Here is a 144,179-nt window from a genome sequence, read left to right as displayed (position 1 = left end):
ACAAAGTAGAGGGATAAAAGAGCAATGTTCAAAAATCAATAGTGTTTCTATACACTAGTAATGAGCAATCTGAGGAGGAAATGAAGAAAAAAAATTCCATTTACAATAGGAACTAAATGAATAAAATATCTAGGAATAAATTTAACCAAGGATGTAAAGGACCCATATTCAGAAAACTATAGGACAAGGCTAAAAGAAATCAAATGAAGATCTAATAAATGAATGGACAGTCCATGTTCATAGATTAGAACACTTAATATCATCAAGATGTCAATTCTACCCTAATTGATTTACAGATTCAACACAATCCCAAACAAAATTCCAATGGCTTAACTTTGGAGAAATGGAAAAGCCAATTATCAAATTTATCTGTAAGGGTAAGGGGCCCCAAATAACCAAAAATATCTTGAAAAAGAAAAACGAAGTTGGAGGACTCATGGATAAAATAGCATTGTACTGGTGTAAAGATAGACGTATTGACCAATAGAGTCGAATTAAAAATTCAGAAATAGACTCTCACATCTATGGTCACTTGATTTTGACAGGCTTGCCAAGTCTACCCAGCTGAAACAGAATAGTCTTTTCACGAGATGGTACTTGGAGAACTGGCTATCCATATCAAAACAAGAAAAAAAGAAGACCCCTATCTCAAACTTTATACAATAATTAACTCATAATGAATTAAAGACCTACATATAAGAACCAGGACCATAAAACTCCTAGAAGAAAATGTAAGGCAGCATCTTCAAGATCTTGTGGTAGAAGGTGGCTCCTTAGACCTTATACCCAAAGCAAGAACAATGAAAAAAAAAAAAATAGAAAAATGGGACATCCTCAAAATTGAATACTTTTGTGCTTCAAAGGACATTGTCAATAAAAAGGTGAAAAGGCAGGCCACTCAATAGTAGAATATATTTGGAAACCGCATATCTGTTAAGGGTTTAATATCCAGGATATAAAGAGATCTTACAACTCAACAATAAAAAGACAACTCAATTTACAAATGACCAAAAGACTTGGACAGACATTTTTCCAAAGAAGAGATACAAATGGCTAAAAAGCACATGAAAAGATGCTTAACATCACTAGCTTTTAGGGAAATGCAAGTCAAAACACCAAGTTATTATTTCATACCTACTAGGATGACCACTATTAAAAAATCCGAAAACCACAAGTGTTGGAGAGGATCTGGAGAAAAAGGAACACTCATTCACTGTTGGTAGGAATGTAGAATATTGCAGCTGCTGTGGAAAAGAGTTTGATGGCTCCTCAGGAAACTTACATATGATCCGGCAATTCCACTACTAGGTATATACCCAGAAGAAGTGAAAGCAGAGACATTTGTGCATCAGTGTTCATAGCAGCATTATTTACAACTGACAAGGAAGTAACCCAAGTGTCCATCAACCAATGAAATGAGTAGAAAAACAAAATATGTTATATACATACAATGGAATATCATTCAGCTGCAAGAAAGAATGAAGTCCTCATGTGTGTGACAACATGGGTAAATGTTGAGGACATTATATGTAGTGAAATAAGCCGGACACACAAGGACAACTAAAGCAAACTCATAAAGTATAGAATAGAGGTTACCAGGAGACAGAATGAGGACAGGGAATGGAGAGCTAATGCTTAATTTGTACAGAATTTCTAATTTGGTTGATTGTAAATGTTTGGAAGTAGATAGAGGTGAAGGAAGCACATTATTGTGAGTATAATTAAGAGCGCTGCATGAACTGCATGCAAATGTGATTGAAAGGGGAAGTTTGTGGTCCTGTATATCACTAGAGGGAAAGCCAAAGTATAAAACATGGTACTGTATAACACTCTGAACCCTGCTGGTGACAATGAATGTGGTTAATAGTCTAAGTATGAGAATGTTCTTTTATGACCTATAACAAATATTTATTACTATGACAGGTGTTAACAAAAGGGTGGCTTATGGGGAAAAGTACACTTAATGCAAACTATGGACTTTAGTTAACACCAATGATTTAATGTTTTTTCATCAACTGTAACAAAGGTACCACACCAATGCTGATGTCAGCATTAAAGGATATCCGGCTTTTCTTTTTGGAGCAGTGAAAATTTTCTAAAATTGCTCTCATGAATGCACAGTTCTCCAATGACATCGAGATCATCTTTGGGTAGATTGTATGGAGGGTGAGTATATCTCAATAAAACTGCTTTTATTTTTAAAATGAGAGAAAATATATTCTCAGATAAACAACAGCTAAAGGAGTTCATTACCACAAGACCTGCTCTATAAGCACTGCTAAAGGGAGTTCTTTAGACTAAAAGGAAAGGACCCTAAGCAGTGGTTCAAAGTGACATAAAGAAATAAAGATCTGCAGTAAGATAACCATTTGGATAAATGCCAGTATTATTGCAGTGTGTTGTGTAGTATGTAACTCCACTTCTTCCCATTGGAGCTAAAATGCAAATGAGTAAAAAGTAATGATAAATCTATGGTTTGTGGCATGAAATGTACAAAGATATATGTGGTGACAAGTATAAAAAGGGGGAGGACAGAGATGTTTAGGGAAATATTTGTGTATGTTATTGAAATTAAGTTGGTATCAAATCAGATATGATTGTTATATATTTAGGAGGTTAAATTTTAACCCCATGGTAACCAGCACAAAAACAGATGAAAAATATGCCCAGATAGAAATGAGAAGGTACTAAATATGTCAGGATAAAACTATATGTACCCTAGAAAAGCATGTTCTTAAATCTAATTCATTCTTGTGGACATGGACCCATTGTAAATAGGATCTTTTGATGAGGCTGCTTCAGTTAATATGTCACCCACTTTTTAAATGGGATGAATACCAGAGAGAAAAAGACATGGATGTAAGATGCTGAAAGCAACAAAACCTGAAAGAGAAGGGAGAGCCAGCAGAGACCACTGTGTGCTTTGTCATACAGCAGAGGAGCCAAGGATCTCCAGTAGCTGGTCTTCAGCAAGAAAGAATTGTCTTGATGTCACCTTGATTTGGACATTTTTTTCAACCTCATATCTATGAGCTAATGAATTCCCATTGTTAAGCCAACCCATTTCATGGTATCTGCTTTCAGCAGCCTAGAAAAACTAAATCAGATTTTTTTACAAAGAGTGGGGTACTACTATTACTAATACCAAAAATGTGGAAACTGCTTTGGAATTGGGTCATAGGTAGAGGCTGGAAGAATCGTGAGATGCTTGATAGAAAAGGCCTAGATTGCTTTGAAGACTGTTGATAGGTATATGGACAATAAAGGTATTCCAAAGAGGCCTTAAGACAGAAATGATGAGTGTGTCATTTCAGACTGGCAGAAAGGCGACTTGTTTTAAAATGGCAGAAAACTTAGCAAAATTGAGTTCTGTCAGATGAAAGGCAGAATTTGAAAGTGACAAGATTGGATATTCAGGTGAGGAACACTTCAAACTAAACATGGAAAATGCAGCCTGGTTTTCACCTGCCACTTATAAAATGCAACAAGAAAGGTATGAGCTGAGAACTGAACTCCTAGGCACAAAAAAAACAGATTTTGATGGTTTTGAAATTCTGAGCTTCTGGAAAGTGAGTCCCCAGAGATAAGTGTCTCATGTAAGGGTTTAACTGAACATGGAACCAGTCAGCCATTTCAGTGCAAGGCAGGATTAGAAATGCGGTTCTCCAGAAAGGATCTGTAGAAAGTTCTTCTGTCTGATATTTTGGACCCTTTTGAGGTACATGTGAAAGTGACAAGTTTTTTGCAAGATGAATGGAACCACAAGGACAGAAAAGGGACACACTGAAGGAAGAATGACTTCAAAGAATGGCAGCTATGGACTGAACTGAAGACATCTTCTCAGGCCAAGAGAGTGAGCCACCTGTGTGTGTGGAAATGGTGAGTATGCCTCGGCATTTGGAGAGGGTGGGCCTTCCACTCCATTGTTCTGGAAGAGTGATGCCATGCCAGTCTTCAGAGACGGTGGACCATATTCCCAGGGAACTATAGAGAGTCTGACCATCACCCTAGTGTTCTCAGAGGTTGTAGTGTTCACCCCAGTATTTGGGGAGAGCATGGCCACTGCATAAGCACTTGGAAAGGGTGCTGCTGCCACTTTATCCGGCCCATAGGACATTCTGTTGATGACAGACCTTGAAATCTAATGGATATGTCTTGCAGGGTATCAGCATTGTTTGGAAGCCATGACTTCTATTTTCTTCTGGAATGGAAATATTTATCCTGTGCCTATCTTTCCTTTGTTTATTGGAAGCAGATAACTTCTCTGAGTTTCACAGGTCCACAGACCAAGGGCATTTGTGCCATAGGACAGACCCCACCCATAACCAATTTTGAAGAGACTTTGTACTAAACATCATTTCTGATATGATTTAAGGCTTTTGGGATATTGTGATGGAATGAATGTATTTTGCACTTAGGAAGAACATATCTTTTCTGGTGTCCAGTGGCTAAAATGGACAAACCTTTAGCTAGATTGACCAAAAAAAAAAGGCATACAAATAACACAAATTGAAATGGAGACATTTCTACCAATTCCAATGAAATAAAAAGGACTATAAGAGGATATCAGGAACAACTGTATGCTAATAAATTAGATAACCTAGATGAAAGGGACAGATTCTTAGAAACACACAAACTACCAGCATAAACTCAAGAAGAAATAGAAAATCTCAACAAACCAATTACTAGTAAAGAGATTGAATCAGTAATCAAAAACCTCCCAACAAAGAAAATCCTAGGACCAGATGTCTTCACAAAGGAATTCTACTAAATATTCCTGGGAGATTTGACTCCAATTCTCAAATTCTTCCAAAAATTGAAGAGGGAACACTCTCTAACTCATTGTACAAGGCCAATATCACCCTCACCCCAAAGCCAGATAGAGATACTACAAGAAAAGAAAACTACAGACTAATATCTCTTATGAATATAGATGAAAAATTCTCAAAAAAATAGTAGGAAACCAAATACCAAAACCAAACCAAATGTTAAAAGATATCTATACCATGAGCAAGTGGGATTTTTCCTTGGTATGCAAAATTGGTTCAACAAATGGAAATCAGTTAATGTAATAGAGCACCTTAACAGAGTTAAGGGAAAAAAAAAACGCCACATGATCATCTTAATTGATGCAGAAAAGGCATCTGACAAAATCCCGCATTGCTTCTTGGTAAAACACTTAGAACACTAGGAGTAAAAGGAAATTTCCTCAGCATCATAAAGAGCATATATGAAGAGCCCACAGGTAGCATCCCGTTTAATGGTGGAAGACTGAAAGCTTTCCCCCTAATATCAGGAACAAGACAAGGATGCCCACTGTCACCTTTGTCATTCATCATTGTATGGGAAATTCCTGTCAGAGCAATTAGGCAAGATAAAGAAATATAAGTTATCTGAATTGGAAAGGAATCACTATTAGTAGATGACATGATCCTATATATATAGAAAGTCTTGAAAAATCTACAGTAAAGCTACTAGAGTTAATTAATGAATTCAGCAAAGTAGCAGGGTATAAGAGCAACACCTCACAATCCATACTGTTTCTATATACACAAGCAATGAACAATCAGAAGAAGAAATCAAGAAGGCAGTTCATCACTACAGCAAGTAAAAGCACCAAATATCTAGAAATAAATCTAACCAAGCATATAAAGGACTTGTACACAGAAAACTACAAAACATTGCTGCAAGAAATCAAAGACCTAAATAAATGGAAAGACATTCCATATTCTTGGACTGGAAGACTAAATATTGTTAAGATGCCATTCCTACCCAAAGCAATTTATAGAGTCAATGCAATTCTAATCAAAATGCCAACAACCTTCTTTGCAGAAGTGGAAAAGCCAATCAAATCCGTATGGAAGGATAAAGGTCCCCAAATATTATAGCTAAAGCCATCTTGAAAAAGAAGAATGAAGTTGAAGGACTCAAACTTCTTGGTCTTAAGACATATTACAGGGAAGCAGATGTGGCTTAAATGATAGAGCATCTACCTACCATATGGAGGGTCCAGGGTTTGATACCCAGGACGCCTGTGTGGTGAGCTGGTCCATGCGCAGTGCTGCCGGGCGCAAGGAGTGCTGTGCCACACGGGTGTCCCCTACGTAGGGATGCCCCACATGCAAGGAGTGCCCCCGCAAGGAGAGCTGCCCTGCACGAAAAAAGCGCAGCCTGCCCAGGAGTGGCACTGCACACAGAGCTGATGCAACAACAACAAAAAAAGCGGCATAGTTTCCCAGTGCTGCATGGCAGGATGCACGTGGACACAGAAGAACACACAGTAAATGGACACACAGAGCAGACAGTGGGGGGGAAGGGGAGAGAAACAAATAAAATAAATCTTTAAAAAAAACACACAACTTATTACAAAGTTCCAGTAATTAAAACAGCATGCTACTGACACAAGGACAGACATATAGACAAATGGAATAGAATTGAGAGCTCAGAAATCATCCCTCACATTTATGGCCAACTGATTTTTGAAAAAGGGACAAAGACCACTTAATTGGGAAGGAATAGTCTCTTCACTAAATGGTGCTTGATTTACATTTATGATGTCACAAAAAGAAGGAGACCTCTAACTCACACATTATACAAAAATCAACTCAAAATGAATTAAAGACCTAAATATTAGAGCTAGAACCATCAAACTCCCAGAAGAAAGTGTAGGGAAGCATCTTCAGGACCTTGTGTTAGACAATGGTTTCTTAGACTTTACACCCAAAGCACAAGCAACAAAAGAAAAAATAAATGGGATCGCCTCAAAATAAATACTTTTGCACTTTAAAGAACTTTATCTTAGAAGTAAAACAACAGCCTACACAATGGGAGAAAATATTTGGATTCCACATATCTGATATTTAATAACATAATACATAAAGAAATCCTTTAACTTAGCAACAGAAACACAAACAACCCAATTTTAAAATGGGCAAAAGATTTGAATAGATATCTCTCCAAAGAAGATATACAAATGGCCTGAAATCACATGGAAAAGGTGCTCAGCATCATTAGCCATCAAGGAAATGCAAGTCCAAACCATGATAAGATATCATTTTACAATCATTAGAATAGCTACTATTAAAAACACGAAAAAATAACAGCTGTTGGAGAGGATGTGTAGAAATAGGAGCCTTCATTCATTGCTAGTGGCAATGTAAAATTGTGCAGCCGCTCTTGAAATCAGTTTGGCAGTTCCTTAGAAAGCTAAGTATAGAACTGCCATATGACCCAACAATCCCACTACTCGGTATATACCCAAAAGAACCGAAAGCAGGGAATCAAACATTATTTGCATACCATTGTTTATAGTGATATTTCACAATAGTCAAAAAGTGGATGCACCCTGAGTGTCCATCAACCGATGAATGGGTAAGTAATGTGATATATACATACAAGGGAATCTCATTCAGCTGTACAAAGGAATGAAGTTCTTATACAGGTGACAACGTGGATGCACCTTAATGAAATAAAGCCAGACACAAAAGGAAAAATACTGTTGGATCTCATTGATTTTAAAAAAATTAGATTAAGTAAACTCAGAGTCAGCATCTAGAATATAGGTTACCAGGGAATGGGGTGGGGATAGGGACGTTAAGTCTAAAATGTTGGGGGCTCCTATTTGGAATGATGGAAATGTTTTGCTAATGAATGGTGGTGATGGTGGCACAGCATTGTGAATGAACATAATTAAGAGTACTGAAACATCTGAATGTGTTTAAAAGATGAAATGTTAAATTGTATATATGGTGACAGAATAATTTTTTTTTCATGGGCCCGAAGTACACAGAGAGTAAACACTAAGTTAAAGCATGGACTATAATACTACAATTATTAAAATGTGCTACTGTCAATTATAATAAGATGTGAATAATGTGCTGTATAGGAATCATGTACTTTATGCCTAACTGTTCCCTAAACCCACAACTTCTCTAATTAAAAAAAAAGATGAAAAATAAAGAACTGGACCATATCCTTAACATTTTTATAGCAAATTAAATTTTTGCATGTCCTTTACATGTCTTGCCAATACAACACCATGTATAGATGCTATTGATATTTCTATCCCAACTTGTCCAGAATTGAGCCCCTCCCCAAATGTGTTTCTCCTCCTCTTATACTATGTCAGGGAATGGCACCACTATCCACCTAGGCACTTTGATCTCCGTCGCCCTCTTCCCTGCTATAGCATAGACCCTCACCATTTCTCACTTGTACTGTTGTAGTAACTCTTTAACTGGTCTTTCTACTTCTATAGCAGTTTGATATTATTGATGAATTCCAAAAAGAAATATTGGCTTATGTTTGTAAACTGATCTTTTCCTCTGGGCATATTAGATTATATTGGATTCATAGGTTTACTTGATTAAGTAATTATGTAAACCTCTTGTTGCCAGTAGGGCATTGAGTCCCCACCCTTTGGTGGGTGTGGACTCACTGATAAAAGGCATGGCAAAGGACAGAGTTAAGGGTTTCTCATGTTGGAGTTTTGATGTTGGAGTTTGATGCTTAAGACTTAAGCTGGAAGTAAGCTCACAGAAGAAAGAGAAGCCAGCCCAGGAAAAAAGGAACATTGAACTCAGAGAGAAGCAAAACTCTGGAAGAGAGGAATCCAGGAAGCCTGAACCCTCACAGCTGTCGGCAGCCATCTTTCTCCAACATGTGAAAATAGACTCCAGTGAGGGAAGTAACTTATGCTTTATGGCCTGGTATCTGTAGGCTCCTATCCCAAATAAATACCCTTTATAAAAACCAACTTTTTCTCGTATTTTGCATTAGCACCCCTTTGGCTGACTAATACAACTTCCCATCTCACTCCTCCTCAACGTATCTGTCACACATATTGGGTCACTTGCTTGTTTAAAGAACTCTCAAGGTATTCTTATTGCCTTCACTGTAAACATCAAATGCCTCAGTAAGATATACATGTTCCATCTGCCCAGCTTTTCTCTGAAATTGTCCCCTAGTCCCTGAAATGCTAGCCATACAGAGTTACCTCATTTCCTGAGTGTGTGTATTTCTTTCATGTTTTGCTTCCATACCTTTGTAAAAACCATATTCTACCTGGAAAGCTCTGCTCACCAGCCTTCACTTCCTCCTTCAATTAACAGTCTAAGACTCCTTACTTTCTCCGAGAGGTGAATGAATAGTTACAGAGGAATTAACAAGTATTTATTATATACATAGAATGTTAGTGTTGAAACCTTTATTTGTCTGCCAAAGGTCTCTTTATGCAAAGTACCAGAAATCTATTGACTTTTATAAAAGGGGTTTATTTGGGGTAAAAGTTTACAATTCCAAGGCTGTAAAAAGTCCAAGGCACCATAAGAGATGCTTTCTCACCAAAGTCAGTTGCCACTGTTGAAGCATGATGGCTATCGATCTCTGGGTCTCTGCCTTTCCCTCTGGGTTCACCCTTTCTTCTTGAGCTCTATGGGCCCAGCCTCTTGATGCTTCCTGCTTAGGTGATTCTGTAGTTCTCTCTACTGGCATAGGGCTTGTTTCTTTCTGGGCTGTATTAGTCTCAGCTTTTCTGCCCTCTTCCCAATTGCACCTGTAGCTATCAGGCAAATGGCTCATCTCTCCCCAGGGCCTCAGCTGTTTGAGTCTTCTCCTTTGTGTCACATGGCAGGATCAAAAATGACAGAGCTCTCTTCCTGTGAGTGTCTGAATAAGTGTCCATTTATATCAGACCCAGCAAGAGGGTGGAGACTTAACCTGAGTCATGCCCACTGACAGTCAAATCAAAAGCCCTACATAGATCTTAACAGGTAACCTAATGAAATACCCCTCAACTGAATTTACTGCAGTCACTCAGAGGAATAGATTAGTTTACAATTTTTCTCTTTGGGATTCATAATCTCAAACTGCCATAAGACCCAAGAAAGTAGTGTGCATGCCAAAATATTAAAATTGCTGGGACATTTCAAAGGTTTATAGGAAAAAAATACCTGAAATTGATATTATGATCAAATAATGTAGATATCTGGTTGCTCTAGTTGTGGAAGACGCTGGTGGAAGATGTTAGAATGGTAGCTCTAATCCCTGCTCCTCAGTTATGAGCCAATAGGAGACTTTAAATAGAACCATTATATAAGTTAGGTTGGTAAGTGCTATTAAAGAGATGAGCAGAGTGCTGGAGAAGAGTAATTTGTTGTTATGCCAACTTGTATATTAGTTTATGGTGTATTTATCATGTAGTTTTCACTTTTGATGTTTTATGATATAACTTCATTATAAATCTTCATTTTGGTGGTTCTATTTTTATCTTTATTCTTTGGCTGTGACTTCAGCAAAGCAGAGTTAGCATGAAAAGAACACAAACTTTGGAATCAGACACACAGTCAAATCCCCTATCTATAACTTTACTCGTTAGGAGACCTTCAACAAATTATTTGGCCTTTCTGAACCTTAGTTCCTACTGTGTAAAACATACAGTAGTACCTAACAAGATTGAAGAAAGTTAAGCTAATGAAAACAAGGCCTCTCAAACACAGTGCATTCAAAATGATACTTCCATTTCTCCCCATTACCATCTGCTTGCCCATCCTGTCAGGCACATATCTCTGGAAGAATCTTGCAGATTTTAGTCTATAGCAATTGGGTAAGACTTCAGCAAGATAATACTCGAGAAACGCACGTAGGTGAAGAGGGAGCAAAGAACCAGTATTTAAGAGGCAGACTGAGAAAGAGAACTCAGGGACTAAAAAGAACAGCCACAAAGATAGAAAACCCAGAAAGTAGTACTGCAGAAGAAAACAGTTTTAAATTGGAAAGTAGCCATAATAGTCAAAAGCTGCAGAAGTCAGTGAGTTCTTTGACCTCTTCAATGGACAAGTCTTCCACCTACCTTACGCCCATGATCAAAGCCTAAACCTTATCCTTACCAGAAAATACAGTCATTCCATAGTTCCAATTCTAAGCATCCCATTATCCTACTACCTTTTAACTTTCCCTCTAGGACCCTGAAACCAACAATATGTTGATCCTGCCAACTTTTCTCTGTCATCCTTATATCTTTGTTTCCCTTCTTATTCCTGAACTCAGAACTCTCCTGTGGTTTCCTGTCGTACTGAGAATAAAAGCCAACATTCCTGACTTATTTCCGACTTAACTTCTTCTGTGCTCCTGTTGTGTTCCTTATATGCATTGGTCCTGTGTTCACTTCACAGCTTTTGTATTTGTTGCTTTCTTTGCCTGGGATTCTCTTTATCCAGATATCTGCATGAATGCCCCTTAACTTTTTTCATGTCTTTATTCAAAGATCTCAATAAGGTCTTTCTTGTCCACCCTATATACACTTGCAAACCAACTCCCTCACCCCAGCATCATCACCTCCTGGCACTCTTGCATCATTTTTCATCGTATCACATATTACTATTTAATATCCTTTTTTCACTTCTTGTCTGCCTCCCCTAAAATATATGCCACATGAGAGTTACGCATTTTCTCCTTTCCCCCCATTGCATTTTTCTGTGGCCTGTAGTAGGGGCTTCATAAATATTTATAGAATTACTGAATGAACAGCATATGGACTAAAGAAAAAGAAGATGAGGACCAAAGTCAGATTTCAGTAGAGTAGCAATCTGTATTTGGGAGGTTTTTCCTGGACTGTCATATCAGTAAAATGGGTAGTTAAAATGTTCTTGGACTTTTTAAAAAATACTCTTTTCATGCTACCTTTCTTGTTGGGGGAGGAGAAGAACTAATTCTCCACAGTAGATGCTTTATTTCATGTGAGAAGGATTTCTATTAACTAGAATATTCTGTCCAAAATAGAGAAGTATTTTAATTGATGGTTAGCATGGTTATTCCTCTCTTTTTTCCCTTTGGAAGTGAAGGTGATTGAAGAATCCTTTAGTGAAGGTGCCTTTAAAAGCTCTGCAGTTCCACAGGTGAGTTTTATAGGGACAGACCCCATGTGGGGAAGGCTATGGTGGCCAAGTGCTGCCTGCAGTTGGATAGGGAAGTGTTCTTTTTATCTGAATTTCATTATCTTATAAAGGACTCCAGTAAGAGGATTAAGACCAACTCTGAAAGAGGTGGGTCACATCTTAAGATCCTACTCATTAAAAGATCGTACTTACAGTGGGTCCACACCTACAGGAATGGATTAACTTTAAGAACATACTTTTCTGGGATACGTACAGCTCCAAACTAGCACAGCTACCACCTTTGTTGGAAAAGTAGCTCTTAGCTAGTGTCTGACAGGCGGTACAAATTGCTCTTTCAAAGTGTTTTTATCAAGATAGGATGCTGGGTTTTGTCATATACCTTTTCTGTGTCAAAGTCAAGATGATCATGTGAATTTTCTCCTTCAATGTGTTAATGCTGTGTATTACATGAATTGATTTTCCTGTGTTGAATGACCATTGCATACCTGGGATAAAAACCATTTAGTCATGGTGTATAATTCTTTTAATGTGCTGTTGAATTGGATTTGCGAGTATTTTGTTGACAATTTTTGCCTCTATATTCACTAGAGAAATGGTCTGTAATTTTCTTTTCTTGTGGTATCTTTATCCGGCGTTGCTGTTAGACTGATGTTGGCTTCATAGAATGAATTAGGAAGTGTTCCCTCCTCTTCAATTTTTTGGAAGTGTTTGAGCAGGATTGGTATTAAGTCTTCTTGGATGGATTGGATATAATTGGTATAATTCCCCTGTGAAACCATTTGGTTCTGAACTTCTCTTTGTTGGGAGGCTTTTGATGACTGATTCAAGCTCTTTTACTTGTGGTTGTTCTTTTGAGGTCTTCTATTTCTTCTTGAGTCGGTGTAGGTTGTTGGCGTCTTTCTATGAAATTGTCTAATTTATCAGCATATAGTTGATTATAGGATCTCTTTTGATCATTTTCTTTTTCTGTATGGTCAGTATTAATGTCCCCCCCCCCCTTTCATTTCTGATTTTATTTGCATCTTCTCTCTTTTCTAGTTAAGGGTTTGTCAAATGTATTGATCTTCTCAAAGAACCAATTTGGTTTTGTTGATTCTATTTTTTTTTTCAGTTTCCTTTATTTTTTCCTCTGTTCATTGTTTTTTCATTCTTTCTTGCTTTGGGATTAGTTTGCTGTGGGGTTTGTTGTTGTTGTTGTTGTTGTTTTCTAGTTCCTCCAGGTGTGTATAGTTATTAGGTCTTTGATTTTAGCTCTTATTTTTATTTATTTTTTAAGATTTATTTCTTTTTAATTTATTTCTCTCCCCTTACCCTCACCCCCCCCAGTTGTCTGCTCTCTGTGTCCATTCACTGTGTGTTCTTCTGTGTCCGCTTGCTTTCTTGTCAGCAACACCTGGAATCTGTGTCTCTTTTTGTTGCATCATCTTGCTGTGTCAGCTGTCTGTGTGCGTGGCACCACTCCTGGGCAGGCTGCGCTTTTTTTGCTCTGGGCAGCTCTCCTTATGGAGCGCACTCCATGCGCGTGGGGCTCCCCTACGTGAGGGACACCCCTGTGTGGCACGACACTCCTTGTGTGCATCAGCACTGCACGTGGGCCACTTTGTCACACGGGTCAGGAGGCCCTGGGTTTGAACCCTGGACCTCCCATGTGGTAGGCAGATGCTCTATCTGTTGAGCCAAATCTGCTTCCCACTCTTATTTTTATTTAATGTGGGGATTTAGGGCCATATATTTCCCTCTCAGCATTGTCTTCACTATATCCCATAAGTTTTGATATATTCTGTTCTTGTTTTCATTCATCTTGAGATATTTGCAATTTCACTTTTGACCCACTGGTTGTTTAACAGTGTGTTTAACCTCCATAATATTTGTGAATTTTCCAGTTTTTTGACCATAAGTGATTTTTAGCTTAATTCCATTATGATCAGAGAAAATGCTTTGTATAATTTAAGGCTTTTAAAGTTTATTGAGACAAACACTTATAAAGATATTAATATCCTTGCCTGTATTGGTCACCCAAAAGCGTGCTGATGCAAAATACCAGAAATCAGTTGGTTTTTATAAAGGTATTTATTTGGGGTAGGAACTTACAGATTCCAGGCCATAAAGCAAAAGTTACTTCCCTTACTAAAGTCTATTTCCATGTGTTGGAGCAAGATGGCTGCTGACCTCTCCAGGGGTTTAGGCTTCCTGGGTTCCTCCTTCTTGGGGCTTGCTTCTCTTTCCGTTGTGTGCTCACTTCCTGAGGCTCTAGTTTAAGGTTTCAGGATCAAACTCTAATATCAAAGCTCCAACACCAAAAGCCCACAACTCAGTCCTTTGCCATGCCTTTTATTTGTGAGTCCCCACCCACCAAAGGATGGGCACTCAATGCTCTACTGACATAAGAGGTTTACTTGATTAAGTAATCAGTATAATCCAATATAATCCAATTATTTAATCCAGTATAATCTCATATGCCCAGAGGAAAAGACCAGTTTACAAACATAATCCAATATTTCTTTTTGGAATTCATCGATAATATCAAACTGCTACAATGCCCAAGAAGTGCAGCATACTCAAAACAGAATACATCTGAATAGACCTACACCAAGACACATACTAATCAGAGTGCCAAGTGCCAAAAAATAAAAATAGAGTATTCCAAAAGCAGCAAGAGAAAAACAATTCATCACATACAAGGGATGCCCAATAAAACTGTCAGTTCCTTATCAGAAATTTATTGAGATCATTTTGTGACCCAAGATGTGGTCTAACCTGGAGATTGATCCATGAGCACTTGAAAGGAATGTATATCCTGCTGTTTTGGGGTGCAGTATTTTGTATATGTCTGTTAGGTCTAGTTCATTTATCCTGTTTCTCAGGTTCTCAGTTTCCTTATTGATCCTCTGTCTGGATATTAATGAGATTGGTATATTGAAGTCTCCAACTATTATTGTAGAAATGTCTGTTTCTCCCTTCAATTTTGCCAATGCTTGACTCATGTATTTTGGGGCACCCTGGTTAGGTGCCTATTTATGATTTTTATTTCTTCCTGGTGGATTGCCACTTTTAGTAATATATAGTGTCCTTTATCTGTTATGACAGTCTTGCTTTTAAAGTCTATTTTGTCCAATATTGGTATAGCTACCTCAGCTCTTTTTGGTTACTGTTTGGGTGGAATATCCTTTTCCATCCTTTCGCTTCCAACCTGTTTGTATCCTGGGTCTAAGGTGAGTCTTGTAGACAGCATATCCATTCTGCCAATTTGTGTCTTTTGATTGGGGAGTTTAATCCATTAATATTCAGTGTTATTATTGTAAAGGCAGTACTTCAACCATTTTATTCTTTGGCCTTTTTATATTTTATTTTGTCTCTCTTTTTTCTCTTTTAGTTATCCTTACTGATAATCTTCATTTCTACACTCTCCTCCAGGCTGCTTCTTTTACTTATAGTCTGTAGAACTCCTTTTAATATTTCTTGTAGGGAAGGTTTCTTGTTAATTAACTCTCAGTTTCTATTTATCTGTGAATATCTTAAACTCCTCCTCATTTTTGAAGGGCAGTTATGCCAATAAAGTATTCTTAATTGCAGTTTTTTCTTAAATATACCACTGCCTTCTTGCATCCATGATTTCTGATAAGAAATTGGCACTTATATTGGGCATCCCTTGTATGTGATGATTGTCTTTCTCTTGCTGCTTTCAGAATTCTCTGTTTTTGGCACTTGACACTGATTAGTGTGTGTCTTGGTGTAGCCTGTTCAGATGTATTCTGTTTGGCGAACGTTGCACTTCTTGGGCATGTATATTAATCTTTCATAAGTGTTGGGAATATTCTTTCTGCCCCTTTCCTATCTCTTCTCCTTTTGGGACATCCATGATACATAAGTTCTCTTCATTCTGTCATTCAGTTCCCTGAGACCCTGCTCAGTTTTTCCCACTATTTTGTCTATCTACCCTCAATTCTAACTTGCTGATCCTTCTGCCTGTTCAAATTGACTGTTGTATGGCTCTGGCATTTTTAAAATCTCATCTATTTGCCTTTCATTCCCATAAGATTTATTTTTCTTTGCATGCTTTCAGATTCTCCTTCATGATCACCTAGTGTCTTCTTCATATCCTTTATCTCTTTAGCAATATTTCATTTTATCTCCTTGAATTGATTTAGGACATTTGTTGGACATCTTTGATTAGTTGTTCCATATTCTGTATCTCCTCCAACTTTTTAATTTGCTCCTTTCACTGGGTCTTATCTTCCTGTTTCTTCGTATGGGCTTGTAATTTTCTGCTGATGTCTGGGCACCTGGTTATCTTGATGCATTTACTCTGAAGGTCAGTTTAAAATTACTATGAATAGTTCATAAAATTTTGTTGTTGTTTGGCTTTGTATTAGGCTTTTCTTTGAGACTTGGCTCATCATTTTCCCAACCAAAACAAAGCCAAGGACTCATGAAGAAGGCACAGTACAGGTCCAGAGGTCCTTGGGGAGAGGGTCAGGAATGATGCCCAAAAGCCTTTAATTCAGCTCCCAAAGATTGTGCTTTCCTGACCTGCTCAGCAAATGCTGGTCTTCAGAAACCTATTTCCCACATCCCTTATGAGGCAGGGTATTTTTAGTCCCCACTAGATCGACCCCTGATGCAGGTTGAAGCAGTGGTACAGCAGCACCTGACCAGGTCAGATTGAAACATTGAGACCCAGCAGTCCAAATTCACCGGCCAACACCTAGACCAGTATGGGGCTGCATCCCTCCTTGTTCTTGGGAAAGTGATGGACTTTATGGCCCTGCCAATCCGGAGCCACCCATCAGCCAGGAACTGACCTGAAGCTGCTTGCTCCAAGAGTGAGGGATGGATACCAGGAGCCTGGACCAAGCAAGTGACTCACAATCTCTCCCTCCATTTTCTCCCTTTATTTGTCCTGCTTTTCCCTGAATGCTGCACAGCACTCCCCTGATAACCAGAGCCCCAGAACAGATGTTCTGGACACTTTCTGCCTTTCTACTAGATGTTTTTTTGAGAGAGGAATAAGGCTTGTGACTCCCTAATTCTGTCATCTTCCCAGAAGTTGTCCTCCTCTCTCCTCATTTTTGAAGGACAGTTATGCCAGACACAGAATTCTTGGCTGGTGGTTTTTCTTGTTAAGTATTTTAAATATATTGTACCACTGGCTCCTGCCACCATGGTTTCTGCTGAGAAATGGGCAGTTAATCTTACAACTCTTCCCTTTTATATAACATCACTTTTGTCTTGCTGCTTCCAGGATTCTCTTTTCATCTTTGGCATTCGATATTCTGATTAGTATCTGTCTCAGCAAGTCTATTAGGACTTATTCTGTTTGGAGCATGTTTGCTTCTTTGACATGTATATTTGTCTTTCATAAGAGTTAGGAAATTTTCTGCCATTATTTCCTCATATATTCTTTGTGCCCCTTTTCCCTTCTCCTCCTCTTCTGGGACTCCCATGACATGTATGTTTGTGTGCTTCATGCTGTGTTTTAATTCTCTGAGACCCGGGCTTTCCCAAGTCAGTCTTTACCAGCCAAAACAGAGCCCAGGACCCATGATGGGGGCACAGACCCGCTCCAAAATGCCCTCGGGAGGAAGGGCACCAGGAGTTTCCCTTGATGACTCCTCAGTGCTGAGCTTTCCTGGCCTACCCAGCAAACACAGCCCTTTAACTAACTGTCCCACGCTGCCCTGAGGAAGGGCGGCATCTTTAAGTCTCCACCACCACTGCTGCCCCTTGTTGGGAGACTCATATCAAATCCACTAATTAAAATGATTTTAATCTTTTAAACCACTTTCACAATTTATATTGAATAATTTGTTATTCAAATTATAATTGTAATGAATCCATGTTTTGATAGGCCCAGAGCAAAGCACAACTGTATATATGGGTCATCATCAGGTCTGGACTGAGAAGTGGCTCAGGGTCCTGTCTTCTACAAAGTTAAAAATGTTGACTGTCATGTTCAGAAATTACCTATTTAAAGGTCTGCACCTGGGTTGGAAATCAAGGTTTTGTCTCTGTGGAAGTGACTTAGATATTACAGGCAAAAGTGCAAGGCTTCATTCTTACTGATGTAATTCCAAACAGCAAATTTCTGATAGTCTATGATTTTAGAGAACAGGATTTATCAATAAATAAGAAAGCAGTAGTTAAATAAACAAATGGTCTGTAGGCATTCCACAACTGTATGCGTTCATGGCTCAGGCCTCACTGAAATATTGAAGAATTAAATCTCAAGAAAAACTTTTAAAAGAACTAGTGTTTTCTCTTCTGACAATGGAAATATACAGTTTTCTACATTCTTTAAGCTCAGTTAAAGAAATACAACAGTTTTTATGGTTTATGTGCATTTTCCTTGGCCTTGCTTTTCGGCTTTTATTTAGTTTCCGGGTATGTGGCTTTATTCTAAGATACTTCACATTCCCTACTTAAAAGGAGAATATAAATAAAACAAAATGAAATCTATCGCAGTGTTAACCATCAGTCTAATCATAATTCATAAATGTAATTTCAAACCTTGTGCATGTCTCCTTAAATGTCTACTCCTGAATTGATTAGGATGTTATGGTTGATAAATTATAAAATTCATTAAGCCTACAATTGATAAGAAAAATTTATACAGTGTCTTTAAATCATGAAGCCTTAGGATTTATATTAGAAGTTGCATAGAAAGTTTTGCATGTATAAGCACCATGTACATTTGTTGAGATTCACAGATTATGTCAAATTCTCTGGGATTTTGTAACACAATAAGGATTAGGACTCACTAGTGTATACCCTCCTTAGGAGACTTAACATCAGATTGACTGATAAAAAGGATTTTTAAACCATAAGTGAGTTAAGCCCCTTATGCAATTTGTAGTGAATATTGTCACATTTAAACCTGTGCTATTTTTATCTAAGCTGAATAACTTGTCCTTATTTCAAACCTTTTTATCTCAACAGATAAAATATTTTGATAAAAGAAGAGACTACTTAAAATTCAAAGAAAAATTTGAAGCAGGACAGTTCCAACCTTCAAAAACAACAGCAGAATCCTAAGCTGTTCCTGAAATTTTCAGCAAGGTGGAACCTATTCTTTTTTAATACTCAAAAATGCTCCACTGACTATGGGTCAATAGTAGTTTCAATCATGGTAAACATCAATACTTGTTTCCTATATACAACTCTTAAGAACTACAATGACCAAATCAGAGGATTTCATCTTTGAAACTATGAAGAATTAAAGTGGTATGAAATATCCTTAGCTTAGTAAGAAATTATGTTAGGAAAAAGAAAATTAAAATCTATTATGAAAACATGTACATTTCTTTCTTTGTTTCTGTTTTGGTTGGAGAATGGGTAGTAGGCAAATAATATATTAAATACTGTCATTGTGTATTCCTCGGAGCTGGCAATTTAATACAGGCACTGAAAAATGAGGATTGGAAGAAGCAGCTTGAACTTAAAATATACAGATAATATAATAAAGGGCATTTACAAACAAGCTACAGCTAATATTATGCTTAATGATGCAAAAATGTGTGCTTTCTCTCTAAGTTAAGGATATCCTCTTACTACTCCTATTCAATACAGGAAACCCTAGCCAGTGCTATAAAGGGAAAAAAGAAATTAAAAGGGAGTGGTTATAGCTCAGTAATTGAGTTCTTCTAGGTCCTGGGTTCAATCCCTGGTACCTCCTAAAAAGAAATTAAAATGGAAAAGAAGAAATAAAACTGGCCCAAATTAATCGTTTATATGGTTATCTTTGTAGAAAATCCCGAAGAATTGACATAGCAAGCTCTTAGAACTATTAAGTAGCTTTTAGGAAAGTTGTCGGACACAAAAAATCAAAATACAAAAGAAAATCATATTTCTATATACCAGTGTTTGAAAAAGGAAAAAAGGACAATCCATATAAGAAAAAGAGGTAAATTGGAAAGTCCTGTATCCAGGATGAATAAAGAGCAATAAGAAAACCACCCCTTTTAAAAAATGAGTAAAGAGTGTGAACAGATAGTTATCTAAAAAAGATATACAACGTCAAATAAATTTATGAAAGATAATTGTTTCACTTTGGTAAAAGTTGCCAAAAGTAATATACCAGAAATGGGTTGGCTTTTACAGTGGGGATTTTTTAACTTAAAGGTTTGCATTTCTGAGGCCATGAAAATGTCCACAGCAAGGCTTCATCAGGCAACACTCTCTTCCTGAAGACCAGTTGCTGGCAATCTTGGACTCCTCTGTCAAATGGGAAGGCACATGAGGGCATTTCCTTTCTCTTCCAGGTCTTGTGTTCAGCTTTCTAGTTTCTGTGGATTCCTCTGTCAGTTTTCATGAGCTTCTGTGGTCTGTCTCTGCAGTTCCCTCTCTCTATATCCATCCTTTTTATAAACGACTCCACAAAAAGGGTTAGGACCCACCCTGGGTCACACCCTACTCAAGTACTCTAATCAAAAGGAAGGTCCCACTAAAGAATACCCAAGGGAATGGATAAGCTTGGATATGATTTTTTCTGAGGTCCATAAAAGCCTCAAACTATGACAGTGCTCAATTATTAGAGTAATGCAAATTAAAACCATGATATAGCACTACACACCTAGGATGGTGTAAATCAAAAAGCTGCTAGCAAGGATGCAGAAAAAGAGCTCTTCATTCATTGCTGGGGGGGATACCAAATGATAAAGCCACTTTGGAAAAGTTAGGCAGTTTTTAAAAAGTTAAACATATGCTTGGGTGACACACTGATATTGTACCAGATTAACTAAAAACATGTTCTCACAAAAACCTCTATGTGAATGTTTATAAACTTTATTCATAATTGCCAAAACCTGGGAAGAATCTAGATTTCTTTCAACAGAAGCATGGATAAACTGGTCCACAATAAAATGGAACACTGCTCAGCAATAAAAAATGCAACAATATGGATGAATTTAAATGAACCTTGTTACATGAAAGAAGCCAGACCCAAAAGTCTGTGAATTATAAGCTTCTATTTATATATATGATTCTGGAAAGGACAAAACCTATAGGATAGAAAACAGACCAGTGGCTGCCAGTCCTTACGGGCTTGACTTCAAAGGGGCTTCACAAAAGTGTTTTTAGGGTAATGAAACTTCTCAATACTGTGGTGGTGTATCTGTAATTGTGTATTTGTCTAAAATTCACAGAACTAATGAGTGACTTTCATTATATACACACTTTAAAAAAATTCACCCAAAATGTTGGGAGATCTGGTGTGGAATATAGATTGGGACCAGGGAATTTAACTTTATTAAGCATATGACAGAGCCTCAGTGAAGGGGAAGAATAAGGAAAGGACTCACCTAAATGACTTTGGGAATGGTGTTTCTGACAGGATACTATACTGAAAGGCTAAAGACAACTGTACACAAGGAAAATGTTTAACAACTGTGAAAATAAATGCATACCAGGGTTGAATAAAGAAGTAAAAAATATGAGAACCAGGTTTCTTACTGTCAGAAAAAGCAGTTACAAATAAGCAAGAGGTGAATGTCAGACTGAACCCTGTGGTGTTGGATTAGTGTCAGAGATACTAATACCAGTAAGAATTCATGTTTAACCTATCTATACATGGATAAGGGAGAGGGTAGTATACAAACGCAATTCATAGCTCTAGCCTTCAGAGGGCCTAGAAGCAGTGACACCCCAGGAGCAACAAGTACAAGCACATCTAGAACCCAGATCTTGGTTTCTAAATACAATTCAATTTATGTTTTTTTAAAAAAAAGGCTCCTTGGAGAAAGGCCTGAAGAACTGAGCAGGAAAAATAAAAATGATCCTGTAGCATCTTGTAATGCCAGAAAATAAGAAACTGAGTTGTTTTTGTTTTAAAGTCATGTCAAAGGAACTAAGACCCAACCATCCATATTGATATAAACAGACTGAATAAAGAACAAACCTTAAGTGTAAAAGAAATTGTATCACTGATGTGGAGGCAGTGGCCACTCAAAGTTCTGAGGGCAGAGAGAGGGAAAAACAGGTGTAATATGGGGGTGTTTTGGGGCGTGGGAATTGTCCTGAATGACATTGCAACAACACATATAGGCCATTACACATCATGCCACAACCTACAGAATTGGGTGCAACAGAGTGTAAACTACAATGTAAACTGTCATCCATGCTTAGTGCTCCAAAATGTGTTAATCAATTGCAATGAATGTACCTCACTGATGAAGGATGCTGTTAACGTGGGAAAATGTGGGAGGTGTGGGGAGCAGGGCATATGGGAACCTCCTATATTTTTTATGTGACATTTGTATAATCTAAGTATCTTTAAAAAAATAAAAACTAAAAAATGTAAAAGAATCAAGGGAAATAGAAGGTCAATAAATCACTACAGTAGTAACTGCTACAGGTAACATCCACTAATGAATGCCAAAATAAATGTGCAAAAGGTATTTGCATAGCCTCCAAGTATCTCCCCCCAAAATAATAATTACTTAATGGTTTTAACACAAGTCCTGTGATACTCCTACCTAAGAAGTGGAGCTTTATTTCACTATCCTTGAGTATAGGATGGATTTAGTAACTTGCTTTTAACCAACAGATTATGGAAAGGAAAAACTTTACAGAGAACCTGGCAAACGCTACCTTAACCAAATGATCAAAGTAATAAATTATGCTGATATCATGTGCTCTGATCAATGTTGAGAAGGCACTGTAATTTTTTCCCTAAAAGTCCATAACCTCAGCCTAATTATAAGACAGCACCGGACAAACATAAAATAAGGGACATTTACAAAATACTCCACCATTACTCTTCAAGAAAAGTGTCTAAAGTCATAAAAGACAAAGCAAAATCAATAATCTGTCAAGAGTCTGGAGGATACTAAAGAGACCATTACAATGAAATGCAATGTAGTATCCTGGATTGGATCCTGGAACAAAAAAGATATTAATGGAAAAATTGGGGAAATGGAATAAAGTCTGTAGTTTAGTGAATAGTACCATGACAGTTTCTTGGTTTTTATAAATACCATGGTTACATGGGTCAAGCATATATAGAAACTTTGTGTACTATCTTTGCAATCCTTCTGCAAAACTAAAATTTCAAAATAAAACTACTGAAGAAAAAAATACTGGTAGTGAATTATGAAATTTAAATATTATTAGAAGGCACCCAGGCATAATTAAGGTTTATTGCTTGACAGTGATAAATGGTTACCATTAAATGAAATAATCCCAGTATTTAAAAAAAAAATTAGAACAGAACAATAAATCAGCACTCCTGAGTTGCTTTGTTTTAGTGTGCCACAGGGCTGGTGATGCAACATAAAGAAATGCACTGGCTTTTATAATGGGAATTTTATTTGGAGTAAAAGCTTACAGTTCCAAGTGAAATATCCAAATCAAGGAAACATGAGAGATGTTTCTCACCAAAGTCAGCTACTGGTGATCCCGGCGTCCTACCATGTGGCAATCAGGCATATGACAGGGCTCAGCCTCTTAAGTCCTCCATGGGCCCAGCCCCTCAGGGGCCTCTTTCTGTGCCTCTCTGCTCTGCTGATTCCAGACTCTGGGACCTTTCTCAGCATCTTGGGCTTCTCTGCCTTTCTGCAGCTATAAACGAACCTGGAGTCCTCTCTCTCCTTTCTCTAACGTGGCAGGATCAAAAATGGCGGCCACCTTTTTCTGTGTGTCTCTGTTTATATGAAGCTCCAGTAAGAGGGTGGAAACCCAACTTTGATTTTTACAACTGACATAGTCCAATCAAAAGGGCCCCACACCCACAGGTATGGATTAATTCAAGAACAAAATCTCTTTAGTTTTGGGATTCATAAAATAACTTAAAACTGTCACAGTTTTATTCTCAGTTTTTATAATGGTATGCAAGAATAAATTCAACTCCTTTGGGCTCAGTTTACAGTTAGCAGAATAAATATTTCTAAACACTATTTGAACTCTGGGCAAATATGGTATATGAACAATTTCATAGCAATTTAGTATGAGTGATTATGGCTTCACAAATTTAAAACGTAAATTAAAGTCTATTACCCAAGCATTATGAACTTTACAGAGAAGTTGGCTCCATGTCTTCCCAAGCATATGTATGCTCAGTGAGAATAAGGAGATATAAAGCAGCAAAGAGAGGCTACTAATTATTCTTCATTTTTACCTCAACCTCACCATGTTTCCTTATCACTTAAAGGTCTGGATGTTTATAGATAATAGCTGCTTTAATTCTGCCTCACTTTTACCATCTCTGACAATACTAGTTTCTAGTAAAGAAATGATCTTTTTTGAATATATTGTTTTATTTCCACAACTGCTTAAAATATTTTATTAAAGAGGCAATACAATTTGGCTAAAAGTTTATTAAGGGAAACAATTATATAGTAATATAATTAAGGCACATAAAAATTTTTGGCATTAGATTGGAAGAAATAAGAAATACAAAGTACCCCAGTAAATTCTCAGAATGCATTTCATTAGTTGAATAGTTTTTAAAAATGTTTCAATAGCACCACAAATTCATCTCAGATAAGGCACAAACTTCATAACTTCATGTCTCGGTGCTTGAGGAGATGTTGTCTTGTATACTCCCAAATCAGTAGAGCTCCACTCACATGGACATTAAGTGAGCGGATGATACCTTTTTGGGGAATTTCCACACAAACATCCAATTGCTGGATCAGATTTGCTGGGATTCCTTCACGTTCATTTCTGATGAAGAAAAATGGAGGCAGAAACGTTGGTTTTCTTTTAATAAATAATTTTCCCCTTAAGTATTCTGAATGTTACTTGAAAAGACAGTTTAACAAAATAGAGTAAGTCCACTGTATGAGGAAACAAATATGAATATAAACAGAAGGATTTATAGCTCAATTCTTTGTTCACCTAAACATCTCAGCGAGGTGAAATAAAAGCAAAAACTAGGGAGCCTTTCCATAACTATGACCAGTCAAAGAACAGAGTATATGCAATACAGAAGTATAGGTAAATTATAAAATACAAAGGTAAAATTTTCTAGATTAGGACTCAGAGAACATTCTGGATAAGAGAATTTTCTTACCCCAACAAAAGTAGAGATTTCTCAGGAAAGCAGTATTGTGTTAGGTCTAAACTTTTGGCAGTTTGTTCCACACCAATGATGGTATAACCTTCTGCTTTTTTCTGTTGTAGATAATCCATTAGCTGAGGTGGTTTTACCTTAATATTAGTTTAAAAAGAACAGAATACTAAATCATTCAGTAATAGCCCTGCTTGGAGTAAAATGAGAGTTTTAAAAAAAGTTACTAAGCTAAATTTGTTAAATAACTTTTTTAAAGGAAAAAGTACAGAATTGTACACGATATCAAAAAATTAGTAAAAATTCTTTTTAAATCAACAGTGAGCTGCAACAGGACCCATTTTACTGAAAAATTGGATTGTACATTACTGAATAAATTACTTTCCACCCACCTCCACTAAAGGAAGCCACTGTTCTGCTGAAACGCTGAGGTGCTGAAACTGTTTGTCATTGATATAATGAAGATTGCCAACAACAAGCACTGAGGCCCCAAATATCTCACAGGTCCGGCATAATCCTACATGGAACAAACTGAAATGGTTAAGATTTTATAATGCTAAGCTCATTATGCCCCACACTTTCTTCTGAAGCTCCTGAAGAGAGTTAAAAATAGGAATGATAGCCAAAGGATAGTGAATTAATTTAAAAGTTTCTGGATCAAAGAAATTTAAACAAGTTCCCTGGAAACTACAATTTTTACCTCCTAAGTTGGTTGCTTTATCAATGAGTGAGGCCACTACAATCAGTCTACAAATGGACTTTCCAAGTTTGGCAGCACGATCCTGAAACGTTAGCTCCAGTTCAAAATCTGGAACATTATTTTTCCATGGGATAATCTTCTTTTGAACATCAGTCCACTCTGATTGGTTATCTGCTTCACCTGAGCTAGAACCTGGGCCAGAAAAAGAAAACATAATTTTTTAAAGTATAAAATGATAGTTTAGAATGTGATTCATCACATTAACTACAGAACTTGGCCTGGATTTGTACACAATTGCCATTTTCAAAAATCTTAAGTTTTCAAATTCAGCTCTACTAATCAATATACATTTCACAAAACCCTAAGATACACATTTTTTCTCACATTTTAGCATATCCAAAATTGGGAAGCATCTAACAATCAGTAGGATATTATAGTTCAGCATTTTTTCTTAGAGGTACATAAAATAATAGTGTAGCTTACAAATAATAGTGTCACAGATAGAATTTACTAATCTAATATGAAGATCACAGAAAGGATATTCCTGAAAACAAGAGCAATAAAATTTTTTTATCTTAATTATTTTACAAGTACTCGGGGGAACTGTTCTAATACGAAGGATATTCCATACAGCAATCATTTCTTGACTTGGTAAGTATATATGCTGTTATTACCCTATCTAATTATAGTGTTTTGATCTTTGTAATACAAGACTGAGATGTAAATCCACCCCTTTTGAAGCTCCTGCTTCACTTTGTCTCGTCCATATGGTTTGTTCACTGACCATAGCTTGAGGGCCTATAAAATAAGACAGTCCCTATTGTCACAGGGCACTTAATTTACTACAGACATGCAAATAACTATACAGTGCTATAGGAAGGGTTTGCTCACACAGAAAAGTAGTGATGTCTGCGGGAAGAAAGGGCAAAGAGTAAGCGCCCAGGAAGTCTCAAGGGAAAGGAAGTACTCAGTCTGCAGAGCAGGCAGTGTGGGAGAAGGGAAAAAACGGTCACTGCAGCATGTGCACATGCCCAGGACGTGGAAGCAAAGACGTGGGCACCAGCAAGAAGGTGTACCTGGAGCTTGAAATGGAATGAGGGAGATCTCAGGCCAGACCATAGGGGCTTTGAATACAGTGATAAAGAATTCATTCTCCAGAGAGGAGCCACTAGAGAGTTTTAAGAAGAGGAATACCAAAACTGCTTTAATGTTTTAGAATAATATCTCTTAAAAGTGATGTGGAAAATATACTAGGACTTGAAAATCGTTATGAGGCATATGCACTAGTCCAGGCAAAGATAATTAGAGTCTAAATTATATCAATGCATAAGGGGTAAAAGAGAAGCGGGAAGAGCCATATTTTGGGAACCCAGTCACCAAGACTTGGTAATGGATAGATGGGGCAAGGGAGAACATGGGAAAAGAATGACTTCTATGATGACTGAGTGACACATTACCAGAAAGGGCCTAAAGGTGAGGCCATTTGGGCAGAAAGACAAATTCAGTTTGGCTATGTTGAGTTTAAAGAGCTTATGGAATAGCTGGATGCAAATGTCCAGGAGGCTCAGGAAACAGCCTGGGTAAAAGATAAAAGATTTGAAAGTTAGGACCATGTAGGTGGTTGTTTCAAGTTGTGGGAATAATAAAAGTGTTCAAGCAGAATGAGAAAAAAAACAAGGCCAGTGAAACAACTCAGGAGTAACATGTAAGCCTCAACATAAAACCCCTATTGCAATATGCCTCTCCTTACCCAAAACAAAGAGAACAACAACACATTTTTAGTCTCTTCCCCATCCAGGTGACACCTTAGCTTTGCTGTGCTCTGTGGCAAAACTTACGAGAGTTGTCTGAATATACTGTCTTTATTTCTAATCCTCCCAATCTCTACTCAACCTATTCCAGTAAGGCTTTCCCCACACTAGTGAAATGGCTCTTTGTTGACAGCTTTTTCCTCAAAACCTTCATATTTGCTGCTTTCTCTTCCTGAAAAGCTCTTCCCCAGATCTTTGCTTGACCTGCTCTACCACTTCATTTAGGTCTCTGCCCAAACTCCTTAGAAAGGGCTTTTCTAACTCACTATCCCTATCTCTATACTGTGCTTTATTTTTTTCATAGTTAAATTTTTACTATCTCACATTATATATCTGTTTATTATTCCCCCATAAAAATGTAAGCTCCAGGGAAGCAGATGTGGCTCAAGTGATTGAGCTACCACCTACCACATGGGAGGTCCCAGGTTCGGTTCCTAGTGCCTCCTAAAGAAGACAAGCAAGACGGCAAGCTGATGCAGCAAGATGATGCAGCAAGAGACACAAGGAGGAAAACATAACGAGGGATCAACAAAGCAGGGAGTGGCAGTGGCTCAAGTGATTAGGTACCTCCCTCTCCCATGGGAATTCCGGGTTTGGTTCCCGGTGCCTCCTAAAAAAGGAAGACAAGCATACAATGAACAGATACCGCAAATGCAAACAACAAGAAGTGGGAGAAATAAATAAGTAAAATAAATCTTAAAAAAAAAAAAAAAAAAAGAGAGAGAACATAAGCTCCATGAGAGCAGGGATTTTATCTTATAGCTAGCATACAGGAAGAAATCAATAAACATCTGTTGAAATAATAAGTTTATGGCAGTATATCTTAAAATGTTATTAGTGAACCATGAGAGTGCTTGACAAAAATGCTCTCCCCCAGAATCCTCCAGACATAATGAATCAAAATACAAGGGTTGAACTCAAAAATCTGTACTTTAAACAGGTTGTCCAAGTAATTCTGGAAAATACTGAAATTTTAGAGAAATGCAAATGTAAGGGACAAGTGGAGAAGAAGGAACATATAAAAGAGTGAGAAGAGTCAGATTTAGGAGGAAAACCAGGATGACAAGAGACTGCTGAATAAATGGTGCAGAAAGGTCAGGCTAGGGATGATGAGAAGAGCAAAGTGTCTCTTTAGATTTTGTCACTGGAAGGAGACTGATGATTTTCTGAAGGCAGTTTCAATGGTGGTTATGTGTTAGGAAGAGCCAGAATAAGGAGGAAATGTGAGGGACAGAAATGATGGGAGTATACTCTAAGAAGACTACTTTATGATGAAAGCAAATGGGGTGGGGAACCTGTTCTGTGGTTTTTAGAGCAGCCTGCCCAGGAAGGGAAGGAGGAGGAGGAGGTGAGCAAAAGGTAGAGAAGAGATGTAGGTTCTAGAAAAGGTAAAAAGAAGGAGTCAGTGTAAAAGGGAGATTGAAGACACAGGAAAAAGAGACAGCACATCATTTAATCAGACAAAGAAGGGACTAAAATTAAGAGCTCTACTTTATTCCCACAAAGGGACAAGAAAAGAGGAATCACAGTTAGGTCCTAAAAAGTATTCTACTGTCTCATTTTTCCCTAAGGGCATTCTCTTCTAATGGTATCCATTAAATGTAAATACAGCCAATACATATCTACTTCCTTAAATCTGTATTCTTTACAGAAATATACAGTGAAAGAGCAATAAATATTAATTAACAATAATATTGAAAAGAAAAGAGAAGCCACTAGCTTTATATAAAACAGACCAGATTCTCTTCGGCTTTTTATAGTAAAGGTAACTTTTCAACTGAAAGTATTATTTGGGGAAGCGGATTGGCCCAGTGGTTAGGGCATCCGTCTACCACATGGGAGGTCCACAGTTCAAACCCCGGGCCTCCTTGACCCATGTGGAGCTGGCCCATGAGCAATGCTGATGCATGCAAGGAGTGCCCTGCCATGCAGGGGTGTCCCCCACGTAGGGGAGCCGCACGCGCAAGGAGTGTGCCCTGGGAAGGAGAGCCTCCTAGCGTGAAAGAAAGTTCGGCCTACCCAGGAATGGTGCCGCACACACAGAGAGCTGACACGACAAGATGACACAACAGAAGGAAACACAGATTCCCATGCCGCTGACAACAACAGAAGTGGACAAAGAAGAACACACAGCAAATAGACACAGAGAACAGACAACTGGGGTGCGGGGAGAAGGGGAGAGAAATTAAATAAATAAATAAATCTTTTTTTTTTAAAGTATTAATTGAAGTGATACCATATTTTTTCAATGGCTTTTCTCTAAGTGGTGAAGCAGAAGCCACATGTCAACAGAAAAGTGGCATTATCAAACATGTTCTGATGGATTTAAATCAATAAACCTAAACAAGGGGGAAAAAAAGAAAACAAAAATCTTTTTACCTATGTCCTGCTGAGACCAGTCCCCTGGCTTTAGCTCACAAAGCTGAGTCTGAGAAAGGCACCACTGAAATCCTGCATCTAAAGGAATGTCAGTGAATTTGGTGAATTTACCAATAGCAATCCATTCATCTTCAACAAGACCTGAAAGGCGTGGAAGGATGTAAAATATGGTCTGAAAAGAGAATTGTAAAATTAAAAAGTTTTCCCTTAAAAATACTAAAGAAATACAGGATGGCATGTTTAAAATACAACTTTTTTATTACAGACTATTCTCCCAAAATATCATATCTGATCAAATTATTTTCATTTATATCTTTGTAGCAATTTTTTATATATATAGTGTTCACCTCTTTTAAGAAATTAGGGGATTAATTTAGGAAATGCCTGAGAGTAGGCAGATGTTCTACTCTTGTATTCTTAACTATATGTAATACATCACTGAACCGACATACTAGGCCATTAATGAAAACAAAAGGTGTTTTGGAATTAATCAGTACTCATGTTGGACAAGATTTGGATAAATGCAGTTCAATATTCAAACACCTTTATAAGCTATAAAGTTCATAAAGCTTTTGATGCCACACCTTTTCCTCTCACTATCGTGGGATGGAGTTTAGAAGATATAATTTTGGCTTGACCTTAAGCAAGCCCTTTAGCCTTTCCAGTAACTTCAACATGCTCATCTGTAAAATGAGGATAAAATCAGATCAAAACATCACATGAAAGTGTTTTGTAAACTGCAGTGATACCACTGTAAATGGCTGTCACCACATAAATATCTTCCTTTCTTTTTCTCACCTACTAAAAGAAAAGAGAGAACTAGAAAGCGATGAAAGGTGAAGACATACAGAAGAAGCAGAAGCGTAAGTTACAGGACTTTAAGAATGAAATAAATAGCTTATAACAATATGCAAATATTTCTAAAAGTTTTCAGAATGAATATGATTTTCTTCATGCTACCAATATATATATATACAAATTTAAACGAATTATTATAATTGCAGCTAAGTACTTATTAAGTGTCCAGGTACTAAATACAGCTCCAAACATAAAAAGAGAAACAGTTCTTGGGAACAATTAACTTCCATTATTTTATTTCCACATATAATTATGATTTAGATCATTAACAGAGAATCAAGAATATATGGGAGTGAGACCGTCAAAGGAAGGGACAAGAGAGACTTACTACTGCCGGAGAACTGAACAGAAAAAGGTTGACTTAACACTAGATAGTTATTAAAGGAATCCTTCAGAAAGATGTCAAGCAAAGCATTCTGGATGCTAAAGAACACAGAGCAGAGCATGTTAAAGTATTTGTTATCATATTCAATAAAGTAACAGTTGAAAAATCCAAAATACTATTTGCAATGATGCAACAGAAAATATGTATTAATATTCTATAATGTCTATCTCACAAGGTATAGGCCTATAAGTTTTCTTAGAGGCCAACTTATTAGTAATTTGCCAAAAACACTGAAGCATAGCACATCTTAAAACACGTCTTAAAATGTGTTAGTGAACCATCAGAGTGTCTGATAGATTCAAGGTAGAACATTATATTTATAGTTGAAAAAGGGAGGAAGAAGTATGATTTATATAAATTTTAGTAGTTTACACAGTACATATTGGGATACTGGATAAAACTGAGTGATTTACATCGTATCATAAATGCTTGTGGTTCTTAAAACTATGTAAGCACATTCTGTTTCAATAAATAATGTATCATTTGCTATACAATTTTAATTACCCAGAACCTAAAAAATTTTATTAACAAGAGTTTTTTTTTGTTCTCTCATTAATAATGGGCTTCATTACAACAAAATCTCACCTGCATAAATGTTTTCACTCATTTCCTTTTAATGTCAGAACAGATTTCTGTTAGAGTTAATTATTCCCTTCCAGTGTTTACAAGCCAGACACAGCCTGAGAAATAGAAAGTGAAAATGACTAGCCAATTTTCACTGCTTAAGAGTGAAATGCAAGCAAGTCATCTGCATAAAGAGTGACAAAATTAAACTCAGAACGTTAAAACATTAAGGTGAAGTTTGTAAGCCAGGGAGCTGGGAGGAATTAACCTACTCATAACCTTTCAGCAACTATAGCAGTGAGAAAGCATCAGGATTAAAGATACATTAAAGAATTTACAAATGACCTTCTCTGCTCACCTCCAGACAATAGTCTTTAAGTGGGTGAAATGTTGCAAAAAAGAAATGCTCTTGGATGCGTTGCCAATTCTTCTTGGCATTCCTATAGATTAAAAATATGGTTATTAGGTACAGATAAGTGAAATGTCTCTGGTAAGGGGAAACATCAATTAGGTATCTTAAAGAGGCATTGCAGAAGTTAGAATGACTGGAACATTTTGTAAATTTTATCTTAAGATTTATACACCCATATCTCCAAGAGCAACATATATTAAAAAGTGATACTAAATTACCATTAATTTCACATTTTGAAATGAAACTGCAAAAAAGAAATTAAATAACTCTCAAAATCTTATAAGAAACAATGGTTCAACAAGAACAAAGACCCAGTGTCTGAGCTTTAAGTACAGGTTTCAATCTAGTAGAGTGTGTAGCTTGTAAGAAACTTCAGGCCTGTGCTCAATCAAAATAAATGGGAGTTAAAAAGTAGTCAACTGACAATCACTGGGGAAAATCTTTAAAACAGTCTCCAGACATTCAATTTATACTTGAGGGGGGAAAAAAAAACAATTCTAAGAGGGAACTATGTAAGAAATTTTGGGTTAGAATTCTTAAGTATCTCTCTTGCAGTAAATTTTTTTAATAAAGTCATTACATAAGATTCACTTTACGTGAATCACAACACGTAGCCAAACTGCACCAACTTTCATAAACCAAACAAATATATGAGTAGGATTTAAAGTCTTAACACATTTATCAGAGTTGTAAAAGGCAAAAGGGGTAGGGATAGAAAATTATACATGCCAGGCAGGTTTCACTTTAAATTCATGCTCATCAATCCAAAAGCTGAGTAGCTATTTCAAGTTATTTTTCTGGCAAGATGATTCTCCACTCTCGCCAATGTACCTTCTTCACTCCTGCAAGATCTTAGTCCCTTTCCTCACCTGCTATCAGCAGATGGCTGTGCCTCCCAAATCACTGGAGTAAAAACTAGAAGACATTAGATAAATAGCCTTTCATCTCCCTGGCACCTTACACACCTGCCTTTTTCCCTTTCTCTTTCAAGAGTCTCTCCTCTCTTCAAAGAACAACCTCACCAATATGTGTTCTGGATCCCCTTCTCTTGGATTTTGCACTTCCTCCTGCCCTTCTGAATCTCTCCTTCGTAGTCCATCCTTTCCTTTAGCCTTTTCAAAAAAGCTGTTATGTCCAATCTTAAAAAAAAAGCCAAGCCACCTTATTAAAATGTTCCTTCAGCAGTGGATCCTTTTTTAAAAATTAAAGACATGGACTTTCAAATATGCCAAATATTCAAGTAAGGAAAGTAATATAACAGACACCAATGATGTACTACCACGATTTAATCAATGTTAATATATTGTCCTATCCATTCTTCAGTTCATTCTAATTTGCCTTCTGCCCCCACCAGCTGCAGTATGAAATTGCTCATGCTAAATTGGGTACTAAGACTCTTATTTTACCTCACCTCAAATCTGTCCATTTCTCTGACCCTCTATTAATCTCAGGCCAATCTAATTCATGATTTTCTTCCTACCCCTTTCCCACATCTGTCCACTCATCAAACCTTAAAAAAATGCAACAGCAAACTGAATGGTGTCAAGTTTTAAGCTCGGCACCCATTCATGCCATATTAAACCCAACTCTGGCCATTGCCGTCCTGCCATGCCCCTCTCCTTCCCTCAGTCAGGCAGGAGTTCCTTTACTGACCTGAACATTCTAAGTGCATTCCTGCCTCTGGGTTTCTAACAGTTTCTTTTGCTCAGAAAGCTCTTACCTCCATTCTTCATTTGCCTAATTCCTAATCATCCTTTAGATTTTAATTTAAATATGTTACTTAGAAAAATCTTCCCTACATCACCCACACTAGTCTGTATTTTCTCATACAATCTCTACGTTCTCATTGGAGTACTAACCATAATTTATTTAATATTTTATTTGTATGATTGTGTATTTGCTGTCCATCTCTACCACACTTCGCTGCATAACGGCATATCTTTGGCCTGCCGTTAAAGCCTCAGCACTTGGCCGTGTGCCTGGCACAAAGCTGTCTCTAAGAAGCTATCTGAGAGCAGAGATGGCTTACCAGCCAGGATTCCTTAGTTTATACTGGCTATCTGTTCTAGCTGGTAGGAGAATTCTAAAAAGAACAAGCTATTTCTTAAAAGGGTGTTTCATTGCTTAAAAAAATATATGAGCTGAGCCAATTTTTTGAAATTAAAACACAAATACCAAGAAACTGAGATCAACAACTAAGACAACCTGAATGTTAATCAATAATGGCCTAATCATAAAGAAAATTTTAAACTGATAAATGCCTACGTGCATGTTAAATCATATCAACTCTTTCCCACTTCTTTGCCCTACGGAAGAGCTGAAAGTACCATGGATTAAATGTCCCCTATGTCCTTCTGGTTACTTATCTATAAGCCTAAAAAACAAGTAGCACACCAAACAGAGGGAATACGCTCTACTAAGATAGTATTACATTGAATTGTGTATTAAAATATGCTTAGGAACAACTTTTGCAGTCTGAGTTTGGCTTACTACTTGCAGTGAAAACACTGTCCTAAAAAAATATTAATGTCCAAATCTACTCATGTAAATAAACTCAGCCAAGAATTCAATATAAGAACTGATAAATTAATACCTACCTACCCACCATGGAAAAATGAGAAATTTAAGATCACTCCAAAAAGATCAAGAACTCTAGTTGCCAGATTACCCCTAGAAAGTGAGGGATCCCAGGCAATGCTGCTGTGAGTTAGTGCTTTTCAGGAGCAGTCTTTGTTCAGGCCAAGGTTTTAAAATACTTTACCAGTCTCTGAACTAGATGTGATGTGCCAAAGGTATTCATCCCTTCCTCTGCTCTTCTGTCCTAGCTCCCTACCCACCTTTCTTCCTTTTCCTTCTATCCCTTTTTCCTCTTCCAACTCATGTAATTGTAACATTTTTTTTTTAAGTTGGTTTGATTTCCTTTATTTTTTCTTTATATATACAGGGGAAAAATCTTAGTCCAAGCTCCAATCACTATTTATGGTATAGCCTACAATTTTTAACATTCAAATTATATATATGCATTCAAATTATATATACATATATGTATATAAATGCTTATGTTTACGTGTGTGTATGTCTTTATTCATTTAGACAGCCGTAAAACCAGAATTTCTTTTTGAAAAAGCTCTTTCATCCAAATCCTCTTTCTCTGTTCCTGTACAGTTCTGTAGAGTGGTTTTGTCAGTGTTGGTCCCTGGAAAAAGATTTTCATCTTTCCCTTCAATCAGAGAGTCCCACTGATCAAAACCTTTCTGAAGTCCTAAATGCTTTTGTAAGAATGCTAAAGAAGCTTTGTTGCTAAGCTCAATAGCTACATATGAATCGATAGTTCCTTTTAAGATGAACATGTATTCAATGATTTTGCTAGTTGCAAAAGTGAAGTCAGCAAAATTCAGAGGGACTGAACCCGATTGTAATCATTTTCCTTTATCAGGTGAGTAGAAATGGACCATTTCTGTGTTATTTTCAAAGTGTTGGAACTGTTCAGAGTTGATAAAAAAGAGGGGTTGAGGAATTCTGGCATATACTTCATCACACAGTGGACGCATCCAATGCATTCAAGGCAATGCCACATCTGAATCTCTGGGCTACACTAAGAGCCTGAATCACTGTTGCTCCTCCAAAAGAATGTCCAATTATTGCTATTTTATTCCTGTCAATAGAGTCCTTCAGTTGTTTCACATCAAACTTTAAATCAAATACATTCTTTGCTGGCTTTCCATGATCAATGTCAAGAATCAAAGTGAGAGCTTGAGAGCACTCTTTTGCTCTTTTCTGCACCTGAAAGTTTCAATCAGGTGCCTCTTGTTTTATATAGAGCTAAGTCTTATTCCCTATTTCTACAGCAGATTGGTCCTTGAAATAGTAAGTTGTAGATGCAGATCCATCCCTGTGTTCTACAGCAGCAACTATGATCCTATGAGATGCCAGGTCAATGCCAAGAGCAGAGTAAATTGTCCTGAATGCTCTGAGACCATGAGAGAAAACAATTAGTGGGTATTTTTTACTAGTCCTCAGAGGGGAATCCCACTTTGCAGGAGCTGTCATTGAACCAAAGAACAAGCCCAGCAATTTGTCAATACCTAGTTTTTTCCAGTAAATTTACTAAGACCAAAAAAATATTCTTCATTTGGAATCCAAAGAGTGTCAGAGTGGTCATCATTTTGGGTTGGATAATACAGACGCAAGAAGGTGCTCTCATCATTGTAACCAAACATCAAGTCTGTACAACCCACAGAATAAGTTGCTTTTCTTCTGGGGATTCCAGTTCGGCCAAAGATTGCAGCATCCATCAGAGCTGGGATGTCATCGACCCACACTGATGATTTAATATAGGTAAAAGGATTTGGGTCTTGCCAGTCAAAAGGAAGAACCAAAGCGAGGCATGTGCAGAGGCAGAAAAGCCTGTACAAGGCAGACGGCACCATCTTAGGGGCTGAGCAACGATTTCAGCTTAACCTTTTTTTCCCTGAATGTTTCCTTCCCTGGTGTGAACTGGTGTCTCCTGGCAGGCCCTGGAGCTGGGCGCTGCACTGCTCCTGGGAGCTGGGGTGTCTGGGTGCGTTCCCCTGAGCAGCCACGCAACCCAAGAACGCCCAAGACAGCCATTTCTAATGTAATATATGAGTTTTAATTTTTGCTGAATTGAGTATCTTTCTCCTGAGCTCCTTCTTAGGCTTATCCACTTAAACACTCAAATGCCTCCTTTGGACAAAGGCATCAAAAGATAAGGCAGGTAGGGAAGCAAGTGTGGCTCAGTCAGTTGGGCTTCCGTCTACCACATGGGAGGCCCTGGGTTCGCGTCCCGGGGCCTCCTTGTGAAGGCAGGCTCGCCCACACGCCTCTGACAGACACCTGGCCCGCAAGCACCGCAGAGCGCCGACTCAGCAAGGTGACACAACAAAAAGGGAGACAAGTAAAAACAAAAGAGTGCACAGCAAATGGACAGAGAGCGCAAACAAGCAAGCCGCAAGGGGGGGGAATAAAAAAAATACAGACACACAAAAACGCACAGCGAATAGACAAAGCACAGACAGTAAGCAAGCTGCAAGGGGGGAGGGATTAAAAAAAAAGATAAGGCAGGTAGAAGGGTTATAAGATAGAGTTTGTGGCCATGGAAGTACCTCACCTCGGCCCCATGTGAAGCCACATAATGGCATAAAAGTTGTACCATGCACAAAGTTGTAGCATAGCACAAGATGTACCATGTGCTAACTTGATGGTCAAGGCAAAGACCCCTATGATGTTACTGGTTTTCCAAACATTATTTCCTATTTCAGTGCGCTGCTTCCAACCATAATCACTGCTTTTTGAGCTTCTAATGAAAAACCTTTTACATTGACTGATATTGCCTGGGTCTCTGAAATTTATTTAAAAAATAAAATTCCTGGGTGGTGATAATCCATAATAATAATAATAAAAGCAAAACAGCAGCACCACCTATACTGAGGTGATAGGAGATGCTTAGGACACTGTTCCCTCCTTTCTATGGTGACTTTCAACCAGGGACAAAGAAGAGGTTTGTATGAGAATTGCCCAGGGAGCTTTACAAAATTATGGGTCATGTGCCCCTTCCTCTGAAAACAATATTTTATCTGTGTCATATCGAGCTTCTGTGGAATATTTTGTTCGGCTAATAAAAGGGTTCTACTAGAAAAACAAAGAAAAAGAAGAAAGCCTCCAGTTTTAACCCTCAGGGTTAAGAGCACTCACAAAGTCAGACCGTGCTGCTTCTCAGTTTTTTAACAACAGAGAATGAAGACATTTGGCTATATTAAAGAAAAACATCTAAAAGTATGCCAAAGATGATATATAAAATAAAGGATCTAGGATAAAACAGCAAAAAAAGAGCAAGATGGAGCTGACAGTAGTTAAAATTGTAATGAAACTGTACGTCAAACAGTAACTTCCTTAAAATTTGTTTTATACATGCTCAAGCATGATAGAATGATCAGAAGAAACAAGAAGAGCAAGACACCTTCGACGCCCTCTCTGTGTACTGACTGGGAGTAATGTGGTAAGTTATTAGTTTCACTTACCCTGCTCCATGCACGTTTTCTACTTGATTAAGGCTGGATTCAATAACAGAAGTCAAATCATCAAATTCTTCAACATGTAACGTTTTACACATGCTCCAGATTTTCTTAAGAGCAACTAAAGCATAGAGTCGAATACTAAAATTGTGATTAAAACACCACTGTAGTATGGTAATAAGGGCTTGCTTCAGAATTAGTTTCTGAAAAGAAAAGAAGAACATTCTTCAAATGTACACATGGACCATTTTACCCTTGTTTTGAGAAAATGATATACAAACTATGAAAATGTTATAAAGTAAGTCTTATTTCACTGGTTTGGAAGTGGCAAGGCTTCTCATTCCTTCTTCCTGGATAAGTTAGGTACGCCAGCCTTAGCAATTCCTTCAGGGAAAAACATCCTCCCAGGTCTTTAAGCTTTCATTTTTAATGTCACAATATATTTTCCCCATCCTCTATTACCTAGAACAACACAATTCTGTTTATGTGTTTTAAGCACAATTTTTTTTTTTTTAAAGATTTATTTATTTAATTTCCCCCCCTCCCCTGGTTGTCTGTTCTTGGTGTCTATTCGCTGCGTCTTGTTTCTTTTGTCCGCTTCTGTTGTCGTCAGCGGCACGGGAAGTGTGGGCGGCGCCATTCCTGGGCAGGCTGCACTTTCTTTTTCACGCTGGGCGGCTTTCCTCACGGGCGCACTCCTTGCGCGTGGGGGCTCCCCCACGCGGGGGACACCCTTGCGTGTTAAGCACAATTTTTAAAAAACTTAGTCTCTGTCACTTATCATGTTACCTGGATGGGAAAAATGAGAATTCTTCTTCAAGAGCTCTGCTTTTGGGGAAATTAAAGGTGATTATATAGCAAGGTGACCCTTACAGTGCTGTTTTCCTCCTCCTCACTGATTTCTGAGCTACTCTGTCTTCCTTAATGGTGATCTTGGACCATGATAGCACTGAGTGGTAGCAAGAAAAGTATGTAGTGGAAAGAAAAATAAAATGATCTAAACTGCCCCAGTCTTCTGTGAATTCACAGGCAGTTCAGTTGGCTTATGATAACCGTGATCTATAAAGTCACACAGTTCAACAGATACAGACCAGCTGGACCCCCACTTTTAACAAGATATCAGGAACTTCCTTGACACTCCTACCAAGTGGGTTCCCCCCTCAAGGTTCACCTGGAAATGTCCCCTGGGCTGCAACGGCCGCATGAGTCCCATCTAACAACAGACTCAACACTGCCAGAGTCACAGCCTGGTTCAGACCGAGCAGCCTGGCAAGAGCACACTTTAACTACCCAAAGCTTCCCTGTATGGGTGAAACACAGATAGAAACAATCCTTTCTTCTTCACATCTTCATCCACCATGTTTAAACATTTATCAAAGGTCACTATAAGGACGCTGTTGCGATGTATTTGTACATATATATGCATACACACATACAACTATTAATCTACAACAATCACATTGGGATGAACCACTTTAAAAAATATCATCTGTAATTAGGGGAGGGGTAAAGTGAAATGACTAGTCATACAGGATCTAAGAAGTCTATATGAAGGAAGAGTAAGTTTTAAGGACAAAGAAGAGTAAAGGGCACAACAGACACATACCTGAGAAAACCAGTAAATGAAGGTAGAGAAAAGAAAATATTTACTTGGCTAGAGGGAAGATCAAAGGTAGAGAGAAATGTCAGGGATAGCACAGGAAAATAGCAACTTCTGAACGATACATGATTAAGTATTTAATTATGTTCTAGAAGGTGAAAACCAAAACAGATTAACCAAGACACTAAACATATCATTAGAAAATAATGTTTTAATTAAAAACAAGAGGCAAAAGGAAATGTTACTTTCTATAGTCCTTTTGTTTTATGAAGCACAAATGTGATAATAGCCAAACATAAATAACTACCTATACCATTAATTATGTCTCAAGCAGACTACAGCGCATGTTATGTATACTATTTCTCAAATGGACAATTTAGGTTTACTTATCCCTAATTTACATATTACATAACTGAAGTGAAGAGACAAACCTGAATACTATTAGTGAAATAACCATCATCCCAAACTTCACACATCCAAAATAGAAGAACTCTTGATTTCTTGCCACAACCTACAAGGCCTTAAATGACCTGGCCCCTGGCATCTTCACTTCCCGTCCTCTCCTGCTCCCTTATATTACATCAATCCCTCTGACCTCCATCCACACACCAAGACCCTTCTCAGCGTGGGGCTGGTGCACCTGCTGTCCCGCTGCCTCAAAGGCCTTGCTTCCTCACTTCTCTCAGGTCTCCTTGGAAAAGTCTTTCCTGCACCCACTTTCTAAATGAGAATGACTTCTTCCCAAGTGTCCCATCCAACAGAGAGCGTAGCCAACTAAATTCACCACCACATCACAGCACCATGGTCTGTGCTCATCATCCAAACGCAAACCCTCTACCGGTCATCTCTGCTCGCTAATGCCTAAATGTAACACTTCCTCTCCTCTGAACCAACTTCTCGCTGCTTTGTCTACCTTCTAAACCTTTCCACTGCACCTTTCTGACCCTTCCTCTTTGTTGTTTTTTAACCTTTCACTGCCCACCTTCAAAAAGCAGAAGAATCAATGTAACCTTCAGGCCAGTCCTTCTCTACCTTCAGGTAAAAACCACTACCTCCCATTTTATTTTCTACTTCCTCTCACTATGGTTGTTATCTTCCTAGTCAAGCTCTCTCATTTGCTCAAGGCTCCAGTATCTGGCTCAGTTTTTATCTCCCCACTCCAGTCCTTACTTCCTCTCTTTCTATTCTTCTAACAACCATTCAACTTGAGCCACCCATGCCCAGGGCCATACCCTGGGCCTTGTCACAACCTACAACTGTCTTTAGCTAAAATGTTAAAATCAGATGTTGTGGCGTCTGACCAAAATCATTTATCTCCAAGCTATTTCTGGTCCCACCAGCCCCCTCACTCTCACTTCTGTCAACAATCTTTCTCCTCTATAGACTCCTTCCCATCAGCCTTTAAGTAAGTTCAATTTCTCCCATCTTAAAAAAGCAAAACACCCTCCTCAATTCCACAACCTCCATTGCCTTCTAACTCCCTCCTCCTTTCAGATCTAATTCCTAGAAGGATGTATGGACACTTGCTATCTCCACTACCCTACCCTTCTGCTCACTACATTCCTGGTTTTACACCACACCCCTGGAATGGAACTGAACTCTCCAAAGTCACACATAATAATACTTAAAACCATGTGCACGTTAGGTCCCTACCTCCCTTGACCTGTTTGATCTTGCCAGCGCCCTGGCTCTCCTTGCCTTTCTCTCTTTGATCTCCTCTACGAATTGGAGAATACCACAGTCTCAGGGTTGTCCTCCCATTGCTCTTGCTCTCTCTTCTCTGTCTCCTTTGTTGGCTCCTCTTTTTCTTTTATCCTTTAAATGCTGGTGTTCTATTGAGTTCTGTCCTTGGTGTCCTTATTTTTTAGGCTACAGACTTTCTGTGAGTTATCTCATTCATTTCCAAGGCTTCAGTCACCCATCTATTCAGAGTTCTCAAACTTGTGCACCATAGCCACTTAGATTCACATGCAGTTGTAAGAAATAACACAAAGATCCCCTGTACGCTTTGCCAAGTTTTACTTTGCAAAATTATAATATCACCAAGACATTGACATTTAGATTAAGCCTGTTTTTCTTCTACTCATTTGTGTGCACTGAGGGGGGTAATTTCTACACATTTTATCACTTGTGTAGGTTCATGTAGCCATTACCACAGTCAAGACACTGAAAAGTTCTAACAGATGACATCCAGGATAGCACATTACATTTAGTTTACATGTCTCCTTAGGTTCCTACCGGCTGTGACAGCTTCTCACACTTTCCTTGTTTTTGATGACCTTGACGGTTTTGAGTAGGGATCAGGTATTTCATAGACTGTCCCTTGATATGATTAAGGGTTTTAGAGAGGACAACCACAGAGGTAAAGTGCCATGTAGCATGTTGATATTGACCTTGATCACCTGGCTAGGGTAGTGTTTGTCAGTTTTCTTCAGTGTAAAGTTATTTTTGTTCCTTCATTTCCATACTCTATTTTTTTGGAGAGAAGTCAATAGTGCATACCACACTTAAGGAATAGTAAAACATACTCTGACTCCTTGAGGGCAAAGTAACTACATAAATTATTTGGACTTCTTCTGCCCAGAAGACTCTCTTCTCCTCCATTTATTTATTCATTCAATCATTTATTTATATCAATATGGACACATGGATACTTATTTTATACTTTGGCTTGTAATCTAATAGCACTTTATTTTTTTTGCCCAAATTGTTCCAGCTTTGGACATTGGGATCTATTTCATTTGGCTCCTGTACCATTCGCATACTCGTATTTCCTTTCCGTATCTGTGTGTGTGTTTAAAACACTTCCTTTCTAGCACTACAAGATGCCTGAGGTTCATCTTGTATTTCCTCCCCAATCCTAGAATCATTTCTCCAAGGAGCCTGGATTCTTTTACTGGAGAATGGTACTAGAAATCAAAATCTGGAGTTAGAAATATATCATTTTTAAGCAAAAAGAAATTCTCTATAGTTCTCCATATATATGTAATTCCTGTCTGTTTACCTCTATAGCTCCTACACTCAATTAAATTGGTATGGCAAGGGACTGGTTACCTGACTATGGCTGGGATATACCTACATTTAGGGCCTAACCAATGTTTCTATTTACAAGTTTAATATTATCCTCATTGTATTTGCTAATAAGATTTGAATCCCACTGAAAAAGCTGGCAGGATAATACAAGACTGAGCAGTTAAGAAAGGTTTTTTCTTTTCTTTTAATTTCTGTAGAACGTTTGGTGCTTTGGCCTCTGTCCTATGTAATAGTTTTGATTCTCTATCTGATTACTTAATACAGCTTCCACAAACAGATTAAGTAACTCTGAAGAAAATCGAAGTCTTCAATGACAGTTTCCAAGAAGTTTTTAAACAAAAACAAGAACTTAAAAAAAAAAATTGTTATAAAAGTAACAATGGACTTTACAAATTTGAAATGTTAAGACTGACAACATAAACAAGTTTGGTCTTTTCTTACATATCTCAATTTAGTGTTTTAAAGATTTATTTTATTTAATCCCTGTCACTTGCTTGCTGTCTGCTCTCTGTGTCCATTTGCTGTGCATTCTTCTGTATCTGCTTGTCTCCCTTTGTCACATCATTCTTTTTTTTTTTTTTAAAGATTTATTTATTTATTTAATTCCCCCCCCCTCCCCTGGTTGTCTGTTCTTGGTGTCTATTTGCTGCGTCTTGTTTCTTTGTCCACTTCTGTTGTCGTCAGCGGCACGGGAAGTGTGGGCGGCGCCATTCCTGGGCAGGCTGCTCTTTCTTTTCACGCTGGGCGGCTTTCCTCACGGGCACACTCCTTGCGCGTGGGGCTCCCCCACGCGGGGGACACCCTTGCGTGGCACGGCACTCCTTGCGCGCATCAGCACTGCGCATGTCACATCATTCTTGCTGCACCAGCTCTCCACAGGTATGGGCCAGCCAGCCTTCATGAGGTGGCCCTGGGACGTGAGCCCAGGGCCTCCCATACAGTAGATAGGAGCCCAATCAGTTGAGCCACATTCACTTCCCTCAATTTAGTTTTTTTACACCCCCAGATGTTATTATTAAGATTGTTTATTATTAGTATTTGTTTTATGGATGCTTTGAAAAGAAAAAAAAATCTAAAACTTGTAACATACAGCAAGTATAAAAAGAGCTTATTTGTACCATATAGAACTTGAACATCTTCTAAAATGAATGCATTTTCAGAACTTGTCCAAACTATTTTTTAACTATTTCAATCCGTGCAATAGTACAGTTTCTTGTCTGTTTTACCTCTCTCAACAGATTGTAAGCAAATCTCTTTCCTCCACATATTCAAATAGAAAGGTAACATTTGTTACCTGATGCTGGAGCTTTCTTACCAGAAAATGTCACCACAAGTTTTTCCTTAACTATAACACACCTGCCATCTGGCTGACACTGTAAACATCACAATTTTAAGATGTTATGATTTTAGAGGTTAAAATGTAGGGTTGAAAAAGGTCTATTAGAACCAATAAGTCAACAACTAAATTTGACTCTCACCACTGTCTAAAAACTAGCACACTGAAAAATTCTAGGAAAAATTTCCCCCTATATTACTGTCACTTTCAACACTTAATATTTTTTATTTCATATATTAAGTTTTCTCCTAAAGTCTACAACATATCAGTATATTTTTCTCCACAGATTCAATAATATGGAATCCTACTCTAAATCTTACTGGTGGATTCTCCTAAATTCTTCACTGTTGCCATAGTGATTAAACAGAATTAGTTAAAATTTCTGCTTATCTGTGTGGTATACCCAAGGGAAATTGCTCTAAACCCAAGAAAGATAAAAGAACTGTGCTTCACACTCGTAATGAGGGAAGTCATTTTAATCTACTTTCAAGTAGCTGATAGCTTTCATTACTCTGACCCATAAGTTTCTCTGCATGAGTATATGTTAGATAACTACTAATCAATCAAGGAATGCAGTTAAATGCAATAAGGGAAATCCTATTTAAAGAATCCTAAGTAATTATTTTTATAAATTAAGAAACATTTATATCTGTAAAAAGTATCCATTAACTTGTCTATATATTTAGTATGTATTTAGACATAAATGATGGTGTATGTATGCATGAGGGTAGATATAAAACTGTGCATTTTAATCTAAACGTGTGTACACAGGGCAATGAGAGGGAAAAGGAGAAATTGCAGAAAACACACAAAAAATGAGTACAACTATATAAAATTTAAATTTTAATAGTCAAGTTTAAACTCTTTTGCAAAACAATCTAAACTCACCTTTTCTGGAATATTCTGAGTAATGATGTCCAAATGTGACAACACTGACAAAAGTGTACAAATGCTTGTTTTAAGTTTTTCTTCATCCTGAAAAAAATGGAATATTTGTTCAAAGCTTATTGTGAGTGTGTGCATGCGCAAGGCACTATGGACACTCTATGGGCATGCTATGGCCTGGTTGAGGACAAAGGAATAAAAGAACAGAAAGGAAAGTAACTCCATAGGGTTCAATGCCAAAGCATACGCAATTAGCAGACAGTAAGACACAGTACATATTTTAATGTAGAATAAGTGGTAGAGCTAAGGGCACATTGGCTTCAGAAGAGGCAAGACCTTAAGGATGGGAAGAAATGGTCCGGAGAAGGAGAAGGTACAGAGGAGGAGGATGGAGAGAGAAGGAGATTACAGATAAAAATGAATAAAATGAACAAAGACACAGAGACAAATGTAAGGCAATGGCAAGGCAGCAAAAGGTGAAGAGACGAGTTTGGCAGGGAAGTGTTAGAGATAGTAAGGCTCAAAAGTTAAATGGCATTATACTTAGGACCAAGATGGCACAGTAAGATGCTCTGGGGTGCCACCCCCCCCCCCCCGAATCACTGAACAACTAGCAAAAACTGGCAGACCCATCTACTGTAGTAGCTGGACGAGTGCTCATCGAGAAAATACAGCTTTAAAAAACGGTCGGAGCAGCTTGTGGTGCCCTTGCTGACCCCTCCCCAGCGCCGTGTGGAACCACCTGCACTCCCACTGGGAGTCCCTGCCCTTGTTCCGGTGGGAGCAGAGGGACTGTCAGTGCACACTGCGGCAGCTGTAGGTCAGCACCAATCCGTGACCAACCTGTCGTGGACCACACGGAAGAATGAACCAGGAAACTCCTCCCTTTTGCCCTCCCAGAACTTGCCCTACAGGCAGAGGCAGCTTGTTGATACCTGGAAGTGACTCATTCACATCACAATTAAATTATAGCCCCCTAGGACAAAGGATTACCTGCTTTAAGTCATAAAACAGAGTACCTGGAAGACAGTCTATTTTGTAGAGCTTAGAGAGAGCATCCAAATTCCGCAAATGGGGGAATTCCTAAGCCCAGGAGCAAGCACTAGCACAGGGCAACACACAAGCACAGAAAAGAAAGAGAGAACCCTGAACTTTCACATTCACCTCAGGATAAACTCTAAAGAAGAGTGCCAGCAAACACAAAGCCAATTTGTGAAGATTGTGAACAGTGTTTTTTAAAGCCATCAATGAATATATCAGACTATGGACAAAGGAAAAAAGACAGGGTGCAAATAATGAAAATCAGAAATGAAACCAACCCCACAGAAATAAAAAGGACTATAAAAGAATACTATGAAGAAATGTATGCCAACAAATTAGATAACTTAGATGAAATGAACAAATTCCTACACACAAACAAGCTACACTGTTGACTAGTTGAGTAACAAGTAAAGTGAATGAATTCTGATGGATACCAAACAGATTTGAATGGAAAGAGATTAGAGGCAGGAAAACTAGTTTAGAAATTGCCCCAAAACTCTAGTATGATTTATTCCTTTATTTAACATTTATTGAATGTCTTCTTTGTGCCAGATCCTATGGAAATAATGGGAAGCAAAAAAAAAAAAAAAACAAGGTCCCGGCCCTCATGGAGCTTACAGCCTAATATGAAGGAAAGACAAAAATCAGTTCAGACAATAAATTAAAATTCTAATTATAAGAAGTACTATTTTGGTGCTACAAAAAGTTACAATATGGAGATCTAAACTATACGGGGAAAGCAACCGTTAAGAAATGACACTTTGACTGAGATCTGAAGAAAGAGAGGGAGCTATTCAATAAAGAGGAGAAAAAAGACCATTTCAGGTAGAGGGCACAGCCTGTGCATGGCTGGATAGCAAAAGGACTTGTGATAAGAATGAAAGCTCTAAAAAGATCAGTGCAGGACACCGTTCCATTATTCCTGATGAACCACACCTCTGGTACTCGTGCCCATCCATAGGCCCCTCCCACCTTGGAAGGGCTTGGTCACGTGATTTGCTTTGGACAATGAGACATTAGCAAGCACAATGCAACCAGAGTCTGGATAGGCACATGCACATCAAGATCCTCATCCTGGAATGCTCTTTCCTGGAACTCATATAAAGAAGTCCAGCTGCCCTGCTGGAGGTATGGAAAGCGAGCGATGCCTGGCCACCGTGCTTCCGCATGGTAGTTGAGGTGACAGACGTGTGAGTGAAGAGCCATCTTGTATGTTCCATTCCCACAGATATCAAATGGCCAGCCAGGTCCCGTCAATCCACAGAATGATGACAAATAACAAAACATTGTTTATGCCACTAAGTTTTGGAGTGATCTAGCAATAGATACCTGATATTATCGGCATGACAAAAATGCAGAAGCAAGGCTGTGGCACAAAGAGAGTAGACAGGAAGGAAGGAACAAAGAATATGCAAAACTTGCAAGCCACCCTAAAGAGTCTTTATCCTAAGAGCAGTGTTTTAAGTAAATGGGATAACCTGCTCAAATTTTTGTTTTGAAAAAATTGCTCTGGCTTCAGTGTACAGAATAGACTTATCAAGTGGGGGAAAGAGTGGATATAGGTAAGCCTAGTGAGGAGACTACTGTAATAGGACTACAATGGCTTTGATTAGGATATAATAGTAGAAAGAGAGAAGGTAGGTAAATTAGAGAAATATTTGGGAGGAAATGTCAACAGGGCCTTGTCACGAATTATACATGGAGCATGAAAGACAGTAGACTGTCAAGGTTTCTCAACTGTTCAACTGTAAAGTCACTGATGCTATTCACTGTAGCCAGAAAGATGAAGTTTGGGTAAAAAATAAGCTCTTGGTAGCAGACATCTAAGTTTTAGACCACTTATAAATATTCAAGTCTCGAGCAGGGTGTCATCAAGCTTATTCTGTAAAGTGCCCAACAGTAAATATTTTTGGTTTTATGGTCCACATGGTCAGTTGCACTACTAACTAACATTTTAGTGCACAGCAGCCATAGACAGTATTAAACTAATGGGCATGGCTGTGATAAAATAAAACTGCCAGGACAAATCTGGTCATCATTTGCCAACTCCTGGTCTAGAGCTTGGGAAAAGATGTCTGGAACAGATACATAAATTAGTGACTCATTCACATTACATAATGAGTGAATCCATGACAGATGAAACAAGAGAAGAAAGTAAGGAAAGAGGAAGGCCTAGACTTGAGAAACACTAATATTTACTAACTGTATCGAGAAGGAAAAGCCTAGGAAAGGTGGTAGAAAAGAGGAAACAAAGAGGCAGGAGAACCAGGAACGTGTTGGCTTAGAAACCAAGAACAGTGACGTAGTCCCAAGTGTTAGCGTGCCTGGGAGAAATAAGATGACACTGACAATTGACCCACAGAAGGGGTCAACAGCGGCTTCTGAGAAGTAATGGAGCTGAAGCTGGTCTGCACTGCACAGAAGGGGTTGGGAAAGATATGAAAATATGCAACTATGGAATACAGATGATGCTTTCAGGAAATCTGACTATGAAACAGCAGAGAGAGAAGAGAGACAGACAGAGATCAAGACTACAGGGGATGGGGATGAGTTGTTCAGTGGAAATATCCAAAAATAATGGATGAGACTTGAGCATGTTTAAAAGCCAATGGAAATCATTTGGTTAAGAAGGAGAGAATGACTGGTTAAGAAAGAGTCAGTGAGAGCAGAAGGTTCTCAAGGAGGTAGGCAGGAATAGGAGCCAAAGAACAAGCAGGAAAATTACTCCTGAATAGGAGACAGGACAACTGATAATAAAATCAACTACTAAAGCAAAACAAATCTCCCCAGATATTCAATATCATTTTTTAATTTTAAAAAAGTATGCATAATCTCCTTTACTTACATAAGAAAAATAATCCCAGAACTTTGGGAGAAATTGTGGGAATTTATGAAGAATCAATATAATAATCCATTCTATGAAATATTTTATGGAAGCTTGATTACTGATGAAGCCAGCTTGGAAAATCTTGTCAATAATCCCATTCAAGAAATTCTGAGAAAAACAGAATTCACAAAGTAATCTGTTTATGTTATGGTTATTAATTTTAAATTTTTAAAAATATCATTTAAGGTTTTAACATAGTTCTTGAATCTATAATTTTCCAAACAACTACATTACAAACTATTTATTGAAATATAATGATGAAGCATGTTTAATGAGTACTGTGCATGAATCATTTTATTTAACTTTGTTATCAATAGTATGAGGAAGGTTATTACTATCCATATTTTTACAGGAAAAGACAGACTCAGAAAAGTTGAATAACTTGCCTAAAGTCACACAGCTGGTAACTGGTAGAGTTCAGATACAAATCTAGATCTGCCATGGTTTAAAACTTAGCATGATGGGTGACACAGATGACAAAGTCAGCAGACAGTAAACAGAACTGCAGAAAGGCCACCTACATTCTCTACTCAGACCGTTCAGTCACTTTCCTTTACAATCTTTCCAATTTCACTACTAGCACTGCTACTCTTTTGGCTAAGACCTTGAGCTCCAAAATCATCCTTGTTATCCCCCATCCTTCTCTTCAACAGTATACTTCTATCTGGGTAACTGAACACATGTAAGTATTCTATCTCTACCATTCACTAGATACACCACCTTACCGGTAGATGCCTAACCTCTCTGAACTGCAGTGTCCATACATGTAAAATGAAAATATTTATGCCCTGCCTTGAAAGATGCTTATGAAGGTAAATGAAACTGGAAGATATAAAATTAAAATCCCTTAATAACAGGTGGTCCATAATAAACATACAGTTTTCTTTATCCTTATTTTCATCCCTGCTTGTACATTCCCCTTCCTCTCTCCAGTATTATCCCCTCTCTGGGGGGAGGGGTCTCAAGTCCAAGGGAAAAAACTAGTAAAACATTTCAAGAATGTTTCTTTTTATTAATGCATTAATGAAATTCGTTATGTTTAATGAATTATATTTTACTCAGTATTTTAAAATGAAATAATATTAGAAGACTTCTGATGAAAAACAGAAGCCCCACCACACATCCACTACTCCCCAGGAGGAACCCTTTTAGCTATGCCCTCCTTAATTTATCCAAGTCACTTATTTCCAAGTAATACATTATACTAAAATGCTTCTCTCTCCCTTTATAGATATAAGACTTTATAAAAAAAAAAAAGAGGTTGACAAGTTTTAAAATATTTATCTCAAGCATTTAAAAGAGGTTGGGGAAGGCAGTTGGGAGCTCTGAAGTCTGAGGGAATTTTTTAGGAATCAGAAGTATTTCTAAAAATTGTGTTAGTTCTATACTATCCCTTCCTCATAACAGTGATCTATTTTCTTTACAGGATTATTAAGCAAAGACGGTGAGAGAGACTAGACAGAGTCCAGGCAACTGTTCTTGCCTACTCAGGGAAGAAACCCTGCTGTAAGAGATCTTGGCTTTTGCTCAGCTGGTTTACATGGCCCACTCTTCATGAATTTAAAGGTAAACGCAACCATGCAAATGACAATTCCATCCCAAATGATGTGATTTGTGTGGTTTCCAGGCACACAGACAATGTGAAACACGAACATTCCAAAATAACTTAGCCATGGATAATTAGTATTTAAGTAATTACATTTCCTACTTAAATGGCATTCGATTTTAAGCAGTAAAAATGTTCATTAAAATATTAAAGGAGAAAACAATTAAATGGTGACACATAAACCAGCTTCCAAGTTATTTCTACAACTAATTGCCTTGGTATCCTTTCTTTTTTAAGAGCTGAAGTTGGTACAAAGGCAGATTAGCAAGTAATAAAATAATAATTGTCAGTTTCTTAATTTATTTGTATGAAAACATTAGGCTTAAAAGGTACAATTATAATATATATTATACCTGATCAAATCTGGGGAAAAGCACAAGCAGAATTTGCCATATTCGATTTTTCACTCTATGCTGTAGAGAATTCACATAGTAGCGAGTTCTTGACTTGGACACCAATACATCCTGGAGGGGACAATTACTAGGAAATTACTTACTGAATTTGTGATTAATAAAAACAAAATCAACGACAACTTCAAATTTAAGAGGTTTAAACTGGGTGTGGGGGCCTGTCTCCCAAAAGGCAGACAAGGAACAACACTTTTGAAAAATCTCTTTTCCCTGAATTTTGTTGCTTTTGTTAACTTATCTGCTTCTAAAATTAGAAGGAAGAACCATAAAACTGTATTCAGCACAAAAGTGATTAGAAATATACTTCTATGTTTTCATGGCCAGTTAAGGGGAGAGAATAAAGATATTTGACATATATTACAATGCAAAAATGTAAGCACTTCTCATTTTATGCCCTTTGTCTTGCGTAAGTTGTAATAATGGTTATCTGCAACTTGATATAAACCCTCCTAAGACTGCAGTAATTCGACAGTGAAATGCCATCACCAGACACAAGAAATAGCAGTGCTAAGCATTCTACATGATCAGAGAGGCTTTCCCTTGCTTTTAATGGTCTGTGCTGTCTAAATTCAGTCAATTGCACTTTTGGTATCCTAACTATTAGTGCTTTAGCTGTTCAATTAAGATCACATGAAAGAGTTAACACTTTCAGGTATCTTAAAGATGATAAAGTAAGTTGTCCACCCTCTCTAAAATCATTTTCATCTAGTGTGGATGATCCTATTTACTTCCTAACTCATCCATGATCTTTCTTCCTCCATAATCTCTTTCTATGCATTTGATGTGCATAAAATGTTATGATGAGAGTTAAATTATTATAGATTTTTAAAATGACTCTTGACAAGGATGAAAACTGCATAACCTCCTCTATTACCATTATTTCTTTTGGGAAAACTTCTTTGTTGCTGGTGTTTCCAGGTTTCATGCACTGCTTAGCCTCAATGCAACTGAAAATGAAGTCACTAGGATAGATTATTCACATATTTTTTTTAAAAAAAGCACCTTCCCTTCAATAAAGCTTCCATTAGGGCCACACCTAAATCACTGTCCTCACTAAGAAGTGCTCTACCTCTCAAATTTCCTTTTCAGCTCATATTCTTCTGTCTTTTTACCTGTTCCACTAAACATGATCTTTTATTCAGAAAGATCTTCCATCTCTTACCCTCCTCCTTTCTTTACTAATCTATCAACTCTCTCCTAGTTTCATGTCTCTCCCAAGCCAACCTGGATCCCAGGAACAACTGCTACAGTATCTTCAAGAGCACATTCAATTTTTTCACTGTAACCTCAAACCCATTTGCAAATTTCCTACTTTTGAATCAAACCAGTGGTCTTAAATTTTCTGATTCTGCTTTCAGGTTGCCAGGCAATTCTGAGAGAAAAACAAACACCTACCCCAACTGTCTTCTTTATAAACATGGATTCCTACTTTACCTGGGGCCTTATGGCCACCGGTGACTGTCAAACTTCATAGTGCTTCAGTATCACCTGGAAGGACTTTGTTAAAACACAGATTGCTGGGCCTGTCACCCAGAGTTTCTGATTCAGCAACTTGGGGAAGGGGCCTTGGAATCTGTATTTCTAACAAGTTCCTGGTGATATTGGTCCAGAGAAGGCTCTTTAAAAATTACTTGAGTAGACAAGCACTTTTATAAAATCTGTTTCCTTTCCTATTCTCCACAAGAAGAGTTTAAACTCTGTACTACTTTCCTCAAAACTTTACCTCAATCCCTTTCTTACTTCAATCCTATGATCTTCCTACTACAACAAGAAAATGGAAGTGATGTGTCTGGAAAATGATTCAACTTTCTCTATCTTCTTGTATCAGAAGAAAAAAGGTCCTTATATTCGTTTCACAGTTATCAAATTCACAGAAAAAAAATATAATTTTTGCCTTTATTTGTGCAAAAATAACCTCTCTTGAATATATACCTAGGAGTGGAATTGCTGAATCATAAGGCAACACTATGTTTAACTCTCTGAGGAACTGTTAAGAGTGTTTTCCAAAGCAGCTGCACCATTTTACATTCCAACCAGTAAAGCATGAGGGTTCCAATTTCTTCACATCCTTGTCAATACTTATTCCTCCCCCCCTCTTTTTTTGATAGCCATCCTAGTGGGTGTGAAATAGCTATTTGAGGATTTTGCCTGTGAGATTATTTCTGGACTCTCCAGAATTATCATTTGCCCCTCTCTACCGAATCACTTTCTTAAACATACAAACATGTTCTAATTATCTCCCATCTTCACAAAGCCCCTCCTTTGGGCCAATGGCACCCTCCAGCCACCACCAGATTTTTCTTCCCTTTCAGAGCAAACCCCTTAAGACGGTCTGTACTCACTGTCTCCACTTGCTCAACTCCCATTTTCTTCCCAATTGTTTAATCCAGCTCTCTTGCCCACCATTTTACTGAAGTGCATTTCTGACGACAGCTTTCTTGCTAATGAGTAATCCTCCACCTCACATCCCTCCACCTCTCCATTCAGCAGATTCTCTCCTAGATTCCTCCTCCCTTACTGGCACTTTATCCAGAGCTCAACTCAGATGACACCTTCTTAGAGAGGTCTTCCCTGACCCATCTAAATTGCTACTCCTCCAGCCCTTTTAATTTGCTTTACTTTTCTTCAAAACACTTATTTTTTCTACATTACATCAATATGAAATTATAATATGTACTTGTGTTCTACCTGACAGAATGCTGTTTTCTTTTCTTTTTTTTTTTTTTTAAGATTTATTTTTATTTATTTAATTCCCCTCCCCTCCCCCGGTTGTCTGTTTTCTGTGTCTTTTTGCTGCGTCTTGTTTCTTTGTCCGCTTCTGTTGTCGTCAGCGGCACGGGAACGGGAAGTGTGGGCGGCGCCATTCCTTGGCAGGCTGCTCCCTCCTTCGTGCTGGGCGGCTCTCCTTATGGGTGCACTCCTTGCGCGTGGGGCTCCCCTACGCAGGGAGCACCCCTGTGTAGCACGGCACTTCTTGCGCGCATCAGCACTGCGCATGGGCCAGCTCCACACGGGTCAAGGAGGCCCGGGGCTTGCACTGCAGACCTCCCATGTGGTAGACAGACGCTCTAACCAGTGGGCCAAAGTCCGTTTCCCAGAATGCTGTTTTCATTACTCTAAATTACTCATGCTTCAAGACACCAAAAATTACCATTTCCTCTGGGACAGCTATTTAGACTCCAATAGCACACGCTAGGGAATTTTTGCATCTAAAAAATATTTCTAGGTTTTATAAAATAAAGCCTATCTGGTCCATTCAAAAAACAAAAATATGATGAACACTGTTATTTTAATACAGATGATTTAGTCATCAGTTATGCCCAGCATCCAAACCGGATATGAGAAAACCCAAGACCAAGCACTCCATCCATCTTGGTGTCAAATTCTACAGGTCATTTAATGACTACAAGGGAGAGTGAAAATAATACGTGATTTTATTCCTCCTCTCTTCTTCCCAAATTTAATAAATTCATTATTTGGACAATGTAATGGGTGTTTATAAGTGATTTAGGAGAAAAAAAAATCTACTTGGATTATTTTAGCTTGACTAAAAAGTAATCTTCATCAACCTCACACTATCATTACAATCCCAGATTTATAAATAATCATGTATCACATTGATGCAAATCGTGAGATAATCTTCCATGAACTCAACCATCATCTGGCAATGTGGCAATCATTATGCCACGTTCCAAATTTTTACCTTTTTATCCCATTTCTTATATAAATAAAGGTATTTATATATCATTCTAAAGAAACTAGTTTTGACTGGTTCTGGAAAATACACAGAGTAAAATCTAGATGGTATATGGAAAACTTTATTGCTCTCTGAAACCAATTTTCAATTGCCCAATTAGTAATCAAGACTTAATTAAAAATAAAGAATATAAAACTTCATGTTTCCTCCTGATTAAAAATAATCAGAAATGCATATACTGTTAACATAAGGAGCAAATATTCAACTCTGCCCTGTTAACAATATTCTAAAAGAAAGATAACTTAAAGTAAAATAAAGCATATTTACTTTATCTAAAAGCTTGATTGCAAGATCTTCCATAAACAACTTATGGGATATATTTGAGCCATCTAATAAACACAGGAATTTGACAGCACAAATCCTCACATAATGGTCATCTCTTTTAGTACTAAAAAATACAAAATTATAAACTATGTTAATACATTTTGAAAATAGAAAAACGTCTCAAAAATTAGTTTCAAAATATCCAACCTCACTAAGATTTCTAAAATTAAATAAGTCTATATTAAATGACAATACTTTTAAGTTTAGAATAGACAAAAGAAAATAACCAATGAATATATCCAAAGGAACACCTGTCCAGTATGAATGAGCACAAATTCCCAGACTTCTAGAAAAATAATACATAGACTACTAATCCTGAGTTGAAAAGAACAGACCTATGGACAAAACAGATATATCACAGATGATGAAACTATTCCTGAAAGAGGATCACAGAAACCTGTTTGCTCAGGTGGTAAGAATAAGCACCAAACATCTCAATAGTACAGTTTTACCACACACTGTAACTGCACATTTTCTAAATGAGGGATACACTAAGCTTAAAGGCACAGGAAGCACCATGTGCCCTGAAAACCAGTGTTTTTGGTTTCTAAACATGAGAAGATAAATTAAGTGAAACTGGTAAAATGTCCACATTTCATTATAAATGTTATAATGTGAATAATTATCACTTTAATTTAACAACAAAACACGTGTCTAGTCGAAATCCAAGTATTTGGGAAAACATCAACTAGAAAATTTCACTTTTACTGCTACAGCAAACCAGCCATGAAAACAAACAAAAAATCAATTAAAGACAATTTACAATAAAAACACATATATATTTAATGAAAAGTGGCAGATGCTTTAAAACATAGGTAAGACTTCCAGAATAATGAAGACTTTTTGATAACTATACACAATGTGTTGTCTTAAATTCTAAAATCGAAGTGAAATCGAATAGTCTTATCCTAGAAATCAAAATTTTAGGTTTATTCAAAGAATAATTCCATTTCCATGTATAACAAATTGATTTGTTAAAAGGGGGGGTTTTATTATATATTAAACTTTATAGTCAAAATGGATTGAGTTTACAGATGATCACCCCCTACAAAAGAAAGAAAAGAGGGGCTTACACACACACACACACACACACCTCAATATTCATTTCCTTATTTGTGCTGGACATTGCAATGAAAATTTTTGAAGTTTTATCAAATTTTACTAAATAATCTGAAGAAAACATTTTAGCAAGGGAATACAATTCCTAACATACTTTTAAAAGCTTATTCAATATATTCTAATAATAGATTAGATCTCATGGGTAAACATGTATTAAACTTTTTTTAAAAATCCAGAACTTCTCCAGGTTAAAATTTCAATATCCCATTTATGTTAAGATAGAAAAAAAGCCACCACACTTACTTTTCAATAACAATGTTTGCTGCGCATTCATGTCCAAGATTTTCTATGAACGTCTGTACATCTTGAATAAGTCTTTCCATTTAAGAAAATTGATAAAGAACAACAGGTATTAGGTAGGAAAATCTCTAAATTTAAAGCTAAGTAATAGCCTATATTCTTCTAACTGAAAGCTCAAAACAAAGAGATGTAATTTTACCCAAAGAGGCACTTTACAGAGGTTATGAAAGGTTTAAATTATGACATCTGTTTACCTTTGATCACGCCTAAATACAGTTCCAAATACACAAGCTTCAAGGACAAGTTCACTATAATTGTTCGCACTTGATAAAGAACCTTGGGATACATTTGAAGCAGAAACTATCCAAGATTGGCAGCAATAACTTATCAGTGTATTGAAGACTCCAGTTTTTATAGCAGACATTTCAATTATCTTGTACATAATCTGGAATGAAATGCAGTGGTCATTTTATCCTTTGAACCAATTTAGTTTTTTCAGAAATAACGTTCAGAGGGAAAAATAAGAGAGACTGAGAAGTGAAGAATTTTCTTGTTTGCCTGATTTATTATTATTGTTATTATGGAAATAATGAAAATGCTCTAATAATGATTGAAGTGATGAATGTACAACTATGTGGTTATACCAAATACTATTGATTGTACACTTTGGATGAATAGTATGCATTATTAATACGTATCAATAAAATTGATTCATTAAAAAAATGTTGCTAAAAATTTAACTATCATTGACCTTAAATGATAGTTTTAATGTAAAAATAAATGGAATCTAAAAAATAAAAAATACTTGTTTGAATAATTTTTCAAGATGATCATTAATCACAGGAAACTATTTTTTCATTTCTCAATAAAAAAGTAAATAAAATTTTATTGTCAGTGATATTCAACCAGAGAAATGGGCAAGAGAAACAACTGCCCAAAGTAATAGAATGAAAGGGAGAGAAAACATCTCACTCTTTACTGCTCTTCTTTGCATTTCACCAACTGCCTCCCTTTCCTTGAAGCAGCAAAGACCAAGATCTCTAAGTATGTACTGTGGTGCAGGAAAAGGCTGAGCTAGGCACAGCAGGACAAGAGGATAAATAAAAGAACTTTATTTTCTATGTTTTCCCCTTTGGGTAAAGAAGTATACTTGAATGCCTCAGCATGATTTAATCCCAATATAAATCCCCTAATATATCAGTGGTTGCAAACTCAAATGCCTTAAGAAACCAGAAAGACCTTTTTTTGATTAGTTATGTTCAAAGAAATGTTTCTCTATAAAAGAAAAACAACAGCATAAATGCAATGATAAATGGCAGTTGATATTTGCCTTCAATATCAAAGAGAAATCAGGGAGAGACTGTGGAGAACTGGAAAGGGCATGCCATATCTAAATAAGTTAGCTTCTACTCAACTACAGTCAACTGTTGTCTCCTAGGTATGACAGCTTTTTGCCAGATCATCCAATCTAAGAGAAGGTAAAATGCAGACTTTCACAGATTTCTCAATTCTTAAGAAAGTTGACAACTAATTCAAAATTTTAAGCAGTGTGAACCACTTATGTTTGTGAGCCAGGTATGGCTCAGGGGTTCCCTGTTTACACCTCTTCTCTTACGTCTAATAGATTTTCTGATCTTATTCAAGAGACTGAAAACGGTTCAAACAATATTTGTTGACTGAATAATAGAAAATATGATATGTGGTTATAAATATAACTCTCTTCTTCCTCATAAGCTACAGGTCACAAAAAAGAAAAAGAAAAAAAGTTACCTCTTTTATTTTGAAATATGCCTGGCCCTTGATTTTTGCAGCAATGGTAAGAACCTTGTTATCAAAAACAAACTCAACAAAAGCTTTTAAATTAGGCCAGAATGTCAGCTGAGTGTTGCTTAAAGAAGATATAATTTTCCAAGCCATGTCAAAAGACTCTATGCAGAGTAATTCGGAGGAGATCAGAAGCTAGTAGAAAAAAGAGAAAGAAATACATGCTTATCACTTAATTTCAGAAATATTTATTTCTGCTCCTATAGTTATTCTTCAACTCATGTCTCACTATATCTTACCTTGGGAACCAAAGTTTTCATACACTGGAACACAGGTAAAACCTGATCAGAAGGAAGAATTGTGAGGGCTTCCAGTGCAGACTGCAAAGTCCTTATTGGCATTTGAACAGCAGGGAGAAAGGGTTCCAGAATTTCATCCTCTGTGGCTGGTATAAGGGTGTGGTATTTTTTCAACAGGAAAGAGAGGCAGACCCACTGATCATGAACATATTGGGCAACTATTTTCCCCCATCCTTGAGAAGATGAAGATTCCTCAAAAAAACTGAATGAAAAAATAATGTCACTACCCCACACTTCCTCAAGGTTGTCTTAATTTCTTTGTAATGTAGTGCACTATGTTTATAAATGGAGAAAACAGATACAGATTTAAATCTCCACTGTCAAATACCTGCCTACCAAAAAACAAGGAAACTACATAAATCTCAATGTTCTACCTACCCTAAAAATATTTTCATTCACCTTAAATGAGTCACTGAAAACTAAATGCAGAAAAGTAAATGGGTTTCTGGAAATAGAAGCTAATAATGTGATAATGCATTATCCTGAATAGAGCAACATCTCCAAAATTCTCTAACTTAATAATTAACGTTGCACAGTTACTAATTACTTCAATGACTAAAGCAAAATGGATTTTTAATTTAACAATAATGATGCTTTCCACATACACAGGCTTCACTTCAAGGGGTAACCATACCTGCTCTGCTCCACTGTGGGGGGCTTCTGTAATGTCTGATTCAGCTGAAAAGAAGAAAGGAACTTCTCCATGGGTCCAGCATCCTGAGCGTCAAGCTGGAGCTCTGGCTTCTGTTCAATGGCTTCACACACCTTGGCCAGAGCAGCCATACTAACTACTCTCTGAATTTGCCCACCAAGTGTTGGTTCCTGAGAAGGAAATGCAGCAATGGTCTTTTATTTAACATAAGCAATTCTAAATTATTAATAGTGAGGAGCTGGGTTATCAGTCTACGGAAAACTCATGCCCTCCTTCTCCCTCTTCCTGCCTGCTAGCTAACAAGTCCAGGGGGTTCTGAATGGCAGTCAGATGAATGTGGACACATTAAGTGACAGTATCCCTTACTAGTATATGGCAAAAGAACTAGTACAAGTCCACTTATCTATGCCTAAGTGACTTTAAGACTAAATTTCCCAAAACTCTGTTAAATACTTAATATTATGATAAGAGTCCCAGTCCCTCGTCAAATCTTATCACCAAAGGGTACTATTTTAAAAATTAAATTTCAGCAAATGTTTTTAATAATTGTTATAAATATGTTATAACAATTAAATATTTATTCCATATATGCCTTATTCAACACAACTAAAAACCCTGAATCAAAGTTGATTACCTGTCCACTACCCATCTCCTGAAGATTCCGAATGGATGCATTTTTCAAAGGAGATATAACTCTCCAAATGGGGTTACCCCTTTTCCACCCAACCTTCAAATGAAGGTTTATAAGCTCAGTTAATATCATCAGGTATAAATGGCAACGCTCCAGATCTGAAACCTGAGGAAAATATTAAAATGATTAAGTATTTAAGCAGGATACATGATTTTCACAAAGCTCTGAGAGTTCAAGGAGGAAACAGTTTATTTGAAAGTAGTAAAACAAGATATTTATGAAAGAAAAAGATTTCTCCTCCAAGAAACTTTACATAATCTCCCCCCACAGAGCTAAGGGCTTCCTTCTCTGGGCTACACAGTAACTGTGCTTTCAGCACAGCTATAACATATCACAATTTACTCAACCGTCTCCCTACCTAGAGAAAACATAGCTCCTGACAATAATGTTCTATCAGTTCTTATATCCCAGTACTGTCATGTCATAAATAATAATAATAATAGCAATAACTTTTAAAGCAACTCCTTTGTTTCAGGCAATTTATATTATTCAATTATCACAAGGAAGATTACTGTCCCACTTTCCTAATAAGAAGACTAAGTTTCAGAGAGGTTAAAAACTTCTCCAATTAGACAGCATTAAACAGAGATCTTTTTGACCACTAAAGCCAGGGAGAACTGGGTTCAATCCAGTTTTCCCACTCACCAGTTTTGTGAATGGTAGAACTCACAAAGTTACCCACCCTCTTTAAGGCCTCATATTCCTTATCCATAAAATGGGGATAATAATATCTGTCATAGGGTTTTTCAAAGAATTAAGTGATAGAAAGTATGTTAAAAGGGCTAGCACTAAGTGATGGCCATAATTATTATTACTATATCAAGATGCCCCCTATGGCACAAGAAAGCACTTAATTCACTAACTTAATCAGCAACCACTATATGCCAGGCATCTTACCGGGTACTAGGATATAATGCAGATAAAAGATAAAAATTAAAGAGTTTGGCCACAAATGAGCACAGGGAGTGAGAGTTGGGGATAAAGGTACCAAGAAAGAGTCCCAAGTTCTTGGCTTGAGAAGCTGGTTGGATGGTGGTCCATTAACTGAAAAAGGGAACACTGGAAAAGAACACAGAGAACCTCTTGCAGGAATAAGATAAGGGGTTCGGTTTTAAATAAAGCCAAGTTTGAGATAAATATGAGAAATTCAACTTGAATAATCAATTACAATTGGAATAATGGGTATTAAGCTTGGAAGTCTGAGGTGGAGCTAGACATGTTAGTTACTGGCATAACTGAAGCTATGGCCACAGATGAGATAACAGAGAAAAGAAGGAGAAAAATAGGTCAAGTTTTCAAAAGCTCCAAATATAAAGTCTGTGTGGTGGTTTGAAGCCGAATGTACCCCAGAAAAACATGTTCTTAAACTTATAAATTCCTGTGGGTGTGAACCCATTCTAAGAATGACCTTTTGATAAGGTTACTTCAGTTAATATATGGCCCAGTCTAATCATAAGGAGAATGAATTTCAGACAGATAGAAAGCCATGGGAAGCAAGAGGCTGAAATTCAACGGAACTCAGGAGAAAACAGAGAGGCCAGGAGAGCCTGCCATGTGCACTGCCATGTGACAGAGGAGCCCAGGACCAAGGATCTCTGGCAGCCAGTCCCAGAATACCAGTCTTCAGGGAGAAAGCACCACCTTGAGGGCACCTTGATTTGGACACTCTCTTAGCGTCAATAAATTCCCATTATTAATAAATTCCCACTGTTTAAGCCAACCTATTGCATAGTATTTGCTCAAGCAGCCCAGGAATTAAAAGTCTAGATAGTAGAGAATGACCATCCAAGAGAAAAGTACAGAGAGGTACTCAAGAAAGAAGTGATCAACAGAGTCCAATAGAGTCAAAGAGTCAAGAAAAGTAAAGTTTGAAAAGTATCCTTTAGGTTTATGACAGATGAGTCTAAGTCACAGATTTAGAAAGCTATTTCTGTATTACAATGGAAGTACAAGCCAAGTTAGAATGAGATTAGGACTCTGTTTATAGATTAATTTCTAAAGAGAAGGAAATAGGGTGTTAGAAGGGAACATGGAATTGAGAGAGTTCTTTTAAGATAAAAAACTCTTTAAATACATTTAAATGCTCATGAAAAGAATTCAGTAGTAAAGGAGAAGTTTAAAATACAAGAGTGGAAAACAGATGTGGCTCAAGCATTTGACCACCTGCTTCCTACATGGGAAGTCCTGGGTTCAGTTCCTGGTGCCTCCTGAAAACGAACAAACAAACAAGCAAAAACAAACAAACAAAAAACAACTCAAGGAAGCCGATGTGGCTCAGTGGTTGAGTGCTGACTGCCTACATATGAGGTCCCAGATTCAATCCCTGGCCCCTGGTACCTCAAAAAAACAAAAAACATACAAACAAACAAAAAAAAACAAGAAAAGAAAATACGAGAGAGAGCAAGTATGGACTTTACAATGGTGTAAAGTCCTTGAGAAGCTGGAAGAGGATGGAATTCAGATTGCCTTACATTTTATAACAGAGGGAAGAAAGCAAGCATGGAATCAGACGTGGTGAGTGAAGAGGGTAAGTTTATTTGACAGGAAGAAACTGAGGGCATTACAGTGTAATGGCTACTATTCCCTCTGTGATATAAGATCAGGCCAGCCCACACTGCAAAGCCAACTCTTCATATCCCTTTCTAACTCTGTGATGTCCTGTTGGTAGCTTGAAATCAGCCATGGGAATCCATAAAGTCTATAAATTAGGGCTTCTTTTTCCCCAGAGTGACAGTTGTTAGACACTGCCCAGCATACCACTGAGGTGAGGGAAAGTGTGGGAAGAGACTTTATTATAAGGTTTTTCATTTTTCAAACAAATGTGCTTAATTGGGATTTCTAATACCTAACTTATGAAAAGAGTATAATTTAAAACTATACATTGACTTTATTTTTTAAATCTTTTTTATCTAAAAGATAAAATTAACATTGTTTTCCCTTTCTTAAAATATTTGTAACTTCAAATTCCTACAAAAATATTTATGTAATGCAATGGATATACGGGGGGTTATTATACTTCTTTTGTGTACATTTCAAAATTTCCATGAATAAAAAAGTGAAAACAGTAATTATGATTATAAAGTGATATTGGAACAAAACATTAAAAAACTTTCTTTATTAAATGCCTTGTTGGCAATTCAGGTACACCAGAACTGCTGTTAATAACTGCTAGGTAAGAATTAAGGAACCTAAATTCTTCCAACTTCAGGGGTAATTTTTTTTCATTATATTTCCTTGCCTTTCTATCATAACACCTCAAGTCTTTCAAAATGAAACTTACTTTTTATATTTTCACACCTGTTTAAAAAGTATTAAACAAATGTACTCAACTGGGTAGTCTAAAAAAGTTCTTTAAATATAGGTTCTCGCTTTATTGACAACCCATTCAACCGATTTCAACCAAAAAAGTCTAAGAATAGGTATTTCTTTAAAAACTAGTGTTCTGAAATATTCTTCAAGAAATAGGGAAAGCTTTAATAATATTTCTCAGAAGAACTAATGCTATGGATAGTGGCAGGGGTGGGGTGGGGTGGGGGGAGGTACACTCACAGAGCACCCTCTACATAGCAGACCTTTTGTTCCTAACCCTAATTACTTTATGGAATCACCGATGGAGCTTTAAAAAGATAGATATTAGTACTGAGGCCCCCTTCCAAACCTGAAAAATCAGAATCTCTGGATATAGGTCTCAGATATGCTTTGAATGTGCTAAAAACTTCAAATATGTTATATCATTCGAAACTCTCCAAACCCTGGTAAGTAGATGCTATGTTGCCACTTAATAGATAAGGAGGCTAAGGATCATAAAAGCTGCAGAACTTGCCCAAGGTCACAGTTAATGAAAGTAAATGGAATTGGAATCTAGGTGCCACTGCTCCAAAAGCTAATAAGCCTTTTTGCTTCCTAAGTCTGCTTCTCAAGGAACTATCACATTAAAGTAATTTTTTTCAAGTTAATACAGTGCATGACAGTCAGTAATCACTTAAATACTGGTGAAATGAATGGTGAAAAGAACAAGGGAAAAGTTTCTTCGGTGCATACTTACACTATTTAGCTCATTCATAGTAAGTCGTCTGAGGATAAATTCAGAAATGCTCTCTGTAGTTGACATTATGAAGTTCTGAAGAAGAGTAAACACTTCATCTACATGGAAGGAAAAAAGCGTAACTCTAAAACAACAGAAATAAACTCTTTGGTACAAAATACACCAGACATTCTAGTAAAATTAAAACTATATTAAGTGCATGGAACAAAAAAAGTGCATGGGTGAATCACCAAAAATGAACTTCAGTAATATAATAATCATTAATACCATGGGGAAATCTATAATTACTTATTAAAATCAGGAGGTCCTGTTCTGGGTAGGATGGAAGAGGGACATGCCACTCACAAAATCCAACTAAAAAGCCTGGGCAGAATAGATAGAGAAGCCACTTAAAAACTCTGAAAAGAAAAAAGTAGCAGATGAATTCAGGAAGACCAGAATTCAGAGTAACACTGAACTCGGGCTAACCCATTTTCCCCGCCTTGGGTCCTCCTGCAGATTGGAATCGGAGATAGAAGCATCACAAAGCCAGCAGCACAGGACCAGGTTGGTGGCGTGAGACCCTCCAGGTTCTATGGTACCACAGAATCTGCAAACGACTATCAAAACTGACAGCATTGTTTTTCTCAGAGCTCCAGAAAACAGTTAAAGGGTGGCAGCAAGTGGACAAACACCGACTTGAAAGAGGCAACCTTTCCTGAAAGGGCCCCTCTGCCACCATGCCCTCTCAGTGTGGATCCCTGGTCCCAGTTCTGAGGAAGCACCGTAATCGCTACGTGCACTCTGGGTGCCCATAGGTCTGTGCCAGTCCACCTGGTGCAGCCTGAATGGCTGAGCCAGGACACTCTCCTCAGGCTCTGCACTCCAAAGCAGTCCGCAGACAGTTAAAGCAGGGTAAGAAACAATCAAACCACAATGGCCTGGGGCAAAGGATTTAATGCCTACAATAGAGTCCCTGGGACTCAGAAAGGTTAATTAATGAGGAAAAGTGGGTATATTTGGATCCCTGTAAAGTGATAAGTTCCTAAACCCATAAGAACATGTCCAGGATGAGACACAAGTTCAGAAAAAAAAGAGGACCCTGCTCTTACTCCTTGGGCTTATCTTCAGGTTCACTAGTAGAAATGCTAAGCTCTGAAGGAGCGCATCAGCCTACACAAAGCCAATTTGCAGACTGTGAAAGGTGCGTTTTGCACTTGACTGTTTTTGTTAGCTCCTGGCATTCAAGGAAATCTTTCCTATCACAAGCTGGATACAAAGTTAAGGCACAGAAAAAATTCCAAAGTTAACTTTAAAATATTAAAATGTACAGTTTATAACAAAAGATTACAAGGCAAACAAAGAATAAGGAAATGATTCAAACCCTCGACCTCCAATATGGTAGGTGGATGCTCTATCAGTTGAGCCACATCCACTTCCCAAGATTTCAATATTTTTTAATTTATTGAGACTTCTTTTGTGACCTAAGATATGGCCTATCCTAAAGAACGAGCCATGTGCACTCTAGAATAATGTGTATTCTGTTGTTGTTGGGTGAAGTATTCTAGTTATTTTAGAGTATTGCTCAAGTCCTGTATTCCCTTATTGATCTTCTATCTACTATTGAAAGTGGTCTATTAGAATTTCCTACTATCAGTATAGAACCATCAATTTCTCCCTTCAAATCTGTCAGTATTTGCTTTATACATCTTGGGGTTCCACTGTCAGGTGCAGAACAACATTTTTAAAGTTCTGAAAGAAAAGATCAAGATCAACACAGCATTCTATATACAGTTAAAATATCCTTCAGAAATGAAGGTGTGAAATAAAGATATTCTCAACTGAAGGAAAACTAAAATAATTCATTGCCATGAAACTTGTTCTAAAAGAAATGCTATAAAGAAGAGATGTGATGTGGGGGCATTTTTGGGACTTGGAGTTGTCCTAAATGATATTGCAGGGACAGATGCTGGACATTATATATCCTGCCGTAACCTACTGAAAGTAGTGGAGAGAGTGTAAACTACACTGTAAACTATCATCCTTGCAGTGCAGCAGTGCTCCAAAATGTATTCACCAAATGCAACAAAGGTGCCATAATGATGAAAGAAGTGCTGATGTGGGAGGAGTGGGGGTGGGGTGGGGTGTGGAGTATGTGGGAACATCTTGTGTTTTTTTAATGTAATATTTTTTGTGAGCTATGTATCTTCCAAAAAATACAATAAAAATTACCAAAACAGAAAAAATAAATGTGACAAAGTTTTTTAGGCTTAAAGGGTACAATGCCATAGGGAAATTTGGAACATTAGGGATGAAAGAAGAGTAACAGAAACTATAAATATATGAATAAATACAACCGGATCTTCTTCTCTTGAGCTCTTCAAAATCTATTTGACAACTGAAAGCAAAAACTGTAACACTGATAGGATTTTCAAAGAATGTAGATATAAGACAACTGTAACAGAAGGGGGAGGGGTAAAGAGATCTATAAGGTGGTAAGGTTTCTATATTTCAAGGGGTAAAATATCAGTTCTAAGAAGACTGTAAAAAGTTAAGTATACATACTGCAATCCCTAGAGCAATCACTAAAAAAACTTTGGACAGCAGGAAAAGGCAGTAGATAAATGAAAATGAAATATTGAATAATGCTGAATTTGTCCAAAAGAAACCAAAAGAGGGGAAATAGAGAAATGAAAAATGGAAGGAACAGAATACAAATAATAAAATGGGAGTTCTAAACCCAAACTTATAAACAATTATATTAAATGCAAATAGTGTATACCAATTAAAAGAGAAACGTTATCAGAATGGATAAAAATAAAATTTTGAAAAAAAAAAAAAACATGACCCAACTACATCTGTAAGAAATTAATTTCAAATATAATAATCTAAAGAGAGAAAAAGTAAAAGGCTAGGGAAAAATATACTATGCAAACACTAATCAAAAGAAAGTAGGAATGGTCATATTATTATCAGAGAGAGAGAAGACTTCCAAGCAAACAAAATCACCAGGGATCAAAAGGAACATTACATAATGATTTTTTTAAAAAGCTAACTCACCAAGAAAACATACAATCCCAAATATAAATGCACTGAACAAGAGAACTTAAAAATACAGGAAGCAAAAATGGCAGAACTAAGAAGAGAAAGAGGCAGAGCCAAAACAATAGTTGGAGACTTCAACACTCCTGTCTCGTAATAGAAAGGAGTAAAAAACACATCAGCAAGGATATAGAAGAATTGGAAAACATCATGAAACTCTTAGATATGATGGAAATTTATGGACCACTCCACCCAACAACAGCAGCATGCATATTCTTTTCACATGCACATGGAACATTCCACCAAGATAGGCCATATCCTAGATCATAAGACACACATTAACAAATTCAAAAGAACTGAAATCATACCACATATACTCTTTGATCACAACAGAATTAAATTAGAAATCAGCAGTAAAAAGGTAACAGGAAAATCTCCAAAGACATCTATAAATATTCATGGATCAAAGAGAAAGTCTCAAAAGCAGAAAATATTATGAACTAAAAATACAACCTATCTAAAATCTTAGGATGCAGCTAAAGTAGAACATAGAGGAAAATTATAACATTAATTGAACATACTAGAAAAGAAAAAGGGTCTCAAATCAATAATGTAAGCTTCTACCTTAAAATAATAATAATACAGAACAAAATAAACCAGAAGAAAACAGAAAGGAGCAAATGAAAAGCTGGATTCAAAGAAACTGAAAACAGAGAAAAATCAATGAAACTTAAAGATGGCTGTTTGAAAGGTTCATAAAACTGAAAAGCTACTTCTAAGACTTATGAAGGAAGGGAGGGTAGGTGGGAGGAAGGCATAAATTATCACTATCAGAAAGAAAAACAGGAATATTACACCCAATATTATCCTAATACCAAAACCAAAGATGTAAGAAAAAAAAAAAGGAAACAGGAAATTATAGGCCAGTATCACTCATGAACTGATGCAAAATTCTGCAACAAATATATTAGCAAACAGAATCCACCAATATACAAAAATACAAAAAGCTATATCACATCTATGTAGGGCTTAACCCAAGAATTCAAGGTCCAATATTTGAAAATCAATTCAAAAAATACAGGTGCACAATAAAAAATACCCCATCATATCAACTAATGGAAAAGGAGCATTTGGCAAAATTCACATCCATTTCTGATAAACTCTCAGCAAAACAGGAATAGAGGGGGAATTTCTTCAACCTGGTAAAAAACATTTACAAAAGACTTACAGTTAGCATCATATTTAATGGTGAAAGACTGAATACTCTCCCCCTAATATCAGAAACAAGGCAAAGTTGTCCACTCTCACCATTCCTATTAAACAAACACCTTAACAATATCAAAGTCAAAACTTGAACAAATTTTTGTGTATATCTAAAAATTTCCATAATAAAACATTAAAAATTAAATAACCTTAACTTTTTAAAAGACCCCAAAAGCTGGAGTTTCCTTTAGAAAGCACCATATGGGGGAGGAAGCCAAGATAGAGCAGAGTAAGGAGCTCCTGGACTCATCTCGTGCTACAGGGCAGTTAGTAATCACCCAGAGCTGTCTAAAGCACCTGTCTGGGGGGCCCAGGAGACCAGAAGAGCATCCTGCAACATCACTGAAGGAGTGGAAGGAGGCGGCGGCCCATCTGCAGAGAGGATTCATGAGTAGAGCCCTCCATGCTGTGCAGATTGGTGCCCATGGCCTCAGGAACTATTCCATGGCTGGAATTGGAACCTCCATTTCCCAAAAGATGGGGAAGAGAGACACAATGTGGCACTGACTTCAGCTACTGATTAGTAAATTTGGCAAGCTAAAGTATAATCCCAGGAACAGCTAAACTTTGAGCCTGTCCAGGTCAGAAAGAGGCTGGTAGCCACCATTTAACTCTGTCCCTGGGACGAGGGGAAGCAGGCCTGATTGAAAATCACAGTGTTGGTAGAGACCAGCTTCTTTTCACCCAGATCAGGCTGCAGCTCTAGCTTAAACGCCAGCCCCACCTCTGGCAGGAAGCTAGTGGGATCTGCACCACCTCACTGTGAAACTGTAAGCCCACTGCAGAGGCTAGTGTCTATCCTACTTAAGTGGCACAAGCTGCCTCAGGAGCTATTCTGTGGCTGGAGTTAGAAGCTCTGTTTCCCATAAACAGTGGAGGAAGGACAGTTGTCCACTGACTTCAGCTACTGATTAGTAGACTGCTGGCTAAAGTATCCTAGAAACAGCTAGGGTTTGAGCCTATCCAAGGTGGAAAGAGTCTGGCAGCCACATTTTGACTCCGCCCCCGGCATGAGGGGAAGCCTGGCTGACTGAAAATCCAGTGAAGGTAGGGACTGGCTTCTTTACACTAAAATCAGACTACAGCCCTAGCCTAGGCTCCAGCCCCACCTCCAGCAGAGAGGAAGCTGGAGGGACCTGCACCAGGTAGTCTAGGCAACCACAGGTGTTCTCCACCAACAAAGACAGAATAGCTGGATACCTGGGGATGCATCCCTGCACCACTATAGGATAGGAGAGGAGCTAGGTATCCTCGGCTTCTCTGGGCAGCAACAGGCGTTTACAGCCCACACAAACTGGTTTGTTGAGTGCCTTCAAGTCCATCTTCACATCTTTCTTCCCAAAGGATAAGAGGGGACTGATGTTCCCTCAGTCTCTCAGGACAACTGCAGGTGCTTTTGGTCTGCACAAACCTGACCACTGGACACCTGTGGCTCCATCCCAATTCCCATTAGGACAAGAGAGAGACTGTGTTTGCCCAGCCTCTCTGGGTAACTGCAGGTGCTTCTGGCCCACACAGCCTGGACTGGTGGGTACTTGTGGATCCACCCTCACTCCCCAATAGGAAAGGAGGGGGCTTGTGTTTCCACAGCCTTTCCAGGCAATGGAAGACACTTTTGGCCTGAATGGGCTGGACTGCTCGATGCAGATAGATCCACCCCCACCTCCAACAGGATAGGAGGGGTCTGGGTCTCCACAACCTCTCCAGACAATGGCGGTTACTTTTGGCTTATAGGGACTGAACTGTTGAATCCAACCCCATGCCCTAAGAGGACAGGGCAACTATCCTGCCCAACTTGGGTTATTATACATGGCTGCAGCTCTGTCCCTACCCAACAGAGGAGAAAGGTAGGAGAAGCTTCCTCAATTCTTGGGGCAATGTGGGCAGCTTCAGCCTCCACAGCTTACAGCACCAACTACATCCTTGACTCCTACTATACAACTAGCAAGGGAGAAAAGACAAGAAATCCCTAAACTAAAAGGAGAAACTGCACCCAGAATAAATACATCTAGCCAGCCAGACATGGAAACGCCAACAAAAAATTACAATCCATACCAAGAAATGGGAAGATATGGCCCAGTTAAAGGAACAAGACAAACCTGCAGGTGACATAAAGGAGTTGAGACAACTAAAAACAGATGTTCAAACATAGATCCTTAATAAATTCAATGAGGTAGCTAAATGGGGGAGCACAAAGAAGAATTTTAAAGTATTCATAGAAAAACAGCAGACCTTATGGGAATGAAAGGTGCAATACATGAAATTAAAAATACACTAGACAGCAGCTTTGAAGAGGCAGAAGAAAGGATGGGTGAACTTGAAGACATGGCTTCTGAAAGTGAACATATAAAAGAACAGATGAAGAAAAGAATGGGAAAAATTGAAAAAGGTCTCAGGGAACTAAATGACAGCAAGAGACATGCAAACACATGTATCATGGGTATCCCAGGAGAAAAGAAGGGAAAAGGGGCAGAAGGAATATTTGAAGAAATAATGGTTGAAATTTCCCAACCCTATTGAAGAACATAGATATCCGGGTCCAAGAAGTACAACATACTCCCATCCAAATAAATCCAAACAGACCAACTCCAAGACACATACTAATTAGAATATCAAATGCCAAAGACAAAGAGAGAATTCTGAAAGCAGCAAAAGAAAAGCAATGCATAATATATAAGGGATACCCAATAAGATTAAGTGCTGATTTCTCATCAGAAACCAAGGAAGCAAGAAGGAAGTGGTATAATTTATTTAAGATACTGCAAGAGAAAAACTGCCAGCTAAGAATCTTAAATCTGGGAAGGTTATCTTTAAAAAATGAGGGTGAGATAAGAATATCACAGATAAGCAGCAACTGAGTTTGTAACAAAAAGACCAACTTTGCAGGAAATACTAAAGGGAGTATTACAGCCTGAAAAGAAAAGACAGGGAGAGAGAAGTTTGGAAGAGAGTCTAGAAGTGAAGACTATATCAGTAACAGTAACCAAAAGTGTCAAAAGACTGATGAAAATAAAATATGACATATAAAACCCAAAGGTGAAAAATGGGTGAAGAAATGCCTTTACAGTAATTACACTGACTGTTAATGGATTAAACTCCCTAATCAAAAGACACACACTAGTGGAATGGATAAAAAAATCTGAGCCATCTATATTCTGTCTACAAGAGACTCACCTTAGACCCAAGGATACCAATAGACTGAAAGTGAAAGGTTGGAAAAAGATATTCCACACATGCAGTAACCAAGGAAAGCTGGCACAGCTATACTTACATCAGATGATATAGACTTTAAAAGCAAAACTTTTATTAGAGACAAGGAAGGACATTAAATATTAATAAAAGGGATGAGTCACCAGAAAGAAGTAACAATCATAAATGTATATGTAGCCAAAAGGATGTCCCAAGATACATGAGGCAAACATTGTCAAAACTGAAGGGAGAAACAGACATCTCTACAACAATAGCTGGAGACTTCAATACACCAAACTCAGCATTGGACAGAACATCTAGGTGAGGATCAATGAAGAAACAGAGAGCTTGAATATGATAAATGAACTAAACCTAACAGACATATACAGAACGCTGCACCCCAAACAGCAGGATATGCATTCTTTTCAAGTCCTCATGGATCTTTCTCCAGGCTAGAACATATGTTGGGTCACAAAGCAATCTCAACAAACTGAACAAAATCAAAATTATGTGAAGCACTTACTCTGATCATAACGGAGTAAAGTTGGAAATCAACAAGTGGCAAAAAAGGGGGAAATTCACATATACATGGAGATTAAACAACACACTCTTAAGTAATCAGTGGGACAAAGAAGAAATCTCAAGAGAAATCAATAAATATCTCAAGACGAATGACAATGAGAACACAACATATCAGAACCTATGGGATGCAGCAAAAGCAGTGTTGAAAGGAAAATTCATAGCCCTCAATGCTTAAATTAAAAAAGAAGAAAGAGTTAAAACCAATGACCTAACTACATAGCTGGAGGATCTAGAGAAAGTACCGCAAACTAATCCCAAGGCAAGTAGAAGAAATGAAATTTAAAAATTTGACCAGAAATAAATGAAATTGATAAGAAAAAAACAATAGAGAGAATTAACAAAACCAAAAGTTGGTTCTTTGAGAAGATGAACAAAATCAACAAACTCTTAGCTAGACTGACTAGTAAAAAAAAAAAAGAGGAGATACAAATAAATGAAATAAAAAATGAAAATGAGGGAAGCGGACTTGGCCCAATGGATAGGGTGTCCACCTACCAAATGGGAGGTCTGCGGTTCAAACCCTGGGCTTCCTTGACCTGTGTGGAGCTGGCCATGTGCAGTGCTGATGCGTGCAAGGAGTACCATGCCACGCAGGGGTGTCCCCAGTGTGGCCCCATGCACAAGTAGTGTGCCCCATAAGGAGAGCAGCCCAGCAGGAAATAAAGTGCAGCCTGCCCAGGAATGGTGCCGCACACACAGAGAGCTGACACAACAAGGTGACGCAACAAAAAGAAACACAGATTTCCAGTGCCGCTTATAAGGATAGAAGTAGTCACAGAAGAACACACAGTGAATGGGGGGGGGGGGGTGAATAAAAAATAAATCTTTAACAACAACAAAAAAAATGAAAATGAGAACATTACTAATGACCCCACAGAAATAAGAGATCATAAGAAGCTACTATCAACAACTTTATGCCAAAAAAGCAGACAAAGCAGACAAAATGGAAAAATTCCTAGAAACATACAAACAACCTACACTGACCTGGAAAAAACAGAAGACCTCAACAAACCAATCACACGGAAAGAGATTGAAACAGTCATCAACCAGCTCCCCAAAATGAAAAGCCCAGAACCAGACGGTTTCATGCTTGAATTCTACCAAGCATTCAAAGAAGATTTAATACCAATCTTATTCAAACTCTTCCAAAAAACTGAACAAGAAGGAAGGCTACCAAATTTATTCTATGAAGCCAATATCACCCTAATACCAAAGCCAGATAAAGATATTACCAAAAAAATTACAGATCCTATTCTCTAATGAATACAGATGCAAAAATCCTCAATAAATACTTGCTAATCTAATCCAACAACACATTAAAAAGAATTTATTCATCATAATCAAGTGGGTTTTATACCAGGCATGCAAGGGTGGTTCAACATAGGAAAATCAATCAGCATAATACACATTAATAAATCAAAGAAGAAAAATCACATGATCTTATTGATTGACACAGAAAAGGCTTTTGACAAAATACAGTATCATTTTTTCATAAAAATACTACGAAAGATAGGAATTAAAAGAAACTTTCTCAATATGATGAAGGCCATATACGAAAAATCCACAGCTAACATTGTACTCAATGGTGAAAGACTGAAAGTTTTCCCATTGAGATCCGGGACAAGATAAGGATGCCCAATGTTACCACTGTTGTTCAATATAGTGCTAGAAGTTCTAGCTAGAGCAATCAGGTAAGAAAAAGAAATAAAAGGCATCCAAATCAGAAAAGAAGTCAAACGTTCACACTTTGCAGATGATTTGACCCTGTATCTAGAAAGTCCCAAAAAATCTACAACAAAGCTGCTAGAGCTAATATGTGATTTTAGTAGAGTGTCAGGATACAAGATCAATATGCAAAAATCAGTTGTGTTTCTATACAACTGCAATGCACATTCTGAGAAGGAATTTAGGAAAAAAAATTCCATTTACAATAGCAACTAAAAGAATCAAATATTTAGGAATAAACTTAACCAGGGATGTGAAGCACTTGTATTCAGAAAACTATAATGCACTGCTAAAAGAAATTTTAAAAGACCTAAATAATTGGAAGAACATTCCATGGTCATGGATTAGAAGACTAAATATCATTAAGATGTCAATTCTACCCAAATTGATATACAGATTCAATGCAATCCCAAAAACAATTCGACCAGCATTTTTTAAACAAATGGAAAACACAATTATTAAATTTATCTGGAAGGGTAAGCGGTCCCAAATAGCCAGAAACATCTTAAAATAAGAGAAGTGAAGGTGGAGAACTCTCTCTTTCAGACTTTAAATCATATTACCTAGCTACAGTGGTAAGAACAACATGGTATTGGCATAAAGACAAACACACAGACCAATGGAAATGAACTGATGGTTCAGAAACAGACGCTCACATCTCTGGCCAACTAATTTTTGACAAGCCTGTCAAACCCACCCAGCTGGGGCAGAACAGTCTATTTAACAAACGGTGCTGGAAGAACTGGATATCCATAGCCAAATCAAAGAAAGAAGACCCCTATTTCACACCTTACACAAAAATTAACACAAAATGGATCAAGGATCTAAATATAAAAACAAGTACCATAAAGCTCCTAGAAGAAAATTTAGGGAAACATCTTCAAGACCTGGTGGTAGATGGACGATTCTTAAACCTTACACCTAAAGCATTAGCAACTAAAGAAAACATGGATAAATGGGACCTCCTCAAACTTCAAAGGACTTCATCAAGAAGGTGAAAAGACGTCCTACTCAATGAGAGAAAATATTTGGAAACCACATATCCAATAAGGGTTTGATTTACATTTTTATATAAAAAGATCATACAACTGAACAATAAAAGAGCAAGCAATCCAATTTAAAAATGGGCAAAAGATTTAAATAGACATTTCTCCAGGGAGGAAATACAAAAGGCCAAAAAGCACAATGAAGAAATGGTCCATATCACTAGCTATTAGGAAAACACAAATCAAACAATGAGATTATCATCTAACAGTACATAGTATGGCCATTATTAAAAAAAAAACAAAAACCAGACAACAGTAAGTGCTGGAGAGAATGTGGAGAAATAGGAACACTCCTTCACTGGGAATGTTAAATGGAGCAGCCTCTGTGGAAGATAGTTTGGCAGTTCTTCAGGAAGCCAAATACAGAACTGCCATATGATCCAGGAATTCTTCTACTAGGAATATATCTAGAAGAACTGAAAACTATGCCACGAACAGAATCTGCACACCAATGTTCACAGCGATGTTATTCACAATTGCCAAAAGATAGAAACAACTCAAATGTCCCTCAACCAATGAATGGATAAACAAAATGTGCTATATACATGCTATGCTGCAGTAAGAAGACATGAAATTGGGACATATGTGATAACATGGATGAATCATGAAGACATTATACTAAGTAAAGTAAGTCAGACACAAAAGGACAAATATTGCATGGTCTCATTAAATATGAACTAAATACGAAGAATAAACACATGGAGTTAAAACCTAGAGTACAGGTTATTAGGAGATAAGAGAAAGGTTGAGAAGAACTACTGATGCTTAATGTATGTAGAAGTTTTAATTAACTTGACTGTAAAAGTGTGGAAATGGATAGAGTTGATGCTAACACATTACAGTGAGTAGCATCTAGTTTATAAATGGGGTTGTGGTTGAAAAGGTTAGTCTGGGCAAGTAAATGTCAATTGAAAGAAAGCTAAAGAATACTCTAGGGACTGAAAAACACAGTGAACCCAGAGATGGATGAGAATTGTGGTTAAGTGTACAAATGCAAGAGTGTCCTTCTGTGAGCTAGAGCAGATGTACATCACTACTGCAGGGTGGTGGGAATGTGGAGAAGCATGGGAAAACTACAGTTGGTATGACCTATAGACTGTGGTTTAACAGCAATACTACAATATTCTTGCATCAATGCCAAAGATGTACTGTTCGATAATGGGTATATGGAAAAAGTATGCTAAATGTATGCTATGGACTATGGTTGGTGGTAATTGTCTGATACTATTATCTCATGATCTGTAACAAATATAACACTATGGTGTGGTGTGCTGGTGAAGGGGTGTTGTATGGGAATTATACACATGTATGAATGTTTTGTAAGTTCACAATCTCTGTAGTAAAAATGTATTTTTTAAAAATACAGTGGGTTGGTGGAAAAATACACCAAATGTAAGATAGGGACTACAGTTAGTAGCAATATTTTGATTATGCTCTTGCATAGTTTATAAGAAATGTTTCAGAACAATGCAAGATGTTGGTGGAAGGGTGATGTTTGAAACCCCTGTATGGTGCCATGTATGTTTATTTTGTAAGTTCACAATCTTTACTATACTTATTGTTTATGCATGTTCATGTATGAATATTTCAATAAAAAATATATTTAAAAAAAACAAAACAAAAAAGCACCATACAACTAAAGCCCCATCTCACTCACTGGTAGTAAGTATACCTACATATTTCTGACTTCACCATTAATTTGTTCATTGACCCTGGTACTGTTAATTAATTCCTAGGCTATTCAGTCATCTATAAAATAACTGTTTTCCCTCTTCCTACCTCAAAGAAATCCTTCAGGATTAAGATCTATTTAAATTTAAAATACCAGTTATATGAAAGTCAACTGCTATCAAAATTCACTATTTCTTTGGCTCTTACCATATGCCTTATATAATTAAGATTAAATAAACGTGAAGAACACTGGGAACTTTCACATTCTGCAAATGAGAATGTAAAATGTATATACAACTACTTGGAAAATCATTTCTGCATGATCTTATTAAAACAGACAGGCTAAGAACCAGCAATTTCATTCCTGGGTACATCCCCTAGAAAGACTCAACACAAGCACCAGGAGATTAAGTGTTCACAGCAGCACTGTATATAAAATAAAAAACTGAATATGACCCAAATATCCAGCCACAGAAGAATGGATAAATTGTCATTTCATCATAGAGTAGATTATACAACAGTGAAAATAATGAACTAAGAAAGGATACGGATAAATCTTAGAAACATGACGTGAAAAAAATACAGAAGACTGCTTAGAGTAAGATAACATTTCTACAAAGCTCAAAAGCAGGAAAACTAATTTTTGACTACAAGGATTTAAAATAATGCACAACGAAAAAACATATATTAATGCCCCCCCCCTTTTTTAAAGATTTATTTATTTTTATTTCTTTCCCCTTCCCCCCATTGTCTGTTCTCTGTGTCCATTCGCTGTGTGTTCTTCTGTGTCTGCCTGCATTCTTGTCAGCAGCACCGGGAACCTGTGTCTCTTTTTGTTGCGTCATCTTGCTGCATCAGTTCTCCATGTGTACGGTGCCACTCCTGGAGAGGCTGTGCTTTTTCACACTGGGTGGCTCTCCTTGTGGGGGTACATTCCTTGCGCGTGGGGCTTCCCTATGCGGGGGACATCCCTGCATGGCATGGCACTCCTTGTGCGCATCAGCACTGTGCATGGGCCAGCTCACCACATGGGTCAGGAGGCCCTGGGTTTGAACCCTGGACCTCCCATATGGTAGGCGGATGCTCTATCAGTTGAGTCACATCCGCTTCCCTTAATGCCCTCTTAATAGACATGTACAGACTCCTTACAGGTGAACTAGTACCTGTTTAATTGTCTTTTTTCCCCCATACTAAATATGTATCTCATTTAATGGAACCCCAGTAAAATACTACTATAATTTCAAAGCATATCCTGCAAACTAACACATCTTTAAAATGTAAAAATTACTGCACAGTTCAGTACTCCAAAAGTAAGCTCTAAGCCTCTCAAGTAGAATGGTCAAGCTCTATGCAGGAGATACTATTACAACAATTAGACACTTTAAGAAAGGTGAGCTTCAGGGTCGTATTCTAGGAATACTATTCATTAGATAATTTATTACTGTAAACAAGTTGAGGAATGCTTGTCATTACAGTACATAAACAGAGGATATCTATCACATCCTCCTCTATTGGGACACTGGGACAAAAAGTCACAGAATAGTTGAGGATTAGTTATATTACACTTGAAAAGAGTACCTATGGTTCTAGCAATCAACTGTGCTAAGGACTGTCAATTTAAGCTTCTGTTAAGTTACACAGATTTCATGTACATTTTACACATGAATTGACAAACCCATAGTGGTTCCTTAAAATTATGTACATTTTAGTGAATTCCATGACATGGTAAGAATTAACTTACTTTGCAAATCAAAACTCTCTTAGGACACTTATAAAATTATTTTTTTTATAATTCTACTATCTCTTCAGATTAGGTTACTTTTTACATAAAACAATATACATATCACAGTATAGCTTAAAAAGCAATTTGATTGTGGCTTCTGTTTTTGTTTGAAAAACTGCAGTGAAGAACAGGATGTTATAACTTTGTATTCATGATTTTGGGGCATCTTTAGCAGAAACAGCAAACAGTAATAATAGAACATAACAGAACAAGTGAAAACTCTTGAATATTTATATCAAAGGGCCCTCTTCCCTTGGAACATACTGGAAAAGATTCTTGTCACTTAAACCTATACAAGGATACCAAACTATCCCAGACTGCTCATTAAATTTAGATGAACAAGACCTTGTTTTCAGAGTGACAGAGCAGTGTAGGATTTACTAGCCATATTGCAGCTGACACTGTAACTTCAACTTCTGATCAGATAAAATATTTCACCATAGGCCAAATTTTATGTTTTTTTAAATTCCCCTTGTCTTCTGTATGTTTAAGAGCAGGATATTAATTTTTGACTGTGCATTTTAAAAAATCTAAATAGGGTGTTGATAGTTTGATATTACTTATGAATTCCAAAAAGAGATATGGATTATGTTTGGATACTGGTTTGTTCCTCTGGGCTTGATACCCATTTCTGTGTCAGATTTAGCTAAGATGTCTTTGATTAAATTAAGATTAGGGCTTTGATTTGACCACATCAGTAGAGCATAACTCAAGAGAACCCACCCCCTTGGTGGGCTACGAACACTCACACAGGAAAAAGAGACATGGGCATAGAGAATGCTCCATAGGCACAACAGAGGAGAAAACTTTGATCCTGGGGACCCTGAGAGATTTGAGCCATTCGCCTGATAGTATGCAGATGAAGACAGTAGAGCCCTGAGCAGGTGAGAAGGCCTGGCAAGAAAGAGCCCTCCAGCCTACAGCTGAGGGGAAAGCAGCTGGGCCCATGGAACCAGAAGAGGTGGGCTAAACCCCCGCAGAGCTCGTGCTTCAGCACATGGCAGCAGATTTTGGGTAAGGAAGTATCTCTTATGGTACCTTAAGTTGTACTCTTTAGGGTCTTGTATCTGTAAGCTTTTTCCCCAAATAAATACACTTTATAAAAACCAAGAGATTTCTGGTACTTTGCATCAGGACCCCCTTTGGATGACTAATACATAGGGAAAAATGCAAAAACAATCATCATCCACTTGGATGTCATTTTATAGATTAACATTGTGTGAAAAAAATACATATAATAAAAGATACATATTCATGTGCATGCATGTAAAAAACAAACTTAGTGCTACAAAATTTTTTGTTTCTCTGAGATTTAAAAATGCATGCATTGCATGTAAGGGAAAACCATGGCAATTAATGTTTATCAACGCTTTTTCTTGGTCTCTCTATGAACTGTTTATTTAGGTTTTGTGGGGTTTATTGTTGTTTATTTTTTCCCTTTTAAATCACAGAAGACTTTTATATATCCTGGATTACTGAACTCATCTTGTTAACAATGATTCTTGAGAAATGGACTTTTTCTTTGATTTGTTCCTTACATGGTACAGAGGATTCTGCAGGTGACAGATAGGCATACTGTACTGTAACCAGTTTGGCTGTTGGAAAATTAGGATTTGGTTTTTTACTTTTCTTATTTTTGTGGATATGTGAAACCCTTAATAAACTGTCAGCCATTCTTAAGGGAAAAAAATTGCTGTTATGTTTATAACATTTGGTTCTGCTACCATGATCAAAAATATTAGAACTTGAGAACTATCTTCAATACTTTATATGCATTAATCAAAATCTAATCTTATCAAAGTTATTCTCAGGTTTAACCCAATATCAATGTGTCTCTAAAACTTTTAAGTAGTAAATTGCTGGAATTCCAAATGAAGGTGGCCAGAAGGGATAGGGAATAAGGCTCACCTATCAACACTGTCATCGCTAATGACCACGGGTATTCAATTGCCGGGTATTCATTAAACTGCTGTTTGGTATCTCTCTTAGTTTGAGGAAAGAGCTCAATGTTTCCATCTATTACCACTATACTTCCCGCATGAAATATTTCCTATTTAAAATGCACTCAGATAATAACATAATTAAAAATAAGTAATTATAAAATTACTGCCATTCTCAAGCTTTAGCTTACTTTCTGCCAGCATCTAGCATATTACAATTAGAAATGGATTCTGCTTAAACATAAAAAATAGTGATCATTTCAAGAGTATGGAAATCAAAAAGAAAAAAAAAAAAAGGAAATGGAATCACATTTAAAAATCATATTAACCAATAAAGGTTCCCTGAAGGCAGAGGGAATGCTCCTCTCCCATTGTACCGCCTGCTCCTTAGAGAACACCATCACCAGGAATTCTCAGTAAGTGTTTGCTGAATGAATGAAGCCATCCCTTTATCTTAAAAGATCAGACTTTCCTCTCATTTTAAACACCAATGAAATACCAAGCAAGAAACCAACAGAAACTATTTATGCTCACCATGTGGGGCACTGGAACCTTTCAACGAAGAAGTGTGTAATAGCTTCAATAGCAACTGGAGGCATCTGTCAGTTTTCAGCAAAGGTATGTAGGCATTTGTACCAAACTTCATAAGGGCATCCAGAAGAGGATCTAAGAATATCCTTAACACATTCTGTATTCTCTGCTTTTCACTAGATATGAAAAGACATGGTCAAATCAAGTACTTCAAAAGCATAAAGAAACTGTTTGCCATCTACAATGTATGGAGATGACTAGCCAATAGATTCAATGAGACAAAACTACTCTTATGGATGGATCAAAACCCAGCACCTATCAGCACTGATCTTTCAATCTTCTTACTGACCTTCCAGTTTATGCTTTCTTAGTGAGTGTACAAATTCACTAGAGCTTAGGAAAGCACAAGGAAGAACATACTATACTTAACTCTAGGAACAAATATTAATGAAATCCAAGATACAATTTTATTTGCAAAATAAAATGGTAAGAGCCTGCTTCTATTTAAAAAATGTATGCTAGTCAAGGAAATGAGACAATAAATTAAAAATATAAACTAAAGATTTATGAAAAACTGCTATGGCCAACTTTATTACTACCCCTTTATTCTAGACAAGAGATTTGATATAAATCAATTTGACTGTATATCATGCAAATATACAACCAAATGAACTGCTTTTCACAACAATTACAGTCTGGTGAGAATTCATCATTAACATCCTCAAAATACAAATGAGACTGTTTTATCTACATTACTGTAGTTTTTTGGCAGTACCAGGAATTGAACCCAGGACCTAGTACATGCAAAGCAGAAGCTCAGCCACCTGCTCCGACATGACCATATTTTTAATTACACATTTTACAAAGACGTCAAATTCAGTAGGATCTTTCAACCCATTGTTCTAAGACTCATATATAAACCAGTGATTACTATATATTGTTTTTTTTTTACCTTCTCTAATTTAACAATTTACCAATCTGAAAGGACAAATAATTTTTAAAATTTCTTTAAAATATTTATTGCCAATGTTCTAGTTTCTTCCATTAATCCTGTTATCGCTCTATACCAATCATTTAAAAATCCAAATATACACCATAAATCTAATTAACCTTAAAATTTTTTTTAAAAAAACTTCCTTTTCAAGTTAAGGAAAATTTACCTGTTTTGAGTCTTCATTTCTTCTACATCTACAGCCAGCACAACCATCACAGCAACAAGCTTGGCTTCAAACCAGTCAGGCATAAAGCAGTTTTCTCCAGCTTAAATAATAATAGTTAAGGTTTGCAAAGCTTTAGCAAAATCCTTCAATGATGTTTCAAAAACAAAACAGCTTAGTGATTATCCTTCATCAATATTAAATTATTAAAGAAATACAGTAAGACGCCATACAGCATGGCTCATTGTACATATGCGAATATGAATAAACAAAAATTTGTGCATGCCGTCTATAAGCCGTGTGCTGGGCTGGGTGCTGGAGACACGGTGGTTCCTACTCTCACAGGACTTACTGTAGAGTAGAGGAGAAAAGCATTAATCAAGGAATATACAAACTGTAAAGTTAGAATGTTAAGGGCAATGTGGTGGGTCCACAAGGGAGGGGGTGAAGCAAAGGTCAAGGCTACAGAACCAGAAGCGGAAAGAGCAAAAAGACCTTTGCCGGTTAAAGGCCTGTCTTTATCCTAGAGGCAGTCAGAAGCCACTGAAGGTTTAAGTGAATGAGTACAAAGAAGGGACAGGGACTTTATAAAAATCAGTATTAGTATCTTGGAAAGATTTCTCTAGGTGTAATGTGGAAAAGAGACTATAATGGAAGCAAGGTGGCCATTAAGAGGCAATTCTAATATTTTAACCTATTTCCCCAAAGTTAGCCTCACTTATAATTTCCATATACAGGGTTCTTTTGCCCCCTTTTATATGAACCTATAATTAGCACTATATTGGTTAAATACATGTCCCAGAGACTCAACTCTTCTGGCTGTTCTTATGCCAGATGAAGCCTGAATCTCAGCAGAGGTGCAGCCAACACCTATTCTCCAGTTCATCAAATTCGCCCAGGACAAGTAACAAAAGGATGATGTTGGCCAATGCCCATCCCCCAAAACAGAGTATCTACAACTGCGGGCAAGGCAGTTCCATCCATCTGCCCCATGTGATCTAAGCCCCTCTCAATATGAAGCAAGGTGGGCATCACCGCCCCCAAATCCTCAGACTGAGGAATGAACAATCATAAGGGGGGAATGCAGCAATGGACTAAAGTAGACTTACTACTATAGTAATGGAAGAGTCTTAACATTGATATAAAGATAGTGGTCACCAGTGATACTGAGGGGAAGGGGAGGCAAGAATAGGTGTAACATGGGGCATTTTGGGGATACTGGAATTGTTCTGCATGATATTGCAATGAAGGAAACATGCCATTATACATTTTGTCAAAACCTATAAAACTGTATGGTACAAAGTGTAAACCATAAAGTAAACTATAGACTGTAGTTAGGAGCAGTGCCTCGATATTTGTCCATCAATTGTAACAAATGTGCCACACTAATAAAAGATGTTATTAATAGGGGAAAATGTGAGAGGAGAAGGGTTGGGTATATGGTAATTCCCTACACTTTATTTTTTTTAATTTATTGTATTAATTTATTTCTCCCCACCCTCTCATTGTTTGCACTTGCTGTTTCTATTGTCTTCCTTGTTTCTTTAGGAAGCACCAGGAACTGAACCTGGGACCTCTATGTGGGAGGAAGGTACCTAATCACTTGAGCCACCTCCATTCCCTGATTTGTTGTGTCTCTCATTACATTCTTCCTCCTGTGTCTCTTGTTGTGTCACCTTGCGTCAGCTCGCTGTATCTGCCTATGACACCAGCTTGCTGTCTTCTTTAGGAGGCACTGGGAACCAAACTATGGACCTCCCATATGGTAGGCAGGAGCTCAGTCACCTGAGCCACATTCGCTTCCCTACCCTATGCTTTTGATGTAAGTCCTTCAGTTAAGAGATGAGTTTCTCAACTATAACCAGAAGGGGAATGTAATAGATACATAGCATAAGGCTTTGGCTCTCAGAATTTGTGTGTGAATCCCAGTCCTACTTTTTAGCTGTGAGATCTTGGGCAAGTCAATTAATCTCTCAGAGATTTTAATTTTATCCTCCATGAAATTAAACTAATAATACCTACAAAACTTTCCTTGGGTTTATTACAAAAGTTAAATCATATAGACAAAGTTCCTAGAACTGGTTTTGAAGGCAGAACTTGGTTAAGTAAGAAAATAAATATTTTTCTATTTCTGAAAGTCAGTTCAATTAAAATAAGTCATAGCTAGGTTTCTTTTTCATTCAGAGTATTTTGCTGTGGAGGAAACAATATATTTTTAAGGAAAATTTATAGGAATAGCACAAAAAATAGACAACTTTAAAAACATATACTTGCACACAGGACAGCTCAGAAAACAACAAAAAGATAAACTTCATTAAATATGATTTCAAAGATTACTATAAATGTGATCTGGTTGTCATCAATAAGAAATCTGCTTTTATTTTTTAAAAAATCTAAATGTTGGCAGTACCCAGAAAAATGTATCAGGTTAAATTTATAAGTGGTATAAAGGTGAATTGCTGAAATTTGTTTTCTGAAATATTTTTCACTCACCTTAATGCTTTATAGCCCCTATATATATTTAAAATTTATTCATAAAAGAAGACTAAAATGAAATGAAATGCTAATACACTATTCAGTGCCCTATATGTTCATTAGCATTAACATCATCAGGTACCTTTTGACCCCACAGGAATTGTGGGGAATCTAATGTTTCAGACTACCAATAAGAGAAAGTAGTATTAACTGCACTTGAGAATGAAATGTTTCTACTCACAGTGGCACTTAAGTATCTTCTCCATTTATATAGCCTGCTAGCTGAAGTCTTTTTGGATATTTTGGCATGGATGGCACATATTTTGGGGCCTTTAAAGAGGCTAAACAGGTAGTTCTCGCTTGCCTCCAGCGAAGTACCAATAGCGGACTTCCAGAACCACAGATTTTTTTTGAAGTCCTCAATACTTTTTTACCTTGGACACTGTAAGGGACGTTTATAAATCAGAAATTCAGTGGATTTCAAATGATTTTTTATTTTCAGGCAATCCACAGTACCAGGTCAATGATGATGGACTACCTTACCCCTTCACCAGTGAAGATTTTGCAGAGATTTTTGTTATAGGTTGCTTCTCGAGTACTTTATCATCATACTAAGTAACACCATGCTATAGAGCAGTGGGCCAAAAACTTCAGTTTTCAGGGGAAATTTACAAAATCAATATTTGTATCTTGAAAAGATTTCTCTAGGTAAACTGTGAAAAAGAGATTGTAGGGGAAGCAAGGTAACCATCATATTGATATAAATTGATTAATTTTCAGCTTTCCGTTTGCATTAGAATCACTTAGAGGGTGTGTTAAAGCACAGACTGCTGAGCTCTACACCCAGAGTTTCTGATTAAATAGGTCTGGGATAGAACTTGAACATTTGCAGTTCTAAAAATTTCCAGGAGTTGATATTGCTGGTCTGGGAACACATTTTATGAATCATTACATAGAATTCCCTATTTACTTTCCCTTTTCTCCTGCTGGTGATGGAAAAATAGAGGCAACATTGCTTTTAAAGAAGAAGAGAGTCACTGATTACCATTAACCTCTTAATACATTTTAACCCTGAACCATCTGTCAAAGTTTGCTACAATGGGATTTGAAAAATTAATTCTAGAAAATGCAAAAATCTATAGTACCAGAAAGCGAATCAGTACAGGCAGAAGATGAAGGCAGAGATTACAAAGGGACATTTTCACTACCTTGTTTGGGCTGATGGTTTTATGAGTACATATACACATCAAAACTCATCACACTGTATAATTTAAATATGTACAGTTAATTGTTTATCAGTTATACATCATAAAACTATTTTTAAAAATTGATATTCAGCTCCTATACAGTACTCTGAGATTATTCCATATCTTTGGATTTCTTCACATGTTAAGTAGGCACATTTTAAATAGACACAACATTTAACTAAAATATCCTTTACACAAAATATCCTTTCTGATGGGCTGTTTGATTTAAATATAACTATCTTTAAAGATATTTCACTCTCTTCAGCACTTCCAAGCTCTGACAAGTCTTTATTACTGTTTCCAAACCATATTTCATGACTATGCCTAAAGGCAAAGGACTCCTCTAATTCAGAAAACGTGCTATGAAAGCACTTCATACTTTTGTTGATGACGTTGGTTCTTTGTGGGTTTTGTTGTTGTTGCTTTGTTTTGTTTGTATATATCATATGGCTTCTATTGGATATCCAGTTTTATCTCTTACCATTCCTATCTGGGCTCTATGTCATGGATGGATGGATGGATGGATGGATGAACAGATGGATAGATAGGCAAGTCAGCAGATAGATAGAGGACGACCCACTTTCAGCTCCCTGGATGCAAGTTCATCCAAGCCTGGTGAGATCCCCTCTCCCACTTCTCACTTTAATTTCTATTCACACATCAGGTATCACCCTACCTGGTGAGCATTCCCACCCAGGTCTGCCTGTTCTGGGTTAAGTGCTGCTTCCATAGGTTCTCCATAGCCAGTCTGTCAATGCACTATGATTGCCTGCTTATCCACTCCTCTCCTAGGTCTATGATCTCTCTGAGAACAGAGGAAGTATAGTTTATCTCTGTAACTCAAATGACTGGTACTTAGGAAACCCTTAATATATGTTTGCTGAACAGACAATATAAGGTCTTTCTGTACTGCTCACATCAAAAAACAAAGAAAAAGCCACTTTAGATGTAGGAACTAATAATGAAAGCGTTTTGAGCTAATGAGTTTTTATATGAAAACAAATTTGAAGTATTATATGTATTTTATGCTCAAACCTCAAAATGAATAATGTTCTCTTTGGAATTTATTAACAAAATGAAAATCGCCCTATAATGATAACTAGTTTTTAAAGCCACTTAACCAAGGGCATTACAACACAAACAAAAATATTAAACCCACATATACAAATGTTTCTTTTGCACCTGGAATCAGGTTTTTTAAAATCTTAAAAGTGTTTCTCAAAATAGCATATTATATTAAATATTTTTAAGTCCTAGAAATTTTAAGGAACAAACTCTATAAGATTTTTTCATCCTATTTTGAATATTTAACCGTATCTGAGACTGTTACATACCCTGAATTATAAATTATATAGCTATTTAGGAAATTTAATCTGTATTTATTTTAGTAAGAACTAAAATGTATTTACTTTTATAGGCCTAATAAAAGAGCCTTACATATAACAGCAAAGAGAATTTACTAGATGATGGAGAGAATAAAACACAAAGAGAAACTTTCCAAGAAGTAAGAACACATAAACTCATGTATCCTGGAAAGATAATCATCTCACCACTTAAGACATATTTCATGATCAGATTAGAGAGAAGTCAGTAATTGAAAATGACTTGGTCTGAGACAAGCTGAGTAATATAAAACCCACTAATAAATTCAAAGATGCAATTTACCCAAGTTATCACTAATGCCTTTAATGAAGAAGCAGCACTAAACATGTAAAAAGAATCCTAATTAATGAATCTGCTAATAGTTCTTTCCCCATCCTGTCTTAAACATTTCTCCAAAGAAGTACATACACTGATCTTTGCAAAGTATCCGGTAAAAAGAAAAAACTGACAAAACCATTATTTTAAACATAATTTTTCTCCAAAATTCTTTGTCATCATCAATTCATACATCTTTCCAAATGTAATGATTTGGGGGTGGGGGGGGGTAGGAGATAAACAGATTTACTTACACATATGTCCACATTTGTCAACTAGAGACAACTTATCAGATTCTTAAAATATGTAATATAGTTTAAAATAACAAATTCTGGAACTAATCAGGTACAAGTTAGGGAAAAAGTGTATTTTTACATTCTGTCATTCACATTATGTGGCTGAAAGACAAGTTTACCATCAGTAAAGAAGCACACATTTGGTTAAGACTAAATCTTCATCTGAAACATTAGTTAAAAGTTCCTTCATATATCTTGGTAATATCAATCTAAAAAAATTATTTCAGACTTACTTTCCCAAGCAGGTGACTTGACATACTCTTGAACTAGGTTCTTTACATAAGCATTTAAGGAAGATGTCTCACGAAGTCCAATGGAACTACAATTTGGGGAATGCCTAAAACAGCCTTCATTAACATGCAACCAGTCACAGAGCTAGAAAAGAAAATATTTATTTTAAAAACCTAAAACTGAACAAAGTGCTTCCAATTTCTCTAAGCCAATTTTCTTTCTATCACAATAAACTTAAGTCATTGAATGTAACAAATAAACCATTTATCGTCATGACTGAGTTCCAAAGAGATAGTACAAACCAAAGAAAAATGCATATATATGGTGCATCTATGTGCACAGACGTGTGTGTGTTTTCTAATCTCCATCAAAGAATTTACAGAGTAAAGTAACAGGCAACATTTTTTAAAGTATCTAATATAAAATGCACATTTTGATAAGGTATTCTAAAGAGCATATCTATGAAAAATACATTATGTAAAACAAATTAAAACCAGTAATTAAAATTCATTCCCCAGCTTTGTATATTAAAACAAGAACTACCGTTTTTGAGAGAATGGAGAATTTGAAAAATAATTAAAGTTCATCATTTATTTCCTATCATATGTGCATATTAAAATATACTACTTTAAAGAGAAACACTAGTTGAATCCTTCTCCATTATATCTTTTAGAAGATTTGCAAAAAAGTCACAGAATTTCACAATCTCTTAATTGTATGTAATTATGAATTTTTTGTTCTGAAATATTAATAAAGTCTCAATTTCTTTCTCACAATATAGCTCTAAATGGGCAAGTTGAACAAATGAGTTTACATATGAAGGAAATATTAAATGAATCTTTCTAAAAAGAAAGAATTTTGAAATATATATATTTTGCATCCATTAAGGTCATCCAAAATTACATATAAGGAGGCAAAATGATAGTAATTCTCTTGACCAAAAGTAAAAGTAATGAATACCTGAATATAAATGAATCAATCAAGACAGTAAAATCCCTCATAGGTATAAATGAATGAAGAGTTCAATAACAAAATAGGAAATTGTTCTGTGTAGGTCTTTATCAATCAAATAATCTTAAAATACAATCTAACAGTGGGTCAGCCAGTTAGCTAACACTGCAGTCAGTCAGTATTTCTCTTTCAACATTACATATTTTTTTCTTTACATTCCTCTCAACTTGCCTAGCATAAGTTTTTGAATCACTGCCATAAAATATGTGAGGCTTTCCAATCTTGGATCTGTATTTCCACAGGCAGACTCCTGTTAGACCATAATTATATTTGACAAGAAAATTCATATTAATATTTTATTCTTTTTTTCCCTCTATCAAATCTGTCACCAAATTTAGAATATTTTCTCTCCAAGGGGTTTTCATGTGAGGACGTATGGCTTAAAATTACATTTACCTACCAGTCTCTAGCAGACAGACTATTGAAATTCCCCATTAAAAGTATCTGGGGGAGGGGGGGGCCGAAATAAATTTAAAAATCTTTAAAAAAATAAAATAAAATAAAATCTATTTGGATAGAATGAAGGGAAAAAACTGACGCAGAAAAGGCATCTGCAAAATCCAGCACCCTTTCTAAATTAAAAATCTTAGAAAACAAGGGGTAAAAAGGAGACCTTCCTCAACATAATAAAAGACAAACCCAATTTAAAAATGGGCAAAAGACTTGAATAGATATTTCTCTAAAGAAGATCTATAAATGGCCAAAAAATAAAGGAAAAGATGCTCCATATCATTAGACATTATAGAAACTCAAATCAAAACCAAAAAAAGATACCACTGCACACCCAAAAGAATGTGTATTAAAAAAAAAGAAGTGTTGACAAAGATGTGGAGAAAGAAATATGAATCCTCATACACTGCTGACAAGATTGTAAAATGGTAGAGCTGCAGAAAATAGTTTGGCATTTCCTCAAAAAGTTAAACAGAGAACTACCAAATGACCTACCTGCAAATACCCAAAAGAGGAAGCAGACATGACTCAACTGATAGAGTGTCCGCCTACCATATGGAGGGTCCAGGGTTCGATCCCCATGGCCTCCTGACCCGTGTGGCAAGCTGGCCCATACACAGTGCTGCCATGCACAAGGAGTGCCATACCATGCAAGGGCGCTCCTGAGTAGGGGTACCCCATGTGCAAGGTATGTGCCCTGAAGGAGAGCCGCCCCACGTGAAAAAAGCGCAGTCCACCCAGGTGTGGCACCACACACATGGAGAGCTGATGCAGCAAGATGATGCAACAAAAAAGAGATGCAGATTCCCAGTGCCGCCTGATAGTACAAGCGGACGCAGAACAACACACAGTGAATGGACACAGGGAGCAGACAACAGGGGGGAAGGGGAGAGAAATAAAATAAATCTTAAAAAAAAAAAAAAAAACCAAAAGAAATGAGAGCAGGGATTCCAACAGATATTTGTACGCCAATGTTCATGGCAGCAATGTTCACAATAGCCAAAAGGTGGAGGCAACCCAACTGTCCATCAGCAGATGAATGGATAAACTAAATGTGGTATACACATATGATGGAATATTATTAAGCTGTAGGAAGGAATAAAGTTCTGATACATGCAACAATATGGATGAACCTTGAAGAGAACGTGTTGAGTGAAGTAAGACAAAAGGACAGATATTGCACAAGTTCACTTATATGCACATTCGCAGAGACAGAACACAGAGTACAGATTAACAGGAGCAGAGAGGAAGGGGAACTGGGAGTGCGGGGTTTCTGTTTGGGATGACGGAAAAGCTCTACGAGGATACTGAGGGCAGCACAACATAGTGACTGTGATTAGCCACTGAATGGTACACTTGGGAGTGCTGAGATGGATAATTTTTAGCTTGGGTATCTGTTAATTTTTTTTAAAAAAAAGAGAGTGACTAAATACTAAAGAAACAATGACAATTAAATGTAATATGTGATCCTAGATTGGATCTAATAATGAGAAGAAAATGTCCAAAAGGACCTTATTAGGACAACTGAAAAATGGGAATATAGGCTGCATGCTTTACATCAATGTTAAATGTCTTGAAGTTGATAACTATACTTTTAGCTTACATAAGTGAAATCCTTGTTTTTAGGAAATACACATGCAAGTAATATGTGTTAAAGGAGCATGATGTATGCAACCTACTCTTAAATGTTTAAAAAATGAAAGAAAAGAAAAGAGGGAAGGAGGGAAGGAGGAAACAAACATGGCAAAATAATGGAAGTTGATAAGTCTGGGTATCTAGGTAGGGGTATACTGGAGTTCCCAGTACTGTTTTTTGTTGTTGCTGTTATTATTTTTGCAACTTTCCTGTAAACATGAAATTACTTCATAATTTTTTAAAAAATTGAAGTGCACAGGATTTTAAAACCCAGACTATTTTAGTGCAGGAAAGTGTGAAGAAGAACCCACACACATGCAAAGAAGAATACTGACATTAAATTTTTTGTCTCAGAAAATGTTACTTTACACAATTTTTATTATCTGCAGTTAAAAAGATTAAGAAATTTAAAGGTAACCAATAAAATTAAATATTTACAAAAATCAGCCTTCCAAAACACTATTTTTAACAAGGTAAAGAAAATAGCATTTGTAAAGCAAAACAGGGGGTGGAAAGGTAATATCATGGCAGCAAAGTACAATTCAGCAAATATTTACTAAGTGCCAATTAACTACAAGTCACATAAATAAAATAAGGTAACAGACATAAGAGCAGACTCAGCTAAAACAATCACTATAAATATCAAACTCTCCAATCTATGACAAAGACATTGAATCATAAAATAAAATTCAACTCAATTCTATTCCTACATAAGACCATACCTATATCAATGACACAAAATGATTCAAATTAAAAATAATGAGCAAAGATACAACTAGCAAATACTAATAAAAGACAAAGTAATTCTAAACAAACAGAATTAAATATATATGGGGGTTATCTGACGCTATAGGAAGTATAGTCCACAACGAAGAAAACCTTTATATGTTGAATAATATTATTTGAAAACATAACATTTCAGAATAGAAAGAGAAACTGACAGAAAAGATAGTGGATAAAGATATTCACATACCTTTTAGAGCATCAACTAGGGAAAACATGAAGTTATATAAGGAGTAAATAACATATTGAATAAGACTGATTCAATAGAATTATATCAAACTTTATACCCCACAGAGAGAATCCAATTTCTTTTTAAGCAATTTACGGAATATTTTCAAAATCTGATCATCTATAAAGATACGTAGAAAACCTAAATAAAATTATCTCACCACAATATAATAAAGTTGTAACAAATGAAAGTTTAAATGAACAAATAAAATCTACTCTCAAATTAAGAAACAATTCTCCTAAATAATCTATGAGGCCAAGAAGAAATGAAAACTATTTAGGTTGAGCTATATGAAACTGCCATTTCTGTAGTTTCAAAATAACTGAGTATCAATTTCATATCCCTTATAATACCTATATTACACAATATATTAGAGATTACTTAAACAATAATAATGAGAATACTATATAACAAAAGTTACAGTATAAGCCAAATCTATACTAAGAGGGCTATCTAAAATATATGTAAGTGCTTCCATTATTAAACAAAGAATTAAAATATGGGTTTTAATTCCATACTATAAGCCACTGGACAATAAGCTTCCTGAACAACCATGTTTATTTTGCTGACCATTATATTCCTTACACTTAGGTATAGAGCCTGGCACATAGAAAGTGTGCAATAAATAGTTTCCAATTAATTAATTCAAGGCATTAGAAGATAAGCAACATAAGCTAAAAAGAAAGTAAAAGAAGAATAAAGGTAAAAGCAGACAAAGAATGAGAGAGCTAAAAAATTTAAATAGAACAAATAAACTAAGGGCTGGCTCCTGGAAAACAAATAATAAAATAGGCAAGTGTCTGGCCTGTCAAAACCAAGAGGAAAAGACAACAGAAGTAGTAAATATTTACACTTAGTAAGGGCCAAGCTAAGTCCTAAATATTTTTATGTGCATTTTTTCATTTAACCCTCACAGCTCATACCACAAATCAAAATATATTCCAGATGGATTAAAGACTACAATATAAAAACTACACATCACCAATCACAATGGATAAATTTTACATGAATACCTGAACAAACAAAATTGGATAATTAAAGAAATTGCAAAAACATATTTAATAGACATGTGGAGAAATTTAAACACTGGATATATGAAATCAATATATTTATTGTTAATTTTTTAGGTGTGATAAAGACCTAAGTTTTTCTTTTTTGTTTCAGGCCCTTTGAAGTCTTTATCTTTTAGCAGTACACACTGAAATACAGAAGAAATGATAAAATAAATGGTGGGAGGTAGGGAAAGTGGCAGGCACTGATGAAATAAGATTGGCCATGAGTAGATGGCCATGTTGAGTGACAGGTACATAAGATTTCACTATACTCTTCTATCTTTAAAATTTTTAGTTTTCCCCTAAGAGTAAAATAAACAAAATAAAAAATCACCTATAAACAAAATTAACATCCAAATGAAAAGATGCACTCTCTCACTCACAATGAGAGAATATAAAAAGAGCACTTACAAATCAAGTATAGGCAAAAGAAAATGAGGAAAGGACAGGAACAGACAATTCACAAAAGAAATACATAGGGCAATGAACATGAAAAAAATGTTCAAACATGCTAGTAATCAGAGAAATGAAATGAAAATAAAACAAGCTACCATCTAAAGTAACAAATAATTTAATTAGATGATACAGTGTTGGTACTGTCTCACTGTAGATTTTAAAAAGATGTTAACTTTTATACTCTGAAAACTGTCAGTCTTTAGTAAGAACCATAAAAATATTAAAATCTAGCAATTCATTCTATGAATTTATCCTAAAGAAAAAATCAGGTGTAAATAAAAATGTATTTAGGGATATGTTCATTTAAATGTTATTTATAATAGCAAAAACTGAAACAAAAATTCAACTCTAAAATATTTAATCAACTGAATTTTTAAGCCTTAAATAAAACATCCTGGAGGATTATTTAGCAATATGCTAAAATTCTCCAATATAAGACAAACTAAAATTCAAAATAATATTTTTTCTATTTTGTTTAGAAAGATCATATGTACATTTCTTTTTATATACATACTTATATGTATATACATATATATGCATACACACACACACACACATATATATATATAAATGGTGAGAAAGCAAGAAAGAATGCCTATATTTGTAGGGAAAAAATTAAAAATTAGACCAAAACATTTGGATTTATTTGACGTGGATATTACTGATCATTTTTATTTTCTTTAATGATTCTATATATACTTCAAATTCCACACAATTAGATGCATTATGATCACAAAAATAAAATGAAATTCTATGCTCTAGTGGCCCCAATTTGTCCCTTCTCCATTTCCTCTGCATTAACCTACTCTAAGCCCTCATTATTTGATGCCTGAATTATTTTAACACACTCCAAGCTAATTTGTTTCTCTTCTTTGCATACATAATCAGAATTATCCTCTATAGAAACAATCTTCACATCCCTAGCCTCAATAATCTTTTAGACACTGGAGAAAAATATTTAAAATAATAATAATCCCTATCTTCAAACACCTAATAAACAGGCTATAGATAAGAATTCAACCAAGTATATAAGGGGCAAGAGCTAAAATCAGTAGTACAAACTAAGTCCCATGGTTTAAAACAAACATAGAAGGCAGGTGATTTTATGAAAGGCAGCACAGCTGGAATACAATCCATGCTGAAACGCTAACGAGGAGGGTAGAGTGGCGGCATCAAGACAAGATGCCATATCCAAGAAGTCATCACAACGGAAGAAGCACTACACGGTGAGGATGTGAACTAGAACAATGACTGGAAATGGGAAAAGGAAAGACAAATTTAAGACGATCAAGCAATGATTTAGATACATCAAATCAAGGAGAATTAAGGATTAACAAAATTTCAGGTTTGGGCAACAGAGTAGATAGATCCAAGTGCCACTAACTGACAGAAAAAAGAGAAAGGCGAGGTTTGTATTACTGTTTTGAATCTAATGCCATCATTATTCCTAACATCTCATCAAGAAGCAAAATCTGCCCACTAGCACTTTTCTTCTAAATACATCTATCTCTAATCCAAACATTTTCCTCTCTCTCACGTCTCCACAAGAATCTTAGCAGAATTACCAGTGAAGTTCATCATAGCAAATATAAAGTATTTTAAAGCCTGTTGATAAATAATATAGCAAGTACATGTCACATAAATGGCTAGCAAAGAATTCGATTTGAAAACAATATTTCATAAAGTTTTCAGAGAATCTGTCATTAAATTATTTTCAAACCTTACCTCTGTCCACAAAGAAGTTCCTCGCCCTAAGGACTCTTCTTGTCTCAAAGACATGAGGAAAGTTGAGACATCAGAAAGTGACACTTTCTCCTGGGAAAGAAGTTTTTAAAAATTACTTATTTTTAAATTTTTAATTGAATAAAATAAAGTAACTGTGAAAGAAACCAAGTATATTATTTAAAGGATCATTTATTAAATCAAAAGAAAGTTATCTTTAAAAGAAAATGTTATGCAAATTTGAAATGAAAGATAACATTCTATAAGAAAAATCACTGAAATAAAAAAGATATTACTTTCAAAGCCAAAAAAAAACCACTCCTGAAGGAGAACAACCAAGTCTTTTCATTCCCTTATGGTGGGCATCTTGAATTAAGATCCCCTTTCTTAGGCCAGGGGTTGGCAAACTATGACCCCAAGGCCAAGACCCCTTATGGCCTGTTTTTGTAAATAAAGTTTTATTGGACACACATCTATATCAAACTGACTGTAGATACTTTTAGCTACAAAGGAAGAGTTGGGTAACTGTGAGAGACCATATGTTCCACAAAGCCTAAAATATTTACTATCTGGCCCTTTACAGAAAAAGTTTGCTGACCTCTGCTCTAAGCAGGGGCTCTGTAAAAACCACAGAACAAAGACAATGTAACTTCCTGGAATGTCAATTTACAGAAAATAAATTTTACTTAGGAAATTTTTTAGTATCATAATGAACATACCATGAAGTAGAATGCAAATGTGTATGAATCTACAGATAAAAAGAAGAAATTTTCTACTGTCAGTTCCAATATAAATCTGCTCTACTATTCACCCAAGAAACATGGTGAAAATGTTTGAGAAGTGCTCTTAGGGGAATACTTTCAGAGTAGGTAAGAGAGAAAAAGGAAACAAAACAAACATAATTCTTGTTCACCAAAATGTTGCCTTCAGAGTGAAACTAACTAAAAGCAGAAGGAAAAGCAGGGGCTACATTCCCTATTGATTATACAGCAACCCTTAAGAATCAGAGTAAGTTAAAGAGAGATTCAAACGTTTCAAAATCCTCCAACAGGACCTTAATTTCCACTTTTATATTCACTTGCCAATTTTTAGACTCACTTTGTTAGGGATTCCCAAGACCACCCCAGGTTCAGTCACTCCCTAGGAGGACTCACAAGACTCAGCATATAGTTGCACTCATAGCCAAGATTTACTGTAGCAAAAGTATCCTCTGCAAAATCAGCCAAGGGGAAAGACACACGGGGAAAGTCTGGAGGAAACCAGAAGCAAGCTTCCGGATTCCTCTCCCCATGGAGTCACACAAGACATACTTACTTGCCCCAGCAGCAAGCCACGACGACACTTAGGAAATGCTGTTCACAAGGGAAGCTCAGAGAGACTCTGCCCAGGGTTTGTATGGGGGTGTATAGGGGGCTGTCTCATTAGCATCCCTTGCCTGGCATGTGCCAAAATACCAGACTCCCAGAAGGAAAGCAGGTGTTTGGTGTAAACAAAATTGTGTATATAAACACTTGAGGCATGGTGAGCCACTCTTATTGGTTAGGATGTATTAATAAATCCAAGTTCCCAGACCCCAGCCAAGGTCCAATGTCATAAGATGACTTTTCTAATGACAGCAGTCAAAGACCTGCTAGGTTAACTCTTTTCTGCAACATTACTAAGAAAGATTTATAAATTGACATACTGTAGGTAAAAAAGATAAACTTACCACATCTACCAAATTCATAGCTGTTTGAAGAAGATAGCACTGAGCTGCCCCTCTCAGTAGAATCTGATGTGTGGTCATTGTACACTGCAGAACATCCCTGACATGAACAAACAAGAAATGCATTGCCATATTCCCAAGACAACTGTGTCACTTTATAACTATTGACAAGTTGACTTATAAATTTATCTATAATTTCTAATACAGAAAGCCAGTGCCAGTACAATTTCAAAGCTATTATTTTCTAGTAAGGCCTCTAATAGAGCTCAATTTTATTATGAAATAAATCTCTTTTAAAAATATAAAGATTATATAGGAAGATGCAAATGTTTTCTTTATATTTTCTTTTAGAGTAAGAATTTTACATTTTTAAAATACTTTCTGATCAGTATTACACTTTGAAATTTTATCTTGACTTTTCTATATGTCAACATAATAAAAACTTTCTGCCTTATTTAAAGTGGCCAAAACCCAACAGTGTGTTGTGAAACATATTTAAATTCATAAAACAAATAAGCCAACTCTATATAAATAATGCATTTTTAAATTTATTTTTTCTTATATAAAATTAAAAGCTCACAAATCTCAATGCCAACAATAACTAAAAACTGTAACTGTAGATTAAAGCTGAGGGAAGACAAAATTTACTGATGGAATGTCTGGCAAAAAACCATCTGCTACAAATGCGGAGTAAATCACCTGAGAGCAAGAAGCCCTTCGACACCCAGGGCTTTACATCTTGGGACATTCGCCAAAGCCTTAGATAGAAAGAAAATGGGAACAGCGCACCAGTGTCTACTTGTCATCTTCTGAATAAATTTTAACAGGAAACTACCTGAAAGAAAAAGTTAAAAAATATTGTTGCCAATGAGCATGTGAAAAGATGCTCAACATCATCAGTCACTAAAGAAATGCAAATCAAAACCACAGTGAGATGCCACTTCACATCCACAAGGATGACTATAATCAAAAAGACAGGCAATAACAAGTGTTGGCAAGGGTGTGCTGGTGGGAATGTAAAACGGTGCAGCTTTGGAAAACAGTTTAGAAGCTTCTTAAAAAGTTACTTCTAGGAATATACCTAAGAGAACTGAAAATATGTATCTATATAAAATCTTGTACATAAATGTTCATAGCAGCATTATTCACAATTGCCTAAAGGTGGAAACAACCCAAATATCCATCAACAAATGGAAGGATGGACAAAACATGGTACATCAGGAAGCGGATGTGGCATGGAGTGTCCACCTACCATATGGGAGGACCTGGGTTTGATCCCTAGGGCCTCCTGGTAAAAAAGAAGAGAAAGCATGCCTGTGTGGCAAGCCAGTGCCCGCATGAGTGCCTGCGTGGTGAGCCAGTGCCCCGCGCAGGTGAGTCACGCAGCGGGATGACAATGCATCAAAAGAGAGACAAGGGGAGAGTCAGGTGAAGCACAGCACAGACCAGGAATGGAGGTGGCGCAATTGATAGGGAACCTCTATCCCCATCAGAGGTACCCAGGATCGAATCCTGGTGAATCCTAGAGGAGACAAAATGAGAAGAGAAGATAACACAGACAGCAAAAACAGCAAGGTGGGAGGAGGGGAAGGGGGGAAAATAAATCATTTTTTTAAAACTGTGGTATAACAATACAATGGAATATTATTCAGCCATAAAAAGGGATGCAATACTGATACACATTACAACATGGATGGTCTTTGAAAACATGATGTTAAGTGAAAGAAGCCAGGCACACAGGTCACATATTGTATGATTCAATTCATATGAAATGTCCAGAATAGGCAACCATATAGAGACAGAAATTACCTTAGTGATTGCCAGGGACCAGGGGAAATGGGAATGACTACTAATAGGTAGGGGATATATTTAGGGGAGGAGGAAAATGTTTCGAATTAGTGGTGATGGTTGTACAATTTTGTGAATATACGAAAACCACTGAATTAAACACTTTAAAAATGTGAGTTTTATGGTATATGAATTATATCTCAAAGTTGTTATAAAACAAATCAATGTTACTTCAATTTCATTCCTATTTAATAGTATTCTATATCGTAAAGATTCTGATAACCACGCAGATATATATATGTATGTTTATTTTTAATGTTAAGGTAAAAGCAAAATGATTTGACTGTTAGAAATCATTCTCTCATTTCAGAGATGTTAAGGAAAAATAGGTAAGATTGATGGTAATGGTCTCTGGTATCTACAAAGACTAACATTAGATCATTCTCATAGGTTGTTTTCTTGATAGCCTGGATTTAATCATTATAAATTTATTTTTATACTTCAAGATACAAAAGGACAGTGCTTCATTCTGCCTTCCCTATGTGTGGTGTGCTAAGGGCCTTCAGGTCAAGCAGTTAGTGAAAATGCCTATCTGTTCTCTCAGATCATCACTGTAAAAAGACTTTTAAGAAATCCTCAGAAGCTTTAACATCTTCCAAAGTACCTAGGCACAAAACTAGATATACAGATGATACCCACTGGAAACTGCTGACCAAAAAAAATTACTAAGTAAAAATTGTTAGTAAACATTTTCATTACCCTCTTTCTTTTTGCACTAAGTTCACTAAATCGCATCCTTTACCTAACATATTACTTATGACATGAGGAAGATGGCAAAGGCCAAGTTTCCATTTCCTTCATCCATTCTACACATTTACTAAGTGTTTACTATGTGCCTGGCACTGAGCTACAAGCACCAGGCACTCAAAATTCAGGAAGCACTGGCCACTATTATTTCACTCATGCAGTCCCAACGACATGAGAAGTACGACATGGTTGACAAATTAATCCCCATACTGCTGGAGCTCAGAAGCTTAAACTTCAGAGTTCTAGCAAACTAAGGAATGGCTTCAATAGTTAAACTACCTTCCCATTAACCAATTTCTTTAAAAAGTAATCAATACAATCAGTTTCATAAAAAATTAGAAGTCATGACATACAGGCCATCTTTTATTAAATTTTCTAACTTTTGAATAAACATTACCATTTGGTCAACTTGTCACACTGCTTGCAGAGTAGACACGAAGAAAAAATAAGTATTTTATACCCAGGGTCACTTCACAAGTCATAAAGGCAGCCATGAGAAAAAGGCTGTGAAATCAGAGTAAGTCCTCCTGCTGCTCAGCAAATAAAATGACACCACTTTGTGCTTTGCTTACCAATTCAGTAGATCTCATCAGAAAGAAAAATAAATCCCCACTCTGAACAAGCAGGATATTTATAGGACACAAACTCTTACATAAAGCAAGTATATTTTTTTTTCTTGTCTTTCAAAGTCAGTATCTATAAAAGGACTTTACCAAGCAAAGATCATCAGATCTTTGCCAGAATGGACATTCTATTTTCAACTTTTTCTTAAACCCCAGGTTCCTTCTCTTCAACCTAATTTATTAGTTTTTGAAACTGAATAGCAATTAGAAAAGAGAGCTAACTATAGCACACCTTCAAAAATTACTTTCATATTGCTCATGCCAACACTGGTAGTAGTAATATATTCCATACAATGACAAAAGTATGTACTTAATTACAGTGGACACCTGAAGAACGCTGACAAAATTAGCATATCCTGGAAAAAAGAAAGTACTTTTTATAATATTGATTATAATAGTCATAAGAAGGACTTACAACCAATTTGGTAAGAACAAAATTTTTAAAGCTAATATACTAAAAAAAAAAATCTCTTTATTGACACACACCCTTTATTTTTTCTGGAAGAAGAGAAATATAAGTGACTAAAAACTTCTGTAATTTCAGTCCCAATGGAGAACCACTTCCTATCAGCTGGCCTGGGGATCTGTAGACAAAGAGAAGAAAACACAAATATTTTAAATATATTTACAAATAAGCATACTGAAATTAGTCTAAACAGAATAAGGCCCAAAAAGCCTTTCAACAATAAAAAATAATCAGACAATTTTGTTTTTCTGAACCTGAATTTTATTTTTCAGTAAAATTTTGGGGGACTGGATATGGCTCAAGTGGTTGAGCACCTGCCTCCCATATGGGAGGTCTCAGGTTTGGTTCCCGGTGCCTCCTGAAAAAACAAAAACAAACAACAAGCAAAAACCAACTCAGGAAAGCCGGTGTGACTCAGTGACTGACCACCCATTTCCTACATATGAGGTCCAAGGTTCAATCCCTGGCCCCCAGTACCTCAAAAAAATACTTCTTTTTTTGAGGAACCTCTGGTCACAGAAACATGAGGATCTTCTAAAAACTGGACAAGAACTAAGAGCCTACTAAATTATGTATGCATGGTTTCTTTTTTTTTTTTCCTTTTTCTATGATACTTTCCTCTACATTTAAACATATATAAATCTTGCTAAATAGTATCATTAAAAAGTAATTTAAAGAAATTATAATTTTTAATTATATTTTATTGTTTTCAACATATAATTTAGTAACTTTAAATCTTTAGATCCAAAATAAAAGAAATAACATTCATAGCATAGACATATATTAGTAACAAATTACTTTTGCAGAAGGATTTAATTGTTGACATCTACTAAAGTCATGTTTTTTCTGCTGTATCTTCTCCCAGGAACATTATCTGTTAATTGAACAAATTAGATTGCTAGAAAACTAAAGGCATTTCACAATAAATGTGTTTGTCAACTCTTTTAGAAAGAACCAAGCTTTTTTCATTGGTTTTACTGCTCTCCAGCTGTCTAATTGCTTCAGAAAACTATTCAATAGTATTGAGTTATTTGAAAACTAAAAATAATGGGCAAATCAAACATTGCTATGCTCTTTTGATAGTTATTAAACAGGACTAAATATTAATATAACTTGGCACAGTCTAATCAAATTTTTAAAAATGGTGGGGGAGGGAAGGGATTTTTTTTCCCTGTTTTCAAGGCTGCAGCAGTTTGATATTAGTGATGGATTCCAAAAAGAAATACTGGATTATGTTTGTAAACTGGGAATGATTAAATTAGTATTAGGGCTGTGATTGGGCCATAATCAGTTGAACATTGAGTCCCCACCCTCTAAGGGAAGACGACATGGCAGAGGAGTTAGCTGGAGTTTTGATGTGGGAGTTTTCAGCAGGAGCCTGGAAGTGAACACACAGGAAAAGAACACAGAGGAATAGAGACGGCTTCTTAGACATGGCAGAAGCCCCAGGGAGAGAGACAGGGCTGTTCGCCTGACAGTCTAGAGCTAGCCTTGTGGAGTGAGCACAGCAGGTGAGCCCAGAGAGAAACGGAACCCTGGGAAGAGAGAAACCCAGGAAGCCTGAATGCTTGCAGACATCAGCAGCCATCTTGCTCCAACACGTGGCAACAGACTTTGGTGAGGGAAGTAACTTATGCTTTATGGCCTGGCAACTGTAAGCTTCTACCCCAAATAAATACCCTTCATAAAAGCCAAAAGGCTTCTGGCATTTTGCATCAGCACCCCTTTGGATGACTAATACAGAGGCATACGAAACATAAGACTTACAATCATAGACTATATTAGTATAAGAAAGAAAACTTTAAAAGCAGGGATAAATTTTTGAAGATAATCAAGAGTACAAGTAATGTTTTTTTTAAAGTGAGGCAAAGCCACAATACTAACAACCTCTTCTTACTGTTAACCTTTCCAATGAGTAAAAACTGGTGAATTAATAAATATGTTATGGATAACGAAAGCCAATGTCAAATACGGAAGAGGGAAAGGTTAGAATAGACCCAATGGTACTGGATTGGAACTTGATGCTTTGGTGGGAAGTCATAGGACTTAACATAGATAGCTGGAGAGCTAGACAGACAGACACTGAAACAGAGTAGTGCACAGCTACGTCTGCCCAGCAGACAGATCTAGGAACCAGATACACAAGCACACACACACAGAGACAACAATCAAGCAAGTGTGGTAAAACCTTAGCACTTGGTGATATCAATGAAAGGTAAATGGGAATTCTTTGTATTATTTTCACAAGTTTCACAAGTCTGAAATTAAGTCAAAATAGAAAGTTAATGGGGTTAGGAGAATGGGTACAATCTGCCTAAAAGGTGCAGAGCTTCTGTTTGAGATGACAAAAAAGTTTGGGTGATGGATGTTAGTGACAGTAGCACAATACTGTGAATATAATCAATACCACTGAATTGTGTACTTCAGTGTTAAAATGAACAATTTAATGTTTATATATACAACATGAAAAGTTGTATGTTTACAATTAAAAATTTTTTTATAATACACACACATGTATATGATGACAGTGCTATGAAAAAAGAAGAAAATAATTATCCAGAGAGCAGAAAGCAAGAATAGGGGTAATAAAGTGAGCTATAAGCCCAAGAATGGAGGAGTTAATGGTGGGAAAAGAAAAAAGGAAAAGAAAGAAAGGAAGAACACTTGACAAATCAGAGAAAAAAGGCAGGAAGGTTAACAAACATAGGAAGAGACTAAAAAAGAGTTGAAAATAAGGAATAGGGAGTTAAGGCTTAAAATGTACATAGTTTCTATTTGCGATGATGGAAAAGTTTGGGTTATGGATGCTGGTGATGGTAGCACAACATTGTGAATGTAATTAACAGCACTGAATTATACACTTGAATATGGTTAAAAAGGAAAACTGTATGCTGTACATGTTAGTAGAATAAAAATTTCTTTTAAAAAAATGTATTGAATGAATTGCACAACACAAACAGGGAACCGTAAGTTTAAACCATGGCCTATAGTTAACAGTACAATTATAAAAATGTGCTTTCATCAAGTCTAACAAATGTTCCACACCAAGGAAAGGCATTAATAATAGGGTTGTCTATGGGAATCCTGAATTTTATGCATGATTATTCTGTAATCTACAACTTCTCTAATAAAGAAAAACAAACAATCTACTCTGGTTAAACATACCTTAAAGCACTACAACACATATGTAATATTAAAGAAAGACAAAGACAAAGCAAAACAACATCACTGCTACTGCCACTGGTCCTACAGCATCCTCTGGTATATCCTATATAACATGGTGACAGTGATTCACAAAGTAAGCATTTAGTATTTTTTTTAACTGACTGAAAAACAGAATAAGAAAGGAAAGGGAAATAATTTGTAACTGGTGTTATTTTTAGGTTTTTGGATTTGCTTGTATTACTAGGCACTATTCTATTTAATAATAAAATGTCAGTTCCTATCAAATGAGGTTTTAAAGGGAGAAAAATGCTATTTCCATTAAAAACTGCATTTTTAGGGAAGCCAATGGAAAATAAATTGCAGTATCAGGAGGTTTTGAGTTTCTAAAATGCTCACCTGATTTGCTAAATGGATGAATGAATTATTAAACACTGCATTTTTCTCAACCCTTGAACCCTAATACACCTTTTGAATAAGTACAGAAAAGGAATATCATAATAGAAACATATCTAAAGTAGACCCAAATGTAAAATTATAGTTTAAAATATTTTGAAACTCCAAAGGTATAGTTTTATGATAAAAATGTTAAAGACATGCATGTGGGATATTATTTGTGCATTAGAACAAAAAATAGTTTTAGAAAGTACCTTTTAAAAAGTGGTGAAAACCTAAACTGTTTTCTTAGTAAAATAAGAGGAATTCATTCTCTAGATGAATATCCCTCCCAGCTCCTGCCTCTACTCCCTATAACAACAACAAAATAGGTTGTTTAGAAAACATTGTTCAAATAATACTACAGACTTCCAGGAATGAAGGTGGGAATCAGGGGGGAAACACGGCTTCTTCTAATAAACATATCATAACAAAATGGATAAGAACCTCATCTCTGAATTTAAATCCCAACTGCCACTAATTAGCTGTGTGACCTAGAACAAGTTACTTAATCTCTCTGCGCCTCAGCCTCATCTTAAATTTGTGATTATAACTGCACCTAGTCCATGAGATTGCTGTGAGGATTAAAATAATTAACCTAATAAATTCCTATAAGTGCTGCTATTATTATTCTCAGTATAAGTACAGAATATCCCACTAGCTCTAACTGTGATTTGTGATTCCCAGAAAGGTAAAATATTAGTTTCCATTCCAAACTGGAAAATGAAAATCAGAGTAATTGTCACTGAGAGACCATCAGGGTTTATATTTGACTATTTTGACAGTCTCAACATATTAAGGATTTGTAATACGCACACATAATATTAACAATTTAATTTTTTTTAAAAGTTGAATAGCACTAAACAATCTGGTCACATTTTATAAACATGCCAAATTTATACATCAAATACATATTAATACATTACTGCTAAACAGCATAAGGTTTACCTGCTATATAGAGAGCTCTCTGAAAGTGCATCCATTAGCGGTCCAACAATAAACTAAAAAAAAATATTTAAAATAAGTATATAATTGATATTCAATTGTAACTGCAATTTTCAAACGTCAGCTTGCCCTGATTATACATCCTGAACAGGGTTCCAGAAGAGCTGCTATAAGCAAAGCTGACCTTTCATACTAGGTTAATTTGGTGATAGTTTCTGAGGGTACCTTAATTCTACCAGAAAAAAAAAAAATGAGTACAAAATTTTTCCACCTGACAAAAACTTAAGGAATACTATGAAGAAAGTTCACACATTAGATCAATAAGGGAGTAACAAAGGAAAAAAATAAAGAAACCCAAAGGAAAATTTAAGCCCCTATGCCTGGAAGATAAAGGAAGAAAAATTCTCTCTCCAAAAATATTACTAGACACTGGTCAAAAAAAAGCAAGCTTAGAGGAAATATAGGAAGCATAGGAGAATCTGGAAAGGCATATTAAAATCCTAGCATGTATTCAGACAGTTAGAAAATTTTCCTTCAGTTATCCCTAAATGAGAAGTAAATTACTATACCTAAGTGATCATGAGACTCATATGGCACTATAAAATAAAACAATCTCAGCTGTAATTTACCATTTCTTTGCTTTCTGTGATTTCCTGACAAACGGAATTACAGCTTCTAATAAATGTAGCTCAAAAGGCAATCTCTGTTTAATATAACAGATAATAGTAATTCACTGACTCAGAATGGGGAAGTAGCATCACTAAAATAGCAATAACTCAGTGATTCAGAACTGTGGGGACGGCATCACTAAAAAGCTGCTCTAACAGTTTTCATACCTTCGACTTTTATTAGTTTTTTATACATTCTTACTTAATTCTACCAATAATTTAGAACTCCTTATTCATAACAGTAACCATCAGCAGGCAGGTCTAGCATTCAGCTCATCCACAAATACTTATAATCAAGCTTTTTCTAAATATAACAAAATTCAAAGAAAAAATTGATTTTATGCAAACTTATAAAACGTTACTTACTAATATCAAGTTCTAGTATATTTTTTTGAAGATCACATATGTTACAAGAAATACCTTTACCTATCATCTTTTGACAAAGGGAGAAAAGGAAAGGACAGGCTGTCATTACCTCAGAAAATTCTGGTGAAAATGGAAGAATCTTTGTTACATAAAGCTCCAAAAAATGGATAACACCTTCTTTGGTCAGGATTTTATTTTCACTTTCGAACATTCGTTTATAAATACACATATGCCAGGACGGATGAAAGAGCCAACATCCTGTGAAATCAACACCTAATGTTAACATTTGACTCCTGCCTTATGTTTCTCCATATAAAGTATATATTCATAAATAAATCCCCATATAGTCATACAAACACATTAACTTCATTATAACACTACAAAAGTTTGTTTTTAATCACATCCAAGAGTGTTTAATTATTGAATAACCAAAATACCTTCAGTATATGACAGATTATTAGAAAGTAATCTTATACTAATGACTGGAAACAAATGTTATATATGCTATAGTGTACAAAAATTAAACATCATCCCATGCACACAGGTTGGAACTTCAGATCTGGGGCAGTTACACTCACGCAATTCTTCTCTCATGCCACATGAATTCACACAGCAGCCAGAGCAATATGCTTAAAATTCTAATTCAAAGCTGTCATTTCTCTCCTTCTTTCTACCTCAATAAGCTGTTTTGTACCTCAGGGCTCTGGCACAAGGCATTGTTTCCTCACTCTGGAACTTTAAGCTTAGATGTTATTTCCTAAGAAAAATCTCCCCTTACTGCTCTATCTAAAGTATGGCCTCCACACTTTATGCTCCATTTCAGTCCCTTATTTGTTCCCTGCATAAAACTTATACTCTAAATAACTTTTTCCTATTTCTTCATGGAAACAAAAAAAAAAATCACATGAAAAATACCACATCTCTCTTGCTACCTTGTCCCCAGTGTTTAGTGTATATTGAGCACTATGGAAATAGTAGGTGAAAAAATAAACAAAAAACATGAAAAAAATGGAATGTGTACCTTTGAGATGTTTTTTTCTAACTCTTTTGTAATATCCTTAAAGTTTATTAAGAAAAAAATTCAGCATTTTTAACTCACGACATTTTATAAATAACTTGGTCCATTATTTTTAATTTACACCAAGATGCTTGTTCAATTCTTTGGCAATGGAAGTTTTCCAGAATCACTCATTGCTTGGCTACTTGATGTGGTTTGCCAAGCGCTATGAGCAAAATGTGATAAGAAAAGCACCATTTTAATAGTAAATGCATAAGTGAAGTCACAACAGGATTCAATTAAATTCTAGCCCCAGGTGGGACTATAGATTCTTATGGTCTGTGAAAAATTTCCAGTGTATCAGAAAATAACTATAAGCATAAGATGAATAAAGCTCAATTCCTAAGGGGTCAAACTATTGAAGTTGTGATTATCTACAGTAGGGACTAAAAACCATTTACCCAGTTAATTCTCATGTGTAAACACTATAATGTAGCATCTCATCATTCATATGAATACAAAACATGTTAGCCTGCATTTAGCTGTTTCATTGATCTGAACTTCAATTTCATAAAATAGTTCTTGGAAGCTTCATCTTTACTTCCCTTAAAAGGCTCTCATAATGCTATAGTGATTTAAAATTAAATCTTGAAATTATCTCTTCCTAAGATGTCCAAAATACAAAATAATAACTGAAAACCAAAAATAACTTTAACATGAGAAACAGATACATTAAGAATGGAAAACAGTTAAAAAATATATTCATACAAAAAGAACTATTACCAAAAAGAGAATATACCATCTTTAAAATATTACCAAAGAAACTTTACCTTTTAAAGATATATACTGAAATATTTTACAGATGAAATGATATGATGTCTAGAAAATGATGGTCAGGACGATATACTGTCCGAATAATCTGGTGCCCAGGGAGTAGCAGAGGCTCTATGTGACCCAAGAAATGAGACTGGCCAAGGGTTGATCATAGCTGAAGCTGGGTACTGGGGATTCATCATACATACTATTCTACTTCTGTACATGTTTGAAATTTTCTATAGTAAAAGGGCTAAAAAAAAAATTGACCATCCCTCCAAATTACAGAAAATTCTGTGGCCATTTAAAATTATGTTCTTAAGTCTTGTGGTAGGTGGTAGTTGCTTAAACCTCATTACCAAAGCATGAGCAACAAACAAAAAAATAGATAAACAGGACCTCCTCAAAATTCAATACTTTGGCACCTCATAGGACTTTGTCAAAAGGGTGAAAAGGCAGCTGACTCAATGGGAGAAAATATTTGGCAATCACATATCTGATAAGGGTTTAATATCCATGATACATAAGGAGACCAAACAACTCAACAGTAAAAAGACAAACTATCCGATTAAAAAATGGGCAAAAGACAACTGTCCAAAGAAGAAATACACATGGCAAAGAAACACATGAAAAATGTTCAACATCTCTAGTGATTAGGGAAATGCAAATCAAAATTACAATGAGATACCATTACACATTTATTAGACTGGCTGCTATTAAAAAGTCAAAAAACTGTAAATATTGGAGAGAATGTAGAGATAGGAATGATTATTCACTGTTGGTGGGAATGTGGAACGGTACAGCCACTGTGGAGGGCTATTTGGCAGTTCTTAAGGGAGTTGAATATAAACTTGCCATGAGACCTGGCAATACCATTGCCAGGTATATACCCAGAAGAACTGAGAGCAATGACACAAATAGATATCTGTACATCAATGTTCATGGCAGTGTTATTCACGATAGCCAAAAGTTAGAAACAACCCAGTTGTCCACCAACTGATGAATGGATAAACAAATCGTGGCATATATACACAATGGAATATTATGCAGAAGCAGTAAGAAGAAATGAAGTTGTGAACCTATGACGACATGGATGAACGTGGAGGATATTACGTTGAGTGAAGCAAGCCAGACTCAAAAAGCCAAATACTGTATGGTTGCCATATTATGAACTAAATATATTATGTGAAATATAAATACAATATGTGAAATATGAATATGGGTAGAATTGCATATACAGACTGTTTTTCTTTGAAGCTGAACAAAAATAAGCTAATAGTACAAAATGTTAATATCAGACCAAAAAAAACATATTATACTAAATGAAGGAGACCAGACACAGAATGCTACATATTGCATGATTCCATTTATATAAAATGTAAATATAAATCAATTTATAAAACTCAAAGGAGATTAGTGGTTATATAGGTCAGAGGACAGAATGCTAAGGGGTGTGGAGTTGTTTTTTGGAGTAATGAAATTGTTCTAAAATTTTTGAGATAATGTACAACATTGTGACAATACTAAAAGTCACTGCTGATTATACACTTTGGATGGAATAGCCAGAAACAGGAGTTATGTTCGGGGGGGGAAGCATAGAGAGATTGAGAGGTGAGGAATTTTCTTATTTGTTTTTTGTTTATTATTATTATTGAAATAATGAAAATGCTCTAATAATGACTGAAGTGATGAATACACAGCTATGTGATTATAGCAAACACCACTAATGGTATACTTGGATGAACTGTACATTTATTAATATGTATCAATAAAATTGATTTTAAAAAATTATGTTTTTAAGGACTAAAGGATGTGGGTAAACGCTCTGGATACATTGAAAAGTGAAATAAAGCATGAACAATATGCTTCAGAAACTGTATATCGAGAATGCAACAGCTCGTATCTCTCAGTGGCTGTACTAGTAATACAAGATCTTCCTCTCTTATGACGCTTCCAAATTAGAGAACTTAAGAACAAGTATTACTTACAAAACGGGAAGACTACTACAAATGTCATGAAAAAAAAAATCAAAATAATAGTAAGTATTACCATTTTCCTCTGATACTGCATATTCAAACAGATTGTTTAGCTTTGGTAAGACTGGCTTAATAACATGTATCTGAAAATAAAAGCAAAAAATTACACGAAATAAAAATCACCCTTAAAAACTTAGGGGAATTTTCGTCTATAACAACTACCCTTCTTCTGCTTTTCCTCCCATGTTAAAAAAAAAAAAAGCACAAAGATCCTGGTTTTTCTAGCTTTTAAATGGTATAAATTCAGGTATGTAAGATGGAGTATGACAAAGCTAATCAATATAACCTATAATATAGTTACAATAATATTTATATTTCTATAGTAAATATAAATTATGTCATGTAATTTTCAGTCCTGGGAAATATGTAGAGGTGTTAAAACCAATATATTACAAAGGGGAAAAATTACTGAAATATTTTCTCATCACTTAAGTTGCTCAAGGTCACACATGCAGAAGTAGAGTCAGTTAACTGAGTTCAATATTCCTGACACTACTTAAAGTATGTTGCAGTTTAATTTATATAATCTTCAAAATATCACAGGCAAGTCAGAGTTTCTAAATTCCTAGAGTATATTTTATTCTGAATACTAGTGTGAATTCCAAGATCATACTAGTTCATCATTAAATATAAATACTAACTACATTTTTGTCACTTCACTTCTCCTGCCAAGTTCCTTCATCTATGAAATGAAGGATTACTCTTTTGAAAAGATCCACACATACTTTGCTGTGAGGACCCTCTTTTAACACAGCAAGAACTACTGATGAAAACAGTGGGGATTTATCCATCTACTGATTAAGGGAAATCATAAAAGCTTATCTGAATATAGAAATGCTTGTCCTTTATTCCTTATCTTTGCATCTGCACATATTTAGCACATATGTGTAACTATTTCAGTCCACAAACAATGCTTCTTGCATATTTGGACTGACACCTCACAATGGCTCCAAAGATGGCTGGATCTGCAGCTTACAAACCACAAACCCTTACACCCGTGGCTCTCAAAGCGTGATGACACAATGCTGGAGAACCTGTTAAAAACTCAAATTCTCAGGCCTCACTCCAGATCTACCAAATCAGAAACTCGGGAGGTATAGCCCAGCAACTCACAGTTTAACAAGTCATCCAGGCGATTCTGAGGAATGCTAAAATTTGAGAACCAATGCACCAGATCAGATAATCTGATATAATCTTAGAGATTCCTCTCAGTTTAAAAATCTCATTACAGTACAAAAATTAATTCAAAATCAATTACAAATGATTTTTCAATTACCTATTCTATTGAAAAAATCTATCCTACTACTAAGTATTATAAATTCAGATGTGATCAGCAAATAATGTTCGAAGGAACAAGTATACACAGATGTGAGAATGGAAAGAAGCAAATGAAAGAAAACCTGTAAAATTACAAGGTATTTATTTACTTTACCTAATAAGAATTCACCTTAGAATTGCTGTAGTAAAACTTTTCCCAGAGGATGGATTTCTTTGGAAAGCATTCATAAACTCAAGAAATTAAAACTACCATTTCAGAGGTTAATGTTAAGGGAATATCAAATAAGACTAAATTTTTAAAATGATAATTGAAGTCAGCTGAAAGCATTACTTAATTTCCCAAAATTGTTTGATTCAATTTTAGACAACAATTATGCTAGAAAACAAAGCACATTTGAATTTTTTCATGCTGTATCCAAGTTGGTCTTTTTGCATTACTGATACAGCATGTTTTGGGGGAAAAATTGCATCTATATAATATTTGCTAATATGAAAACACTTACCTGATTTCCTTCTAGAGTTTCCATAATTAAAATATAGTTTTCCCAAAACTTCAGAAGCTCATCTTTTTTCTTCTCAGACCACCAAAATAGACTTGGGCCTGATATGGTTTAAAAAACAAAAATTAGTACCTTCTTTTGTGAATTTAACAAGTTTCTTAATGATATTATTAAAATAATGCCACTATTACCAAATGTTACAGTCTTTAATAATACAGGGCATACCTTGTATCAAAAGAACACAGGAGGCTTAGGCTGACAAGAATTTCAAAGGATGATTTTTTTTTTTAATTAAAATTACTGTTTGGGAGTTTTAGGTTAAGAATGAATATCTAGACTCTACTTTCTACCCCTCAGAACCTCACTATAGCAGTAAAAGCAAAAACCAGAATGGGGAAAATGGGAGAAGACAATAGCAATGAAATTTAGAATGTGAAAAGCAGAGCCAGGAAAATTGGGTATTAAGTTGCCATAGGGAAAAGCTGAGAATCAATTTAATATCGACTGCAAAATTCCCCTTAAACTAAGGGGGAAGGTAAATAAAGTCAACAACAAAATCCAAAACACAGCTCAACTACAAACTAGATTTGACTCAACCCCCCCAGCACACAAATAAAATAACAGCCTAAAAGAGAAATGTCTTTTTTGCATAGAAAATATTTTTTTTGCATAAAAATTTTCTATGCAAAAATATTTCCTTCAGACTCTACTCTTCTTTTATACACAATGTCTAAAGTTTATAAGATACAAAAAGGAGAGGAAAAAAAAAAAAAAGATCCATTGTCAAGAGATAAAACAGAAAACAAAACTAGACCTAGATGGTCCAGGTACAGGACTCAAAAATAACTATAACATGTTAAAGAATCTAGTGGAAAGGCAGAAAACACGCATGAACATATAGCAACTTTGAGGAAATGAAAACTATAAAAAAAAAACTTGCAAAGGGAAAAGCTAGAAATAACATGGCATCAGAGATCCATTGATGGGATTATCAGACATGCATAGTCTTAAAATTTTTTATCTTATGAAAATAATAGAGATAGACTCCACAAATCAAGTAAACTGAAAAAGAGGAAGATGAATTACAGGAAACAAAGGCTCCAACACAGGATTCAGGTGAAGGAAATTCCCAGGATGATGGGAATGATAGATCTAAGGCTGTCAGTTGTGAACCAACCACACAGAAAAATCCATACCTGAGCACTTAAGACTAGGAGAGACTACTTTAGAAACATAAAATCATAAAACACCTGATAATCTGACTTTGTAGAGGAAAGATTTAGACAATTGGCAAAGAATTTGGGCGTGAACTACTAATAAGTACAGATAAAACCAAACAAATTAAAAAATGACATAATTCTAGGGAAAAAAAGGTCATAGTTAGCTACACAGGTCACCTGTAAACATAGCGATGATTTTGTAAATACAGAAAACATGCATTTAGACAAAATTATAACTATGAGAATGGATTTTATCATATGTTTTGATATAAATATTATTTCAAGTTAGGGGAACATACCAAACTAATCTGCTGAAAGAGGTACAAGTAGTTGCTTTCTGAAGTTGAGGATGGCAGAGGGAGGGAGGGGAAACAAGCATGCAAAGACTATTGCTATATTGCTTGTCCTTAAAACTCCGCAAAATGATTGACTCGATGACCATCCATCTGTGGACCGTTAAAATCTAATAATCTGCTCATAACTGCAGTGAAACAAATTGTTTTTATCTGTAATAAATACCCAGCTGCAGTTGAAAAAGTAGATACTGTTTCTATTGAGACTATTTTGAATTATTTCAGACTTTGAAAGCTCAAAGATGAATTTAATATGGCAGAAGTGTACTTTAACACACTTCAGTGGACAAGCCAATCACTAGTAACATACATTTTGAGGGGAGGACTTGTTATTTAATCTACTTTTGTTTTGTAGTAAAGCAAAGCATAGTTCAAAATGTTAAAAAAAATTTTTACAATCTGGTCTATTCTTTTAAATCAAAGGCAATATATCCAAATAACCTCAAAACATCCACTTATGAGCCATATATTTAATAAATATTAAACCATATCCAAAGGAAATTTCGAAAACATGTGATAGCTCCTATGACTCTTAATTCTAACACCAAAGATTCAATTCATTGGTCAGTTCAGGTACTAACTTTTCAATTTGATGGATGTTAACCTTTCTTTTCTCTAAGACTAGATCTACCACGACCCATTTGTAGTGCAAAAAAGGGTCTGTAAACTTTTGCATGGGCCTGAGCTTCCTAAATTCTTCCATAGGTACAGTAATTCACCTTGCTCTGGGCCAGAAAGTTTAGGAAATGCAGTGTTCACAACGGGAGTGATTCGTGTCACTTGAGGAAACACTCTTAGCATGAGGTTCCAAGGTTTCCAGACTTTATGAGGGCCATCATCAAAACTCTGTAAGGATCGCAGAGACGGGCACTGGGAACTGGATTTCGGAAGCAGGAGGGCTCCCCTCCCGGAAAACCACGGAGGCCTGGGTTAGAGGGCCGGGAAGAAGCAAGTACCGTTTCCTTCCTGGGGGCGGCAAAAGCAGTCGGCCCCCAGCTCCGCCGACACCTCCACCGCCCTCTGCAGCAGGTACCGCGCCCTCTTGCGCGTTAGCGCGTCCTCGGCTTGGGCCAGCCCCTCCTGCACTGTCCTCCAGAAGGGCCCGCTTCGCCGGGCATCCAGGAACGCCTCCGGCGGCCGAGGGCTGCGGCCCAGGCCGGGGTCCGGCAGCAGTTTCTCGGCCAAGGCGCCCAGCACCAGCAGCTTCCGCCCGACGAGGGCCGACCGGGCCCCGCCGCCCGAGGGCCACTCCCGCGCCGCGGGGGCGCGCAGCCCCTCCCACACGGCCCGCAGCACCGCGTCCCCGCACCGGCCCAGCGCGGGCAGCAGCCGCCCGGCCACCAGCGCCGCCGTCTCCTCAGCGGGCCCGGCCCCCGTCTCGCCCCCGTCCAGAGCCAGGGCCAAGGCGGCCTGCGCCGCGCGCGCCAACAGCGGCCCGTCCTCGCGGGGCCGCAGGCAGGGGCCCACGGCCACGAGGACCTCCACGGCCGCCTCGGTGCCCAGCCCGCCAGGGTCGCCGGCTGGCTCCCGGGGACTCCCCTCGAGGCCGGGCTCCGGCCGCCGGGCGAGCAGGTCGCGCAGGGCCTCCTCGGCCAGCGCCGCCGCCAAGTGGGGGCCCCCGGCGAGGCGGGCGCACGAGCGCAGGGCCCCGGCCGCCGCCCTCAGGACGCGGCTGCGGGGCCCAGGCGGCGGCGCGGCCCCGGGGCTCCCGGCGGGGCCGCCGCGCAGGCACCGCAGAAGCGGCACAAGGTACCCCGTGGCGACCTCGCGCACCGCCTCCTGCAGCAAGGCCGCGGGACGCGCGCCCGCGCCGCCGCCGCCCCGCGCCGCCTCGTCCTCGAGCCGCTGGAGGAGGAACCGCAGCGTCTCCACGCGCTCGGCGGACGCCTCCCCTTGGCACACCGCCCCGAGTAGGATGCGAGCATCCTGGCTCTGAGAGAGCAGCGCTTCGGCGAGCACCCACTCCATTTGCCGCCCGCGGCGCCCCTGACCCCGGGCCTCCAGAAGAAGGCCTTGCGCGCGTGCGCGCGTACGTGCGCGTGCTCTGGCTGGGCGTGGGCGCGCACCCGCCGCAGGGAGTCGAGTGGCAGCGCAGGCTGTCGGTCCAGCTCGGGCGTTCTGCACGCCTTCCCTCACCTTCCTTTGCTGGGAGCCTGATCCCTCCCGCCTTTTTCCGTACAAGGGGCCCTCGTGAGACGTTCAAATCTTCGAACGTGATAGAAGTAAAAGGCTTGTTGACGAGAATGTATTTACACCAACGCCCCTGATTTCTAACTGGAATATGGCCCTGGAGATTGGCTCCACCAGGGGCACTAAATCGGGTGACTGTGAGCATAGGCCAGAGGTTCACATACAAGGTGCACATCACAATCACCAAGCAGCCTCTTCAAAACCGCATACTGGCTACCATCCAGAAGAAACCGCCACAGTAAGTCTGAAATGGGTCCCCTGCATCTGCATTCAAAACAAAGAAAGAGAGGAAAGATTTAGAGCACCCCCTGGGGTTGAGGAGGGCTCTAGCCACCCACTAGGCATACAGGTGCAAACAAGATGGTCACACAACCCTCAAGGAAGTGACAGTCTACCGACCCGAGCTGACCTAGGATGCAGATCTTCCCACAGAATGCATATGCTCCTACATCCAAACTCACAAATATTCCTTGCATCTGTATTTTTTCAGAGGGCATGTAGTGTTAATTACAGAAATAGAAAACCTCAAGTCATCATGCATGACACTGGTTTGGTTCCTGGCTCCATCCCAGGCAACCTAAATCAGAGACACGGGTTGTTTTGGCCTTCTAACCATAAAGATGTCCCTTAGTCAATGGTGAAAACACAATCGCACTCTCAAAGACCTTGGCATGTAATAATATAATGGGTTAAGATGCAATTTAAAATAATCAGGCATCACGCACACAAGACTTTTCTATATTTCAGTCATTCCATTTTCCATTGACAGAAAGCAGAAGTGGTTTGATTTTAAGCCCACTCGTATTAGTATCCCCTATATTTTCTAATGTAACATTTTGTGTGATCTATGTATCTTTTAAAAATAAATAAAAAATACATTTAAAAAAGAATGTATTAGTATCAACTCTCTTCAACATATAACATGCCAATAAATATCAATTCCCCTCAACATATATTCTGCATATATCAATCAAATAAAACTGGGCAAAGTCTTAACAAGACAAGACACTTACCAAAAGAAGATAAGCACATGAAGAAGTATTTGACACCATCAATAGGGAAATGCAAATTAAGCCCATGATGAGATATCACTTCACACCCATTAGAACTGCCAAAATTAAACAGATTGAAATCTCTGAATGTTGGCAAGGATGTGAAACAATTACGCCCATATATATTACTGATAAAAGTGTAAATGGTACACTTAGGAAAATTATTTGGCAGTTTCATATAAAGGTAAAATATACCTAGTGTATTAGTTTGCAAGCTGCTAAAACAAATAGCACACAAGTTGTTGGTTTAAACAATGGGACTTTATTGGCTCATTGTTTTGAGGCCAGGAGAAGTCAAAAATCGAGCCAACAGCAAGCCATCAGCAAGGCAATGCTTTCTCACTGAAGACTGGCATTCTGGGGATGGCTGCCAGCAATCACGGTCCTTGGCTTTTCTGTCACATGGCAATGTATATGGTGGTGTCTTCTCCTTTCTCTTCCAGGTTCGATTAACTTTCAGCTACTCGCTGTTCCTCATGGCTTTTTTCCCCCGTTGTCCAATTTCCCTTGTTTATAAGGACTTCAACCACTTTGGATTAAGACCCACCCTCATTCAGTTTGGGCACACTTTAGCATCTTGAAAGGTCCTATTTTTAGATGGGTTCACACCCATAGGACGAGGGGTTGGGACCCAAATTGTGTTTTGGGGGGACATGATTCAATCCCCAACACCTACTTCATGATTTGGCAATTCTGTTCCTAGGTATCATCTAAGAGAAATGAAAACATATGTCAACAGAAAAGAATTGTAGAAGAATGTATTTGGCAATGTTATTCATTATAGCAAAAACTTGTAACAGTCCACATGTCTACCAATAGAACAGATAAACCAACTGTGACCTATTCATACAATAATGCAACTCAGTAATTAAAAAAAGGAATGAATTACTAATACATGCAACAACATGGATGACTCTCAAAAACATTGTATTGACCAAAAGAAGCTAGAGACACAAAAGATCATGTCTGATTTTAGTTATGTAAAATTCCACTTATATAAAATTTAAGAATGCACACAAAAGCAATCTATGGGGTAGAACTGAAGACAGTGGTGGCCTGTGGGGAATGAGCTTGACCAGAAGCAGATACCAGGGGACTTCCTGGGGTGATGGAAATGTTTTATATTGATTGGGATGTTTGTTGTACAGGATTCACATTTGTCAAAACTCTGAATTGAACTCTTAAGATCTGTACATTACACTATGTATAAATTTTACCTTAATAAAAAAATCATTTATACAAATAAATAATAAGTAGGCTTATGTATTTGTTCCCTGTTACCCACAGAAAAAGGTTGAACCATAGAGCATGCATTGAAGGCTTGTCAGAATGTAGGGAGAGCCAACCAGCCTCTTCACCTAATCCTGCCTCCTCCACCCTGCCTTCCAGCCTGTTTTGTCTTTTCTTACTTGGTAAGTAGTTCCTCTTTCTGGAAGCACTAGCTTCCCTGAGTTTTCATCATCTAGCTCCCTCTTGTTTTTCTTCTTTTTCCTACTTCACCAGCTGTTTCTTCTCAATCTCTTACAGACTCTTCTTCTCTCCAGCCTTTTCATATTGCTGTTTCCAGAGTTTTATCTTCAGCTCTCTGCTCTTCTCCATTGTATTAGTCAGCCAAAGGGGTGCTGATGCAAAATACCAGAAATCTGTTGGTTTTTATAAAGGGTATTTATTTGGGGTAGAAGCTTACAGTTACCAGGCCATAAAGCGTAAGTTACTTCCCTCACCCAAGTCTTTTGCCACATGTTGGAGCAAGATGGCTGCTGACGTCTGCCAGGGTTCAAGCTTCCTGGGTTCCTTCCTTCTCGGGATTCATTTCTCTCTAGGCTCAGCTCCTCTATTTTCTCCACAAGGCCAGCTGTAGATGATCAGGTAACCGGCTCTGTCTCTCTTCCTGGGACTTCTCTGTGTCTAAGGAGGTATCTCTGTTCCTCTGTGTTTTTCTCCTGTGTATTCACTTCCTGGGCTCCAGCTCAAAACTCCAGCATCAAGACTCCAACTCTGTCCTTTGCCATGTTTTTTTTCTGTGATTCCCTACCCACCAATGGGGGGGGACTCAACATCCTACTTTATTTCTCTCCCCTTCTCCCCCCCTCCCCCCATCCCCGTCTGTTCTCCATGTCTATTTCCTGTGTATTCTTCTGTGTCCTCTTGTATTCTCAGCAGCACAGGAAATCTGTGTCTCTTTGTCGTGTCATCTTGCTGCATCAGCTCTCCGATGCAGCACCACTCCTGGGTGGGATGTGCTTTTCACGTGAGGCAGCTTTCCCTGCAGGGCGCACTTTTTGCACGTGGGGCATCCCTACACAGGGGCCATCCCTGCTTGGCACAGCACTCCTTGTACATGGCAGCACTGCGTGTGGGCCAGCTCACCACATCGGCCAGGAGGCCCTGGGTTTGAACCCTGGACCTCCTATATGGTAGGCAGAAGCTCTATCAGTTGAGCCACATCTGCTTCCCCTAATCATCATTTAATCATGCCCAGGTACAGACCACTTTACAAACATAATCCAATATCTATTTTTGGAATTCATAAACCATATCAAACTGCTACACCCAGCAATAAATTTTTCTTAAATAACATCATTAAAACTATAGATTCAATGACCATTTATGTGCTAATGATGGGGAAATCTGTATCTCCAGCTGGGATCTCTCTACTGAGCTCAAAAACCCATCTATCCAGCTGCCTACCAGTGATCTCCATTTGAATATCACTCCTGGCCTTCTCAGTCTCCACTTCTACAAATCTGACTTCATCATCCTCACTGCCTCCACTCCTCTCCCCTAACATCAGTACTCTCCCACAAATGTACTTCTTCTCAGGTGTGCCCTTATTTAGGGGAATGGCCATCATTCATTCAGTTGCCCAAGTCAACAGCCCAGCAGGCATACTAGACCTCCACTTCTTTCCTTGATTCACATATATAATCAGTCCCCAAATCCTATCCAAGTCACTTTCTAAATCTCTCTCTTAGTGTCCCCTCCTTTCAGTACCCACTATTAATACCTTACTTTTAGACTCTCCTCATTTGTTACTAAGATAACAACAATCACCTCCTACCAGAGTCACACTTCAGTCCAATACATACTCCATAGTGCTACGATGATCTTTCTAAAACTAGGTCACCAGTTTCTCATAACCTTCAGAATAATGTCTGAAATTCTTAGCATGATCTCCCAGATGCCCCATCATACAGCCCCTTCCTATTTCTCCAGCCTCATCCTCCTGACAACTCCCATAAACAACTTAAATTTGAAGTCCCCAAAATGTACTGGGTACTCTCATGTCTCTTTGTGTTTTCAAGAGTTCTGACCTCACCAGGCATGTCCTTACCCCTACTCTACCTGACTAGTTCTTTTCCTTTTAAGACCATTGCAAGATGACAATTGAGATGGCAAAACCAGGGCCATCTCTCCAGAAAGTCATTTCTTAATACCTCATTCCTACCACTGTCACCCCACCTAAGTTAGGTGACCTCCTTCCAGATTCTCCAAATATCCTGGCATATCACCAAAATAACATTTGTCACACTCTGTTATAATTCCAGGTTTATTTCTCTACTCTCTCCTTATCATTCCCCTCACCTGGCCTTCTCAACCCTATGAGCAATTTAAGGGCAGGGTAGGGGTTATGTCTTTCATCACACTTATCTCAACATCTGCATCATTCTCAGTAAATGCTTGTTGAGGGAATACCCATTTCCTGCTCCTTCCATGAAGACTCAAATTACAAAGCACCTCAAAGAAGACTTTCTAGAACCCCTAATCATAATAACTTACTGCTATTTCTATATTCCCTCAACTTTTAATCATAGTGCTAATAATGGCTTGCAGTTGCTAGTCACTTATTGTAAGCCAAGCATGGTAATATTTTTAAATGTATTACTACGTTGAATCCTCAAAACAACTCATTCATGAAATGCTAATTCTTTTTCTTATTTTACGTATGAGGAAACCAAGGATCAGAGAGTTTAAGTAACTTGCCAATGTCATACAACAACAAAAATATCAGTAAAACTGAGCACTACTCTATGTTGTCTCCAAAACACCAAGAAAGAAACATACTATTATAACCAGTATTCCTAGTATCTAGCATATAGTAGGCCCTCAGTATTTTATTGTTGTGTGAATAAATGAATAAATATGCATGTTTCTCCCACAAGTTATGAGCTTCTTAAGAAGTGGGATTGTCCTCTAATTCATTTTGAATGCTAAATACCAGGCATAGTACTGGAAACAGGGTAGTTACTCAGTAAATTTCTTGAAATTGGATGAATAGATTGAGTATTTTATAGTAGTAGCATTCTGAATTGATCAGTGGGAAATTTTCTAGTCACATAATTATCCTTGAAACAATGGCATTTGAAAGCTGAAGTCCTGTCACCTGGTGTATGAGTTTGATAAGGTTATGAATTCCAAAAATAGATATCGGATTATGTTTGTAATATGAACTGTACTTGGGTGTGATTAAGTTTGATTAGGGCTTTGACTGGGTCACATCGTTAGAGTGTTGAGTCCCCACCCCACCAAGGGTGGGGACTCACAGATAAAAGGCATGGCAAAGGACAGAGAGAGGGGGGGTTGATGTTGGAGTTTTGATGTTGGAGTTTGAAGCTGGAGCCCCAGGAAGTAAGTTCACAGAGGAAAGAGAAGCAAGCCCCAGGAAGAGAGGAACTCTGAGCCCAGGAAGAAGCAAGCCCTGGGAAGAGAGGAACCCTGAACCCAGAGAGAAGCAAGACCCTGGAAGGAAGGAACCCAGGAAGCCTGAACCCTCCCAGAGGTCAGCAGCCATCTTGCTATAACATATGAAAATAGACTTTGGTAAGGGAAGTAACTTATGCTTTATGGCCTGGTATCTGTAAACTCCTACCCCATATAAATACCCTTTGTAAAGCCAACCAGTTACTGGTATTTTGCATCAGCACCCCTTTGGCTCACTAATACACTGGTTCAATATGAAACAATTTGGTGCTTTGAGAAAAGGGGAGTCCCAGTGTGGGAATTGACTTCAACCTTTCATCATTCTCCCCAAGATGAATCATGGCATTGGAAGTGAATTATGAGTAAGGTTTAGAGTAGTTTCCATCTCCTACTGCCTTTTATTTTCCTGCTTCATCCCTCAGTAAATGAAGTTTTGCATTAAGCTGTAATTTTTTTAAAAGATACTTAGATTACACAAAATATTACACAAAAATATATAAGGGAATGCATAGGTAAGATGGTGTCTGAGTGAGTGCACCTCATAATCTCTCCTGCAAAGAAGCGTCTGAGTAGGGTTGGAGTCCTGCTGGACCGGGCTGTTTCAGGTGTTTGCAGGGCAGGAGGTGTCTGGATGTCGATTTGGTGGGACGGTGACAGAGGAGATTCCTGCAAGAGGTAGAATTTTTATCTCTTGCACAGAGGTCGGAGGTTGTGGGTAGGACCCTTCCCCTGGGGCTGGTGGCCCTGCTGCAGCGATTCCTGAAGGCTTTGCTGTGCTGGGGAGTTCCCAAGCCCTGAGCGGGCTGTTTCGGGGGCCTGCAGGGCAGGAGGTGTCTGGATGTCGATTTGGTGAGACAGTGATGGAGGAGATTATTGCGAGAGGTGGAATTTTGGGTTTCTGACATGGAGGTCAGAGGTTGTGGGTGGAGCCCCTCTCCCTAGGGCTGGCAGCCCAGCCGCTGTGATCCCTGAAGGCTTCGTTATGCTGCGGTGTTCCCAGGCCCCATGTTAACTGGACGCGTGGTTCCCAGGTCTGTGTCCCCTAAACCCTCCAGAGACTCACACACCTTGAGTCTGCAATATCACAGACTTCCCATCCCCAAATCTACCGTGCCCTGAGGTCTGTCTGAGGTCCTTGATTATCCTAGCCCTCGGCGTTTGTGTGTTTTTTTTGTTTTTGTTTTTTTCTTGCTCTCCTTGAACTTGGAGGAGTATACCAGCTGACTTGGGGAGAGTCTGGGAAGAAAGGAGAGGTGAATCTGCTGAGAAAGCCCAATTTACCTAAATGTCCTGGGATAGGAAACTTGGTCTGGGATAAGGTGGAATCAGAAAATCAATTTGACCTCTCCTAGCACACCTAAGGGGGAGGGACTATAGGAGGTGCTATCCAAGCTTCCAGTAGCATATTTGGGGTTTCTGGTGAGGTGTAGGTGATCTCACACTGGAAATAAAGAGTCATAGTCTTCTGTGTTGCTTGGTTCAAACAAGGACCTACTTGAATCTCCTACTGAATCTCTCAGGCAGCTTTCCTGCTGCCTGGGGAGAGAGAGAAGTGAGGAAGGAGAAAGGGGGAAGGTCAGATCCCTAAGTGTATTATTTAATTGCAAAGAGGATTCCTAGCTTGAAACATTGGTTCTTTTTTTTTTTTTTTTTTTTTTTTTTGGTCTTGGTTGCTAATATTGCATTGTCTCCTGGTCTTTTCTCACATTTTATCCCCCAAGGTCCTTTTCATTTATTTATTTATTTTTCTCTTTGTCTTTTTCTTGCTTGTTTCCCTCACTTTCTTTGCCCCCCCCCCTTTTTCTCTTCTCTTTTATTCTTTTCTCTCTTTTTCTTCTTATTTTATTTTATTTTCTTTATATAATAGGTGCTGCAGGGAGCATTTCACACTTGCTGTGTTTCCTCATTCTTCATTTTCTCTTTTGTGTGTGTTTTGATTTTGGCCACCTACACTATTCCCTTTCCCCCACATTTTTTCTATTCTCCATCATCTACTGTTTCTCTTACATTCCACCTCCCTTTCTTTGGCCCCCAAATTGTCTGACTTTTTATTTCTAACACCTTTGTTCTGTTTTCTGTCTTTTATCCACTCTTGATATTATTGTCTTTCTTTTCTCTTTCCCTCTCTCATGAAAACACTGTCTTTTTAATTCATAATGTATTCCTCCCCATATTCAGTTGACTGTCTCATATAGGTACTCTACTTACTCCTATAACTCTACACAACTTACATGAGTCTAATATCCATTCTCCTAGATCTCACATTGTTGCTCTGTTAACATTTATTACCAATACTACTTTATACATTTTCTTTTCTTACTCATTTTGCTTTCCCTGCCCCTAATATTTTCCTTCAAAGTGAACTTAGCCAGCAACAAGAAAATAGAGTAAGAAGAACAAAGTGACAAAGAGAAGACATAACACTTATGCACGAACAACAACTAATTAATCCCCAAGACTAGACTAAGAAGCTAAGGAACTCATTAAACCCATCAAGATAAAATGATGACCAGGCAGCAACAAAAAAAACTACAAACCAAACCAATAATCAGGAAAACATGGCCAAATCCAATGAACAAACTAAAAACCAGGAAGGGGAGCAGAACATCAGACAAGTAATTAAAGATCTCAAAACATATATTAGAGACCAACTTAATGAAGTAAAGGAAGAGATTAACATATGAAGAAAACACTTGGAGAGGAAATTGCAGACAAATGCAAAAAGATAACAGATATGATGGTGATGAACACCACAGTTCAAGAAATCAAAAATACACTCTCAGCAAATAGCAGCAGATTAGAAGAGGCAGAGGAGAGAATTGGCAACATGGAAGACAGTACATCTGAAATCAAACAGATAGTAGAATTGACTGATAAAAAGATAGAAAAAATCCAGCTAGGACTTAGGGACCTGAATGACAATGCAAAACACACAAACATATGCATTATAGGCATCCCAGAAGGAGAAGAGAAGGGAAAGGGGACAGAAGGGGTGCTGGAGGAAACATTGACTGAAAACTTCCCAAATCTACTGAGAAGGATGGATGTACATATCCAGGAAGCAAAACTCACCCCAAAAACCATAAATCCCAACAGGCCCACCCCAAGACATATGCTTGTCAAATGATCCAATGCTCAAGACAAAGAGAAAATTCTAAAAGCAGCAAGAGAAAAGAGAACCATCACATACAAGGGGGCTCCATAAGATTAAGTGCTGATTTCTCATCTGAAACCATGGAGGCAAGAAGGCAGGGGTATGATATAGTCAAGGTACTAAAAGAAAAAAATTTCCAACCAAGAATACTCTACCCAGCTAAACTAGCATTCAAAAATGATGGAAAGTTCAAAATATTCACAGATAAACAGAAATTAAAAGAGTATGCCAACAAGAACTCTGCCCTTCAAGAAATACAAAAGGGAGTTCTGCAGGAAGAAAGAGAAAAACAGGAGAGGCAGAATTGGAGGAGAGTGTAAGAACAACAAAAAAGACAAAAAGAGAAGGAAAAAAACAAACAAAATATGACAAACACAAGTCCAAACAAAATATGGCTAACATAAATAATTCCTTGAAAGTAATAACACTGAATGTCAATGGACTAAACTCACCTGTCAAAAGATTCAGACTGGAAGATTGATAAGGAAATATGACCCATCTATGTGCTGTTTACAAGAAACACATCTTAGACCCAGGGATTCATGGAGGTTGAAAATGAATGGCTGGAAAACAATCTTACAAGCAAACAATAACCAAAAAAAGGCAGGAGTAGCTATATTAATATCAGACAAAATAAACTTTAAATGCAAAACAATTGTGAGAGACAAAGATGGATACTACATATTAGTGAAAGGGGTAATTTTTCAAGAAGAACAAACGATCATAAATATTAATGCTTCTAACAAGGGGGCCTCCAAATACGTGAGGCAAACACTGAAAAAACTAAGTGAAAGAATAGATGCCTCTACAATTATAGTGGGAGACTTTGGACAGAACATCTCAAAAGAGGAATCAATAAAGAAACAAAAACTTTAAACAGTATATTAGAGGAGCTGGATCTCATAGACATATACCAAATATTACACCCGAATACAGCAGGATATACATTTTTCTCAAGTGCACATGGATCATTCTCCAAGATAGACCATATGCTAGGCCACAAAGAAAGGCTCAATGAATTCAGAAAGATTGAAATCATACAAAATATTATCTCTGACCACAGTGGAGTGAAACTGGAAATCTGGAAGGGCCAGAGGCCCAGATTTCACACCAAGATATGGAAATTAAACAGCACACTCTTAGGAAAACAGTGGGTCAAAGAGGAAATCTCAAAAGAAATTAATAATTACCTTGAAACTAATGAAAATGATAACACAACATACCAAAACTTATGGGATGCAGCAAAAGCAGTACCAAGAGGGATATTTATAGCCATAAATTCACACATCATAAAAGAAGAAAGAGCAAAAATTGAAGAACTAACTGTACATTTGGAGGAATTAGTAAAAAACAACAAAGTAATCCCATAGGAAGAAGAAAGAAAGAAATAACAAAGATAAGAGCAGAACTAAGTGAAATAGAAAATAAGAAAGCACTTGAAAAGATAAACAAAACCAAGGGCTGGTTCTTTGAGAAGATCAATAAAATTGACAAGCCCTTAATTAGACTAACAAAGAGAAAAAGAGAGATGATGCAAATACACAAAATAAGAAATGAGAAAGGAGATATCAACATTGACCCCACAGAAATAAAAACTATCATAAGAGGATACTTTGAAAAACTATATTCCAACAAAAATGACAATTTAGAGGAAATGGACAAATTCCTAGAAAAACATAAGCAGCCTATATTGACAAAAGAAGAAATTGATGATCTCAACAAACCAATCCCAAGTAAAGAGATAGACTCAGTCATTAAAACCCCCCAACTAAGAAGAGCCCAGGCCCAGATGGCTTCACAGGTGAATTCTACAAAACATTCCGGAAAGAACTAACACCAATCTTGCTAAAATCTTCCAAAAAATTGAAACAGAAGGAACATTACCTAACTCTTTCTATGATGCCAACATTACCCTAGTACCAAAACCAAACAAAGACACCACAAGAAAGGAAAATTACAGACCAATTTCTCTAATGAACCTAGATGCAAAAATCCTCAACAAAATACTTGCTAACTGTATTCAACAATACAGTAAATGAATTATACACCAAGACCAAGTGGGATTCATTCCGGGTATGCAAGGATGGTTCAACATAAGAAAATCAATCAATGTAATACACCATATAAACCGATTGAAGGAAAAAAATCACATGATTATATCTATAGATGCAGAAAAAGCATTTGACAAAATATAGCACCCTTTCTAAATAAAAACACTGCAAAAGATCAGAATACAAGGAAATTCTCTGAACATGATAAAGAGTATGAATGAAAAACCCACAGCCAACATCATTTACAATGGTGAAATCTTAAAATCTTTCCCTCTAAGATCAGGAAAAAGACAAAGATGCCCACTATCATCTCTTCTATTAGTCTTAGAAGTACTTGCTCGAGCACGGAGGCAAGAACCAGATATAAAAGGCATTCAAATTGGAAAGAAAAAAGTCAAAATTTCATTATTTGCAGATGACATGATCCTATACACAGAAAACCCTGAGAGGTCTACAACAAAGCTTCTAGAACTCATAAATGAGTTTAGTAAAGTCGCAGGTTATAAGATCAAAGCGCAAAAATCAGTAGCATTTCTGTACACCAATAATGAGCAAACTCAGGAGGAAATCAAGAAACAAATACCATTTACAATAGTAAATAAAAAAATCAAATACCTAGGAATAAATTTAACTAAAGATGTAAGAAACGTATACACAGAGAACTACACAACACTGTTCAAGGAAATCAAAGAAGACCTAAATAAATGGATGAACATTCCCTGTTTATGGATAGGAAGACTAAATATTATTAAGATGTCTATCTTACCCAAACTGATCTACACATTCAATGCAATCCCAATAAAAATCAACACAGCATTCTTTAAGGAACTAGAAAAACTAGCTATGAAATTTATTTGGAAAGGAAAGAGGCCCCAAATAGCCAAAGACATATTGAAAAAGAAAAACGAAATTGTAGGAATCACACTACCTGACTTCAAATCATACTACAAAGCTACAATAGTGAAAACAGCATGGTATTGGCACAAGGAGAGACACACAGACCAATGGAACTGAATTGAGAATTCTGACATAGATCCTAATATATATAGTCATATAATATTCAATAAAGCCACCAAACCCACTCAACTGGGAGAGAATGGCCTATTCAACAAATGGTGCCTGGAGAACTGGATATCCATATGTAAAAGAATGAAAGAGGATTACCATCTCACACCTTACACAAAAATCAACTCAAGATGGATCAAAGACCTAAATATAAGAGCCAGACCATAAAGACTTTGGAAAGCAGTGTAGGGAAGCATCTACAAGACCTTGTAATAGGAAATGGCTTCATGAACTTCACACCAGAAGCACGAGCAGCAAAAGAACAAATAGATAAATGGGACTTTCTCAAAATTAAAGCCTTCTGCACCTCAAAGGAGTTTGTCAAGAAAGTGAAGAGAGAGCCTACACAATGGGAGAAAATATTTGGTAGCCATATATCTGATAGGAGACTTATAACCTGCATATATAAAGAACTCCTATATCTCGAAAATAAAAAGACAACCCATTTAAAAAATGGGAAAAAGATTTAAACAGACACTTCTCCAAAGAAGAAATACAAATGGCTAAAAAGCACATGAAAAAATGCTCCAAATCTCTAGCTATTAGGGAAATGCAAATAAAAACTACAATGAGATACCATCTTACTCCCATAAGATTGGCAGCTATGAAAAAAACAGAAGACTACAAATGCTGGAGAGGATGCGGAGGAATGGGAACACTCATCCACTGCTGGTGGGAATGCAGAAGAATCCAGCCATTCTGGAGGACAGTTTGGCAGTTTCTCAAAAAACTAGCTGTAGATTTGCCATATGGCCCAGCAATTCCACTGCTGGGTATACACCCAGCAGAACTGAAAACAAGGACACAAATCCATATATGCACACCAATGTTCATAGCAGCATTGTTCACTATTGCCAAAAGTTGAAATCAACCCAAATGCCCATCAACAGATGAATGGATAAATAAAATGTGATATATACATACAATGGAATACAACTCAGCTTTAAGAACAAATACACTACAAACACACGTGATAACATGGATGAATCTTGAGAACCTTATGTTGAGTGAAGCAACCCAGGCATTGAAGGACAAATACTACATGACCTCAATGATATGAAATAAGTAAATCAAGCTGCATCAGAGAGCTTGAGACTGGATGATAGGCTTAAAGGAAATTGGGGGGTAGAGGAAGGATGTAAGCTGACACCTACATAGGTGAAATCTATAATAAGCTGGAGGTAAGTATTTGTACAAGGAAGGGACTAAATGGGGGAATAGGGTTACTTTTGGGTAGGGCTTTGCGGGCTTGAGGGGGGCTAGGAATGGGAGGATGGGTAATATTGCCCAAGAAATTGGGGGAAGGGTGGGGCAACATACAAACATAGGAGATTGTCAGGTATTTGGTTGAGAGTATAATGGTGAGAAAACCTTTTCAAAAATATAATAAGGAAGGTTACCTATTTAAGATGCTTAAAGGGGATTATCCGATGCAGGACAGGCTCCACGGGAATATGTTAATGCTCATTTTGCCATAGTGAGTTATATCATTGGATAGAGACCCATATAATGAGAGTGAAGGTATACCCACATCCTGGGGAGGACTGATGTTCTCAAATAGAGGGAATTGTATCTCTTGAGAGAAATGACGGCTCCCAGTGCATTAGGGCAGTTGAGCATGTCAAGCCCTCAACACTGTTGCAAGTATCTCTGAACATGGCCCTTCAAACAATGAAGATTGACTGTCACTGTGGACCATAAAGGGAGGGGGAAAAGAGGTATTGAATAGATGGAACCAATGTAACTGTGTGGGCAATAGAAGTGTTCCACAAGAGTACACAAGGATGGATATAAGATATATTAAATTACACCGAAAATATATAGGGGCTGATAGGCTAAAATGTAAATCATAATGTAAAACATAAGATACCTGAAAATTTAGAAAATTGTATAGTCTAAAATATAAACCACAATGTAAACACAAATGTTACCTTGTTTGAAAGCTATTGTCTCAATATCTGTACATCAGTTTCAGTAAATATAGTATGAATATGTAAAAAGATGATTGCTGCAGAAGGGAAAAGGGTTTTATGTTGGATATGTGGGAGTACTATATATTGTATATATGAATTACTGTGATCTAAAACTTTTGTGAAGATAAGCTTAATAATTAGAAAAAGAAAAAGATAGGACGTAGACACAGGAAAAGATGGAAGTAGTTGCCTTGCCAATTTGCATACAGGGCAACACTTATTGCAGTGATGGAAGGCAAAACATAAAAAACAAAGCTTTTGCATTTTTAAATTTTTTGATACCCCAATTTATTTTTACCTTAATTTTTCTAAATTAATATGTATTCTATATCTAACCTTTAAACTCATAACTATATTCCATTTTACTATTAATAGAACCTGGCAATATATTGGGCTTCACTTTTGAAGAAGTTTTGGATCACAGGCAGGGGAGGAACTGGTGTGGGATGTTATTGACAGGGTACACATGGTTGGCAGAGAGTTCTCCAGGGCATATATGCAGGGTACATAAAAATGTTTGGATATTTTCATAGTGGATACAATTAAAAACAACAACTGAGGGAGTGCGGCGGCTTGCTCAGTCGGTAGAGGTGGGGTCTGGCTGCGGACGAGGGGTCGGTCCAGCTTGGGACGAGGGGTCGGTCCCACTTGGGATGAGGGGTCGGTCCGGCAGCAGACGAGGGGTCGGTCTCACAGGGGTTGCGCGGTTCAGCTGACGGGGTCGCCCGGTGAAGCCAGCGACGAAGGGGTCGCCCGGAGAAGCAGGCGACGAACTGGGGACAAGGGAGGCCAGGCCCTTGTCGGGGGCTCTCAGGACTGGAGGGCGCACGGCAGAAGAACTACTGCGGAGACAAGGTAAACACGCAAGTCCACTTTATTGAGGGAGAGGCAACAGTTTTATAGGGGCTGGGGAAGGCTGATTGGTCGAAGCCACGCCCTGTTCTGATTGGTTGCCAGAGAAAGGTCAGTGGGCGGTACTGGATGGGGGAGGGGTGGTGATTAGGGATTGGCTGTCGCTGTTGCTGGGGGAAGGGGCAGGGTTTAGGGATTGGTGGCTGCTGTTGCTGGGGTGGAGGGCAGACTTGAGTTTTCCACCCACGCCTGGCTGTTGCTGCTGTCGGGGGGAGGGAAAAGGGCAGACTGGATTTTTCCGCCCACGCCTGGCTGTTGCTGCTGTCGGGGGGGAGGGAAAAGGGCAGACTGGATTTTTCCGCCCTGCGCCTGCGCAGGGAGAAAGAAGAAGAAGGGTGCCGCCCCACAAGGCATCATGTGGCGCCATCCGGGAGGAGGGGCGGCCGCGGAAGCATGGCTGCCGAGAAGGGGAGACCCGAGGGCACTCTGCGCCCATGCCGAGCTTCCTTCAGGGGTGGTGGTGGGCCCGACCAACCACCCTATTATGGGGGCAGCGGTTTGGAATAGGCCTACCGCGGCCGCCGCCCCTTGCCAGGCCAGCAAACCACACTTCAGCCCGAGGGGTGACTGCAAGGGAGTGCTGAGTACCTAACCAGGGGAGCTCTATCACAGTCCCTAAAGGAACAGCAACAATCCCCCAAGTGCAATGGCAAAGACCAAAAAAGAAGGAAGGTCCAACAATGAGCCCTTGATACTAATGACTATGCTTGTGAGCCTGTGCACCTGAAATAAGAACAAGGCCTAGAGCTGCAGGGTGCCTAAGAGTTACCTCCTGAAAACCTCTGTGTTGCTCAAATGTGGCCAATCTCGAAGCCAAACTCAGCATGTAAATGCATTACCTTCCCACCAGCATGGGACATGACTCCCAGGAATGAGCCTCCCTGGTGCTGAGGGATTACTACCAAGTACCAGCTGATGATGTAACTAGAAAATGAGCTTGAATAAAAGGGTCAACTCAGACCAGCAGAATATCTCAGTTTACATATAATATCAGGAGTTAAAAATGCTTTTTGACCTGAATAAAAGAGGGAAATGGAAAGGACAAATGAGTTTATATGGCTATGAGTCTCCAAAAAGAGCCAGGAGGTTATCAGAGGGGTTGCCCTTATGCACACCTCAGCAAAGTCCCAGAGACAGATAAAATAGATACAACCCCAGGTATTGTTTCTTCTGAGGGCTACCGAGACCCATAGGTTCTATGGTCATGGCAGATGGAGTTCAGTGCCATGTCAGTTGACCCTACTTTGGAGTTTATGTTTCTGTGTGATGGAGCTGGACTCAGATGTGATCTTTGTTCACAAACCTCTCCTGTTACTTTTACCATAACTATAGTTGGTGCTGGGGTTTAATGTATACCCAGGGGACTTGAATCTCAGGGCTGACCATGTGATACCAGGCCCTGAGTCTCAACAGACTTGCAACTCCTACACTCTGGTTTATTGGACTTACCCCACTCAGCTAACATGGAGGTGAAGAAGTTCAACTGCCACACCAGGGAGCCAAGAGTGCCTACAACTGAAAGCAGGAGAATTGCATCCAGCATCCATGTGGAATCTAAGCCCCCTCTTGATATAGATGTGGAGTGGACACAACCATTCTAAGGTCCACAGGATGGAGGAATAGAGTATGGATTAGAGTGGGCTTACTGATATTCTATTCATGAACTATTGTGATTAGTAATCGAAGAAAATGTGGCATTGGTGTGGAGAAAGTGGCCATAGTGGCTGCTGGGGGTAGGGAGTGGGAGGAAGAGATGAGTTTTTGGGGCATTTTCGGGACTTGGAGTTGTCCTGGGTGGTGCTGCAGGGACAGTTACTGGACATTGTGTGTCTTCTAATGGCCCACTGGGTGGACTGTGGGAGAGTGTGGGCTATGATGTGGACCATTGACCATGAGGTGCAGCAGTGCTCAGAGATGTATTCACCAAATGCAATGAATGTCTCATGATGATGGAGGAGATTGTTGTTATGGGGGGAGGAGTGGGGTGAGGGGGGTGGGGGGATATATGGGGACTTCATATTTTTTTAATGTAATATTAAAAAAATAAATAGAGACAAAAATTTAAAAAACAACAAAAAAACTTGAAGGCATAGGCAAGTTGTGGAAGGTATTGTGATAACATTAAGTAAGGGAATGTGTTCTGTGAAGGTGAAATTTGTCTTAAAATAAAATAATTATAGTCTATATGGTTATAAATAATTATAAGAATTTGTGGGAGCATTGTTTGAATTAAAGTGCTTAACTGATTAAAATATATATATATATATATATGGGATTCCCATATGCCCTACTCCCCATACCTCCCACCCTTCCCCACATTAACAACTTCTTTCATTAGTGTGGTACGTTCATTGCAATTGATGAACACATTTGGAACATTGCCACTAAGCATGGGTTATAGTTTACATTGTAGTTTACACTCTCTCCCACTCAGTTCTGTCGGTAATGGCAGGATATATAATGGCCTGTATCTGTTGTTGCAATGTCATTCAGGACAATTCCAAGTCCTGGAAATGCACCCATATTACACCTCTTTTTCCCTCTCCCTGCCTTAAGCACCTCCAGGGGCCACTGTCTTCACATTAATGATATAATTTCTTCCATTGCTAGGGTACCCAATAAGTCTATAGTAGAATACCAGTAAGTCCACTCTATCCATATTTTATATTCCAATCCTGAGGATTCTGGGATGGTGATGCCCACTATACCTCTAATTTAGAGGGGGCCTCAATTCTGTAAGGCTGATGGATGGGGCTGTCTTGCTTGTAGTTGTAGACTCTCTTGGTTTCTTGGTATGGTGGTTGTCCATTCTCACCTCCTTGTTAATTGTCCTGGATGATTCCAATGAACTGGAAAGTAGGTGTTGCATCTCTGCTGAGGCTCAGGGCCCAGTTGTCGCATAGACAGCCCAAATTTTCAAGTCTCCTGGATGTACACCTACCAATTCCAGCACCAACTATAGGTTTAAATAAAAGGGACAGAAGAGGCACATGTAGAGAAGTCACATCTTAGTCCAACCTTGTCACACTCAGGAGCACAAACTCCAAAGTAGGTGTGGCAACAAACTCCAGAGCTATCTGCCATGATCACAGGACCTAGGTGTCTCCAAAGCCCTCAGGAACCCCACTATTTGAAGTAGTATCTACTTTGGCTCTCTATGAGATTCTGCTGAGATGTGCATAAACGTTACATTGGGGATGACCTCCCAACTCACTTTGAAGTCTCTTAGCCATATAAACTCATTTGTCTTTACCTTTTCCCCCTTTTATTCCAGGTCTTTTGGCAGTTGCATTGCTCATTGGTGTTTGGTAGTAATCCCTCGGTGCCAGGGAAGGTTATTCCTGGGAATCATGTCCCACACTCCCAGACTATGGAGGCTCTCAGGAGGTAACCCTACAACACTAGGCTAAGCTGCAATTTCAATGGCAAAGGCTCATAAGCATAATTGTCCATATCAAGGGCCAATCAATGGGCCATCCTTCTTCACTAGTCATTGCCCTGCTCTTGGGGGATTGTAGCTATTCCATTAGAGAATGTGGCAGAGCTCCCCAGGATGGAAATTCAATATTCTTTCAGTTATTGTGTGAATCTCCACCCACTGGGACAATGCCCCATGAACAATTTAAACACGTTTATGTACCTTATATATATGCCCAGGTGAACTTCCTCCCATGTATCCCCATCACTAACACTGCATACCAATGATCCTCCCCTGCAACACTTGTAACCCTTCTGTGATCCAAAACATCTTCCAAAATGAAGCCAAGAATATCACCAAATACAAATAATAGGAAAATGAAATAATAATGATAGGTTTAAACATAAGAAATAAGAACATAATAATTTAGAAAAACAAAAACTAAAATAAAATTTAAAAATTGGGATATTAAAATAATGAAAAATACTTAAACAAAATTTTTTTGATGTTTTGCCTTTCATCACTGTAATATATGTTGTCCTGTATATACAGTGACATTTTCTTCCATTTCTTCCCTAGTATCTTACTTTTTTTTTTCATTTTGTCTTCAAAGAAGTTTTAGGTCACAGTAAAGTCACATACAGAACACAAAGGACTTCCATATACCCAACATCCTCCCCCTTTTCCCCCTTCCTATATTAATAACTTTTTATATGTGGATGGAACATTTGTTACAACTGATGTACAAATATTTAAACATAGCCACTAACCATGGTCAATGGTTTATATTATGGTCTACACTCTAGACCATATGCTTTTATAAATTTTTGATGAAATTTAACATGGCCTGTATCCATCTTTGCAAGTTTATGCAGTACACTTCCCTTGCCCCCTAAATACCCCCTCTTTCATCTACTCTATTCCTTCCTCCCCCTGCCCCTGGGGCCCACGGAGACCATCAGGCTACACTGCTTGAAGGACAAGGCTACACTGCTTGAAGGACAAGATTCATAGTTAGTTGCAACACACTGGTCTGTCCTTCCCTATTAGGAACCACCTGTACTCTTGACAGACACCCATCCCTCTGTTTGAGAACATGTCTGGTCTTCCCAGGATGGGAGTCCAACTCCTTCCTGCGCATTATGTGGGTCTCCACCCATATTGTATAGTGATACAATACACTATGACAAAATGATCACTCGCACATTCTCTAAAAGACTGCCCCGGGTGTGCCCTGTCCCAAATGCCCTCCCCCCAACACTCTAAACCAGTAACCCTTCCCTGTCATATTGTCAGAAGAGCTTTCCCAACATTGTAGTTTCAACCACGTACCCGCCAATCCCCAGTGTTCACCTGCTCCCTCCACCAACCCTACTGAAGGTACATGGACCGTCCAATCCACCCTCCCCACCCTATCCCCCTGTCAAACCTACACGGCCCAACCCAATAGTATCACTACAACCCTGTCATATCCCTTCACTACACAACGACTCACACCCACCTTATCGTAGATTTCACCCATGTGGGCCTTGGTTCACAACCTTCTTCTCCCTTTCTATTTCTTATAAACCTATCTTCCAGACAATACATCTCTGAATCTGCTCAATTTGCTTAATTCATATCAGTGAGGCTATGTAATATTTGTCCTTCAATGCCTGGCTTACTTCACCCAACATAAGGTCCTCAAGATTTATCCATGCTGTCCTGTATGTTAGTACTGTATTTCTTCTTAGAGCTGAGTAATATTCCATTGTACATATATACTACATTTTGTTTATTCATTCATCTGTTGATGGGCATTTTGGTTGATTCCAACTTTTGGCAATAGTGAATAATGCCGCTGTGAACACTGGTGTGCATACGTCTGTTCATGTCCTTGCTATCATTTCTTCTGGGTATATACCCAGCAGGGGAATTGCTGGATCATATGACAGATCTATAGTTAGTTTTTTGAGGAACCACCAAACTGTCCTGCATAATGGCTGGTCCATTCTACATTCCCACCGGCAGTGGATGAGGGTTCCCATTCCTCCACATCCTCTCCAACACTTCTGGTCCTCTGTTTTTTAATTTATTTTTATTTATTTATTATTTTTTAAAGAAATCTTCAAAAATAAATAAATTTTTTTAAAGACTTATTTATTTTATTTATTTCTCTCCCCTTCTCCCCCCTCCCCCACTGCCCCAATTGTCTGTTCTCTGTGTCTATTTGCTGCATGTTCTTCTTTGTCCGCTTCTGTTGTCGTCAGCAGCACGGGAATCTGTGTTTCTTTTTGTTGCGTCATCCTGCTGCATCACCTCTCTGTGTGTGCAGCACCACTTTTTTTCGTGCTCAAGGAGGCCCAGGTTTTGAACCGTGGACCTCCCATGTGGTAGACAGACACCCTAACCACTGGGCTAAGTCCACTTCCCTGTTTTTTTAATAGCTGCCAATCTAATGGGTATAAGATGAAATCTCATTGTAGTTTTGATTTGCATTTTCCTAATAGCTAGTGATGTTGAGCATCTTTTCATGTGCTTTTTAGCTATTTTCATTTCTTCTTTGGAGAACTGTCTGTTCAAATCACTGCCCATTTTTTAAATGTTGTTTGTCTTTTTATTTTCGAGATATAGGATTTCTTTATATGTGCTGGATATTAGGCTCCTATCAGCTATATGGTTACAAAATATTTTCTTCCCTGTCTCTTCACTTTCCTGATAAACTTTTTCGAGGTGCAAAAGTTTTTAATAAGCTATTATTTTAACACAAAAAACTGGCGCCAATATGGACAAGTTTTTGTGTTTCCCCCTACCTTCTGGTTAGCTCCTTTAGTTCTCATATTCAACACCCTTTCTTGCATCCCTTACACCCAAAGCCTGCCACATCCTCTGTCTCCTCCGGCAACAAATATGTAAGGTTTTGAGAAAGAAACTCCATTTGTGCATTTGTCTTTCTACCTGGAGTGTCCAGTGAAAGCCTCAGAAGAGTCACTTCCAGGCCCGCTCTTCCTCCTGCCTCCTGGCTCTCAAAGCTGAATGTATTGTCATGCTTGGGCTCTGACAACACTGGTTCACTGGCTCCAATATGTAAACAATACACATTTATGGTTGTTAGTTGTCTACACTGTATATTTTTGTAGGCAGTTTTACTGAGATATATTCACCTACCCTACATTCCATTCAAAGTGTACAATCAATGGCTTTTAGCTTGATCACAGAAGTTGTGCATTCATCACCACAATCAATTTTAGAAAATTTTCATTTATCCAAAACAAAAACCCCAAACCTCTCAGCTGTCACCCCTCAATCCCTCTGTCTTTCCCCAACCCCAAATAACCAGGAATCTAATTCTGTCTATATAGACCTATTTATATTTACATTTTATACAAATGGAATCATAGCATATGTAGTACTTTGCTCTAGTTTCTTCTACTTAGTGTAATGTTCTTTAATTATTGTAATTTTTTTCATTAGAGAAGTTGCAGGTTTGCATAAAAGTCATATTACGCCATATGTTTAAAATCTTTCTTGAGCTCTCTAAAGATATACTTCCTTGATTCCTTTCTAATCTGAAGCAGTACACCTATACATTTGATTGCTTGGCAGCACCTCTGAATTTTAATCTTGACGCTTCTCACTTTCCCAACTTAAAACTTCTTCCCTCTTAGTAAGAGGGATGCACAGAGGAGCTAGAGTAAATGGGAAAGAGAAAGCATACATTGGGGAAAGTGATCCGATCAAATCTTCTCTCAAATGTTTTCTTTCTTTGCTTGTTTTCATGCACTAACTGTTTGCAATTGCCATGAAACACTACAGATATGTAATTTGGTCTTTCATAAAACACCAGGGAAGCATTTGGCAAGGGCATCACAATACTGTGATAACCACAGAAATTACTGAATGATGAAAATATTGACCCGAAGCAGGTGTGCAGGGACAAAAACCCACTGAAAAGATTCTTCAATGCATGCACCGCATATACATTCCTATTTCTGAATGAATGGGTAGTTGCATAACCGAAAGCAGCTGACGTTTCTCTGGACAGAAGGTGGCGCTATTGTCAACGAAGTGGGCTTTTCCCATCCTTTCAGCCTTATTCTGCAAAGTGAAAAATACATATAGGAAGAAAGAACACAATGTTGCATGCAAAATTTCAGCTAGAATCTTTGGCTGTTTACCTCTAAGGATCTAGGAATGGAAGGGAGTTGTTTGATAGGCTCCTTCTGAAATGTTTGCTGCAAGATGTCTCCCCTGAAAGCCCTCAGAGAATCTCTATGGAGAAAATTGCTGCAGTAGTGTCAGTAACAGGTTTATGTTAAGGGTAACGTCTAAACAACCCAAATTCCCTATGGGAATCTGTGGCAGACAGCACTAGATACAAAACCCCAAAACTGCCCTTCCTTCTCGTTTGCCGACAAAACCCTGGTTTTGCTTAGCACAGCAATTTGTCAACCTCTGGGACAAGGGATCATTTTTGGAAAGCCAACAGGACAACCCCATTCCCTGATTTCTCAGCCTTCCTCACCATTGGGGGTTTGGGCGGAGTTCTGTGTCCCAGTCCTGGCCAATGAAACCTAAACAGAAGTCTGCCAGAGCTTCACTGGAAAGCTTTTGCTTTCTGATGAAAGGAGATCAAAACTGCCTCAGCCCTGCTCGACCCCTTTCTGCCTGAAGACCATGTGGTCTCCGCACCTGTGACCATCATCTTGAAACCATAAGAGAACAAACATGACATGAGAAATGACACTCTAAAGAAAGAAAACGTAGAAAGAACCTGGGTCCCTTGGAGCTGTTCAGCCAAGGCTAGCAAGTACCATTTTCTGGATTTTGATTAGATGAGAAGATCAACCCCTATTTGGTTACGCTTCTCTTGTTGAATTTTCTGTACTCGCAGCCAATTGCGTTCCTCGCTGATACCGAACTCCCGCTCAGTTATATGATGTAGTGTTATTAGTTCAAGTAATTTTGAGCAGCTCGCCCTTTCCAGGTTAGGGCCCCCCTCCTGACCAATAACCATCATCATTTCAGCCTTGAACCACACACCCCCCCCATCACAATTGCCAAAGCCTGCTACTGGTGGCTATATAAAAGGAGAGCGACAAAAATGATCCCCAGCATCCTTTTCCCATATTCAAGTGGCCAATCAAGGTAGAGTTATTAGAGACTGTCAATTAACATCTAATAAGCATGTACATTTTAGCCTGCCTTCCCAGGCAATAGGATGGATGTAGGCCATGGGTGGGGTTGCTGTTCGCTCTTCATAGATAACCTGAGCTGTACGTGTCCTGAGCTGTGCGTGTGGGACAGTGAAAACTGCAGCCCTGCCCTTGGTAACCATGACAACAACTCCAGTCCCAGAGAAACAGTTTAGCCATGCAAACTCTATAAACTCTAAATATTCAGAGAAAATGCAAACCTAATGTGCTAAAAGCTTATCTAGAATGTATGAAGTCCCTGCTAAAAGCTTACCTAAGATGTGGAAGATATATGCTAATTCAAGCTATTGAGCACGGAAACAAAGAACCATTTGGCCCTTCCCCTATATAAAAAGAACTCAAAAATCTTGTTCAGGGCTCAGATTTTGGATGAGAAGCTCCGGGCCCAACTCGTCATAAATAAATCTTTTTTTCCTTCCCAAAATTATTCCTGAGTCCTGGCCTTTCTATGCACAAATAATTGAACTCTGGACTTCTGCAACAGGATCTCCACTCTTTTTGGCCTAGCCCAGTGATTCTCGACTCTGGGTCCGTAGCTGAATCACCAGGGATCTCTGAAAAGAAACGTCCAAACCCTGGACTGCAGAGATTGTGGGGCACTAGCATCTGTTGTTGTTTTTTAAACTCCACAAGAAGACTGAGAGCTGCTTATTCATTCCCCACTCTCATGGTAGATATTCATGGTAAATAGGAGGAGGAAGGAAGAAAAAAACACTGACTAAATATTTGAGGACAGACTGTCCTTTCAACACTCAGCAAATGAGCCCATTGGAGACAGTTACCTCCCGGCCTCTGCTTGGGGCTGCCACGCGCTTAGAAGCGGAAGCCGTACTGAACCTGAGAGCCATTGCACGATACAACAGGGAGGGGAGGCAGGTATGACAGCTGCTCATGGTGGATCCCTGGGAGGGGTACAGTCCTACTGAGTTCTCTAGGCATCTTGCCTGAGACTCTAATAGTACTGCCATGAAAGATGAGAGTACCCGAATTTTCCATCTGTTTATCTTTTACACAGTCTAAGCAGGGAGGGAGGGAGGGAGGATGGATCACCCTTAATCTACCCGCCAGCTCTTTTCCTTTCCTTTTTTATTTTTATTTTTGCAAACAACAGGGCTCCTGTGTAACAGTGCTTCCCTGTTCCAATAAGTGTAAAATAACCCAGTGAGGGGGTTACAATCCACGGGCCTGATTTCTATAGTCTTGAGTCAAATCCCGAAGAGTTTGGCAAGCAGAGAGTGCCAGATTAAGCCTGGGCATCCAATCTGTTTCTGCAGCAAAAGCAAGATTCGAAGGCTTTCTGCCACCATCAGAAACTCTCATCCTACTGCTTTGGGCACAGGGAGGAGATGGCAATATATTCAGTCGCACAAGGCTTCCTAGTAATGATAAATTGGGATTCCGTGGCGGGCAGCACATCACTGCCGGGAGAAGTCTAAGCCCTGGGAGTGCTCGCCAATGGAAGAGCCCTGGAAGGGTCTTGAATGGCTGTGTTTGCAATAAAAAATTGAGGTGAAATCTACTACCAGCAGTCTTTATTTTGCTAACCCACTGTTAAGTGAGGGAACTCTATAAAGAGCTTTTCCAATCATGATTTACCTGCTTCATTCAGCCAAAGCAACTTAGGGGACAATCAAATTCTCACTAGTAATAACAGCTACCCCATTCGTTTTTCCAGGAATACTGGGAAGTTTCCTTTCTGTGCTTGGTAAGACCTCCTAGGTGTCCTGAGAGAAGGTTTGACATATGGAGTTCAACTTTCGTGCTTGGGATCAGAGCCAGAAGCACTGGCTCTCTACTAAGTAGAACTGCTGATTCTTCGTTGGGGGTGTGACAAGGCTCTTAAGATGAGCTAATGAAACTCTTTTTAAGATTTTACACTGGGATATGGTTTATTTTCCTCCTGCTCAGGGCAGAAATGATTGACACCACACAAAGCAGATGCCCTTGGTGTCACTCACCGTTTGCAAGTCGGTTTTCAGGCTTTGTCCTTGTGCAGTGTATGGTTCCTAATCCCCCATTCAAATGTGTTCTCTACTGGGGTTTTTTCCTTTGTCAATGTGTACATACAGGAGTTCTCAAACTCTAAGTAATATGGGCTGGGGGAGGGAGGCTGTATGTTTTTCATAAATAACCTGGGCTGTGTGTGTAAGCTAAATATGTTAATTCAAGCTTACCTGGAATGTGGAAGATATGTGTGGGAGTATGTGTTAATTCAAGCTTGCCTAGAGAGTATGTGTTAATTCAAAACCTATCTGATACTTACCTAGAGAGGATGCGTTAATTCAAGGCCTATCTGATATTCAGATCAAACCCTTGAAACTCTAAGAAACTAACAACAAGTCCTTTTGCATATAAACACCGCCATTTAACTCCTGACTCCTACATCCTCTGTATAAAAGAAACCCAAAAAGCCTACTGGGGGCTCCGGTTTTTGAACATGAAAGTTTCCCAGGCTGGCCAGTGGTTAATACATTTTCCTTTCCAAAGTTATTATTGAGTCCTGGCCTTCCATCCGTGACCCTTGAATCTCTCTGTTTCCACAATGTAAGTATTTCTGAAAACATGGTTTACCAAAGTTAGTAAAGTAAAAAAGAAAAGACAATTGCTGAAAGTCTCAGGATGTTCAGTTTAAAGATTGGTGAGTTTTAAGTTGGTGAGCTCATTTTCCTAATGATGGATCTTTTTAATTTAAGTTCAGTATTGCTCTTATCAGCTCATTGATAAATATTTCATTGTTTCTGTGGCTTCAGGAAATAGATGCTGTTTAGCTGTTTAAACTTAGCTGTTTAACTTTTCTCTATCAAGTAACCAATCAATCAAGAGAATTATTCATTATTCTTCTGCTACATACTAACTACACATTTTATAAAACTCTGAGCTATGGGTTTATCTCTCTCTCCTCTTCCATAAGCCATTGCCTACCTAGACTGGGGTAAAAGAAGGGAGCTTTTTCAACAAGAATTTTCTATGTAACAAGCCAATGATGGGAAGGAGACAGCCACTTAATCTATCTTAGAATATACAGGAGATGGGAGGCGGATGTGACTCAAGCAATTGGGTTCCCGTCTACCATATAGGGGGTTCAGGGTTCTATGCTCAAGGCCTCCTGGTGAAGGTGAGCTGGTCTGTGTGGTGAGCTGGCCCACGCAGAGTGCCAGCCCACGTGGATTGCTGCCCTGCGCAGGAGTGCTGGTCTGCACAGGAGTGCTGGCTCACATGGAGAGTTGGCACAGCAAGATAATGCAACAAAAAGAGACACAGAGCAGAGATAAGAGATGCAGCAGACCAGGGAGCTGGGGTGAGGGAGCTGGGGTGGTGCAAGAGAACTGTTAGAGGTTTGCAGTAATTAACAAGCTTTATCTCAGTTTCCCCTGATATACATTGGGAAAAAGGTAACTCCCCTCTCCTGTATCTGAGGGCATTTTCCAACAGGTTAAACAAAGGAACCCCATAGAGACTTGAGTAAAGGGAGATAGAGATCTTCACCATCTGCACATCAGAGGGAGATGGAGATCTTCACTACCTCTACCTGCATATCAGAGGGAGATGGAAACCTTCACTATTTACATATCAGAGGGAAATAAAGAAACCCTTTAAATCCCTACCGATCAAAAGAAACATTTGCTCCTGCAGTATTCCAATAGACCATAAACTACCTAGTCCTCATCAGGAAAATTTTCACCTCTAGAACTTCCTGTTGGTCCCTGCACTTCACTCGGACCCTCAACCACCTACCCTTAACTATCATCCCCCGCCTAAGAATGTATGATATAAATCCCAATACCCCCTTTCCAGAAGTGGGCTGAAATCTGTTCTTCAGACCCCCTCCATTGGGAGAGCTTCTCAATAAATTCTTTGTTTATGGTCATATCAGCCTCCATGTCCCAGTGAGCGCCGTTTTTTCTCCAACAAGAATGATTGCCTCTCTCTCACTCTGGAAGGTTCCAGGATCAGTTTCTGGAGCTGCCTAATGAGAATACAAGCAGATACAGAAGAACACACAGCAAATGGACACAGAAAATGGACAATGGAGAGAGGGGACAGAAATAAATAAATAAATAAATAAATAAATCTTAAAAAAAAAAAAAGAATATACAGGAGATATGCTGGCAGAAAACTGATCTCGGTTATATAGACAGTATTTTGAGGCCATACCTCAGACCACCTACCCCTTCTCTTCCCCTCCTCACCCCCCACAGGTACACTTGACTCCACCCCTTATCCAGCAGCAGACCCCAATGGTGAGATTAGAAATAAACAGCATCCTAACTGCAGGAGGCCTGATACAAGAGGAAATAGACTTTAAGGGTGGTGTAGGGTAGAGGGAGATGTGAGCAAAAGCTTAAAAGACGAAGAAACAGTGGGAGTATGGGAACAATGGTAAGTTGTTGCAAAAAGCAGCATACACATACTCTCCACCCAATTCCTTTTGCAAAGAGGAGCAAAGCACTGGGGTTACTTATAAGAGAAGTAAAAGAAACAGTCCTTGATCTCAAGGGGTTTGCAGGCAATTTGAAAATCTGGAGATCTGTAAACTAGCATTAAATCTAATATTCTTTAGACAATTTCTTTTTATATCCAGAGTTGGCATTATGGAAAATATTCATGTCTGTGTAAGTGAGCAGTGCCATGCAGGTTAACTCCTGACCACATTTCTCTGTAAATGGTGATGCCTGCTAGGTGATTTTTCATTTTTTTCACAGAGCTTGTGGCTGCTAATAATGTTTCCATTTTGTTACATGACAAGCCGTCTGATGGCTATCCTCAAAATGAATTTACCTTGACCGGGGTCTTAGCACTTATCCTCCACCTCAAGATGGGACTGTCAGAAACAGAATCCAGACGAGTGAGAGAATTGTTTGTTAAATGTTTACCTGAGCCTTGTGATCCTGGAAAACAGTGGCAGGTTAAGAAACGTCCACTTTTGTATTCCAGAAAACTGCAAAGACTCAGGACCACCCCTTGTTTACCTAGAACAAGCCAGTCAGGGATGCTCCAAATTCCCACTCTTTGCCTCTTCCTTGATTAGCCAAACCTTTTGTCCCCACTGATCGAAATGCTTGTTAATCAAACTTTAAGATTCTCTCTTTCCTCCAGGCCCCTGAATTTTAAGGGTGCCTCCCAGAAAATAGGCTGCTTGAGGATAAAATAATCTCAGTGCTACAATCCGATCTCACCAACCTTTCACCCGACTTCCCCATGCCTGGTTCTTTCTTCTCTATGAAAGAAAATCCCTTTTTGCCTAACTCTCCAGACAACAGCCAACCTTATGGTCAGAGCATAGTGCCCTTCCCCCTTTCGAATAGTCTCTCCTTACCAAGGC

General features: G+C 37.8%; 1 protein-coding gene, 1 long non-coding RNA gene, 1 other non-coding gene and 1 pseudogene across 8 annotated transcripts; 2 read left to right on the top strand and 2 right to left on the bottom strand.

Moving 5' to 3' along the window:
• The first annotated feature begins 2,044 nt into the window (after positions 1-2,044).
• Positions 2,045-18,913, top strand: LOC101423118 (uncharacterized). Its single transcript, XR_011645357.1, has 3 exons — positions 2,045-2,166; positions 3,719-3,879; positions 18,831-18,913. It is a non-coding gene; the product is annotated as an uncharacterized protein (transcript).
• Positions 18,914-24,184: 5,271 nt separating this feature from the next.
• On the bottom strand, positions 24,185-115,169 carry TARBP1 (tRNA guanosine 2 -O-methyltransferase TARBP1). Of its 6 annotated transcripts, XR_011645356.1 has the most exons (31): positions 114,102-115,169; positions 111,576-111,673; positions 109,808-109,877; positions 106,058-106,206; positions 104,918-104,970; positions 100,393-100,490; positions 97,388-97,523; positions 96,692-96,788; positions 94,987-95,076; positions 87,648-87,789; positions 81,702-81,801; positions 80,545-80,717; positions 63,791-63,888; positions 59,689-59,850; positions 59,037-59,224; positions 58,343-58,604; positions 58,050-58,238; positions 56,534-56,724; positions 56,283-56,354; positions 54,864-54,984; positions 50,783-50,893; positions 48,782-48,931; positions 44,899-44,985; positions 38,048-38,244; positions 31,953-32,034; positions 30,372-31,710; positions 29,788-29,959; positions 25,598-25,789; positions 25,290-25,414; positions 24,901-25,037; positions 24,185-24,551 (listed from the first exon to the last, which is right to left on the bottom strand). XR_011645356.1 is itself a non-coding variant. In XM_023583001.3 (30 exons), exons 1-30 carry the CDS (start codon positions 115,111-115,113, stop codon positions 24,383-24,385), a joined length of 4,923 nt encoding a protein of 1,640 aa, XP_023438769.2. In that variant the 5' UTR covers positions 115,114-115,166; the 3' UTR covers positions 24,185-24,382. The 6 variants fall into 6 exon arrangements, 3 of the variants coding, with proteins under 3 accessions (XP_023438769.2, XP_012386311.2, XP_023438771.2); XM_023583001.3 differs by lacking the exon at positions 30,372-31,710 and having other exon boundaries at positions 114,102-115,166; XM_012530857.4 differs by lacking the exons at positions 30,372-31,710; positions 114,102-115,169 and adding an exon at positions 113,865-114,083.
• LOC101422681 (platelet-activating factor acetylhydrolase pseudogene) lies at positions 32,041-38,040 on the bottom strand (annotated as a pseudogene).
• On the top strand, positions 50,247-57,081 carry LOC131280861 (uncharacterized). The gene is made up of 2 exons (XR_009188513.1): positions 50,247-50,389; positions 54,138-57,081. It is a non-coding gene; the product is annotated as an uncharacterized lncRNA (long non-coding RNA).
• Positions 115,170-144,179: the final 29,010 nt, after the last annotated feature.

The sequence above is a fragment of the Dasypus novemcinctus genome, chromosome 13, assembly GCF_030445035.2.
Source record: "Dasypus novemcinctus isolate mDasNov1 chromosome 13, mDasNov1.1.hap2, whole genome shotgun sequence".
Lineage (NCBI taxonomy): Eukaryota > Metazoa > Chordata > Mammalia > Cingulata > Dasypodidae > Dasypus > Dasypus novemcinctus.
The sequence above is the reverse complement of the archived record's forward strand: the minus strand, read 5'-3'. Positions and strand labels throughout refer to the sequence as shown.

What these genes read in the sequence shown, in the direction of transcription:
- TARBP1 (XM_023583001.3), bottom strand. Translation starts at nt 115,113, where the DNA reads ATGGAGTGGGTGCTCGCCGAAGCGCTGCTCTCTCAGAGCCAGGATGCT. An exon ending in CTATGAATGAGCTAAATAGT is followed by an intron (nt 59,851 to 63,790) that starts GTAAGTATGCAC and finishes TATTTTCCTCAG; the next exon opens with GTTTCAGATCTGGAGCGTTG. An exon ending in AGGAGATGGGTAGTGGACAG is followed by an intron (nt 59,225 to 59,688) that starts GTAATCAACTTT and finishes TTTCCTTCTCAG; the next exon opens with GAACCAACACTTGGTGGGCA.